The sequence below is a fragment of the Cervus canadensis genome, chromosome 21 (assembly GCF_019320065.1).
Source record: "Cervus canadensis isolate Bull #8, Minnesota chromosome 21, ASM1932006v1, whole genome shotgun sequence".
NCBI lineage: Eukaryota > Metazoa > Chordata > Mammalia > Artiodactyla > Cervidae > Cervus > Cervus canadensis.
In genome coordinates this window covers 40,026,441-40,170,619 of record NC_057406.1, presented here as the reverse complement: position 1 = coordinate 40,170,619, position 144,179 = coordinate 40,026,441, and the positions used below count along the sequence as shown (strand labels likewise).

The 144,179-nt window shown below is 39.2% G+C and overlaps 2 protein-coding genes across 5 annotated transcripts; one reads left to right on the top strand and one right to left on the bottom strand.

Annotated features, from left to right (window-relative positions):
* The first annotated feature begins 24,053 nt into the window (after window positions 1-24,053).
* AMN1 (antagonist of mitotic exit network 1 homolog) lies at window positions 24,054-102,028 on the top strand. Of its 4 annotated transcripts, none has more exons than XM_043440814.1 (8): window positions 24,071-24,221; window positions 27,503-27,563; window positions 61,948-62,080; window positions 63,585-63,729; window positions 66,140-66,357; window positions 66,672-66,728; window positions 77,063-77,174; window positions 100,364-102,028. In XM_043440814.1, the coding sequence occupies exons 3-8, from the start codon at window positions 61,964-61,966 to the stop codon at window positions 100,435-100,437; spliced, it is 723 nt and encodes a 240-aa protein (XP_043296749.1). In that variant the 5' UTR covers window positions 24,071-24,221; window positions 27,503-27,563; window positions 61,948-61,963; the 3' UTR covers window positions 100,438-102,028. The 4 variants fall into 4 exon arrangements, with proteins under 4 accessions (XP_043296747.1, XP_043296748.1, XP_043296749.1 ...); XM_043440815.1 differs by having other exon boundaries at window positions 24,091-24,201; XM_043440812.1 differs by lacking the exon at window positions 27,503-27,563 and having other exon boundaries at window positions 24,054-24,221.
* An 8,348-nt stretch (window positions 102,029-110,376) lies between these two features.
* ETFBKMT (electron transfer flavoprotein subunit beta lysine methyltransferase) lies at window positions 110,377-122,561 on the bottom strand. The gene is made up of 4 exons (XM_043441479.1): window positions 122,424-122,561; window positions 117,643-118,076; window positions 115,821-115,951; window positions 110,377-111,262 (listed from the first exon to the last, which is right to left on the bottom strand). The coding sequence occupies exons 2-4, from the start codon at window positions 117,966-117,968 to the stop codon at window positions 110,919-110,921; spliced, it is 801 nt and encodes a 266-aa protein (XP_043297414.1). The 5' UTR covers window positions 117,969-118,076; window positions 122,424-122,561; the 3' UTR covers window positions 110,377-110,918.
* Between the last annotated feature and the right edge of the window lie 21,618 nt (window positions 122,562-144,179).

The window sequence follows — 144,179 nt, the reverse complement described above, 5'->3', positions numbered from 1 at the left end:
CTGTGTGACTGAGTACACATGTACACTTTCACTAATGTGGGGTATAAGTCACCCCTCTTAGCTCAGTATTTCTGTCTTTATAAAGCAGAATTTGTATAGGATTCTTATTGATCACATGGTAGTTGCAAGAATGTCAGATATAACGATGTATACAATCTAAGCAAGATACACCAATTAAAATTTATATAATGTAAAAATATACTTATTAAAAGTTACCCATGAGGACAGATGTATGCAGTGGGAAGAGTAGTTGATTGGGATTGAGGGCCCATATGCAGTAATATTGCTTTTTCTTCCTCCATTACAGTCACTGCTACTAATAGATACAGGTATTCCACAGGTATTCCATCTAGCTCCACAAGGGTAAATGGCACCCTGCTACATATATGATCTAAAGTGTGTCTGTGAATCTTCTGTGGTAACTCTCATGAAAATAGTACATAATGAACCCTATGCAGGTAGTAGAGAGCACTGGTTATTTATTCTAATTAGACTTTGAAAATGTTTAAATTTTGACTTTAATAACTGTGAAGAATATCTTTCCTCCTGCATTTTCAAAACTGACATGCACATAGAGTGGAGGAATTTCGATGTTTATTTGGCCACAGTGATAACTGAAATACTCTTTAAATACTTTTTAATAATATATTTTAGTCACACACAACATAAAACATAGATCATCTATAGCTTTAAGCTGAAAAGTAGAAGCGCATCTGAATTTTAATGCGTTTGGTTTCAGTAGTCTGTAGTTTTCTACCTTTCTCCTAAGAAATGAAACTGATGTAACTACTTGTTTAGTTTCCATTTCCTTTTGAATAATATTCAGATTCAGTTCTTTGGTCATCATGATTTTGCCTCACCTGGCTTCTGGCTTTTCCAATCATCTCCTACCACTCTCTCCTCCATACTGACCTCCTTTGGTCCTTCAATCTTTACTAAGCACATATTTTTGCTTCAGATTGTCAACCGAAAAAATAATGCAGGAGGCTGCAAATAAGAAAAGAGTTCATTTGGAGTCTTAAGAATTGCAATTCATGAGACACAGATATAGGTAAACCCAAAGGAGAGTTCTAAGGAAGAGAGTCAGAAGCTTATAAAGACAAAATTCAAGGCTATTAAAAGTTGCCTAACAAGAACTGTGATTGACTTGGGTGTGAGGCAGAAAATATTTGTCCTTAGGAATCATAAGTTGCTTTAGGGTAGTGGCCTAATAAGTAAATAGACGATCATGAATTGTTTTATGGTGAGGATCCAACAAACATCTTCAGTTTCTGGCAGGTGTTCTGGATTACTTATCAGGTCAAAAGGTCAGATTTCATCCAGGCTGAAATGTGCAAAAGCCATACTTTCTTAATGATTTCCTGGCTTCATTTTAGAGAGCTCTCTTAGCCATACTGACTCAATTTTTATTTTCCTTTCACAAGAGTCTCCTCCCTCAGTCCCCAGATGCATTGTTAGCTCCTTTTTATAGTTCAAATATGAAGTGTAAAACAAATAAATAGAGAAACAACTAGATTGTGATTAACTCTAATGCCATGGGGCTTCCCAAGTGACTCAGTGGTATAGAATCTGCCTGCCAGTGCAGGAGACAGAAAAGACACAAGTTCGATCTCTGGGTCAGGAAGATCCCTTGGAGTAGGAAATGGCAACCCACTCCAATATTTCTGCATGGAAAATTCCATGGACAAAGGATCCTGGTGGGTTATAGTTCATGGGATCGCAAAAAGTCAGACATGACTTAGTAACTGAGCACCCACACACACTAGTGCCATGGCAGCCTATTTAAGCAAACCAAAATCTAAGCCTGTGAATGTCAAGATTATATCAAAATGCTAAAGATAACCAATCACAAATAGCCAACTTGGCTTTTAGCTATAGCCAATCAAATAATTTCCTTCTTTGGTTCTGCACTTTCTCTGTGTAAGTCTCTCCTCCCAAATCCTATCAGCAGAACACTCCTAACCACTTCTGGTTTAGCACTGCCTAATGCTAATCAATTTTTTTCAAATAAACTCTCAAGATTTTTAATATGTTTCATTTTATCTTTCAATAGGTTTTGGCAAAAATGTCACAGTCTCAGAGATGCCTCCCATGACTACCCACAGTGAAAATAATCCCTCTATCATCTCTCCCCTTCCCCCAACACCCTCTCTCGCCTTGATCCTACCCTGCTCTTTATCGTCCTCATCTCCACACATTGTTTGTTTGTGCGCTTGTTTTCTATCTCTCACACTAAAATCTAAACTCCAAAAGGATATGTTTGCTTACTAATATATGCTACCTGGCACCTAGAAAGCATTAAATATTTGTTTGAATGAATGTAATGAATGGATTTTAAAAAGTCTGACTGTATGACAGAAATATCAAACATTTGCTTCCATTGTAAGTGACTGATAAATATGAGTTAGGAGTCATGTAATATTGTAAAAATAAAAATAACAGATGAAGCTAATGAGAAAAAAATAAGGTTATCTTTGCAGTGGCTCTCAGCATACTGATGAAGGAAACCAATTGCCATCTTCTCTCTGTTACAAAACTGATCATTGTCATTTAGGCTTTATTTAACTATTATTCTCATTAGTGTTCAAAATGCTAGTGATATTTAATTACTTTATCCAAAAATCAGTGGTTTATTTATGAATTGGATATTGTCCACTCTGTCTTGTAGGAACTTCCCTGGTGGTCTAGTGAGGTGATGATCAAAACCATCCTCAAGAAAAAGAAATGCAAAAAGCAAAATGGTTGTCTGAAGAGGTCTTACAAATAGCTGAGAAAAAAAGAGAAGCTAAAGGCAAAGGAGGAAAGGAAAGATATACCCATCTGAATGCAGAGTCCCAAAGAATAGCAAGGAGAGATAAAAAAGCCTTCCTAAGTTATCAGTGCAAAGAAATAGAGGAAAACAATAGAATGGGAAGAACTAGAGATCTCTTCAAGATGATTAGAGATACCAAGGGAACATTTCAAGCAAAGACGGGCACAATAAAGGACAGAAACAATATGGACCTAACAGAAAAAGAAGATATTAAGAAGAGGTGGCAAGAAAACACAGAAAAACTACACAAAAAATATCTTCATGACCCAGAAAACCATGATGGTGTGATCACTGACCTAAGAGCCAGACATCCTGGAGTGTGAAGTCAAGTGGGCCTTAGGAAGCATCACTACAAAGTTAGAGAGGGTGATAGAATTCCAGCTGAGCTGTTTCAAATCCTAAAAGATGATGTTGTGAATGTGCTTCACTCAATATGCCAGCAAATTTGGAAAACTCAGCAGTGTCCACAGGACTGGAAAAAGTCAGTTTTCATTTTAATCCCAAAGAAGGGCAATGCCAAAGAATGTTCAAACTACCACAGATTTCACTCATTTCACATGCTAGCAGAATAATGCTCAAAATTCTCCAAGCTAGGCTTAAACAGTGTGTGAACTGAGAATTTCCAGATGTTCAAGCTGGATTTAGAAAAGGCTTTTCAGCAGAGATCAAATTGCCAACATGTGTTGGATCATATAAAAAGCAAGAGAATTGTAGAAGAACATGTACTTCTGCTTCATTGACTATACTAAAGCCTTCGACTGTGTGGATCACAACAAACTGTGGAAAATTCTTCAAGAAATGGGAATACCAGACCACCTTTCCTGCCTCCTGAGAAACGGGAATACCAGACCATATTACCTACCTCCTAAGAAATGTGTATGCAAGTCAAGAAGCAACAGGTAGAACTGAAGGTGGAAAAACGACTGGATCAAAACTGGGAAAGAAGTACATCAAGGCTGTATATTGTCGCCCTGCTTATTTAACTTACATGCAGAGTACATCATGTGAAATGCTGGGCTGGATGGAACACAAGGTGGAATCAAGATTGCCGGGAGAAATATCAATAACCTCAAATATGCAGATGATTTCACCCTAATGGCAGAAAGCAAACAGGAACTAAAGAGCTTCTTGATGAAAGTGAAAGAGGAGAGTGAAAAATCTGGCTTAAAACTCAACATTTAAAAAACTAAGATCATAGCATCTGGTCTCATCACTTCATGGCAAATAGACAGGGAAATAATGGAAACAGTGACAGACTTTATTTTCTTGGACTCCAAAATCACTGCAAGTGGTGACTGCAGCTGTGAAATTAAAAGATGCTTGCTCCTTGGAAGAAAAGCTATGAGAAACCTAGATGGCTTATTAAAAAGCAGAGACATTAATTGCCAACTAATGTCCATATAATCAAAGCTATGGTTTTCCAAGTAGTCATGAATGGATGTGAGAGTTGAACCATAAAGAAGACTGAGCCCCGAAGAATTGATGCTTTTGAACTGTGGTTTTGGAGAAGACTCTTGAGAGTCCTTTGGACTACAAGGAGATCAAACCAGTCAATTCTAAAGGAAATCAGTCCTGAATATTCATTGGAAGAACTGATGCTGAAGCTCCATTATTTAGCCACCTGATTCAAAGAGCCAACTTGCTGGAAAAGACCCTGACTGGGAAAGACTGAACACAGAAGGAGAAGGGGATGGCAGAGGATGAGATGCTTGGATGGTATCACCAATTCAATGCACATGAGTTTGAGCAAGCTCAGGAGATGGTGAAGGAGAGGGAAGCCTGGCGTGCTGCAGTCTATGGGATCGCAGAGTCAGACACGACTGAGTGACTGAAGAACAACAATCCTTCTGTACTCTGGGCTCTAATAAGCTGACCTTTATAGATTGTGTAAACTTGGATCCCTTGACCTCTAACCTCTGGTTGGGTTGAAGGCATGATGGCACCAGCAGATCAAAAGAGAAGATAGAGAATGAGTTAGACTGTTTATTCTTCCAGTTCCCTCCTGTCTGGGTTGCACATGCTAACTGTGTTCCCTTACTGACCCAAAGGCCATAGCTCCTTTCTGGTGGCCTCACCTATGTTAATTCTCTCTAGATTTTGGTAATTGCGCCCTTCCTATCCTTTCAAACAGTCTCCTTGTAAACAGTCTCTTCATTAAGGTCTTGCTTTTCTTGTTTGAGTTTGTCCAGCTATTTCCTGCCTTAGATACAGAATCAAACACTGTATGCCTCAAATCCATGAGAATTAGAAAGACATGAATTTATAGCCTAGAAACAAATTAAATCAAGGATCAAGCTAATGGAAAATTTTAACAATGCAGAAGAACCTATGATCATGAGCTCTATTGTTTACAACTTGGAGTAAGACATGAGTAAAGTGAAGTGAAAGTCACTCAGTTGTGTCTGACTCTTTGGGATCCCATGGACTATACAGTCCATGGAATTCTCCAGGCCAGAATCCTGGAGTGGTTAGACTTTCCCTTCTCCAGGGGATCTTCCCAACCCAGGGATAGAACCCAGGTCTCCCCCACTGAAGGCAGATTCTTTCCAGCTGAGTCACCAGGGAAACTCTCTTTCCCAGAAATCCCCAGAAAAATTTTCCTGCTTCTTATTGGCCATGAATGAATCTTATGCCCATGTGACCATTCTTGAATCCATTAGATGGCTAAGGGAATATTGTAATTTTTTTATTAGTCTAAGCCTGCTAACCCTTGAATCAATTACTACAATAATCACTGATTAGCATTAATCTAGACCCATCTCTGAAGATGGGGTCAGTCCGCAAACCATATAGCTGGTATAAAATAAGGGAGGAATGAGATGAGTATGTTAAAGCAATTATAATAGACATCAGACCTATCTTATTCAGGAGCAAGAGATTCGTATTCTTGATATAGTTGTGGCAAGTATCTGAGAGGCTAGTTTGCAAATTGTAGGCCCTAAAATCTGTAGGAAATTATTGTAAAATCCGTTCTAGTTCTAAGAATTGTGATATCATGAGGATTTATACATCTTTGACTTTTAAAATGATTGACTAGAAATAACTAGAACTTTTTTATCCCACTATTTTATATAATTGACATTTCCTTAAAAAAAAATGTGACATCTTTTTGACTATTCAGAAGAATATAGTTAATCTTGAAGAATGCAGGCACCCAAAGTTGAACACCTCATAAGACTGGAGCAGGGACCTGCATTATTCTGGTATTGAAGAATGAAGTGATCAATGGGAAGACCTAGATGGACAGCTGTGTAGCACTCAAGCTGGGGAGCCCTCAACAAACAGACAGGAAGGACCATGAAGCCTGCTGTTATCTGATCTGTCAAGGTCTTCTGGGGTCTAAATGATCAGAGCAGCAGAGAATTCTTCCCCCAGATTACTGAATTCATATGTAAATACATATACTATTGCTGGTATTCAGTATTTCTGCTAAAAGCAAACCAGCATGATTTCCAGATCTACAGCACCAAGCCTATATTTTCCATACCCTACAAAATTCAGAAATGGAATGGACCTAACAGAAGCACAACATGTTAAGAAGAGATGGCAAGAATAAACAGAACTGTACAAAAATATCTTAATGACCAGATAACCATGATAGTGTGATCACTCACCCAGCATTAGACATGATGGAGTGCAAAGTCAAGTGGGCCTTAGGAAGCACCACTACAAACAAAGCTAGTGGAGGTGATGGAATTCCAGCTGAGCTATTTCAAATCCTAAAAGATGATGTTGTGAAAGTGCTACATTCAATATACCAACAAGTTTGGAAAACTCAGCAGTGGCCACAAGGCTTGTACATCTGGAAGTTCTCAGCTGGAACTTTCCAGAAGTTCACATCTGGAAAAGGTCAGTTTTCATTCCAGTCCCAAAGAAAGAATGTCCAAAGAATGTCCATACTACTGCACCATTGCACTCATTTCATGTGCTAGCAAGGTCATGCTCAAAATCCTTCAAGCTAGGCTTCAACAGTACATGAACTGAGAACTTCCAGATGTACAAGCTGAATTTAGAAAAGGTAGAACAACCAGAGATCAAACTGCCAACACCCATTGGATCATAGAGAAAGCAAGAGAGTTCCAGAAAAACATCTATTTCTGCTTTATTGACTATGCCAAAGTCTTTGACTGTGTGGATCACAATAAACTGTGGAAAATTCTGAAAGAGATGGGAATACCAGATCACTTGACCTGCCTCTTGAGAAACCTGTATGCAGGGCAGGAAGCAACAGTTAGAGCTGGACATGGAACACAAACTGGTTCCAAATAGGAAAAAGAGTATGTCAAGGCTGTATATTGTCACCCTGCTTATTTAACTTATATGCAGAGTACATCATGAGAAATGCTGGGCTGGAAGAAGTACAAGCTGGAATCAAGATTGCCGGGAGAAATACCAATAACCTCAGATATGCAGATGACACCACCCTTATGACATAAAGTGAAGAGGAACTAAAAAGCCTCTTGATAAAAGTGAAAGTGAAAAAGCTGGCTTAAAACTCAACATTCAAAAAATGAGGATCATGGCATCTGGTCTGATCACTTCATGGCAAATAGACGGGGAAACAATAGAAGCAGTGACAGACTTTATTTTCTTGGGCTCCAAAATCACTGTGGATGGTGATGGCAGCCATGAAATTAAAAGATGCTTGCTCCTTGGAAGAAAAGTTATGACCAACCTAGACAACATATTAAAAAGCAGAGACATTACATTTCTGACAAAGGTCCATCTAGTCAAAGCTATGGTTTTTCCAGCACTCATGTACAGATGTGAGATTTGGACCATACAGAAAGCTGAGTGCCAAAGAATTGATGCTTTCAAACTGTGGTGTTGGAGAAGACTCTTTAGAGCCTGTTAGACTGCATGGAGATCAAACCAGTCCATCCTAAAGGAAATAAACACTGAAGATTCATTGGAAGGACTAATGCTGAAGATGAAGTTCCAATACTTTGGCCACCAGATGGGAAGAGCTGACTCACTAGGAAAGACCCTGAGCTGGGAAACATCGAAGGCAGGAAGAGAAGGGGACAAAAGAGGACAAGATGTTTGGATGTAATTACCAACTCGATGGACATGAGTTTGAGCCAATTTCAAGAGATGGCAAAGGACACAGAAAACTGGCGTGCTGCAGTCCATGAGGTCACAAAGAGTTGGACATGACTGAGTGGCTGAACAACAGCAAAATTCACATGTCCAAAATTTAACATCACTGTCTCTTCAAAAACGCTCTCTAATCCTCTCAGCTCATTAAATACACCACCATATGTCCCTTAGTTCTCCAAACGTAAATTCTAGATATTAGCCTTAACTCATCTCTTTCCCCTTCACTCCAACCAATTGCTAGTGAAATTCAAAAAGAAGAACTATTGTTCAGCTTTCAGAGGCAGAAGAGCAGGCCTCTGACCTGCCTGGACACTGCCCACAGTCTATGTCTGTCTACTAGCGCATCAAGTCAGGCAGTTCTTCAGATAAGAAAGGGAGTGCGTCTTGGAATTCTTCAGACCCTGGAGGCCTAGCCAGCCTCCTGGGATCTACGAAGTCTTATGACTCACAAGTGAAACAAACAGCATTGTAAAAGTTTGAGTAAAACCATAGCTGCATTTTTGTAAGCAAACTGATGATGATAACAGTTTGTAGTCTGGGATTATAAATTGGAGTCCCCCCAAACTGAAATTTGACATCTCACCCATGGAGTAGACACACTACTTGGACCCCTTTCTCAATTAAGACTCCAGATTGCTGTTAATGTGGAACTTCCCAGTGCTGTTCAAGTCTGGATGTAGGTGTTGTCTCAATTTGGTGATGAATACACTGTTCAGTTCAGTTCAGTCGCTTAGTCATGTCCAACTCTTTGCGACCCCGAGAACCGCAGCATGTCAGACCTCCCTGTCCGTCACCAATTCCCAGAGTTTACCCAAACTCATGTCCATCGAGATGGTGATGCCATCTAACCATCTCATCCTCTGTTGTCCCATTCTTCTTCTGCCTTCAATCTTTCCCAGCATCAGAGTCATTTCAAATGAGTTGGCTCTTCGCATCAGGTGGCCAAAGTATTGGAGTTTCAGCTTCAACATCAGTCCTTCCAATGAACACCCAGGATTGATCTCATTTAGGATGGACTGGTTGGATCTCCTTGTAGTCCAAGGGACTCTCAAGAGTCTTCTCCAACACCACAGTTCAAAAGCATCAATTCTTCGGCACTCAGCTTTCTTTATAGTCCAACTCTCACATCCATACATGACCACTGGAAAAACCATAGCCTTGACTAGACAGACCTTTGTTGACAAAGTAACATCTCTGCTTTTTAATATGCTATCTAGGTTGGTCATAATTTTCCTTCCAAGGAGTAAGTGTCTTTTAATTTCATGGCTGCAATCACCATCTGCAGTGATTTTGGAGCCCAGAAAAATAAAGTCAGCCACTGTTTCCACAGTTTCCCCATCTATTTGCCATGAAGTGATGCAACCGGAGGCCATGATTTTAATTTTCTGAATGCTGAGCTTTAAGCCAACTTTTTCACTCTCCTCTTTCACTTTCATCAAGAGGTTTTTTAGTTCTTCACTTTCTGCCATAAGGGTGGTGTCATCTGCATATCTGAGGTTATTGATATTTCTCCCAGCAATCTGATTCCAGCTTGTGCTTCCTCCAGCCCAGCGTTTCTCATGATGTACTCTGCATATAAGCAGGGTGACAATATACAGCCTTGACATACTCCTTTTCCTATTTGGAACCAGTTTGTTGTTCCATGTCCAGTTCTAACTGTTGCTTCCTGACTTGCATACAGGTTTCTCAAGAGGCAGGTCAGGTGGTCAGGTATTCCCATCTCTTTCAGAATTTTCCAGTTTATTGTGATCCATATAGGCAAAGGCTTTACCATAGTCAATAAAGCAGAAATAGATGTTTTTCTGGAACTCTTGTTTTTTTCATGATCCAATGGTTGTTAGCAATTTGATCTCTGGTTCCTCTGCCTTTTCTAAACCCAGTATGAACATCTCGAAGCTTATGGTTCACGTATTGCCGAAGCTGGCTTGGAGATTTTTGAGCATTACTTTGCTAGCATGTGAGATGAGTGCTATTGTGTGGTAGTTTGAGCATTCTTTGGCATTGCCTTTCTTTGGGATTTAAATGAAAATTGACCTTTTCCAGTCCTGTGGCCACTGCTGAGTTTTCCAGATTTGCTGACATATTGAGTGCAGCACTTTCACAGCATCATCTTTAAGGGTTTGAAATAGCTCAACTGGAATTGCATCACCTCCCTTAGCTTTGTTCATAGTGATGCTTCCTAAGGCTCACTTGACTTCATATTCCAGGATGCCTGGCTCTAGATGAGTATTCACACCATCGTGATTATCTGGGTTTTGAAGATCTTTTTTTTACAATTCTTCTGTGTATTCTTGCCACCTCTTCTTAATATCTTCTGCTTCTGTGAGGTCCATACCATTTCTGTTCTGTGTTGTGTCCATCTTTGCATAAAATGTTTTCTTGGTATGTCTAATTTTCTTGAAGAGATCTTTAGGCTTTACCATTCTATTGTTTTCCTTCAGTTATTTGCATTGACCTCTGAGTAAGGCTTTCTTATCTCTCCTTCCAATTCTTTGGAAATCTGCATTCAAATAGATATATCTTTCCTTCTCTCCTTTGTTTTTGCTTCTCTTTTTTTCATAGCTATTTGTAAGGCCTCCTCAGACAGCCATTTTGCTTTTTTGCATTTCTTTTTCTTGGGGATGGTCTTGATCCCTGTCTCCTGTACAATGTCATGAACCTCCATCCATAGTTCATCAGGCACTCTGTCTATCAGATCTAGGCCCTTAAATCTATTTCTCACTTCCACTGTATAGTCATAAGGGATTTGATTTAGGTCATACCTGAATGGTTTAGTGGTTTCCCCCACTTTCTTCAATTTAAGTCTGAATTTGGCAATAAAGAGTTCATGAACTGAGCCACAGTCAGCTCCTGGTTTTGTTTTTTTCTGACTGTATAGAGCTTCTCCATCTTTGGCTGCAAAAAATATAATCAATCTGATTTCGGGGTTGACCATCTGGTGATGTCCATGTGTAGAGTCTTCTCTTGTGTTGTTGGAAGAGGGTGTTTGCTATGACCAGTGCGTTCTCTTGGCAAAACTGTATCAGCCTTTGCCCTGCTTCATTCTGTAATCCAAGGCCAAATTTGCCCATTGCTCCAGGTGTTTCTTGACTTCCTACTTATGCATTCCAGTTCCTATAAAGAAAAGGATATCTCTTTTGGGTGTTAGTTCTAAAAGGTCTTGTAGGTCTTCATAGAATTGTTCAACTTCAGCTTCTTTAGCACTACTGGTCAGAGCATAGACTTGGATTACCGTGATATTGAATGGTTTGCCTTGGCAATGAACAGAGATGATTCTGTCTTTTTTGAGATTGCATCCAAGTACTGAGTTTCAGACTCTTTTATTGACTATGATGGCTACTCCATTTCTTCTAAGGGATTCTTGCCCACAGTAATAGATATAATGGTCATCTGAGTCAAATTCACCCATTCCAGTATATTTTAGTTTGCTGATTCCTAGAATGTCAATGTTTACTCTTGCCATTTCCTGTTTGACCACTTCCAATCTGCCTTGATTCACGGACCTAACATTCCAGGTTCCTATGAAACATTGCTCTTTACAGCATCAGACCTTGCTTCTATCACCAGTCACATCCACAACTGGGTGCTGTTTTTGCTTTGACTCCATCCCTTCTTTCTTTCTGGAGTTATTTCTCCACTGATCTCCAGTAGTATATTGGGCAGCTACTGACCTGTGGAAATCATCTTTCAGTGTCCTATCTTTTTGCCCTTTGATGCTGTTCATGGGGTTCTCAAGGCAAGAATACTGAAGTGGTTTGCCATTCCCTTTTCCAGTGGACTACATTCTGTCAGACCTCTCCACCATGACCTGTTACTTCTATTTTTTTTTCTATTTCTTTTTTTTCTTCTAAGGACTATGTATTGAAATTAATTTAAATAATCTTCTATTAAAAGTTGAAATCATTTATTTTTGTGTAATGAGTGGTTTCTTTTGTTAAGGAATCCTTTAAACCTAAAATAAACTAAAACTTTTGGCAAAACTAAATGGATGCTGTGAGCCAGATTCATGAACCCAAATGCTACTTTTTTAAAAAATGAAAAAATAAATAAGAGGTTAAGACTAATCAAGTTTTTATTCCCAGATGGGATGATTTGCTGACTGCTTAGGACCCTAAATTAAGGCAGGCTGAATCTTTAGAAGTTATTGAATGTTTGCAGCTGTGCCAATTGAGAAAGGACAAAAATGTACCATGCTGGGTTGGAGAGGCTGGATCCTCCTCCTTGCCTACTATGAGGTACATGATTAAAATTGGTTGAAGAGAAATTAAAGTTGGAGAAAAATTAATGTGATTTGCACGTATGATTGTTTATCTTAGAATGTCAAAATTACATTTTAGCTGACCAAATCTCCACTTTCTAGTGTGTAACCGAAAAAACCTGCTGTAAAGTTTGCACAAGGTAAGTGTCAAAAGTGGTGCGGTAAGGTTAACAAAAGAAAGTTCATTCTTGGAAAATGATGGGAGAAAAAGCAAAGAGACCAAGAGATATTTTAAATCTCAAACAGAAACTATGAAATCTCCGTCTGTCTGGATATATGTATATGTCTCAGTATGTATTTTTATATTTGGAAATATTGCTAAGGGTAATTTGTAAATGAACTCTATTTAATTCCTTAAATAAAAGTAAGTGCTTACAAATCAAGCAATTATAAATACAAAAGAACTAAGCTAAATAAATTTCAGGTTCACTGGGAAATATTTAGTCTTAAATTAACAGCTGGCATTATGATTGTTAAGGTAATTAACATAGACATGCTGTGAAGGTGCAGTACTCATTAGGCCATCAAATTTGGAAAACTCAGCAGGGGCCACAGGACTGGAAAAGGTCAGTTTTCATCACAATCCCAAAGAAAGTCAATGCCAAAGAATGTTCAAACTACCACACAATTGCACTCATCTCACACACCAGAAAAGTAATGCTCAAAATTCTCTATGCTAGGCTTCAACAGTACATGAACTGAGAACTTCCAGATGTTCAAGCTACATTTAGAAAAGGCAAAGGAAGCAGAGATAAAATTGCCAACATCTATTGGCTCATAGAAAAAGCAAGAGAGTTCCAGAAAAACATCTACTTCTGCTTTATTGACTATGCCAAAACCTTTGACTGTGTGGATCACAATAAACTGTGGAAAATTCTTCAAGAGATGGGAATACCAGACCACCTTACTTGCTTCCTGAGAAACTTGTATGCAGGTCAAGAAGCAACAGTTAGAACCACACATGGAACAAAGGACTGGTTCCAAACTGGGAAAGGAGTATGTCAAGGCTTTATATTGTCACCCTGCTCATTTAACTTCTATGCAGAGTACATCATGTGAAATTCCTGGCTGGATGAATCACAAGCTGGAATCAAGATTGCTGGGAGAAAGATCAATAACCTCAGATATGTAGATGACATCTCCTTATGGAAGAAAGCAAAGAGAAACTAAAGAGTCTCTTGATGAGGTGAAGAGGAGAGTGAAAAAGTTGGCTTAAAATTCAGCATTCAAAAAACTAAGATTATGGCATCTGGTCCCATCACAGCATGGCAAATAGATGGAGAAACTATGGAAACAGTGAGAGACTTTATTTTCCTGGGCTCCAAAATCACTGTGGATTGTGACAGTAGTGTGAAATTAAAAGATGCTTGCTCCTTGGAAGAAAAGCTATGGCCAACCTAGAGAGAAAATTAAAAAGCAGAGACATTACTTTGCTGACAAAAGTCCATCTAGTCAAAGCTACGGTTTTCCCAGTGGTCATGTATGGATGTGAGAGTGGGACCATAAAGAAAGCTGAGTGTCAAAGAACTGATCCTTTTGAAATGTGGTGTTGAAGAAGACTCTTGAGAATCTTTTGGACAGCAAGGAGATCAAACCAGTCAATCCTAAAGGAAATCAGTTCTGAATATTCAGTGGAGGGACTGACGCTGTAGCTGAAGCTCCAACACTTTGGCCACCTGATGCAAAGAACTGACTCATTGGAAAAAACCTTGATGATGGGAAAGATTGAAGGCAGGAGGAGAAGGGGATGACAGAGGATGAGATGGTTGGATGGCATCACTGACTCAACCAACATAAGTTTGAGCAAGCTCCAGGAGTTGGTGATGGACAGGGAAGCCTGGTATGCTGCAGTCCATGGGGTCGCAAAGAGTCAGACAGGACTGAGCAACTGAACTGAACTGAACTGAGACATGTCTTCGTAGTCATTGACATTAAGTGTAATACTTTCACTGTGCCTATGTTTAATATAATTTAAATAAAATCTTGTTATATCTGTTACAAATTTGTCAGAAAGGAAAGTAACTCAATGTGAAGAAACTTTTCAGGAAAGAAAATGTAAATGAGATAAGAACTTTTAGGTTAAACTCTACTAAGAATAAGTAAGCTTCAGGAATATCTACCTAAAATTGTTTTTCCAGATTTTGGTAAATTGAAATTCTAGGATTTTGGTAAATTAAGTTAAATGATGCAAGCTTATTAAATAACTAGGCCACTTGCAAGTAAAATAAGATGCTAAAATATTAATTAATAAACACTAGCTTCCTTTTATGGAGAAACAAAAAGTTTAAAACTAATAGTGAGTATGTTTGGGATCATCCTGAGTTTTTCTCTATAAGAAAGTAAATATTTTTAGAAATTATCACTGATGTTTATGTTCACCAATCTACTGAGTGCTAATATAAAGGACAGTTTATGGTTGCTTAAGGAAAGTGGGATATGTGTTTTTAGAAAAGAAGGTATGATGAATGGAACTGCATTATGTTAAGGGAAACAGAAGTAGGTCTGACTTACATGTGTCTATTTTTCAATGAGAAAATAAAGTTATGGATACAGAAAGTAAAAGCAAGGTTTGTGGAAAGTGGACATGGGAAAAGAGTTTTATTCATGGTACAAGTTTTCTTGGGATGTTGAGCTTCCTTTGATAACAGATTCTGTTTCTTTACCTCTTAAGTGGTCTGTTCTGTATTTGCTTTGAAAACTTTTATTGTTACTTTGGCTGAGTGAATAACTATTGTTTCATAGTGACTTGTGATCTTACCTGACTGAGTGTTCTTAACCCTTTGATATTTTTGACAGACCTTCCTCAAATCAAATTGTAATGAAATTCTTTTGACTTCTAACCACTTTGGGGTGCTTCAGAGGATTCCTGAGGCATCCCAAAGAAAGATACTAATCAATTAGTTTCATTTGGTATGTTAAAGTTTATGGGAAGTACTATAAAATAACTAATAAATCTTCTCAGGTTATATTATATGGTAAAAGTTACTAATATAGATATTCTAGAAAGTAAATAGAAATAATAAAGATTTGATATGTCCTGGTAAAATTTTATCAGTCATAACTCTAGTTACTATATTAAAGTGTTACATGTCACAGTAGTAACCAAGTTACTTTGTCAATTGCATTGTAATCAGATTTTAAACGTGTTTTTTTAAGTCTTTTTGTTATTATAGAGAGTTATGGCTTCACCCTGATGCCTTGCAAAAATACTGCCTCTTCAAGATTTAGGACTTTCTAAGATTAAATTAAAATTAACCAGATAAACAAATTTTTTTATTATCAGTAAGCTGCTATCAGACTGGAATTTGGTTTTCTCTGTTAAGGCAACAAAGTTTTCTTGGCATGCAGCATTTGATAACACATTAGGTGAATTTCTCTGTCTTTAAATAATTTCTACATGTTTTTAAAAGCTTTTGTTACTTTGTTAAAGTAAATAAATATTATTTCACAATGATCTATGAAGTTTGTAGCACACATAAATAAAGCTCATTCTGTTTCTACAAAAAATTAACACCTCATTGTCAGACTTTCCCTGGCAGCTCAAATGGTAAAGAATCTTCCTTCAGTGCAGAAGACCTGAGTTTGATCCCTGGGTCAGGAAGATCCCCTGGAGAAGGGAATGCCTACCCACTCCAGAATTCTTGCCTAGAGAATTCCATGGACAGAGGAGGCTGGCAGGCTACAGTCCATGGGGTTGCAAAGAGTCAGACACGGCAGTGCTATTAACATTTTCACTTTCAGTTTCATGTCCTTAGGACATGGCAACGGTCTACTCCTAAATCAAGGAATTTTGAATGGATAAGCAATAGCTGTAGATCAACAGTCAGGGCTGTGGGAAATCTAAGATAGCCGCGTGGCTTTTTCTGGCTCTCTGGCAAACCTCATTTTTTTTTTTTTTAACTTGATGGTATCAAACCTTCCCTGGCTTCAGGGTTAATGCCCTCACAAAATTTTTTGTTTCATTGAATAGAAAATTCTAGTTTTGTTCATTGAGATCTATGTTGACCAAGACTCACTTACCAATAGTTACTTGCTGTTATGTTTTATTGCTAAAAGGTTTAATTGAACTATTCTAAAGCTTAACTCAGCAACCTATCTTTGGATGGAAATCATGAACTACAACCAGGGGACATAAAATTACATGTATCTATCAATGAATTATATGCTACTTGGAGCTTATGGCAAAAACAACAAGGCAAAAGAGAGCCTTTGGGTCTCTGGGACAGGGAAACTTCCAGAGGTGAAAAGAGTTATACCAAGAGGAGTCAATTTGCTGAATTATATGTAATATATCAGGTTCTAAAACATTAACAGAATGTCAAATTTATACAGATTCTTATTCAGTAGCCAATGGATTGGCCACTTAGCTTTCCAGGTGGGTAAAGAATAATGTAAATTCATTGCAAGGAATTATGGGGAAAGGAATTAAGGTCCAACATTTGGGAACCTGTTCAAATCTCTAATGTTTCAGTCTTCAATGTAGAAGCTCACAGTATTCCAAATCTATGGAACAATGGTATAACTCTATTATAGATGAATAAGCCCAAATTCAAACAGTAGAAGTTGACTCAGACTTTGGCGACTTAAAAGGTTTGACTTTATGGGCATGCCGAAAAATGTGGCCATCCGGGGGGAAAAAAGCAAGATACAGGTGGGCTCAGGATCAAGGTATTTCTTTAACTATCAAACTCATTAAATCTGCTATTTTACAATGTCCAATTTGTCAACATATTAAGCATAGAAGCTTGCCACACCTATCAAAGGACAATTGGCATGTGGGCAAATATGGCAAATTGATTATATTGGATCCATTAATTTGAGACAAAGGATGTCAACACATGTGTACTGCTGTGGACACCTATTCTGGATATTTAGTGGTCATTCTCTTCAGGAAAGCCACTTAGGCTAAAACTTAAAACACTGGAGATAATTTATATTATGGTGTTCCATTTCAATTTGAGAGTGACAATGGGTTACATTTTAAAGGTAAGTTAATGCATGAGTTTGCCCAGGAACATAACATAGAATGGATTTTTCATATCCCTTATTATCTGCAAGCTGCTGGTTTGATTTAAGGAAGGAATGGTCTGCTTATACAGCGATTAGTTAAACTTGGAGAGGGCTTTTATAAAAACTGGAGAACAGGTGGCTCATTGGTAAAGAACCTGCCTACTAATGCAGAAGACACGAGTTCAGTCCCTGTGTCAGGAAGATCCCCTGGAGAAGGAAATGGCAACCCACTCCAGTATTCTTGCCCACTCCAGAAATCCCCTGGACAGGAGGTGCCTGGAAGGCTACAGTCCATGAGGTTGCAAAAGAGTCAAACATGACTTAGCAATTGAGCATGAGCATGAGGAGAATCAGAAACTCCTTTGATGAGGATGATTATTCCAAATTTACAAATTCATAAAATACACTTCTTTCCTGGAACAACTGAGTATTGGGAAATTTGGAAAAGGAAATGACAACCCACTTCAGTATCTTGTCTGAGAAATCCTATGAACAGAGGAACCTGGCAGACTACAGTCCCCAGGGTTGCAAAGGAGCCAGACACTAAAACTGAGAGACTAAACAACAACAACAAATTGGAAAATTAGCCCAGGAGCATTAGCTCCTTTCCAAGCTACTCCTGAGGCCACTGGACAGGATTTGTACTCTATATCTGAACACAGACTTACTGAAAGATTGACATGTGCTATTTCAACTGGTATTGTAATTAAAATGCCTCCCAGACACTTTGGATTAATCAAAGAGTGTTCCAGTGTAGCATTAAGAGGGATCTGTGTCCATGGGGGAGTTATAGATCCAGACCACCAAGGAGAAATCTTAGTAGTTTTACAAACTGAAGGAAAAGATGATCTATTTGTTAATAAACATAATAAAATTGCCAAATTGCTGATTTTTCTGATGTAATTGGAAAAGTACAAAAAGGAAACTCTCCTACCGTACTAACAGAGGTGATAGAGGGTTTGGGTCCACAAATGAAATACATGCAATTGGAGCTAAAGTCTGGGTGAAGCAGCCTAGCAGTCCTCCTATACCTGCTGATGTGATTATACAGGGAAAGGATAACACTGTATTAGTGATGATCCTTGGACAGGAAAGATGGAAATATGTGCCATTAACCCACTGTTAATTCTCACAAATAGATTATTCTTAGAAACCTGACTGCAATGCAGATTGTCATTCGCACCTCAACCTTCAAGGATCTTTAGCTGGAGAAACATGAGCTGGACCTGAACTCAAGATAACTTTTCCTGCCCAGCAAGTAAGCTTGTCTTTCTTAACTTTGACTTTCTAAGGACAAAATTTATGTTTGCTAGATTACACAGCATTGGTCAAGACATAGCTCAAGCCTTGACCATTAATGCTAAGTGGATGCCTACAACATTAAAACCACATGAACTTAACTTTAACTTACTACAAAGACTCTTTACAGTTGTTTTAATGACTCAGTAATATTTCAGCTATATCAAACTAAATCCTTGACTGACATGTTTGATTGGATTGTTCTATGCACCTGTTATATTACCTTGCTCAAAAGGATAAGGCCCAAGGAATTTTAATGTCTACTAATGCATATGAGTGGAAAAATTATTTAGAGAATGGTTCCTAAAAATCATTGGGTATTTATCCCTGAAGGCATTACCAAATGCACTGACACCTGATGCCAAGGAACTCTACACCATTATGGTTTATTCAATGTGAATTTAATGTGCCAGTTTTACCTATTCTTTTTGGAGAACACTGGCTACCTCATTTCACTGGAAATTATTTGGATGTTAATAATCACACTCACTTACTGATAGACTGTAACAAGGCTACTGAGGGACTGCTATGTGGACCAACTTTTCACATTTGGGATCCCTGCTTATTGGAGAACTCCATCAACTACTGTGAATGGGCTGTCTTCCCTAAATCCTATGTTTTTGAAATAGCCCCTCAATTTGTATGTATCGTAACCAATGATGTAGAAATTACTTTTACATATCAGTTAGGAACCCCTTTTCTCAGATGCCTAACACATGTTGATCATTTATATTGCAAGTGATAGTAGTGTGAAAGTGTTAGTTGCTCAGTCATGTCCAACGTTTTCTGACATCCCCCCCCCCTCCCCCCATGGACTATAGCCCTCCACACTCCTCTATGAGATTTCTCAGGTTACAATACTGGAGCGGGTAGCCATTCCCTTCTCCAGGGAATCTTCCTGAGTCAGGGATCAAACCCAGGTCTCCTGCATTGCAGGTGGATTCTTTACCATCTGAGCTACCAGGGAAGCACTTATATTGGAAGGGTTTCACCTATTTATTTTCTCTTACTCCCCCATGAGAACTCAGGTATTGTGTACTTAAATGTTATTCCCTACTCTTTCTATTCCCAATATTAGCTTCCCCTTAAGTAAGATTTTGCAAGGAATCAGAGTCACAAAATTTCATAGATAAACATAATTGTACCTTGATAGAACATTCTGTTATTACTACTATTGCTGCAAATAAGTTAATAGATGTAGGAGTTGATGTACAAAAACAAACTTCTCGTTCATGGGATTTTTTTCTTTACTAAATCCCCTACTGCCCAAAAATTGTTTTCTGCATTGTTTAACCCATACTTGTTTCTTTGATCACTTTGTTTCTATTGACCATTTAGAACTGCTATTAACATTTGATTTATAGAATTAAGAAGACTGCTCATTTTGTCTGCTTTATTCCTGTGCGCTACAGCCTAAACAATCTTGAGGCTGACTGTTAGGAAATTAAAACAGAGGAAGTCGTGTTCAGGCTTCAGAAGTAGGGGAGCAGGCCTCTGACCTGCCTGGACACTGCCGGGATTATGTGCCTGCCTGCAAGCTCAGCAAGTCAGAAGGCACTTTAGATAAGAAAGGGAGTAGGCCTGGGAACTCTTGAGCCCCTGGAGGTCTGGCCAACACCATGGGGTCTAATAAGTTTTATATCTCACAAGGTCAAACAAATAACATAATGTTGTTTAAATAAAGTAAAACCAATCCCTCCCCTACAATGGGCAGAAGCCAGAAGGCTGATAATTAAGATTCCTCAAACATCAGTCATCCTGTTACCTCACCACTGACCAATCAGAAAAAATTTCCTCAAGCTGATCACACACCTGCTGCCCTCATCCTTTATTGTTGTTTAGTCGCCAATTGTGTCTGACTCTTTTGCGACCCCATGGACTTTAGCCCACTAGGCTACTCTGTCCATGGGATTTCCCAGGTAAGAATACTGGAGTGGGTTGCCATTTCCTTCTCCAGGGATCTCCCCAACCCAGGGATCAAACTCATGTCTTCAGCATTGGCCAGCAGATTCTTTATCACTGAGCCACCTGGGAAGCCCACCCTCACCCCCAGGGTTGTCTTTAAGAACTCTTGCCTGAAAGCCATGAGGGAAATTCTGATGTTTGGCACATCAGCTGCCTGTTTTCCTTGCTTGGAGCCTTGTACTTTCTCTCACCACAGTCCACTGTCAGTAGATTGGCTTGGCTTCAGGTAGGATGAGCAAGAGCCCAGTTCGATTCAGTGACAAAGAATGTCCCACAAAAATAAAAATATGTACTATTAATATCTTACCCTTCATAGAAAAAGTTTGCCTATTTCCTCCTCTATACTTGCTTCTCACCACTCTCCATTGTAGCAAACCCAAACTATTTTCAGTCCCTAACAGACTATGTTTTTCTCTCTGATCTGCTCTCCTCTCCCACCCCTCCATGATGTTTCAACAGAACTAACTCCATTTTCACATTTAACAGTTGCTTTGATTGCCCTTTTATTTGTCTGGTTCAAGTGTTCACCACTGAATCCTCAGCACCCAGCACAATTCTTGCCCTTCTTCAGCACTGGTAAAAGTGTGGTGATTGAATTAGCAGCATCTTGAAGAAATGAACAATACTGTGTTCCAACTTTCAAAAGTCTGCAGAAGGAAGACATATAAATGACAAATTAATTTTCAAAGAAGAATTAAAAAGCATCAAAGAGTAGCAAGTATTCTGCGGTATAACCAAGTAGAGAGAATGCCACCAGGTGAAAGTTTCCCTTTCTTTAGAATTCTTTCTGATTTGAACACAAGCCCCCTCTATGATGAAATTCTTACTGAGCTTTTTTTTAGTCATGTACTGTTCTCACCTGTAAAATAAAGCTAAATAATTCCAATTACCAAGGGAACATTTCTGCAAAGATGGGCACAATAAAGGACAGAAACGGTATGGACCTAACAGAAGTAGAACATATTAAGAAGAGGTAACAAGAATACACAGAACTATACAAAAAAGATCTTAATGATGCAGATAACCATGATCGTATGATCACTCAGCTAGAGCCAGACATCCTGGGGTGCAAAGTCAAGTGGGCCTTAAGAAGCATCACTATGAACAAAGCTAGTGGAGGTGATAGAATTCCAGCTGAGCTATTTCAAATCCTAAAAGATGATGCTGTGAAAATGCTGCACTCAATATGCCAGCAAATTTGGAAAACTCAGCAATGGCCACAGGACTGGAAAAGGTCAATTTTCATTTAAATCCCAAAGAAGGGCAATGCCAAAATTGTACAAACTACTACACAACTGCATTCATTTCACATGCTAGAAAGATCATGCTGAAAATCCTTCCAGCCAGGCTTCAACAGTATGTGAATCGAGAACTTCCAGATGTACAATTTAGATTTAGAAAAGGCAGGGGAATCAGAGATCAACTTGCCAACACCTGTTGATCATAGAAAAAGCAAGAGAATTCCAGAAAAACATCCACTTCTGCTTCACTGACTATGCTAAAGCCTTTAACTCTGTGGATCACAACAAACTGTGGAAAACTCTTAAAAGAGATGGAAGTACCAGACCACCTTACCTGTCTCCTGAGAAACCTGTATGCAGGTCAAGAAGCAACAGTTAGAACTGGACGTGAAACAACAGTTTCAAAATTGGGAAAGAAGTACATCAAGGCTATATATTCTCAACCTGTTTATTTAACTTATACAGAGTACACCATGCAAAATGCCCGGCTGGACGAACAACAAGCTGGAATCAAAATTGCATGGAGAAATATCAACACTCTCAGATATGGAAATGACACCATCCTTATGGAAAAAAAGGAAGAGGAACTACAGACTCTTGATGAAGGTGAAAGTGGAGAGTGAAAAAGGTGGCTTAAACTCAGCATTCAAAAAACTAAGATCATGGCATCCACTCCCATTACTTCATGGCAAATAGGTGGGGGAAAATGGAAACCGTTCAGTTCAGTTCAGTGGCTCAGTCACATCTGATTCTTTGTGACCTCATGGACTGCAGCACAGCAGGCTTCCCTGTCCATCACCAACTTCCAGAGCTTGCTCAAATTCATGTCCATCAAGTTGGTGATGCCTTTCAACCATCTCATCCTCTGTTGTACCCTTCTTCTCCTGCCTTTTATCTTTCCAAGCAGCAAGGCCTTTTCCAATGAGTTGGCTCTTGGCATCAAGTGGCTAAAATACTGGAGTTTCAGCTTCAGCATCAGTCCTTCCAATGAATGTTCAGGGCTGATTTCCTTTAGGATTGACTGGTTTGATTTCTATTGGGCTCCAAAATCACTGTGGATGGTGACGGCAGCCATGAAATGACAAGACACTTGCTCCTTGGAAGAAAAGCTATGACATACCTACACAAGGTATTAATAAGCAGAGATATCACTTTGCCCACAAATGTCCATAAAGTCAAAACTATGGTTTTTCCAGTATCATGTACGGATGTGAGAGTTGGACCATAAAGAAGGCTGAGCACTGAGGAGTTGATGCTTTCGACCTATGGTGTTGGGAAAGACTCAGACTCTTGAGAGTCCTTTGGACAGCAGGAGATCAAACCAGTCAATCCTAAAGGAAATCAATCCTGATTATTCATTGGCAGGACTGATGCTGAAGCTGAAGCTCCAATACTTTGGCCACCTGATGCAAAGAGCCAACTCATTGGAAAAGACCTTGATTCTGGTAAAGATAAAAGGCAGGAGAAGAAGGGGGAGAGAGAGGATGAGATGATTGGATGGCATCACCAATTCAATGGACCTGAGTTTGAGCAAGCACAGGGAGATGGTGAAGGACAGGGAAGCCAGGCGAGCTGCAGTTCATGGGGTCGCAAAGAGTTGGACACAACTTGACTAACAAAAACAAATTCCGATTTCACAGGATTAAAAGAATATGGTTAATTTTTTACTATTTTTGGTTATGCTGGGTCTTTGTTGCTGCAGGCAGGCTTTCGCTAGTTGCAGTAGTGGGTAGGAGGCTTCTCTTCCTTGTGGTCGCTTCTTTTCTTCTAGAACACAGGCTCTAGTAGAATGGGCTTCAGTAGTTGCGGCTCACGGGCTTAGTTACTCTGACGCCTGTGGAATCCTCACCGACCAAGGATTAAACCCATGTCCCCTGCATTGGCAGGCTGATTCTTATCCACGGTACCATCAGGGAAGACCAGAATATGGTTAATTATTGAAAGCAGGTAGTTCAGTGCTCACTTTCTTATAGGAAGTGCTCGATAAACGTCACTCTCCAGTCCTCTAAACGTCACTCTCCAGTCCCTAAAACACGCCCTTTGACGGTCATGGTTTCTGTATCTAAGAGGGTCTCCGGTGCGCATCCACTAACGCTGGGCCCAGCATGGAATGCACCCCTGTAGTAACAGCGGCCACGCGCAGAGCCGCGAGGTTCCAGGGGGTCTAGGAGAGGTCCGGCGCCTGGCTAGCCCACCAGGGAAACCGCCCGAGCCGCGCCGGAGGGACTGCAGAATGACAACTCCCGCAGTCCTTCTCAGAGCCCAAGACTTCTCTCTAGTTTATCACACTGTCGCTCCGGCGCAGCGTGCAGGGTTCCGCCCCGAGGGGGCTACGCCATCCCTCTGTAGTCGCGAGCGCGCCGGCGCCTGGTCACCGGAAGAGGCGGGTGACGTCACGAGGGACTACGCGTCGCGCTGGAGGCGGGAGTTGACAGACGGTCTCTGGCTGAATCTCCGCGGCCCCGGGACCGCGGAAGAGGCTCCGAAGGGCGGCCGCGATGCCCAGCCCCCAGCGGGTCAGTCAGCTCCTGGATCTGTGAGTCCGCCCCGGCCCGCCTTCCTCTCGCCCCGCCCCGGCACAGCCCGCGCCCGCCACCCCTCAGGGCACCCCATCCCCGCCCCCTTCCTGCCTTCCATCGAGGAGGTCCACAGGCTGTTTCTGCTCCTGGGTTCGTGATTTGTCCTGTCCTGGCTGAGGACAATCGTGCCAAGTGGGCTGCCCGGCAGGCTTGCCCCTCTGACCCCCGATAGGTGTCCGAACTCAGCCTTGACAGCTCCTCGCCCAGGCGATTCCTGGCAGTGGCCTGTCTCTGACGGGAGCTAAAGCCGTAGTAAAATAAAACAAAACACTGGATGGGGCTCTCAAAAGCCTTCAGCAGAGTTACAGCCAGTTACTGTGATGGGGGTAGTTATTGATTCTTTGACACAGCGCTTAAATCCCTGATTGCGCTTGCTGGGTTCAGCTCCCGCGTCTGCCGTTCTCCAGCTGTATGACTATGGGAGAGTAGCTTAACCTTACTGTGCCCGAGTTATTGATCTACAAAATTAGTATAATAACAGTACCTATCTCATGGCGTTATGTGCTGTGCTTAGTCGCTCGGTCGTGTCTGACTCTACGACCACACGGACTGTAGCCAGCCAGGCTCCTCTGTCCATAGGGATTTTCCATGCCTGTGAAATATTCATATCAAGTTAAGCTCTCTGCAATTTCTTTTAATACTAAGTAGTCTTCTAAGGATTTAAGTGTGTTAAATTTATGCCTCCCGGTAACGCTATGGCCTGTAACTGCCTAGTATTAAAAGAAATTGCAGAAAGCTTAACTTGATATGAATATTTTATAGGCATGTCATTATAGGATGGCTTATAAAGTGAGCATAAGGAAGTTCTTTAACCTTTGCAATGGTTTATGACATTAGGAGTTTACAGATGGTAGGAGATTGGTTAAAATTGATTACTTTAGGCTATTTTAGGAAGACGATTTAAGTTGATTGTCAGAGGCATTTACAGGAAATAAGTTTCACTTATGTTCATGATATAAACTAGATTTGGTTTTGGTTATGTGACTTAACTGGTTTGGTCACCTTGAGGGATTTTTCAAGCCTGGTCTCGATTTATTTTATTTTAAAAAAATCCCCGACTTTCAGTCATTCTCTCAGCAAGCTGAGAGTGAACCAATATAGTGTTACTCTCACTACTCCTTCAATGTAGGCCCTGGGATGAATGGTCTTGTAGTTGCCCTTACCAGCAGTTGCAGAGTCACCCTGGACACTGGCAGTAGGATCTTTTTGTTCTTCCAGTTGTCTAACACTAATGGATAACATTTGATGTGTGAGTAGCCACTGAAGACATTTAGAACTCTAGAGAGGATACACTGCATTAAGGAGGCTAATATGATGACTATCAGGAGAATAACAGCCAAGTATTGAAAAGGATTCTCCAGAGCAGAGATTTCCAACTAAATAATCAAGAGAAGCATGTGTGTGTTAAGTCACCTAAGTCATATCCGATTCTTTGCGAGCCTATGGACTGTAGCCTGCCAGGGTCCACTGTACATGGGATTCTCCAGGCAAGAATACTGGAATGGGTTGGCATTTCCTTTTGCAGGAGATCTTCCTGATTCAGGGATTGAACCCGTGTTTCAGAAGTGTTGCCTGTTTGATAAAAGATTGGCATCTAGTCTTTCGGATCTTTTTTTTTAACCAGTTATGCTGTTAACGAATCACAAGTCCGTGTGCCCAGTGAGGCGCATTAATACTAAAACATTAGAGTTTGAAACAGAGATTTATTACAGATTCATACAAGGAGATAGGTGGTTCATGCCCTAAGAAACCCGAAGTTACTGAAAGCTTTCAGCAAGCCCCTTTAAAAGTAAAAGGTGAGAGTTAAAGGCCTCAGCCCGCGGTGCGCGGCCTCTTCCTGTCTGTGCCTGGTCGGCGCGTGGTCTACGACGAACGATCGAGATGCCTAGGCTGTGCCTTCAGGATGACGGAGTGATTTTTTTTTTTTTTTTTTAAAAAGTAAAAGGTGAGGGAGGGGCGTGGTTAGTTGTTACAAACTTCTTGTGTAAGATCCTTTGCTCTTGAGGTCAGGTCATGGTCAGGTAACAACACTCCTGTAAATCTCTACCAAATGAATGTTATTCTGTGTCTTGACAAGAAAGGGCAAGGTCCCAAGGCATAACTTTTACCCTCCAAGAGCCCAGTCCTGGCTAATAGGAGGCAGATCTCAGTTGGCAGCTCTCTCAGGGCCAGGTTCCCACATCCTGCCCAAATGTCATCTCTGAGGGAGCCAGGCACCCAATCCAACTGGCCCTCAGTCTCCTCAAGCCACCCAGATGGGGAGACCAGGTTCAAGGCCTGGGCCAAGGCTAGTGGAGGGCCTTAGTAAGGGCTCTGGAGCCCTATAGAAGAACATAGTTCTTAGCGTGTTCCCTGGGCGCTCCAGCTCACCCGCTGGGCCAACGCTGAGTGAGCGGGAAGGCCTCCAGGAGAAGGCTTAAATCTACCTCTTACCTCACTCTCCACCTAATGACCACCACACCAATGACCCTTGGGTAAATCACTTCCCTAATGGTCCCTCACTGACAGTTACTTGTGGGCAGGGCCCACTGAGGCACTGAGCAATGACTGTGCAAGACCTGTTGCCTAGTAACAGGGTGCAGAGTAGTGAGGCACAGCAACGGCTGCCTGCTAAGGGCTGTGCTCATCTTGCTCTCTCATAATAGTACATACACCTCCATCTTGGGTAGTCAGGGTGTCTAAGGCTATGCAGTTGTCTAAAATAACTCTGGCTAAACAATTTCTAGAGTCTTGCTGTGATTATAGAGATTTCGCAGAGGATAAGGTCTCCCCTAGTGAGATTTAAGTGCAGTTTTTTGTTGGTGTCTTTTCCAATAAACTGAGTTTCTAGGTTTTAATATATGAGGCATTGTCTTGTTTTAGAAGCAAACCACAGAAAGCTTTATGGACCTGGTGGAAATAAGCCTTTCAATATTACATTAGTGTCTTATAGTACTGAACTTTGTCATGGTTACTTAGGATGGGATTAACATGAAGATGCCTTATTTTAGGAGGAAGTGTGATAGGTAAGCTTCCATGTAAGTAAGCTTTTATATGGTGTAAGCAATCAGTTATTTAATAAGTATTGCTATGGAAACAAAAGAAAGGCAAAGATTAAAGATTAGTTGGAACAAAGTATAAATGCAGTTGTTGAGTCTAGAGAGCAGCCAGTCAAGAAAATTTGGGGAGCTGAGCTTAGATTTTTAGATGGTGGAATGAAGATGGCAGTTTTAAACTGATAGATTTTCCTGGTTTGCAGTTTGAATGTCAGTGATGATGTCATCAGGTGTTCTGCTGAGGTCTCAGTGGCCTATATAGAAGTAAGTATGAAGGTTGGTTTTTTGTCTGTACCTGATCCATTGTGGTGAATTCTCTGAAGTCTATATCAAGACCTATAGCTTTATCTTGTAGGGTTTGAGGAAAAGAACAGTTTTAGTTTTAATTTCAAGTCAGAATGGTGGGAGAAAATTGAAAATATTTGTTTGGAGAGTTGTAGCCAGATGTTAGAGAAAACCATAAGAGTTCAGGATCCAGTCTAGTTTACAGTTAGAAACAAAACCCCAAAGAAAATAAGCAGGACTAGAATTTGATTATGGGTATGCCAAAAATTTCTGTTTAAACATACTTTTTCTCTCTATAGTCATTTTTACCAAAGATAATCATAGTAAGTAATTTGTTTGTAAAATAAGTCTAATCTCTTTAAACTTGACTTGTTATTTACAGAAGTACAGCAAGAATAGATTTTATGTGCATTCTCAAATATGATATTCCAATCAAAGCTTTGGTAATATCCAAGGGCCTTTATTGACTCTATAGAGTAAACTTTAGGGACTTCTCTGGTGGTCCAGTGGTTAAGAATCCACCTTCCAATATAGTGGACCCAGATCCGATCCCTGGTCAGGAACTAAGATCCCACAGGCCCTAGGGCCAATAAGCCCCCATGTACCACAGCTGCAGAGCCCGCTATCTCTGGAGCCTGTGTGGCAACAAACGATCCCTCATGCAACAACTAAGACCCGTCACAGCCAAAAATGAACAAACAAATATATATATATTTTAAAGTCAACTGTAGATACTTAAAACTGACTTAACAAGGAAACTCAGGTTACATCTTTAAAAGCCTCTTTATGCTAAGAAGCCAAGTCAAGGACTTAGCAGTTATGTCCTATTACAGGGAGAACAAATTCTTATTGAATTTATGCAAATATCTATTGCCATGAAAATAGGAATACTCAATAACAGGGTTTTTTAAAATTTGTTTTAATTCTGAAGGAATCAGATAAGGAGAAAAAGAAAAATGTTTCATTTTTGTTTACAAAAGTATACCAAATTGTTTTAGGTTTAGATAACTTAGAAGGAGAGGGAAAAAAAGATTTTTAAATCTGGAAAACAAGCATTAAGAACCAACAGTGTTTCAAGGAAAGTCATAAAAGTTAGTTATTTTGATCAGTTCATTTGGTTCCTTGGAATTAAACTTTATTTTCCCTAATCTTGGGTTAGCAGTTTTATGAATTAAGCAGTTTCTCCATTAGAGTTCTAGAAATTCTTACTCAGTTTACTGTTGTGATCTTAAAGTTATTAGAAAGCTATATTCTAGAGTACTTGTCAGGGTCCTTTCTGTGAATCTCCACAAAGACAAAGCATTCTGGGCTATAGTTGATTGTAAATACTTTCTGAGAAGAATTGAGAGTAGAACAATAACTCTCTGTGAATGACAAAAGACTTAAAAATAGCCATGGTTAAAGATCTGATGAGAGTTCCCTGTTAAAAAAATGATGAAATTGTCAGATAAATTCAGCTATTTCTATGACAAACGATATTTTAAGATGACTGATAATATTATACTAGGATGTGTCAGATTTCTAAGAATTTCATGCAATTTCTGGAACACATATTAATGACATATTGCTGTTGTTCAGTCACTCAGTTGTGTCCGACTCTTTGCAACCCATGGACTGTAGCACACCAGGCTTCCCTGAAGTCCATCAGCAATTCCCAGAGCTTGTTCAAACTCATATCCATCGAGTCGGTGATGCCATCCAACCATCTCATCCTCTGTTGTCCCCTTCTCCTCCCGCCTTCAATCTTTCCCAGCATCAGGGTCTTTTCCAGTGAGTTGGCTCTCTGCATCAGGTGGCCAAAGTATTGGAGCTTCAGCTTCAGCATCAGTCCTTATAATGAGTAATCAGGATTCGTTTCCTTTAGGATTGACTGGTTTGATCTCCTTGCAGTCCAAGGGATTCTCATGAGTCTTCTCCAACACCACAGTTGAAAAGCATCAATTCTTCTGCGCTCAGCCTTCTTTATGGTCCAACTCTCACATGCCATACAGGACTACTGGAAAAACCATAGCTTTGGCTAGATGGACCTTTGTTGGCAAAGTAATGTCTCTGCTTTTGATTATGCTGTCTAGGTTGGTCTTAGCTTTTCTTCCAAGGAGCAAGCGTCTTTTAATTTTATGGCTGCAGTCATCATCTGCAGTGATTTTGGAACCCAAGAAAATAAAGTCTGTCACTGTTTCCATTGTTTCCCCATCTACTTGCCATGAAGTGATGGGACCAGATGCCTTGATCTTAGTTTTTTGAACATTGAGTTTTAAGCCAACTTTTTCACTCTCCTCTTTTATTTTCATCAAGAGGCTCTTTAGAGAACCCCATGAACCCCACGAACAGTATGAAAATTCAGACAAAAATTAGTGTAAATAAATAATTTTTAAAAATAAAGCCAAAAAGCCTTACCTCTTGTAATGTTGCAAAGGTTCAGTTTTCCTAACTAATTACATACCTGATAAAGATAACATGAAGCATAGGAAATTATTTTGCTAAGACACAGAATCTTTAGTTTCTAGATAGATTACACAAAAGGTAAAGAAAAACCTTTTATAATATTAAGAGCAGACAAGTAATCTAAAACTTTTTAACACGGGGGGCAGGGAACCTCTAATTTGTATCAGTTTATTACTGAGCTCATTTTAAAAACCCTTATAAATAAATCTATTTATGTTTAGCTAAATTTGACCTTTTAACATAAAATTTATAAACAAGCAACTTTCTGTATTCATTTAGACTTTGTATTAGTCCTTTTTTTCATTTTGGAATAATCAGTAATTTTACTTTACAAAGTTACTGTATATAATTACTCCCTTTCTTTCCATAACAAAAACACAACCTATATTCTTTACATATTCTTCCCTGATAGCTCAGTTGGTAAAGAATGCACCTGTGATGGGGAGACCCCAGTTCAATTCCTGGGTCAGGAAGATCCCCTGGAGAAGGGAGAGGCTACCCACTCCAGGATTTTGGGGCTTCCCTGGTGGCTCCATTGGTAAAGAATCCACCTGCAGTGCAGGAGACCTGGGTTTGATTCCTTGGTCAGGAAGATCCGCTGGAGAAGGAAGCAGCTACCCACTCCAGTTTTCTGGCTCGAAGAATTCCATGGACAGAGGAGCCTGGCAGGCCAACATCAGTGGGGTTTCAACGAGTTGGACACAACTGATCGTTTTCATATAGAAATACATCCCATTTCTCCCTCATACCTTGTATACAAAGTTGTTTTCTTTCATTTTTGTTTCTAGTATTTATTTTTATATATTGATTATTAAATTTAACTTTTATTAACATTTATTTTCCAGTGGAAACTCAGAAGCATGCAGTTGTTGAACTGTCATATAGCAGCATCCTGTAGTAGATTAGCAAATTCATGAATACATAATTACAAAACATACTTTTAGAGACATGTTTTTTTACAGTACAACTTTTTCTCACAGTTTCTTTGAGAAATAATTGACATGCAGCACTGTGTAAGTTTGAAATATACTGCATAATGACTTGACTGACATATACAGTTAAGTTCAGTGAACATCCATCATCTTATATAGATACAAAATAAAATAGAAAAAAAGAAGGTTTTTCTCATGATGAGAACTCTTAGGAATTATTCTCATAACAACTTTTATACGTGACATACAGTGTTAACTGTATTTGTCATGTTGTGCATTCCATCCCTAGCACCTATTTATCCTATAACTGCAAGTTTGTATCTTTTAATGCCTTCATCCAATTCCCCCAGCCTCTGGTAATCACAAATCTGATATCTTTCTATGAATTTGTTTTTTGTTTTTAAAGTATAATTGTCCTACAACACTATATTAGTTCCTGTTATACACAATAGTGATTCAATATTTCTACACATTTCAAAGTAATAATCGCAATAAACCTAGTTACATGATCTCACCATATAAAGATATTTTATAGTTATTGATTGTATTCTATACACTGTATATTTCATACCCATGACTCATTTATTTTGCAACTAGAAGTTTGTACCTCTTAATCCCCCTCATCTATTTTTTCCTCACCCCATCCCCTCCCCTCTGGCAGCCATCTGTTTGTTCTCTATATCTGTAGCTATATCTGTTTTGTTATGTTCAGTTTTGTTTTTTAGATTTCACATATAAGTGAAAGTACATAGTATTTGTCTTTCTCTGTCTGACTTATCTCACTTAAGCATCATGCCTTCTAGGCCCATTTATATTGTTGCAAATGGCTATATTTCATTCTTTTTAATGGCTGAGTAATATTCCATTTTGCAATATATTTCACATTATCATCTCTTGATGGGTGCTTAGGTTGCATCCATATCTTTATTATAAGTAATGCTGCATTGAATATAGTATAGTATATATCTTTTAAAATTAGTTTTTGTTTTCTAAAGATAAATACTTAGGAGTGGAATTGCTGGATCATATGGTGGTTCTATTTTTAATATTTTGAGGAATCTCCATACTGTTTTCCATAGTTGCTGCACCAATTTACATTCTCATCAGCAGTGCACATGACTTCCGTTTTCTTCACATCTTTGTCAGCACTTGTTACTTCTCTTTTTGATAATGCCCATTCTAACAGGTGTGAGTTGATATCTCATGGTTTTGATTTGTATTTCCTTGATGATTAGTGAAGCAATCGTCTCTTCACATGCCTCTTGGCCACCTGTGTGTCTTCTTTGGAAATAATCCATTCTGGTCCTCTGCTCATTTTTTAAGTTGTTTGTTTTTTAATGTTGAGATGTATGAATTCTTTGTATATTTTGGATGTTAACCCCTTATCAGATATATTGTTTGCAAATATCTTTATATTCACTAGGTGGCCTTTTGTTTTGTTGATAGTTTCCTTCACTTTGCAAAACCTTTTTAGTTTAATTTAGTCTCATTTGTTTATGTTTGCTTTTGTTTCCCTTGCCTGAGGAGACATAACCCTACAAGTATTGCTAGGACCAGTGTCAGAGAGCTTAACTACTTATGTTTTATTCTAGAATTCTTATGGTTTCAGGCCTTTCATTGAAGTCTTTAATCCAGTTTGAGTTTATTTTTATATATGGTATGAGAAAATGTTCTGATTTTACTTCTTTAAATGTAACTGTTCAATTTTCCCAGCAACGATTATTGAAGAGAATCTTTTCCTCACTGTATATTCTTGCCCCTATGTCATAGTTTAACTGACCAAAAATGTTTATTTCTGGACTTTATCTTCTGCTCCATTTAACCTAATGTGTCTGTTTTTGTGCCAGTACAATACTGTTTTGATTTCTGTAGATTTGTAGTACAGTGTGAAATCAGGAAGCATGATACTTCCATCTGTGTCCTTCTTACTCAAGATTGTTTTGGCTGTTGGGGGGTCTTTTGTGTTTCCATACAAATTGTCAGATTATTTTTTCTAGTTCTCTGAAAAATGCCAGTGGTGTTTTGATAGGGATTGCATAGAATCTATAGATGGCCTTGAGTAGTATGATCATTGCAACAATATTAATTCTTTCAGTTCATGAACACAGTGTATCTTTTCATCTATTTGTATCATCTTCAATTTCTTTCATCAGTGCTTTATAGTTTTCTGAGTACTGATCTTTTACCTCCTTAGTTATATTTATTCCTAGGTACTTTATTCTTTTTGATGTAGTTGAACATGGGATTGTTTTTTTAATTCCTCTGTCTGATAGTTCATTGTTAATATACAGAAATGCAACAGATTTCTGTATATTTTATCCTGCAAGTTTACTGAATTCATTGATCAATTATGGTTTTTTAGATGGTGGTTTTTGGATTTTCTATGTGTAGTATCATGTCATCTGCAAACAGTGATGGTTTTAATTCTTCCTTTCTTATCTTGATTCCTTTTATTTGTTTTTCTTTTCTGATTGCTGTGGCTTACAATACTATGTTGACTAGAATTGGTGAGGGTGGGTATCTTTGTCTTGTTCCTTGTCTTAGAGGAAATGCCTTCAACTTTTCACTGGTATGATGTTAGATGTAGGCTTGACATATATGGCCTTTATTATGTTAAGGTACATTACTTCTATACCAACTTTGTTGAGAGTTTTTATCATAACTAGATGTTGAATTTTGTCAAAAGTTTTTCTACATCTATTGAGATGATGATATTTTTCTTCAATATGTTAATGTGGTATAATACATTGATTTCTTTGTGGATATTGAACTATTCAAGGATGAGATTGATTCATTCCATCCCTGGAATAAACCCCCCTTGATCATAGTATATGACTCTTTTAATGTACTATTGAATTCAGCTTGCTAATATTTTGATGAGGATTTTCACGTTTATGTTCATCGGTGATATTGGCCTGTAATTTTCTTTTTTGTGATATCTTTCTCTGGTTTGGGTATCAGATTGATGATATTCACTCACAGAATGAGTTTGGACGTGTTCCTTGGTCTGCAATTTTTTTGGATTAATTTGGGAAGGACAGCTGTTAACTTTTTTCCTAAATGTTTGGTAGAATTCACTTATAAAGCCATCTGGTCCTGAAGTTTTGTTTGTTGGGAGATTTTTAAATTACTGATTCAATTTAATTCAAATTCATAACTGGCCTGTCCATATTTTCTATAGTGTAATTTTTTAATCTGCAAGAGGCGTGTTTATTACTAAACCTCAGTAGGAACTTCTTTGGTTGTCCAGTGGTTAAGAACCAGCCTCCCAGTGCAGGGGACTCGAGTTCAATCCCTGGTTGGGAAACTAAGAGTCCACGTGCTGCAGGGCAATTAATTCTGCATGCCACAACTATTGAGCCCGCATACCACAACTAGAGAGAAGCCCTCATACTACAATGAAGAGCCTTTGTGCCACAAGCAAGATCCCAAGTATTGCAACTAAGATCCAACATAACTAAAAATAAAATAATAATAATAAATATTTTTTTAAAAATTAAAAAATAAGCAATTGTAAAAATTAAAAAGCCAAAAGTAGGTAAAAATTAATGTTTCAGTATATTATCATATTTAGAAGCGGTCTAGAAAAGCTATGCTAGGTAATGAGTATCCATCATTTAATTTAACTTAGTATAGATTTTTATCTTACATCTATTTAATCTACTTGTTTTTAATAAATATACTTGGCCTTAAACATTAAACAACTAATAATCATCTTATATTGTTTTTCTTGCTGACAAATCTTGTAGCATAGAAATAGCACAAACTTCTTTGACTATTAAACCTAGGTAGACATGGTTGTGTGTTCACATTATATTTAATATCGAGAACCCTGAGGACAAGCCTGTTTTATTAAAGCAACACATTTAAGTTGGCTTTTATTTAGTAAAGTTTATTCCAGATTATTCAAACTTGAAAAACATGTGGGTTAGTCTCTATAATTTATATAAGTGCTTATTTTCCTTTAAGAAGATTAAATAGAGCTCTTTAAAAATTTTCATATAACATACATGAATTTGTGTATAATGCATCTATATGCATAAATAGACACAGAGATCATATAACTTTCATTTTAAAATTTTAGCCATGCGTCAGGTACAATAATATAAAGCTTAAAAAAATTTTTTTTTAAATAGCTGAATCCAAATTGTTTCTGACAGATGGAATAAATTAAGGTTACCTGCTTATGGCCAGAGTTTGTTTTACCAAAATTTTTCTGTTTGTGTGCCATAAGGATTCTTTTAGGGAAGCTATTTTTGGTGTCATTTTGTTTTTTAGAAGTTTTTGCCTACCACTGTCTCTGAAAAGTTTGGGATATTCTTTTTTTAAGGATGTCACTAAGGTAGGCTGTTATATCTAAATTAAAGATTCCCCAAAGTGGCCACTGCAAATCCAGTTATCCTTCATAGAGTTCACTCATTTTTTCAAAAAGTCTCAAAATCTTGGTCTGTGATTTGGACCAGGTAGAACCCATCTTCACCTTAGATTCTCTAGGACATCTTAACTCTGAGGGGTCCTGTTTTTGAAAGCTGTTCTGAAACCAGGGGATTACTCCTCCCCACCCCGCACTTTTTGAATAGAGTCAGGTACTTACCAAAAAGTTTCAGCAACAATTCTTAGTAAAATTGGAGAGCTCAACACAAAAGGGAGTGATGCTTGGATCCAAGAGAGATTTACCATGAAACTCCATGGTCAATGAGAAAATAGTGAGCATAATGAACTCTATTAGTACTGGTGCTTGTTTACTCACCAGGCTCTTGACTAATCAGGGGTTGTCTATAGGTCTCACTTCTGACACCAAAAACTGTCAAAAGAAAATAAAGAGAGATTTATTTGTTATGAATATTTTTTTGAATGAAGAAGAAGCTATCCATGAACAGAGACTTCAAACTGAAAGTGGTTAGAAGTTCAGAGTTATGTAGTTACAGGATGTTTATAAAGCAAGAATGAGGAAGTCATTTAATATTTACAATGATTGGTTATTACAGTGGAAGTTTACAGATGACAAGAATTTGGTTAAAAATGTTTATCTTATACTGTTTTGGAAGATGATATGTTTTGCCTATTGTTATCAAAAGCAAATACAAGAAATAGCCTAAGTTAGCTTTTGCTTAAGTTCATGAAATAATCTAAAGTTTCACTTATGTAGCATAACTGGTTTTGTTTTCTTGGAGGATTTTCAAGCTTAGATTCCATTTTATTTTAATACTAGCAAGTAATATATACTACTGAATGCTAGTTATTGTTATTATTAATTATTTCACACCAGAAATTGTGCTGGAAATTGCAGTTATAAAGGCAGTTGTTTATCTCCAGGAACTTTCACTCTATTAATATTGCCACAAAAAAAGACTGAGAAGAACAATTGCTTTAATCTACCAAATGCCTTCTAAAAGAATAAGATTTGGCATTTATGTTATATCTCATAAACTTCTGACCCTCAATCCACAATCACTTTTCATAAAAGAGAAATCTGTTGATTCTCCTTTATGTAGACTCAGACTTGTATAGAGTCCTGAATAAAGTATCTTGGTTTAATTCTTGGCATAGTTTTTATACTTCATCCGAACAGAATATCTTTTCTGTCAGTAAAGACAGAGTGGTTCAGCATCTGAGAAAGCTGAGCAGCCATGGCACCTCAAAGGGTTCTTGGGGTACTTCAGAGGTTTCCCAAGGCCCATGGAGGCCGCAGAGGTCTTCTCCACCCACCGACACCTCAACCTTTGTCCATGGCGTCAGCCTCAGGCTTCACAAAAGTGAAAAAAAGCCAAGAGTAAGACAAAACCTGTACAAATAAATCCACAAGTCAAAACAGCTGCAGTCAAATTCAAGGAAAGCAAAGAACTTGATAAGCAAAAGTTACCAGAAAGATGGCGGAGTAGAAAGACGTGCACTCATCTTCTCCTATGAGAACTCCAAAGTTGCAACTAATAGCTGGATAACCATTGACAGGAGAATGTTGGATCCCACCAAAAAAAGATACCGCATGTCCAAGGGCAAAGGATAAGCCCCGACAAGACAGTAGGAGGGGTGAAATTGTGTTTTGAATCAAACCCCATACCCACCAGAGAATCTCGGAGGGCTCAAACAAAACATTATGCACACCAGGACCCAGGGACCCCACAAGAGATTGAGCCAGACCTGCCTTTCAGTGTTTGTCTCCTGTGGGGGCATGGATCAGCAGTGGCCTGCTGTGAGGACAGGGACTCTGGCTGCAGCAGACCTGGGAGGGGTGGCGTGTAAGCCCCACCATAGACCCACTGAGCAGAACAATTATACCAAAGAATTTCTCGCGCTGTTGCAAAAGTTCTAGGGCCACAACATATTTCCCAACCTGGGGATCCAGTAAAAGGACTGAGAACCCCTAGGGAATTTCACTTTGAAGGCCAGTGGGATTTGATTACAGAACTTCCATAGGACTGGGGCAACACTCTTGGAGGGCACAAACAAAACCTGTGTGCACCAGGACCCAGAAGAAAGGAGCAGTGACCCCAATAAAGACTGAGCCAAACTTCCCTGTGAGTGTCCAGGAGTCTCTGGGGGAGGCGTGGATCGACAGTGGCCGGCCATGGGGTAAGGAGCACTAAATACAACAGTCCTGGCATAAGCCCTTTTGAAGAAGGTCACCAACCCCATACCACAGTTTGGCCTAAGACCAAACTACAGGGAGGAAACACAGCTCCACCCATCAACAGAAAATTGGATTAAAGATTTATTGAGCATGGGCCATCAGAGCAAGACCCATATTCCCCCACAGCCAGGCCCTCCCATCAGGAAGCTTCACAAGCCTCTTATCTTTGTCCTTCAGAGGGCAGACAGAATGGAAACCACAATTACAGAAAACTAAGCAAACTGATCACTTGGATCACAGTCCTGTCTAACTCAGTGAAACGGAGCCATGATGTGTAGGGCCACCCAAGACAGATGGGTCATGGTGGAGAATTCTGACAAGACATAGTCCACTGGAAAAGGGGATGGCAAACTACTTCAGTATTCTTGCCTTGAGAACCCCATGAACAGTATGAAAAGGCAAAAAGATATGACATGGAAAGATGAACTCCCCAGGTCAGTAGGTGCCCAATATGCTACTGGAGAAGAGTGGAGAAATAGCTCCAGAAAGAATGAAGAGGCTGAGGCAAGGTGAAAACAATGCCCAGTTTACACAATTATATGTGGAAGTGGCAAATAGATTCAAGAGATTAGATCTGGTAGACAGAGTGCCTAAAGAACTATGGACAGAAGTTTGTATGATTGTACCAGAGGCTGTGATCAAAACCACCCCCAAGAAAAAGAAATGCAAAAAGGCAAAATGGTTGTCTGAGAAGTCCTTACAAATAGCTGGGAAAAGAAGAGAATTGAAAGACAAAGGAGAAGAGGAAAGATATATCCATTTGAATGCAGAGTTTCAAAGAATAGCAAGGAGATTAAGGAAGCCTTCTTAAGTGATCAATACAAAGAAATAGAGGAAAACAATAGAATGGGAAAGACTGGAGATCTCTTCAAGAAAATTAGATAAATCAAGGGAACATTTCATGCAACGATGGGCACAATAAAGGAGAGAAACGGCAAGGACTTAACAGAAACAGAACATATTAAAAAGAAGTGGCAAAAATACACAGAACTATACAAAAACAGATCTTCATGACCCAGATAACCACGATGGTGTGGTCTCTAACCTAGAGCCAGACATCCTGAAGTGCAAAGTCAAGAGGGCCTTAGGAAGCATTACTACCAGTGGAGGTGATAAAATTCCAGCTGAACTATTTCAAATCCTAAAAGATGATGCTGCACTTAATATGCCAACAAATATTGATTAATCAGCAATGGCCATAAGACTGGAAAAGGTCAGTTTTCATTCTAATCCCAAAGGAAGGCAATGCCAAAGAATGTTCAAACGACTGCACGATTGCACTCATCTCACACACTAGCAAAGTAATGCTCAAAATTCTCCATGCTAGGCTTCAGCAGTACATGAACTGAGAACTTCCAGATGTTCAAGCTGGATTTAGGAAAGTCAGAGGAAGCAGAGATCAAATTGCCAACATCCATTTCGTCATAGAAAAAGCAAGAGAATTCTAGAACATCTACTTCTGCTTCATTGACTATGCTAAAGCCTTTGGCTGTGTGGATCACAGCAAACTGTGGAAAATTCTTCAAGTGATAGGAATATCAGACCACCTTATCTGCCTCCTGATAAATCTGTATGCAGGTCAAGAAGCAACAATTAGAACCAGACATGGAACAATGGACTGATCCCAATTGGGAAAGGAGTATGTCAAGCCTGTATATTGTCACTTTGCTTATTTAACTTCTATGCAGAGTGTATCATGTGAAATGCTGGACTGGATGAAACACAAGCTGAGATCAGGATTGCTGGGAGAAATAACAATAACCTCAGATGTGCAGATGATATCACCCTTATGGCAAAAAGTGAAGAGGAACTAAAGAGCCTCTTGATGAAAGTGAAAGGAGAGTGAAAAAACTGGCTTAAAACTCAGCATTCAGAAAACTAAGATCATGGCATCTGGTCCTATCACTTTATGGCAAATAGATAGGGAAACAGTGGAAACAATGACAGACTTTATTGTCTTGATCTCCGAAATCACTGCAGACGGTGATTGCAGCCATGAAATGAAAAGACGCTTGCTCCTTGGGAGAAAAGCTGTGACCAACCTAGACAGCATATTAAAAAGCGGAGACATTCCTTTACTGACAAAGGTCAGTGTATTCTAAACTATGGTTTTCCCAGTAATCATGTATGGATGTGAGAGTTGGACTATAAAGAAAGTTGAGTGCTGAAGAATTGATGCTTTTGAACTGTGGTGTTGGAGAAGACTCTTGAGAGTCTCTTGGACAACAAAGAGATCAAACCAGTCAATCCTAAAGGAACTCAGGCCTGAATATTCATTGGAAGGACTGATGCTGAAGCTGAAGCTCCAATACTTTGGCCACCTGATGCAAAGAACAATGAGCCATCATTGGAAAAGATGCTGATGCTCAGAAAGATAAAGGCAGGATGAGAGAGGATGAGATGATTGGATGGCATCACCGACTCGATGGACATGAGTTTGATCAAGCTCTGGGAGTTGGTGAAGGACAGGGAAGCATGGCATGCTGCAGTCTATGGGATCATTAATAGTTGGATATGACTTAGTGGCTAAACTGAACTGAACTGAAAGACACAGTAAGTTAAGAGTAGAAGTTAGGAAAACAGACTACCAGGGTTCAATACATACATGTAACATCTACTAGTTATACAGTCTTATGCAAATGATATAACTTGTTTGGGTTTCAGTTTTCTCATCTGTAAATGAAAGATCATGGTAATATTGTCTGCCTTATTGAACTGCTATGAAGATTAAATCCAGGACATGTAAATTCCATGAAATAGTGGTTGGCACATAGTAAGTATTCATTTATATTAGTTATTAATCTTATTTCATACCTACCATGGAACGCAGTGTAACAAGGACTTTGTTACCTAAGGCCTGACCTTTCTTTCCTAAGATGTGGCTTAATTCCTATCTCTTAGTTCTGAACTGTATTCTAAGGTTCCTTGAGGGTTCCATGCAAATGATCCTCTGAACCTCTGTGGGCAGAATCAAGTCTTCTGTCTCTTTGTACCCATAGTTTTTTATTTTTAGGAGTTAGTATTCAGGTAAGCACCCTCTTCCAATAACACAAGAGATGACTGTACTCGTGGCCAATGTGTAGATGGTCACCAGATGATCAATACCAAAATCAGATTAATTATATTCTTTGTAGTCAAAGATGGAGAAGCTATATACAGTCAGCAAAAACAAGACCAGGAGTTGACTGTGGATCAGATCATGAACTCCTTATTGCACAATTCAGACTTAAATTGAAGAAAGTAGGGAAAACCACTAGACCATTCAGGTATGACCTAAATAAATCCCTTAAGATTATACAGTGGAAGTGACTGACAGATGCAAGGGATTAGATCTGATTGAGTGCCAGAGGAACTATGGATGGAGGTTCCTAACATTGTACAGGAGGTGGCCACCAGAACCACCCCCCAAAAAGAAATGCAAGAAGGCAAAGTGGTTGTCTGAGGAGGCCTTAGAAATAGCTGAGAAAAGAAGAGAAGTGAAAGGCAAAGGAAAAAAGGAAAGATATACCCAACTGAATGCAGAGTTCCAGAGTATAGCAAGGATAGATAAGAAAGCCTTATTAAGTGAACAATGAATGCAAAGAAATAGAGGAAAACACTAGAATGGGGAAGACTAGAGATCTCTTCAAGAAAATCAGAGATACCAAGGGAATCTTTCATGCAAAGATGGGCACAGTAAAGGAGAGAAACAGCAAGGACCTCACAGAAGCAGAAGAGATTAAGAAGAGGTGCAAGAATACACAGAAGAACTATACAAAAAAGGTCTTAATGACGTGAATAACCACAATGGAGTGGTCACTACCTACAACCAGACATCCTGGAGTATGAAGTCAAGTGGGCTTTAGGAAGCATTACTACAATCAAAGCTAGTGGGGGTGATGGAATTCCAGCTGAGCTATTTCAATTCCTGAAAGATGATGCTGTGAAAGTGCTGCACTCAATATGCCAGCAAATACGGGAAAAACTCATCAGTGGCCACAGGACTGGAATAGGTCAGTTTTCATTCCAATTTCAAAGAAAGGCAATGCCAAAGAATGTTTAAACTACGCCACAGTTACATTCATTTCACATGCTAGCAAGGCAGTGCTCAAAATCCTTCAAACTAGGCTTCAACAGCATGTGAACTGAGAACTTCCAGATGTACAGGCTATATTTAGAAAAGGCAGAGGAACCAGAGATCAAATTACCAAACACCTGCTGGATCATAGAAAAAGCAAGAGAGTTCCAGAGAAACATTTACTTCTGCTTCACTGACTACACTAAAACCTTTGACTCTGTGGATCACAACAAACTGTGGAAAATTCTTAAAGAGATGAAATACCAGACCACCTTACCTGCCTCCAAGAAACCTGTTATGCAGGACAAGAAACAACAGCTAGAACTGGACATGGAACAACAGATTGTTTCAAAATTGGCAAATGAGTATGTCAAGGCTGTAGTCACTCTGCTCATTTAACTTATGTGGAGAGCACATCATTGAAATGCCAAGCTGGATGAAGCACAAGTTGGAATCAAGATTTCGGGAAGAAATATCAGTAACCTCAGATATGCAGATGACACCACCCTAATGGCAGAAAGTGAAGAACTAAAGAATCTCTTGATGAAAGAGGAGAGTGAAAAAGCTTGCTTAAAACTCAACATTCAAAAAACTAAGATCATGGCATCCAGTCCCATTTTGCATACAGGCTAAGTTGCTTCAGTCATGTCTGACTCTTTGTGACCCTATGGACTGTAGCCTATTGGGGTCCTTTGTCCACCTGATTCTCCAGGCAAGAATACTGGAGTAGGTTGCTGTACCCTCCTTCTGGGGATCTTCCCCAGCCAAGGATGGAACCCACATCTCTTGTAGCTCCTGCATTGCAGGTGGATTCTTTACCACTGAGCCACCAGGGAAGCCCCCAATCACGTCACTTCAGGGCAGATAGATGGGAAAACAGTGGAAGCAGTGACAGAGTGTACTTTCTTGGGCTCCAAAATCACTGCAGACAGTGACTGCAGCCATGAAATTAAAAGATGCTTGCTCCTTGGAAGAAAAGCTATGACAAACATAGACAGCATCTTAAAAAGCAGAGACACCACTTTGCTGACAAATGTCCATATAGTCAAAGCTATGATTTTTCCCATATTCATGTATGGGTGTGAGAGTTAGACCATAAAGAAGGCTGAGCACCAAAAAATTGATGCTGTAGAACTGTGGTGCTGGGGAAGACCCTTGAGAGTGCCTTTGACAACAAGGTCATCAAACCAGTCACTCCTAAAGGAAATCAACCCTAAGTATTCATTGGAAGGACTGTTGCTGAAGCTGAAGCTTCAATACTTTGGCTTCCTGATGCAAAGAGCTGACTCAAAAAAAAAAAAAAGAGCTGACTCATTCAGAAAGACCCTCATGCTGGCAAAGATTGAAGGCAAAAGGAGAAGGGTTGGTCAGTAGAGGATAAGATGATTAGATAGCATCACTGACTCAGTGAACATGAGTTTGAGCAAACTCCAGGAGATAGTGAAGGGCAGGGAAACCTGGCGTGCTGCAGTCCACGGCGTTGCAAAGAATCAGACACAACTGAGTGACTGAACAGCAACAAATTCAGTTAAGCATGCATTTAAAAACACACGTGGCGTATGAACCACTATGCCAATGATTGTTGGGAATAACTAGCATGAAAGAGGTATAGTCTCATGGGACTAGCACAAGTATATAAATAACTATAATATAGGTGGAGTAATGACAAAAAGAGGGATTAACAAATGGAAGTACATTCAAGACGAAGTAATAAAAACAAAGTCTGACAAACAGAAAAGTTAGAAATATGTGAGAAGACAGAAAGTAGTATTTCTGTCTGGCTGGAAAATACAATATTAATAGTAGAATAGTAAGACATAAAACCAGGTAATTAGGAGCAGAATGTTGGCCACCAGAATGAAATGAGTGTTTAATTATGTAGCAATGGGAAGTTATTGAAGGTTTCAGAACCATGCTGGGAGCAAAGAGTCGAATTAGGGAGCATAAGGATAAGAATAAGGAGACAGGAAACTGTTTTAAAATTTTGGAAAGGGGTAGAGAGAGCCCAAACCAAGAGACATATATATGATGGTCATTATAAAATTTATTCCGGTAGAAGAGAATTGGAATGCCCATCACTGGGAGAGGTGCCATGAAGTAGTATGCAGTTGCTAGGAGAGTAAAGAATAGATGTATATACGTTCACTTGGATGGAACTTGAAAACATAGTGCTTAGTGAAAAAAAATGAAAAGAGAACATATGAAGAAAAATTATCTAAAACTTTGATTTAAAACAAAAAGACTGACTCTGTGACCTTCATTGTCATATTGGAGTGTTGTCTCCCATGTTAAGGCCCATATTTTCGGATAATATTTTCTAACTTTTTGGGGTCAAAATATGTTCAGACTAGTTATTCAGCAAGCTACTTCTGGGGTTACCTTGGTTTTTTTTACCTTCTAACAAGGTAGGGAACTTGTTATCTGCTATCGAGAATAGCAGCCAACTGTTTCTAAGTGCGCTGTTTAGTCCAGAGGAATGGGTCTTCTCCATGATGTAAACTGCTTGGTTTACATCCTTGCATAAGTTCCTAATATCCTCACTGGGCCAGCATTTTAATAGCACTGCCTTTGGCTCTGAGATATGGTGAGCAGTTTTGAATAAAGGGAACAAAGAAAGGCAGAAGTTAAAAATTACTCCGAAGTTTTTAACTTTGTTGACCAGGAATATGGTGATATAATTAGATAATTATGGAGGAGTGCTTTATCAGGAAAATTAACCAGAACATCCAGTTGAAATAACAAATAGGCAGTTAGAAATATAATTTTTAAGAATTTTAATTCGATTTATTTAAACTAAAAAAAGCCCACCAGTTCACCTATTTCTCCCCAACCCCTAGCCCCAGCCTCCACCTCCAAGAGCCACCAGTTTATTTTCTGCATCTATGAACTTTTGTTTGGGTTTTCTGTTTTGTTTTTATACTCCACAAATAAGAGAAGTCGTGGTATCTGGCTTTCTCCGTCTGACATCTTACTTACCATAATGCTCTCTAGGTCTATCCATGTTGTTGCAAATGGCAAGATATAATTCTTTTTTACGGCTGAGTGATATTCTATTGTACATATGCCACATATTTCTTTATACATTTATTCATTGATGGACACTTAGGTTATTTCCATATCTTAATATTGTAAATAATGTTGCAATGAACATGGTAGTGCAGATACCTTTCAAATTATTATTTTCATTTTCTATGCATCAGTTCAGTTCAGTCACTCAGTCATGTCCGACTCTTTGTGACCCCATGGACTGCAGCACACCAGGCTTCCCTGTCCATCACCAACTCCCAGAGCTTGCTCAAACTCATGTCCATCGAGTCAGTGATGCCATCCAACCATCTCATCCTCTGTCGTCCCCTTCTCCTCCTGCTTTCAGTCTTTCCCAGCATCAGGGTCTTTTCCAGTGAGCCATTCTTCTCATCAGGTGGCCAAAGTATTGGAGTTTCAGCTTCAGCATCAGTCCTTCCAATGAATATTCAGGTTGATTTCCTTTAAGATTGACTGGTTTGATCTCCTTGCAGTCTTTGCATAAATAAATATTTCTTTGCATAAATACCTAAAAGTAGAATTCCTTCCTGGATCATATGGTAGTTCTATTTTTAATTTTTTGAGGAACTTCTATACTCTTTTCCACAGTGCCTGCATCAATTTACATTCCCGCTAACAGTGCACAAGGCTTCCACTTCTTTACATCCTCTCTAATACTTGTTATTTCTTGTCTTTTTGATAGTAGCCATTCTGGCAGGTATGAGGTGCTATCTCATTGTGATTTTGATTTGCATTTCCTTGATGATTATTGATGTTGAGCATCTTTTCATGTATTGGTGGCCATCTGTGTGTCTTCTTTGAAAAAATATGTTTTAACTTGAAAGAGGTATCAAGGATTAAGCCTAAGATTAGGAATAAACTCCTTATAGATGGTAGGTGAAGCCATGGTTAAGTTTAAAGAAGAGGATATAGAGAGAAGAAAAGGAGGCCAAAAGCCAAATTTTATGCAGCACTTACATTAAAAGCAGGCATTTTGCCTGCAGTCATTTCTTTGTTAGATTAATTCACCATATAACTGATTGGCTAAATATTAATAAGTTTTAACTATAAAGCTTAGGGCAATTTATTGGATGAGAAATCTCTCTCTCCTCCCATCTCCCACCCCACCCCGCTTTTTACAGCTTTTGCAGCTTTATTAAGTTTTAGCTGACTGCTTTTTATTTTTGTCTTGAGGATTGAGACCACCTGTGTTAAGCTTAGGGATTAAGAACTAAAATTATTTTATGTCAATATAGCTTTTTTCTCCAGGAAATTTTTGCCATCAGTTGTTTATGAGGATAAACATTTTGATTGGTATGGCAAACATTATGTTTATTAGGATAGATTTTTCAAAAGGCTTACTTTAAGACCCCATGTCCATCAGTGTTAAACTATTATGTCACAAATTTTGCTTAATCCTATCCCATTCCCTATCTGGGATGGGGAGAACCTTCTTAAACCACTCAAGCTTACATCCCCAAATCCTGAATGTATTCTTCTCTAGCTTTCCCCTGAGCGCTTCCCTGATAGCTCAGTTGATGAAGAATCTGCCTGCAATGCAAGAGACCCCAGTTTGATAGCTTTTCCTTGTTAGCTTTCCCCTATTGAAACATTATCAAAACCCTGTTAAACCCTCATTGCAGTTAATTTAATAAACTTGCTATGTTTGACAGACTTTTTGGATGGTCTTTGTGAGCCATTTAATAGTTCTCCTAGCAACATTTTAAGAAATATTTCATTTGTTTCTGTCCCAGATCTCTGCTAGTGCTGCTGGAGGGAACTGGAACAGAAAAAGGAAACCATTTACCATGTGGAATGCATGGCACAGCCTGAGTTCAGAGAAGAGGCAAAAAACAAAATGAAAAAGACCAAGAGAAATAGAGGGGGGAGAAAAGGGTACTATTATGGAAAAAATTAAAAATATAGATGAATTGTGTATAAAGGAAAATATAAGAGGAGTGATGATGGAATTTGGTTTTTCTCTTCTTCAAACTAATGTTTTTAACTTGGTCTTGTTTCATGAATGTTGGTAGAAGATTTGGGTCTTGGGTCAGAGATACCAAGAACTTTATTATTCATTGCACAGCAAGCAGCATGAGCCTTAGCATGCATATGTCACTTCCCCTTGACCTCCAAGACACACAGCAGCAACATAGAAGGTCAAGACAGATGCCTACCCAAAGGATGGGTTGTGTTACAGGAGAGAAACTCTGAATTTGGAAATTCTGCATCTTATAGCAAGCAGTAATAACCTCTTTGTCCTGGAGGGAGACATTACTTTATCCCACAGGTTGCTCATTGTAAAGAGAACCTTGAGAGAGGCCCAGATAGAGTATCAGGGTTTTGTTTTCTTGTCATTCTCAGCAAGACAGGCAGGGCCATGAAAAACTCACAGGGTAGTGCCCTTCCCAACATTTCACCTTTTTGCCCGACCACCTTGGCATCTGACAGATTATCACATGGGCATGACACTTCTTTATCACGCTGATTAATTGGCAGAGGCTATGGCCAAATGTATTTAATTTATGGCGTATAGAAATCAATTAAGGCTATTAATATTGCTCTCAAAAGGAGGATGAGCCAACCAGCAATATTGACTTCAGCTATGCCTCTAGAATCCCAGACTCAAGCAACTGGGATTAATCGCAGGGGAGACCAGTAGGTCTTATTTCAGACAACCAAGACAGCATAAGCCCAGGACAGTCTCCATTATGACCTGCACAAGGACATTTAGTTTTCCTGTTAATTTTGGTGCTATTATCAGTAATGACAGGAACAATAGATGGGCCAAAAAAGAAGTCCAACTGAGAGATAGTCCATGGCCTAGTCTGTACATAGAAACATATAAAATTGATTTGGATCACCATGACATTGTTTTGTTTTTATCACATGGGAAAACATCTCTGAGTAGTTGCAGCCTTGATTGTTACACATAAAATAGCCCAAGATCACTTGAACATCAGGGGAAACCTGTGTTTATTTCTGTCATATCGAAACAAGATTGTGTTGGTCCATGTTTTCATACCCTTATAAAGAGAGGCTAGGCAAAGCAGAATAATTCAGGGTCTTCCATACTCACATGAATTTTTCTGTAATCATAGCACAAACACAATGATGAGAAATCTAGCAGTAGGTCGGATTGTCAGCTGCAGCTACTACTTGCCCCAGGTGGACCATATTAATTGTTTTGCCAAGGTGCAGTGCTGAGTCTACAGGATGCTGCTGCTGCTGCTAAGTCACTTCATTTGTGTCCGACCCTGTACGACCCCATAGATGGCAGCCCACCAGGCTCCCCTGTCCCTGGGATTCTCCAGGCAAGAACACTGGAGTGGGTTGCCATTGCCTTCTCCAATGCATGAAAGTGAAAAGTAAAAGTGAAGTTGTTCAGTCGTGTCCGACTCTTAGTGACCCCATGGACTGCAGCCAACCAGGCTCCTCCGTCCATGGGACTCTCCAGGCAAGAGTACTGGAGTGGGCTGCCATTGCCTTCTCCCTAGAGGATGAATGGAACATGAATTTCTTCCCTTCCTTAAGTACTTCCCAGAATCTAAAGTGTTCCTTCCCCAGGTTCTGGAGTTATTGCTATCCTTATGATCACAAAATTGGTGTGCCCCTTACCAGTACACATGCTATCACTTTTTTCCAATCATCTCCTACTCAGCAGAGGTCAAGTGCAGAAGGGATAAGAGTATTTTTACAAAAGTAAAAGAAGATCCATTATATTTCCCACCATGATGGGCATGGGCTACTGCAGGGAGACTTAGTAAGCAGTTTATTCAACCAAATGGTCATTATTTTCATAGGACAGAGGTTGGCAAACTTTTCCTGTAAACGGCCAAAGAGAAATATTTTCAGCTCTGTAGGAGAGCTTTTGTAGAGCAAAAGCAACCATAGATAATATATAATAAACTCTCATGGCTATGATTCAGTAAAACTTTATTTATGAAAATAAGCAAAAGATCAGGCTCAACCCATGGGTTATAGTTTGCTGATCTATATCTAGACTCTAGTGACTCTGATCTAGTATCAGTTCAGTCTAAAAGGAGAAACCAAGTGACTAAAACCAGATTAAGTTTGAATTTCATAAGCTCCTTTTTGGCCGGGTTGCCACTCAGGTGTACCAACTAGGCTGGCTTGGGGTGGCTGTTAGAGAAAAGAAAAATACATCATGTTCAGGAAATGTCAGAGTAAAATTCTATTTCTTTTTTGAGAGTGACTAATAAATATTAGTTAAGGTAATTAGCTAAGGTAATACTGGCTGTTATTTATAACCAATAAACTCCAAGGGTTTAGCAATGTCACACACAATATGCTTATTTCTCATTCATGTAAATACCCAGCGTGGATAGTCTTAGTTGGCTGATGGCTTTCCTCCACATGGTAATTCAGGGTCCCAGGCATCTCACATCTTGTAACTATACTATCATCAAGGACCTCAGAGTGTTCTCCATCTAGCTGCTAGTATTAGAGGGTCTCCTCACTGCAGATGGTGATTGCAGCAATGGAATTAAAGCACGCTTACTCCTTGGAAGGAAAGTTATGACCAACCTAGACAGCATATTAAAAAGCAGAGACATTACTTTGCCAACAAAGGTCTGTCTAGTCAAGGCTATTGTTTTTCCAGTGGTCATGTATGGATGTGAGAGTTGGACTATAAAGAAAGCTGAGCACCAAAGAATTGATGCTTTTGAACTGTGGTGTTGGAGAAGACTCTTGAGAGTCCCTTGGACTGCAAGGAGATCTAACCAGTCCATCCCTAAAGGAGATCAATCCTGGGTGTTCATTGGAAGGACTGATGTTGAAGCTGAAACTCCAATACTTTGGCCACCTGATGTGAAGAGCTGACTCATTGGAAAAGACCCTGATTCTGGGAAAGATTGAGGGCAGGAGGAGAAGGGGACGACAGAGGATGAGATGGTTGGATGGCATCACTGACTCAATAGACATGGGTTTGGGTGGACTCCGGGAATTGGTGATGGACAGGGAGGTCTGACGTGCTGTGGTTCATGGGGTTGCAAAGAGTCGGACACGACTGAGCAACTGAACTGAACTGAACTGCAGAGGCAAGGGGAGGCTCTGGCCAATTGTGAGAACAAAGACATTGGAAGCAGCCGTTCTGAGAAGTACTCATCATTGTGAGCCCTCCCAGAAGCCACTGTTAGCCCCACCAAACAGCCTATAAAAAGTAGAATTCTAAAATTTCAATATAGGTCAAGATAACCCCTATCGTCCTGATCTTTGTCTAGAAGGTGGCCAAGAAGATGTGAACTCTTTCAGTGGATGCTCACATTTAGTGACCAAACTATCTCATTAAAATGTGTGAAGCAGGTAGAGTTAGAAATCTCTCTAGTTGGCTTTTTTAAAAACTCCATTTATCTCTTACTGAAACCAACAGCTCAAAGATGATAAAGGATATGAAGTGTCCATCAAATACCTTGACTATTGGTCCAGTATTGTGTCGACCTTTGCATTAAAAGATATCACACAGTCTGACGGAATATGGTCTAAAAGGCCAAAAACATAATACATTTTATGTTATGGTCATTGTGGCTGGAGTTGGTTGATCAGATTGGAACAGTGACACCATAAACTGAAAAGATATCAACAAGAGGCATCAGTGGAGACGCCAAGACAAGTGGTCAAAGGCTCAGTATAGTCAGCTTGTCAGGAGTGAGAGGGCCTATTTCACTTGGAGACAAACATGTTAACTTTGGAAAAGAGGCACAAGACTGGCATGTAATGGTAGTTTTAACATCAGGTACATGTAATCCTTACTTTCCTAAGCCATGATGGTAGATGTGTCACCATGTTCAGTATAATGATGAGGGAGGAGCTAAGGTGGCGGAGGAATAGGACGGAGAGACCACTTTCTCCCCTACAAATTCATCGAAAGAACATTTGAACACTGAGCAAACTGCACAAAACAACTTCTGATGGCTAGCAGAGGACATCAGGTGCCCAGAAAAGAGCCCATTGTCTTCGAAAGGAGGTAGGTCAGTATAGTGATGAATTTCCAGTAGAAATGACAGGGATCTGGGTAGGGCATACTTAATTAACAGTGTCAAACCATTAGAGAATGAGCCATTGCCATATATATATCAGCTATAATTTGTTTCTATAATTCACAGTCCTAAAGAGGAATATCTTTAATCTGCTCATCTGTAGTCTTCCAAATTGCAGACCAAGTGACTAGACAGTTGGCAAAAGTCCAAAAGTCAGTAAAAACATATGGTTTAATCTTAGTAGTATTGCATTATCTAAGGTGAAGTGAAGTGAAGTCGCTCAGTCATGTCCGACTCTTTGCAACCTCATGGACTGTAGCCTACCAGTCTCCTCCCTCCATGGGATTCTTCAGGCAAGAGTACTGGAGTGGGTTGCCATTTCCTTCTCCAGGGGATCTTCCCAACTCAGGGAGCGAACCAGGGTCTCCCGCATTCCAGACAGATGCTTTAACCTCTGAGCCACCAGGGAAGCTTATCTAAGGTAGGTATTGGCAAACTGCCTGTAAGTTCTAGACAGTGAATATTTTCAGCCTTTCAAGAAATACAGTCTCAGCTCTGACATTATAGTGTGAAAACAGCCATAGACAACACATAAATGAACAGACTTGGCTGTGTTCTAAGAAAACTTCATTTATAAAAGCAGATAACAGGCCAGATTTGGCCCATAGGTCATAGTTTTCTGACCCCTGGACCTAAGGGAGGCCCAGGATAATGGTAACAGCTTTTGTTTACCAGAAACTACCTTTAAGAGGACTCAGATGTTGGACTTGGCAAAGTCTTAAAGAAACTATTATAAATATGTTCAAAGAACTAAATCATGCCATACTTACAGAAGTAAGGGTAAAAATAGATTGGCAGTTCCTCAAAAAGTTAAACATAGATTTACCATTTTTTACCCAGAAATTGACTCTTAGATATATACCCAACATAAATGAAATTGAGTACTCAAATATTTCTACGCAAATATTCATAGCAACACTAATCACAGCAATCCAAAGGTGGAAACAACCAATATGTCCATCACCAATGAATCAATACACAAAATGTGGTATGTCCATACAATGAAACATCATTCAGCCATTAAAAGGAATGAAGTACTGATACATGCTACAACGTGGATGAACCTGAGAAACATTATGCTAAATGGAAGAAACCAGACATAAAATTTCACATTTATATGAATAAATTTATATGAAATACCTGAAACAGAAAATTCCGTAGCAAGAGAAGCATATTGATGGTTTCCAGGTACTGGGGAAAGAGAGGAAAGGAAACTGACTCCTTAGTAAATGTAAAGTTTCTTTTGGGCTAATGGAACCATTTTATAAGTGGATAGAAGTAGTGGTTACACAACATGAATATACAAAATGCCAAAGAATTTTACACTTTAAAAGGTTAATTTTATATTATGTGAATTTCACCTCAATTTCAAAAGAAAAGGAAAATAAAAGAAGTAAAGGTATGATGACAATGTCTCATGATATAGATAAAATCTTCATCTTCATTCAGTTGATCAGTGGTGTCTGACTCTTTGGGACCCCATGGACTGCAGCACGCCAGGCTTCCCTGTCCTTCACCATCTCCCAGAGTTGGCTCAAATGCATGTCCGTTGCATCATTGATGCCATCCAACCATCTCTGTTGTCCCCTTCTCCTCCTGCCTTTAATCTTTCCCAGCATCAGGGGCTTTTCCAATGAATCATCTCTTTGCATCAGGTGGCCAGAGTATGGGAGCTTCTGCTTCAGCATCAGTCCTTTCAATGTACATTCATGGTTAATTTCCTTTAGGATTGACTGGTTTGACCCCCTTGCAGTTCAAGGGACTCTCAAGAGTCTTCTCCAGCACTACAGTTCAAAGGCATCAATTCTTTGGTGCTCAGCCTTTTTTATTGTCCAGCTCTCACATCCATACATGACTACTAGAAAAACCATAGTTTTGACTATACAGACCTTTGTTGGCAAAGTAATGTCTCTGCTTTTTAATATGCTCTCTGGATTTGTTGTTGCTTTTCTTCCAAGGAGCAGGCGTCTTTTAATTTCATGGCTGCAGTCACCATTTGCAGTGATTTTGGAGCCCAAGAAAATAAAGTCTGTCACTGTTTCCATTGTTTCCCCATCCATTGCCATGAAGTGATGGGACTGGATGCCATGATCTTTGTTTTTGAATGCTAAGTTTTAAGCCAGCTTTTTCACTCTCCTCTTTCACCTTCATCAAGAAGCTCTTTAATTCACCTTCACCTTCTGCCATAAGAGTGTTGACATCTGCATATAAGAGATAATATTGATATCTGAGGTTATTGATATTTTTCCCTGAAATCTTGATTCCAGCTTGTGCTTCATCTGGCCCAGCATTTCACATAATGTACTCTGCATATAAGTTAAATAAACAGGGTGACAATATACAGCCTTGATGTATCCCTTTCACAATTTTGAACCAATCTGTTCTATCTGGTTCTAACTGTTGCTTCTTGATTTGCGTACAGGTTTTGCAGGAGGCAGGTAGGGTGGTCTGGTATTCCTGTCTCTTTAAGAATTTTCCACAGTTTGTTGTGATCCACACAGTCAAAGGCTTTGGTGTAGTCAATAAAGCAGAAGTAGATGTTTTTCTGGAATTCTCTTGCTTTTTCTAGGATGCAGCAGATGTTGGCAATTTGATCTCTGGTTCCTCTGCATTTTCTAAATCTAACTTGTACATCTAGAAGTTCTCAATTCAGGTACTATTGAAGCCTAGCTTGAAGGATTTTGAACATTACTTTGATAGCATGTGAAATAAGTATAATTGTGCAGTAGTTTGGACATTCTGTGGCATTGCCCTTCTTTGGGATTGGAATGAAAACTGACCTGTTCCAGTCCTGTGGCCACTGCTGAGTTTTCCAAATTTGCTGGCATACTGAGTGCACTTTCACAGCATCATCTTTTAGGATATAAAATAGGTCCGCTGAAATTCCATCACCTCCACTAGCTTTGTTTGTAGTGATGCTTCCTAAGGCCCACTTGACTTCACACTCCAGGATATCTGGCTGTAGGTGAGTGATCACACCATCATGGTTATCCACGTAATTAAGATCTTTTTTGTATAGTTCTGTGTATTCTTGCCACGTCTTAATTGCTTCTGCTTCTGTTGGTTCCATACATTTCTGTCCTTTATTGTGCCTATCTTTGCACCATAGAGGCTATTACTTTAGAAATACAATAGAGACTGTTAATAAAGAAATATAAACTATATATAAAAAAGAACCAAATGGAAATTCTGGAATTGAAAAAGTACAATAACTGAAATTTAAAAATACTTGAGGGACTCAGTAGTAGATTTGAACTGGCAGAAGAAAGAGTTATGAACTTGAAGATAAATAATAGTATGCAATCTGAAAAATGGAAGGGAAATAGGATGAGGAAATGGAGCAGAACCTCAGAGAAGTACGGGATAAGCATGTCTACATACATGTGCTGGAAACATGAAAACAAAAAGAGAGAAAGAGAAGAAAACAGATTCTTGAAGAAATAATAGCTAAAAGCCAGATTTAATGAGAAATATTAATCTACACATCCAAGGAACTCAGTGAATTGAAATTAACTGAGTGAATTTTTAGGATAAATACAAAGAAATATAAACATACATATCAGGAGAATTCCCTGGTTGTCCAATAGTTAGGACTCTACACTCTTACTACTGAGGGCCCAGGTTCAATCCCTGATCAGGGAACTAAGATCCTGCAAGCTACATGGCATGGCCAAAAACAAAACAAAAATATCATAGTAAAAATGCTGAGGCCAAAAGAAAATCCTGAAAGCGATAAGAGAAAAATTACTCATGTATAAGAGAACCTTAATAAGATTAACAGTGAACTCCTCTTCAGAAACAATGAAAGCAGAAAGCAATGGGATGATATGTTTAAAGTGCTGAAAGAAAAACCTCAACTAAGAATCCTATAAACAGCAAAACCCAACTTAAAAGTGGGAAGAGGATCCAAATAGACAGTTCTGTAAAGGAGATATACAGATGGCCGACAAGCGCATGCAGAGATGCTCAACATCATTGACTAGCAGTGAAATGTAAGTCAAAACCATAATGAGCTATTATTACTTCATAGCCACTAGGATGGCAATAATAAAAGACAGATAATATTAAATATTGGAAAGTATGTTCAGAAATCGGAATCCTCATACACTGCTGGTAGGAATATAAAATGTTGTAGGCACTTTGTAAAAATAGTTTGGCAATTCCTCAAATGTTTATACTTAGTTACTGTATGACTGAATAGTTTTATGTGACCCAGCAAGTGAGCTCTTAGATATGTCCCCAAAATAAATGAAAACATATGTCCACCCAAAAACTCATACATGAACATTTGTAGCAGGATTATCCATAATAGCCCAAAAATAGAAACAACCCAAATATCAATAAACTGATGCATGGATAAACAAAAGGTGGTGTATTCACATGATGGAATATTATTTGGCAGTAAAAATGAATGAAGTGCTGATACATGTCACAACTAGATAAACTTGAAAATGTTAAGTGAAGGAACCCAGTAATAAAATATCACATATTTTATAATTCCATTTATATGAAAAGTGCAGAATAGGCTAACCTAGAGAGACAGAATGTGGCACCCTGTCTCTATGTGTCCTCACATGTAAAAGGGCTTGAGATTTCTGTGGAGCTTCTGATAGTTTCCTGGGCTATCGAATGTGGGGGGATTGGGAGGTGACTGCTAATGGGTATAAAATTATTTTTAGTATATTGAAAATCTTCTGGAATTAGATACTGATGATGGATGCACAACTCTGTAGATTTGCTAAAAACCACTGTTATGTCAGTTATATCTTAATAAAGCAGTTACTCCCCAAATGGTCCTTTTTTGCTAAGCTTTTAACTTTTAGAATAAATGACATAAATTTCTGTTAATGGTAGAGCATCTGATTTCAACAGATGCCTCAACAGAGTTGAAGAATGAGAGCTGAGGGTGTCTAAACTTGTCACCCTTCTTATTCCTTGCTGTCTGTTGAATATGAATTACTTAAAATGTACAAACATAACGATACATGGTTTTGGTAAGTGAGAGTGATATCCATGGAGTTGTGCTACCCAGATCACCCTTCAAGGAAGGACTTTCTGCCCACCTTCAGAATCTACCTCTGGTGACTCTGCAGTCACCTCACTTCAGGTCACACTCTTCCAAGAGCAGCCCACATCGATGGCAAGAATATAAAATCCCAGTCAAAACTAGAATTCCTTTTTAAAACCAATACAGTATACTAACGCATATATATGGAATTTAGAAAGATGGTAACGATAACCCTATATGCAAGACAGAAAAAGAGACACAGATGTACAAAACAGACTTTTGGACTCTATGGGAGAAGGCGAGGGTGGGATGATCTGGAGGGTGGGATGATCTGAGAGAACAGCATCGAAACATGTATATTATCAAGTGTGAAACAGATCGCCAGTCCAGGTTGGATGCATGAGACAAGTGCTCGGGGCTGGTGCACTGGGATGACCCAGAGTGGGGGATGGGGAGGGAGGTGCCAGGTGGGTTCAGGATGGGGAACACATGTAAATCCATGGCTGATTCATGTCAATGTATGGCAAAAACCACTACAATATTGTAAAGTAACTAGCCTCCAACTAATAAAAATAATTGGGAAAGAAAAATAAATGAATAAATTACAGTTAAAAAAAAAACAAACCTAGTGTCTCATGCCTTTATTATGCACAGGTATATGGTTTGAATTTTCACTGTTAATATCCTCAGATGGAAAAATACCATTTAACTATGCTTTGGAATTTGTGAATATTCATAAGGCCCTATTATGGTCTAAATGTTTTTGTATTATATGTTGCAGTCCTAACCCTAAAGGTGATGCCTTTAGTAACTGGAGCCTTTGGGAGGTGTTTAAATCATGAGGGTGGAGCTGTTACCGAAAAGTGTGGGGTCTGGCTGCTCACCACCCAAAATCCAGTAAACAGGCCAGGTTGGTGGAAAGGAACGTTTGCTTTATTTCAGATGCTGGCAACTCGTGGGGAGGGCGAACATATGTCCAAAGGCCAACTCCCCAACCCAACAAGCAGAGAGTAAGACTTTTATACACAGAGTCGGGAGTAGGGGTTGCTACATGGAGAAACAGAAGTTATCTCTGACAGTCATCCTCAAATTGGTCATTAGTGGTCTGACCAGTGTCATCTTGGTTGTTTTTAGTTCAGTTCAGTCACTCCATCATGTCTGACTCTGTGACCCCATGGACTGCAGCATGCCAGGCTTTCCTGTCCATCACCAACTCCCAAAGCTTGCTCAAATTCATGTCCATCGAGTTGGTGATGCCATCTAATCATCTTATCCTCTGTCGTCCCCTTCTCCTCCTGCCTTCAATATTTCCCAGCATCAGGGTCTTTTCCAATAAGTTAGTTCTTTATATCACGTGGTCAAAGTATTGGAGCTTCAGCTTCAGTATCAGTCCTTCCTATGAATATTCAGGACTGGTTTCCTTTTGGATAGACTGGTTGGATCTCCTTGCTGTCCAAGGGACTCTCAAAAGTCTTCTCCAACACCACAGTTCAAAAGCATCAATTCTTTGGCACTCAGGTTTCTTTATGGTCCAATTCTCACATCCATACATGACTCCTGAAAAAACCATAGCTTTGACTATATGGACCTTATTTGGCAAAGTAGTATCTCTGCTTTTTAATATGTTGTCTAGGTTTGTCATAGCTTTTCTTCCAAGGAGCAAGTGTCTTTTAATTGGTTTTAATTGTTTGTTTTAGGTACAGTTAATCTTCAGTTCCAAAATCCATTTGTTAACCATTTCCTTGAGGCCAGTTCTGGGAATTATGACAGCTTATGTCATGGGTACAGTCTGGTCATTATGTAGTTAACTTCTTCGCACCTGTGTTTTAATATCTATAAGACAGTTCACAGGATATGGCTCAGAATATTATCTGTAGCCCTAGAGAAAGAACTAAAGGTCCTTGACTGTGCTTAATGCCTACATTATTATTTGATCTCTTTTGACTGTTTTTCTTTGTTTTCCACATTTCTCACTTCTCTGATTAAATTCTCATTTAATTTAATTCTCACTTCTCTGATTAAATTTCTCATTTCTCACTTTCTCTTTGACTAAAGTTTTCCACAGACAAAAGGCAGACAGGGACATGGGGTAGGGGTAGGGTCCTGCTTCACTTCAAAATCTTACAATTGGATTAGTGTCTTTACAAAGAAGCTCCAGAGAAATCCCAAGCCCCTTCTACCATAAGAGGACACATAGAGAAGGTGCCAGCTGTGAATCAGGAAGAGAGCCCCAACTCAACCATGCTGGCACTTTGATCTTAGACTTCTAGCATCCAGAACTGTGAAAATTAAAGTGCTTTTGTTTAACAAATCTATCCAATCTATGGCATATTGTTATTGCAATTCAACCAGACAAAGACAATGTCCTTAAGAGGAGGAAAACTCAAACTTTCACCATGAGGTTTGCTTTCACAACACAAAGAACACAGGATTCTCACTCAAACTACTTCTGCCAAAGAAGTTTTAACAGTCAAAATTTACAGACTACCTAAAGAACAAAATAGCATGAAAGAGACCCAACAGAAAATAGGACAATTGACACTTTATTAACTACAGACAATAGAATAACTTGAAAGATATTTTAAAACAAATATATTGGAAATGTTCAAAAACAAAGGAACAGTTATCCTTAAGAGATGAATATAGATAAAATAACAGATAAAAACAATCAAAAGCCCTAAGAAAGAAAAATGTAGTCATTGACATAACCACCTAAATTCCCTTGTATGTTTCATAAGAGGTGATAGACTGGACTTTGACCACATCCTGTGTGTTGAAAGTAAGACCTGCTGGTTCCCTTCCCCCACTCCACACTTTTTCACAGTTAGCTGAATCTGGGGCCCAGCAGTTACTTTTGAGGTCGTTACTGCAGGTTGGCCTTATCCTGCTACTTGGAGTACTACTGATAGTTGTTCGCTCACTAAGTCATATATCCAACTCTTTGTGACTCTATGGACTGTAGCACACCAGGCTCCTCTGTCCTCCACTATCTCCGACAGTTTGCTCAATTTCATGTCCATTGAGTCAGTGATGCTATCTAACTACCTCATCCTCTGCCACCCATTTCTCCTTTGCTTTTCAATATTTCCTTGGATCAGGGTCTTTTCCAATGAGTTGGCTATTGATAGTAGCTTTAATTAAGTGCTTTAAGAGACAAATTGAACAGATTAGGTTTTAGCCTCTGTTGGTCAAATTAAAGTAGCTGATAGAGTGGCATACTTCCATGAATATTTGAATTCAGCCAAGAACTTATTGGGGTGGATTGTTGGAAGAGGCAACACATGGACCTGCACATTCTTGCTGGGTGTACCAAGAATGCAGGGCCTTGATTACCTAGGCCATTTCTCAAGGTTGCGTTTATAGTAAACAGCCTTGAGAGATGAAGTATTTTCTCCTTCCAAAAAGAGCAATCTTGCTTCAGTTTGCCATAAAAATGATGAACCCCCTCAAGCTCAGTGTTTCTGTCTTGTAATACAAACCCACTGCATGAGTAAACATCTATCTGGACCAACCTTCCTACATTATACTGTAGGACCTGGGGCGTGGAGAACCAACACAAACATGAAGCTCCAGCTACTACTCTTTTTCTTTTTTTTAATTTATTTATTTTTGACTGAACTAGGTCTTTGTTGCTGCCCATGGGCTTTCTCTAGTTGCTGCAACCAGGGGCTACTCTGCTCATTGCTGTGGCTTCTCTTGTTATGGAGCACAGGCTCTAGGGTGCAAAGGCTTGTGGTTGTGAAGTGTGGGGTTAAGTTACTCAGCAGCATGTGGGTTCTTAATTCATGGACCAGAGTTCAAACCCCAGTCCCCTGCCTTAGCAAGGCAGATTCTTAACCACTGGACCACCAGGGAAGGTCCCTGGCTACTGCTCTTATCATGAGTAATAAAGTTGTTTATCACTGACCCAGCATTCTTCTGACAGCATTCATAATATGGTATTAAAGCTAACTTATAAACTAGTAAGTAGGCTTAACTCTCAGATTCTGTATGACTCTTGACAATTACAAAAATCAATTACAAGAGAGTTTTTAAGTGAAAAATGAAAGGTAAGGGACTTCCCTTGTGGTCCAGTGATTAAGACTCCACATTCTCACTGCAAGCGTCATGGCTTCCATCCCTGGTCAGGGAACTAAGATCCCACATGCTGCAACTAAGACCCAGCACAGCAAAATAAATAACTATTTTTTAAAAAATACAAGTATTGCAAACTAAGAATTCTACAGATTTAGTAGAAAGAATAAGAACATAGAAGAATTAAATGATACTAATCAATGAATAATCACATACACAGTGGCTCAGATGGTAAAGAACCTGTCTGCAGTGCCGGAGGCCTGGGTTCGATCCATGGGTTGGGAAGATCCCTTGGAGAAGGAAATGTGTTCTTGCCTGAAAAATCCCACGGACAGAAGAGCCTGGTATGCTACAGTCCATGGGGTTGCAAAGTGTTGGACACAACTGAGAGATTAACACTAACACACCTACTATATTTTTGTGCACATACATGTACGTACATGGAGAGAGAGATTTAGACATGCATATATAAAACACAGAAAGAGAACATTACAACTCTCAGATAGAAAATATACATTTTCTGAATATTTATAGAGCACATACAAAATCAGTCATGTATTTGGCCACAAAAATAGCTCATTTAATTTAAGCAAAAAACATTGCAAAATAGGAAAAGGATATGAATAGATTATTTTGAGGAAAGAATATCTAGATAGCCAGCAACTTTATGAAAAGATGTTAAATTTACTAGCAATTAGAGAAACAAGAATTAAAGTAATAATGAGATACTACTTTTCACCCGTGATATCTGCCAACATTTAAGAGTAAGCAGATCTTAAAAATAGTGCTCAGTGAAAAACTAAACAAATCTATGACAAATATCACACACATAAATTAGAAATACTTCCATAGAACAATCATATTAAAAGGATACATACAACAAGAAGATACACATTAGACATTAGAATGATTTCCTAGAGCGGGGGGATGAGATTGGGAAGTGGACATAATGAAAATAAATGGAAAAATAAATAAAATGAACAATAACATCTGTTGCTTAGCGATGTAGAAGAAAAGAAACTCTCCAACACTCCTGATGGAAATATGAAGAAAATAATATGACAACATATGTTAATATATCCTAGAAACAGTGGAATGCTCCTCAATAGGGGATGACTAAGTCATCCACCCTATAAAATTAAGCCACTAAAGGAGAATTAAAACTATACTTGATGCTTTAAAGAATTATTATTAAATGAAAGAGTTTGTAGAAAAGTGAGTATACACTGATGCCATTCTAAGAAACAGTGATCTCTCCCCACCCCCAACCTAACCTTTAAATGTATGTGTGAGAACATAGATACATGTATGAATGAATGTGTGCATGTGTGTACAAGCACAGGGCAAAAATAAGAATATACAAGGAATAGCATGAGGAACTAAACTAATGGAAGGGGGAAAGATAGGAGAAAGAAAGGCAGAGGCAAATAAAAGAAGAAAAGAAAAAGACTGCACTAAAAAAATTCAAATGTGTATATGTGAAAGTGTTTGTAGGCAGAAACTAAGAAAGATTTGTATTTATTTAACATACAAGTATCTCAGATAGTTGGAATTTCAGGCCACATATCAATAGGAAGTATGTTGGTTGTATGGGTCTTGGTTGTTGCCTGCCTTGATAAATCTGGGATACATAATACTGGCACTAAGGTTACTATCTCTCTGATTTGTACTGTTTGTGGCATCTTTGTGGTTACAGTTCTTTCTTGGTTCTTATACCTGTACAATTTTTAAGAAAAATAGTGAAAGCAAGTTTGTTGGATTAACACATAAAATTTGTCAGTTAATCGGCCCTAGTTTAGTGTTTACTTAGGAATATATGTGACTGAAAGCTTGGTGGTAACTGCATATCTTAGGAATTGGAGAGACTGACTTAATAAAAATGCTTTGTCATTTAGAATGCATTTTAGTAAGTGATGGATGCTGAGAAAAAGTTGTAGAGGTAAAGGGCAACTTGTTCATAACTGAGGCTTTTGAATCTTAGCAAACTTAAGTTGTAAATATTCATATAAAATGTACACCCATTTTTTCTTTCTTGTTTATGAAAGAACTAAGTACTAACAAATGCATTAAACAAATATTAGGAGTCAATACCTGTATAGTGTCATTTACTGTATTATATTTGTATTTCAGATGCCTTTGGTGCTTCATGAAGAATATTTCTAGATACATCACAGACATTAAGCCTTTGCCACCCAACATAAAAGATAGACTCATCAAAATTATGAGCGTGCAGGGGCAGATAACAGATTCAAACATAAGTGAGGTAAGAATATATACAACTGCAAAGCAAGCTTATTATATTTTACTGTTCAGCTATGGCTTCAGATTTTTGGAACAATGTTTTATATTAGGATGAGTAATTTTAGAATATACTAAAGTTCTTTTTTCTCCAGATAACCATAATGTCCTTGTGCAATAGCTTCTAAAAAAATCTCCCATTGACTTCCTCGGGGAATCTCTGGACTTCCCTGGGGGTCCAGAGGTTAAGACTCAGTGCTTCCAATGCAGGGGGTACAGATTTCATTCCTGGTTGGGGAACTAAGATCCCACATGCCGAGCAGCCAAAACACAAATAAAATAAAAATTAAAACTCTTCTACCACTGTTCCTTCAGTTATTCCCCTTGTCTTCATGGTACCAACATCCATGAACTGCATATTTTCAAGAAATGTTAAACTTTTCGGTTAAGTATACCTTAGTAAATCTAGAAAAAATTAAAATGCAGAGTGAAAAAACAAATGACAAAAAAAAGACCCACAAGAAGAAATAGGAATGTTACATTGTGACTCTAGGACACAAACCATATCTACGTGTAACAGTACAGTGTTCAGTTCACTTGGATATTTTCTATTTTATTCTAGTATGTCTTATTTCAATTAAAAAATGTTGATCATAGCCTACCAGATTGATTTTATCCCTTCAGGGATAACAATCAGTTAAAAATCATTCATCTAAACTCTTCATTCTTCTTCTGGCTTCCTCACTCCATCTAACTTATACTTACTCCCTTTCCCTGTATATATGTTAGTTACTCAGTTGTGTCTGACTCTTTGCGACCCCATGGACTGTAGCCCACTAGACTCCTCTGTCCATGGGATTCTCCAGGCAAGAATACTGAGTGGGTTGCCATGCCCTTCTCCAGGTGATCTTCTGTATCCAGGGATTGAACCCGGGTCTCCCACGTTATAGGCAGATTCTTTACCAACTGAGCTTCCTAGGAAGCCCTTTCCCTAATTAAGCTAAAAATAACAATTCTGTAAGGGAGAATGTATAGTAAAGCTTCTGACCTGAATAAAAATACCAGCTTTGCCACTCTTTCTGACACTGAACCTCAGTTCTCTTAACTGTAAAATGGGTTTGCAACTATCATCACTCCCTGCCTACAGAGATTAAAGACTCGTACCTGCTGAGCAAAGAGGCACATAGCTAGAATCTCTCATAATAATCAGAAGCTACTGGAAGAGGATAAGCACCCCACTACCTTGGTTCTGCTTCCATATCTAATGGGTTCTTATTCTGTACCAGCTGTCTCAGTAGAGCTCTGTGTCACAATAAGACTTTGGGGACACTATAAGCTGCACCCTCAGTTGGAAGTAGACTTGGTTTTTTCTGCTTTTTGTATCTGTCTTCACACAAATGCATTTCTGTATTCTTTGCTATAGTTTTCACCTGCCACTTCTCTGTTATGACCATTAAAACACTGAATATGGAATAAATATTTATGTTTATAGGAAATTTTAATTTTTCAAAATAATGTATGTATTATAGATTTTACATCCTGAAGTCCAAACTCTAGATCTACGAAGCTGTGATATTTCAGATACTGCTCTCCTGCACCTATGTAACTGCAGAAAACTGAAGAAATTAAATTTAAATTCCTCGAAAGAAAACCGAATTTCCATAACTTCAAAAGGTATGTTTATTAACACTGAACGAATTGGTAGAGAGCTATTCACCATAGTTTTGGAGCAGAGAAGGGGAAAATATGCTAAAAGATAGTATGAAGATGTCAGTCAGTCAGTTCAGTCGCTCAGTCATGTCCAACTCTTTGCTACCCCATGGTCTGCAGCACGCCAGGCTTCCCTGTCCATCACCATCTCCCAGAGCTTGCTCTAACTCATGTCCATTGAGTCGGTGATGCCATCAAAGCATCTCATCCTCTGTCATCCCCTTCTCTTCCCACCTTCAATCTTTCCCAGCATCAGGGTCTTTTCCAATGAGTCAGTTCTAAGAACCCCATGAACAGTTTGAAGGTGTCAAAGAAAAAGAAACTATATTTATCAATAAAAATATTCAAAATAAACTAGAGAATCCTAATTAGAATTCTTGCTTATAATCAGTGCTGAAAGTTAGGAAATACATTGTCACTACTTAAATTTTAAACATATTTAAAATAAGCATGACTAGATAAATATTTTAAATATTTTGCCTAGTATAGTGAAACAAGAAATGACCAGTTCATAACATTGTTAAGAATTTTTTGTTGTAATATTACAACAGAAAGTTAAATCATTAGCAAATATTTACTAGGTTCTCTCCCATCAGTCTGTATAACACATAGTTTTGTAGCCAGAACTGCCCCATTTTGAACTGCACAAAACTTGAAATGTGTATTTTCAAGTTGCCCCATTTTGAGCTGCACAAAACTTGAAACATGTATTTTCCACTCCTGCTGACCTAAGCACGCCTCAAAACTATTTTAGACAATGACTAATTGACTAAGAAAGAACTAATCTTGCTTGCTTAATTCCAGATACCAACCTCAAGGACATGGGCAGGGAAGCTGAAACAATTTAGACTATAAGCCAGTCACATAGCAAAATCACTAAACGCCCAGTTCTCTGAAAGATATAAAGATCTAATACACACTCATAAGTTGTTTTCACAGGAAGCAGACCAGATGAAAACTGCTGACTGCAAGCATGTAGACCCCAGACCAGTTGAAACCAGAAGACTGGTGATGTTTGAAACTTTACCTTGATGCCAACCAATCTGAGAACTGTGTATGAACTGCTTGTGTACCTTGCAGCCCCCTCCCTCACACAGGCTTTAGAACCTTTATCTCCCAACTGGCAACTTGGAGATGCTCTTAAGGACGTCAGTCTACCATCTGCCCAGCTTGCCAGCTTCCTGACTAAAGCAACTTTAAGTTTTCCACCAACACTTGGCTCTTGAGCATTGATCTTCTGAGTAGCAGGAAGCCGAAATTGGGTTTGGTACCGACCTTGTCCAGTTACAGTGTTTTATAACCAGGCAGACTGCATGTATCAGTGTGACTGTTACATGAATTAATGGATTTTTACCATTTTTTAAAAATATTAAAATTTTTACTCTTTTCAGTATAAGAAAGAGGGAGTTATTTGGCTACCTAGGTTTCTGGAAAATTTTGTAGGTAGTTGGCTCTATTTTTACAATTATCTTGGTTAGCAAGTTGGGATATTCATATTATTGCAAGGAAGCATAAGTTTTAAAATGTTTACACAAATACTGACTCTCTAAAAAGAACTTTCATGCTGAACACTAATGAATAAAGAGTTCTTTCTTAAGACATAGTAAACAATAAAAATGACCAACACACAAATTTACCATCTTCCATTTTGTGTATTTTGCCCATAAAGGTTTCTTTTAACAGTGCTAAAATGTTTGTCCATGATTGAAGAGCCCAGGATTCCTTCAGTACTCTTTCTATTTATATGGCACATCATCATATACCTGTCACCAAAATGCTTTTACATCAGTTTAATTGGCTTTAAGGGCCTCTCTTTTCTTGACCCCCGGTAAAATCTGAGATTCGTCCAGGCTACCAGAGAAGGAGCATGGTGGTAGGAAAGGGTAGAATCAAGGAGGGAGGAGAAAACCCAGAAACATGGATATGATTTCTAAGGATAAGCATGAAAGCTATTACTTAAGACATTTGTGGCATTCAACTTTTGATTTCTTTTCAGAGTCTATAAGAAAATTAACTTTATTACTTTAAAACTTTTAACAAAAAGGAGAATCATCTACTATTTAATTACCTAATTTGGTTCTGAATGATTTTTGGTCATTTCCTAAAAGCAAATCTAATCATAAAAAAGTCATGTCATTAATTGCAGATATTCTGAAGAATATACTACAGATTGTATAGAGAATTCTTGAAACATTCTAAAAGAGTTTTAAATAATGACAGCATCACTGAAAAAATAGTATATTCCCCACATGAACTACTTTGGAAAAGGCTAATTGGATGTATCAGTACTGGTGATTACTAAAATAAAAATCAGTCACATTTCTCATATATGAACATCTATAGCTCATTGATACAGAATTATATTTTCCCTCAGGAATAAAAGCTGTGGCTTCATCCTGCTCTTACCTGCATGAAGCTTCTTTGAAAAGATGCTGCAATCTCACCGATGAAGGAGTCCTCGCTCTTGCACTCAACTGCCGGCTGTTAAAGATCATTGATTTAGGAGGCTGCTTAGGTATTACTGATGTGTCCTTGCAGGCATTAGGAGAAAACTGCGCATTTTTGCAGTGTGTTGATTTTTCAGCTACTCAGGTAAATGAAATAACACTTGAAATGTAGATACTGTATGTATTTATTTGCCCAGTGTATTTCCATAACTCATCAGAACACAATTAATTTTTTTGTTGTTGCTGAAATTATTGACTTCATATTTTGATAGTTAAATAATTGCAATATAATTTGGCACCCTCCCCTCAATTGTTTTAAGTAAGGGTGGAAGGTATGTGTGGCTAAAACACATGTTTGCTAAATGGGAGGAAATAAAACAATATCTAAATAACAAGTTTTAGAAAAATATGCTTCCATCTTCTCCATTTATGTGCTGTGTTCTTTTTCCCTTTGCTTAGGTATCCGACCATGGTGTGGTTGCGCTTGTTAGTGGACCTTGTGCCAAGAAATTAGAGGTAATTTTAAAATATCTATAAAGATGATGATAACTGAACTTATATTATCCTCAGAAATTCTTCATTAAACCTAGAAGACAACCAGTGCCTTATTCACAATTAGGTATTTCCAAGGACTTTTTTCCCCTCCGCCTCTTTATTCCAGAGTGAAAAAAACTGGTAAAGTTAGGAGATAAAGTATGCTTTATAGAAAACCCATTTTACTTCCAATAAATGTTCTTATTTTCCAGAGGTTTTAACTTCTAATACATTTAAGGATAGTCTTATTATGGATAAAGATAATGAAAATTTATCAATGTAAAATGATATCCTTTAGAATTTTCATGTCTGACTGATATTTTTACTAGGACTACTTATGCTCTTGCCAGTGTATTTTTCTTGACATCATATTTATTCTCTCTTGATCATCTTTTTCTGAATCTATGAAGGCATCCAGAATATACCACTATGGCATAAAGATTATTTTGAGCTGAAGATGTCTAAGAAACAACAGAAGCTAAAAAAAAAGACTTCCGTCTGAACCGCCTCCCACCCCCACTATCTGTCTAAAAGCAGACACTTCCAAAAGAATTCAAATGCCTCAAATCCTTTTTAAGGAAGATTTCCAGATGAGAAATTGCATTAAACAGACATAGTCACAAGATTATGATAACTCCCATCTATTTTCCTAAAGGTCCATTTTGTCTGCCCTAAAAGTCATTTGTATGACTGTTTAGTATCCTTTCTCCCCCTCCTCTTCCCCTATTAAGATGGTATTTAAACTAAATTCAAGCCATTTCTTTGAACCATGACCTTTGTGAGCTTGTGAATAAATTTTCCCTTTCCTCTTATCTTATTGTCAGTTTAATTTAAAGGCTTCCAGAGACAAATATAAGCGGGTAGAGAAAAGGTTTTTCCTCCCCCAGAAGCCGCATTTGCAGCTGTTTAAAAAGATCTTAAATTAGTGTTCCTCCTTTGTATTCAATGACGGATGTGGCACCTATAACCTGTTTCTAAATATTAAGAAATGTTTTGTCCCAAGATTTTAATTTTTTTTCCTTTCCCAGTTTACAGTGTTTTAGTTTGTTTTTACTCTTAATTAAAAGCTGTGCTTTTCAAAAAAAAAAAAAAAAGCTGTGCTTTTCAACAAAAAGTCACATCAAATCCTTTTTGGAAGTAAGCAGCCTATAAATGAATTATACATGTTAGTAACCACTATTAGAATGGTGGTACCACGTTTTTGCCAAAATATTTCTGCTTGATTTATTGCCCAAAGAATTTTTTTTGTGATGTTTATATATCTGCATCCTGCTTATGTGTATATATATGTGTGTGTGTTTGTATATATAAAATGGCACATATATTTTTATGAATCTTTTCATTAAGAAATTTTTTTTAAAAAAATGAAGTTTCAAATTCCAAATTGCATTCTAACTGTAGGGACAATAAACTGCCAAAGCTTTTACTGTTTTAAATACAAACATTTGTTGAGCACTTCATATGCTATCCTCCATGCTACTGCCTTATATTCATTAGGTTATTTTATTTTTACAACATTATCCTATAATCACCGTCAATTTTATCAAAGCTCTCAATCAGTTAACCTAGTTTATCACTTCCTAATAAAACCACCAGGAAATTAGTTGTTGTGCAGTGGTAGGGAATATACCTACATATTTACTTCAGCTTTATAAAATAAAGAGCACCTAGGCAGACTGAGGAAAAAAATCCAATAACCAGTGCATTGGTCATTGTAATGTTATTGAATTTTTCATTTTTTCAGCTTTCCAAAGCTTACTTCTGTAAGTATCAAAATATTTTAATGAAAATCTTTCTAAAATTTGTTAGAACTTAATTCCTTCCTTAAACAAAGGAATATATTTTAACATGTGACTCATTGCATCTTTGTGACCACAATTTCTGACAAATTGAAATGCAAACATTTTCATTTTTTTTAACCGATTCTTCTCTTTTGGGTAATATATATACCTACATTTTTCAGATACCCCATTTTTAACCTGTTGCTTTTAATTTGTTCAGTTCCCGAAAGTTAGGGGCTTCCCTCATAGCTCAGTTGGTAAAGAATCCACCTGCAATGCAGGAGACCCCGGTTCAATTCCTGGATCGGGAAGATCTGCTGGAGAAGCGAAAGGCTACCCACTCCAGTATTCTTGGGCTTCTCTTGTGGTTCAGCTGGTTAAGAATCCACCTGCAATGTAGGAGACCTGGATTCGATCCCTGAGTTAGGAAGATCCCCTGGAGAAGGGAAAGGTTACCCACTCCAGCATTCTGGCCTGGAGAATTCTATGGACTGTACAGTCCATGGGGTCTCAAAGAGTTGAACATGACTGAGCGACTTTCACTTTCATTTTCTGGGAAGTTAAATATCAAGGTTGCTAAATAGTTTATAATTTGAAAATAAATTTGATTAACAGTCTAAGAACCGCTCCTAAAGATTGCCATTTAGTAAAAACATGTTACAGCATTTATGGGCTTCCCTGGTGGCACAGATGGTAAAGAATCTGCCTGCAATGTGGGAGACCTGGGTTTGATCCCTGGGTTGGGAAGATCCCCTGGTGAAGGAAATGGCTACCCACTCCAGTATTCTGGCCTGGAGAATTCCATGGACGGAGAGGAGCCTGGCAGTCTACAGCCACAAAGAGTTGGACATCACTGAGCGCCTTTCACACACACACAGCATTAAGTGAATGTCAGTATTGACTCTGAAATCTCTATCGGTCTGAGTCCTCAGTGAGAGCAGATCATTTTGTTCATCACTCAGCCATTATTCTATACCTAGGTTTTACTACAGTTCCAGTCACACAGTAGTACCTCAATAAATACTGCCATATTTTTAACTTTATATCACAGTCATTTTATAGTTTTCTACAATCTTCATGGTTAAAATTTAATTTGCTGTGAAAGAATTATTATTTATTAAACAAATATTTATTGATTATCTACTAAGTTCTAGGCACTGTCATATCAGAGAACAAAATCTGTCCATGTTATGTATCACTTTTCCTTAATTGTTTTTCTGATGTTGGTACTTTAGCTTATTTACAGCATTTATCTATTGGAAATAATCATGTGTTGGGACATACCACTTTTTCTTCCTTTACTATAATTAAGTCCCTGAAACAACACAAGTGGATCAATTTTATGTCATTGTCTGTTGTTCTTCAGTCTCTTCAGTCATGACCCACTCTTTGTGACCCCATAGCACAGCAGGCTCCTCTGTCCTCCACCATCCCCTGCAGTTTGTTCACATTCATGTCCGTTGGATTGGTGTTGCTATCTTACCATCTTGTCCTCTGCTACCCCCTTCTCCTTTTGCCTTCAATCTTTCCCAGCACCAGAGTCTTTTCCAATGAGTCAACTCTTCATATCAGGTGGCCAAAGTATTGGAGCTTCAGCTTCAGCATTTGTCCTTCCAAAGAATATTCAGGGTTGATTTACTTTAGGAACGACTGGTTTGATCTTGCAGTTCAAGGGACTCTCATGAGTCTTCTCCAACACCACAATTTGAAAGCATCAATTCTTTGACACTCAGCCTTTCTTGGGAGGACAGAGAAGCCTGGTGTGCTACAGAATGGAGTCGCAAAGTGTTTGACACAACTTAGCAACTGAACAACAATAACATACAATGAGAACAAACAGATGGAAGGAACAGTGTTCAACTCAGGTTTCATTTAAAATATATTAAGGCATTTAAAAAAAGAAAATTTTTCTTTTTTTAAAATTCAATTCTGGCAAATACAAGTCCTAGCAAAAATTTCAAATTCACAATATAAACTTCATGGGAAACAATTTAGCAATGTGAATTTAGGACCTTTTAAAAAAGTCTCCCAATCTATACATGACTACTGGAAAAACCATAGCTTTGACTATATGAACCTTTGTCAGCAAAGTGAAGTCTCTGCTTTTTAATACACTATCTAGGATTGTCATCGCTTTCCTTCCAAGCAGCAAGCATCTTTTCATTACATGGCTGCAGTCACCATTCACAGTGATTTTTGGAGCCCAGGAAAATATAACCTGTCACTTCTTCCACTTTTTGCCTCCTGTCACTGCTTCCACTTTTTGCCATTAAGTGATGGCACCAGATGCCATGATCTTGTTTTTTTGAATGTTGAGTTTCAAGGCAGCTTTTTCACTCTCCTCTTTCACCTTCATCAAGAGGCTCTTCAGTTCCTCTTCACTTTCTGCCGTTAGAGTGGTATTATCTATATAACCGAGGTTGTTGATATTTCTCCAAGCAGTCTTGTACTCCAGCTTGTGCTTCATCCAGCCTGGCACTTTGCATGATGTACTCTGCATATAAGTGAAATAAGCAAGGTGACAATATACAGCCTTGTTGTACTCCTTTCCTAATTTTGATCAGTCCATTATTCCATGTCCATTTCTAATTGTTGTTTCTGACCTGCAAATAGGTTTCTCAGAAGAAAAGTAAGGTGTTCTGCTACTCTCATCTCTTTAATAATTTTCCACAGTCTGTTGTGATCCACACAGTCAAAGGCTTTAGCCTAGTTGACGAGGCAGAAGTAGATGTTTTTTTGGATCTCCCTTGCTTTCTCCATGATCCAGTGAATGTTGCCAATTTGATCTCTGGTTCCTCTGCCTTTTCTAAACCCAGCCTGTACATCTGAAGGTTCTTTGTTCACATACTGCTGAAGCCTAGCTTGAAGAATTTTGAACATTACCTTGATAGTATGTGAAATGAGTACAATTGTATGGTAGTTAGAGTATTCTTTAGCATTGCCCTTCTGTGGGATTGAAATGAAAACTGAAGTTTTCCAGGCCTGTGGCCACTGCTGAGTTTTCCAAATTTGCTGGCGTGTTGAGTGCAGCACTTTCACAGCATCATCTTTTAGAATTTGAAATAGCTCAGCTAGAATTCCATCACTTCAACTTGCTTTGTTTACAATATGCTTCCTAAGGTCCACTTGACTTCTCATTCCAGGATGTCCAACACTAGGTGAGTGACCACACCATCATTGTTATCTGGGTCATTAAGGCCTTTCTTGTATGGTTCTGTGTATTTTTACACCTCTTCTTAATATCTTCTGCTTCTGTTAGATCCTTAGCATTTCTGTCCTTTATCATGCCCATCCTTGCATGAAATGTTCCCTTGATACCTCCCGTTTTCTTGAAGAGATCCCTAGTCTTTCTCATTCTGTTGTTTTCCTCTGTTTCTTTGCATTGTTCATTTAAGAAAGCTTTCTTATCTCTCTTTGCTATTCCCTGAAACTCTGCATCCAGTGCATGTATCTTTCCCTTTCTCCTTTGCCTTTTGTTTCTCTTCTATCCTCAGCTATTTGTAAAGCCTCTTCAAGTAACCACTTTGCCTTCTTGCATTTCTCTTTCTTTGGGATGGTTTTGGTCACTGCCTCCTGTACAGTGTTATAAACCTCATTTAATAATAACCTCATATAAATGTCCATAGTTCTTGAGGCACTGTCTCTACCAGATCTAATCTATTGAATCTATTCATCACCTCCACTGTATAACCATAAGGGATTTCATTTAGGTCATACCTGAATGGCCTGGTTTCTCTAGTTCCTTCAATTTAAGCCTGAATTTTGTAATAAGGATCTCATGATCTGAGCCATACTCAGCTCTGGCTCTAGGTATAGAGCTTCTCTATACTCGGCTACATGTAAATCCGTGGCTGATTCATGTCAATGTATGACAAAAATCAATACAATATTGTAAAGTAATTAGCCTCCAACTAATAAAAATAAATGGAAAAAAAAAAGAATATAATCAGTCTGACTTTGGTATTGACCATCTGGTTATGTCCATGTGTAGAGCCATCTCTTGTGTCTTTGGAAAAGGGTGTTTGCTATGACCAGTGTGTTCTCTTGACAAAATTCTGCTAGCCTTTGCCCTGCTTTATTTGGTACACCAAGGCCAAACTTGCCTGTTATTCCTGGAACCTCTTGACTTATATCTACTTTTGTATTCCAATCCCCAAGGATGAAAAGGACGTCTTTTTTGGTGTTAGTTCTAGAAGGTGTTCTAGGTCTTCATAAAATTGGTCAGCTTCAGTTTCTTCAGCATCCGCGTTTGGGCATAGACTTGGATTACTGTGATGTTGAATGGTTTGCCTTGGAAATGAACCAAGATCTTTCTGTCATTTTTGAGGATGCACGCAAGTACTGCATTGTGGACTCTTTTATTGACTGTGAGAGCTACTCCACTTCTTCTAAGGCAGTCTTCCCCACAGTAGTAGACATTATAGTCATCTGAATTAAATTTGCCCATTCCCGTCCACTTTAGTTCACTGATTCCTAAGATGTCATTGTTCACTCTTGCCATCTCCTTCTTGTCCACATCTAATTTACCTTGATTCATGGACCTTACATTCCAGGTTCTTATGCAACATTGTTTTTTACATCATCAGACTTTACTTCACCACCAGATATATCTACAGGTGAGTGCTGTTCCCGTTTTGACCCAGCTGCTTCATTCTTTCTGGAGTTGTTCGTCATTGCCCTCCACTCTTCCCCAGTAGCATATTGGACACCTTCCTACCTGGGGGAGCTCATCTTCTGGTGTCATATCTTTTTGCCTTTTCATACTGTCCATCAGGTTCTTCAGGCAAGAATACTGGAGTGGGTTGCCAACCCCTCCTCCTGTGGACCACCTTTTATCAGAACTCTTCAATATGGCCCGTCTGTCTTGGGTGGCCCTGCATGGCATGGCTCATAGTTTCAGTGAGTTATGCAAGCCCCTGCCCCACAACAAGGCTGTGATCCATGAAAGGGTTCATTGTCTGTCACCTTGTGAATTCATTTCATACAATGCCTTTTCCATGTAGAATATGATGCTTTCTCCTCAGTTTTCAAGAATTTTCAATATATTGAAGTTTCCTTTAAGACATGATTAATTATAATAATATGTACATCAACATAATATCAACTTTTCAATAGAAAAGAAAAACCACTACCCTAAGTATACATACCAATTATTAGTTGAAAATTACCTTCAGAATTGTTTAAAAGTTTTTGATGTTGGCAAATATACATAAAATTTACTATTTTAACCATTTTTAGGGTACAATTCAGTGGATTTAAGTACATTCACATTGTTGTGCAGCCATCACCATTAACTACCTCCAGAACTTTTTCATCATCCCAAATAGAAACTCTTTACCCTTTAACAATAATCCCCATTATCCTTTCCCCCAGCCTCTGACAACCTCTGTTCTATCTTCTGTCGTTATGAATTTACCATTATAGTAACATTTTTAAAAACCATTCATCCACTGATATGGTTCCACCTTTTGTCTTCTGTGAATATCTCTACTATGAACATAGTTATATAGACATCTATTTATATCCCTGCATGCAATTCTTTTGAGTACATCCCTAGAAGTGAAATAGCTAGATAATATTCTAATTCTATATATAATTGTTTGAGGAACTGCCATACTATTTCCATAGCAACTGTACCCGTTTACATTCTCACTAGCAATGAGAAAGTGTTTCAAATTAGAACATTAAACAAAAGATAGATAATATTTCAAATATATGAAAATGTATATAAATTTTTATAACAGAGACCTTTGAGCCAACCACTTGAATTTTAACATTGTCTGCCTTTATTCCAGCCAGTTCTTTTTTAAAAAATTATTAAATGTGATATCTGAAGCTCCCTCCCCTCATTTATTCCCCTTCTTCCGTCAGAGGTAACCACTCTTCTGAAGATGCCTGTATATCTTTCCTTCCATGTTTGAATATTTCATCTTTCTTTCTACATCTTTCTACGTATGTGTGTGTATATCTGTGACTGTTGTTCAGTCACTCAGTCATGTCTGATTCTGCAATCCCATAGACTGCAGCACGCCAGGCTTCCCTGTCCTTCACCATCTCCCAGAGCTTGCTCAAACTCATGTCCATCAAGTCAGTGATGCCATCCGATCATCTCATCCTCTGTCATCCCCTTCTCCTCCTGCCTTCAACCTTTCCCAGCCTCAGGGTATTATCTAACAAGTCAGCTCTTCGCATCTGGTGGCCAAAGTATTGGAGCTTCAGCTTCAACATAGTCCTTCTAATGAATATTCAGGACTGATTTCCTTTAGAATCAACTGGTTTGATCTCCTTGTAGATCAAGGGACTCTCAAGAGTCTTCTCCAACACCACAGTTCAAAAGCATCAATTCTTCGGCGGTCAGTTATCTTTATAGTCCAACTCTCATCTATACATGACTACTGGAAAAACCGTAGCTTTGACTAGACAGACCTTTGTTGGCAAAGTAATGTCTCTGGTCTTTAATGTGCTGTTTTAGTTTGTCATAGTTTTTCTTCCAAGGAGCAAGTGTCCTTTAATTTTATGGCTGCAGTCACCATCTACAGTGATTTTGGAGCCCAAGAAAATAAAGTCTCTCACTTTTTCTATTGTTTCCCCATCTACTTGCCATGAAGTGATGGGACCAGATGCCATGATCTTCTTTTTTGAATGCTGAGTTTTAAGCCAGCTTTTTAACTCTCCTCTTTCACCTTCATCACGAGGCTTTTTAGTTCCTCTTTGCTTTCTGCCCTGAAGGTGGTATCATCTGCATATCTGAGGTTATTGATATTTCTCCTGGCAATCTTGATTTCAGCTTGGGCTTCATTGTTTGTGATCAGTTCAGTCGCTCAGTCATATCCAACTCTTTGCGACCTCATGGACTGCAGCACACCAGGCCTCCCTGTCCATCACCAACTCCTGGAGTTTACTCAAACTCATGTCCATTGAGTCAGTGATACCATCCAACCATCTCATTCTCTGTTGTCCCCTTCTCTGCTGCCTTCATTGTAAAATATTCATAAACAAGATATTATATTGTTTTATGTGTTTTTCAGTTCAGTTCAGTTCAGTTGCTCAGTCATGTCCAACTTTTTGCAACCCCATGGGCTGCAGCACGCCAGGCCTCCCTGTCCATCACCAACTCCCAGAGTTTACTCAAACTCATGTCCATTGAGTCAGTGATGCCATCCAACCATCTCATCCTCTGTCGTCCCCTTCTCCTCCTGCCTTCAATCTTCCCAGCATCAGGGTCTTTTCAAATGAGTCATGTGTTTTTAAACAGTACATAATAATTTCAAATCATATGTATTGTTTTACAATTTGATTTTTTTATTCAAAATCATGTTTTAAAATTTTTCTCAAGCTTTATTGGAGTTTAATTTACATACAATAAAACTCACCTATTTCAAGTGCACAGTTTGATGAATGTTGGTCATTGTTTTACAATCTTATAACCACTACCACAATTAAGTATAGAATATTTCCATCACCCCAAGAGGTTTTCTCCCATCTCTTTGAAGTCAATGCTCTGCTGTGGCCTTCCCCCAAGCAACCAGTCATTTGTCAATATAGTTTTGCTTTTTCTATAGTATTTTATATGAATGAAATCATGCAGTGTATCATCTTTTGGTTTTTTACTGTTTTCTCTACTTCTTTCATTTGGTATGATATTTTTGAGATTCATCCATGTTGTTAAACATGTTAATGTTTCATCCCTTTTTTTTGGCTGAGTAGTATTCCATAGTCTGGGTATAACACAGCTTGCTCATATATTCACCTTTCAGACTGTTCCAATTTTAGACTATTATAAATACTGCTGTGGACATTTGCATACAAGTCTTTGTGTAGACATATGGTTTCATTTTGGGGGGTAAATAACTAGAATGGAACTGCTGTGTCATATAGTGAGTACATGTTTAGCTTTATAAAATGCTACAACACTGTTTTTTAAAGTGTCTAAACTAACATTATGTTTAAGATTTATGTCTATTAATACAAATAAATATTTTTCTTTGTAACTGTTTTATCTTATTACAATATATTAATGAACCACCATTTACTTACCCAATCTCCATTTATTTACTATTGCAAGTAATATTTCAGTTGACATATTTACAAGTTGTTTCCTTACACACATGTACAAGCATTTCTCTCTTTATAGTGGACGTCTGCAGTTGGAATTAATTGCTGGGTTCTAGAGGATACTTGTCAGTTTTAATATATACTGCCAAATTGCCTTATAAAGTGGTTGGGCATTTCACTTTTAAAGCTGCTAATACCTTCCAAATTACTATAGACTTTCTTTTTTTTTTTTTTTTTTAGAGATTCAGCAGAGGTGATCTTTTATTTTTTTTATGAACAATCTTTATTTTATTTTTTTTCCATTTATTTTTATTAGTTGGAGGCTAATTACTTTACAACTATAGACTTTCGTTGGTCCTTCCTATAGAGTTTTTCTTGCAAGTGGTTATTGGGGGTTTTGTTATCAGAGTACATATTTCCCAAGCATTTCACACTGTTCTTATTGTCCTGTTTTTTTGATTATACTTTATTTTTAAACAGGAGATTCATATGGGGCATTGTGTGAATCTGACTGACGAGGCTGTAGAAGCTGTCCTTACTTGCTGTCCTCAGATATGTATATTACTCTTCCATGGATGCCCTCTAATAACAGGTTAGTATAAGGCTATGTGTGTGTATGTGTTAGTTGAGCAATCACGTCTGACTCTTTGCAACCCCATGGACTGTAGCCCACCAGGCTCCTCTGTCTGTGGAATTCTCCAGGCAAGAATACTGGAGTGCGTTGCCATTCCCTTCTCCAGGTGTGTGTGTGTGTGTGCTAAGTTGCTTCAGTTGTGTCTGACTCTTTGAAGCCCTATGGACTGTAGCTTGTCAGGGTCCTCTGTCCATTTGAATTCTCCAGGCCAGCATACTGGAGTGGGTTGCCATGCTCTCCTCCAGGGGATCTTCCCAACTCAGGGATCGAACCCATATCTCCTGAGGCTCCTGCATTGCAGGTAGATTCTTAACCACTGAGCCACCAAAGAAGCCCCTCCTTCTTCAGGGGATCTTCCCAACCCAGGGGTTGAACCCAGGTCTCCTGCACTGCAGGCAGATTCTTTATACCACCTGATCCACCAGCGTAAGTATGAGGCTGCTTGGGTTCAAATCTTGGTTTCATCTTTTAATAACTGTGTAACCTTGAGTAAATTACTTAACCCATTCCATTATTCAGTTTTCTCATCTGAAGGTGAATATAATGACAGTACCTACCTTATAAACTTGATCATGACAACACATTTTTTGGTGCCTAGCACATACTGAGGGTTCAGTAAATGTTAATCATGATGATGATGGTGATGGTGATGGCGGTGATGGCCAAGGCTCAATAAATGCTAACTGTGAGGATAAGGATGATGGTGGCAGTAGTAGTGGTCATGATATTAAACATGATGCTTTATGTAGTCATTTATAATATTAAATCTGTCAAATATGCTAAATGACCTGTTAACTGTAAACACACCAAGCTGTAACCATTGAGATTCAGAATCATTTGGCTGATGTGGTACTTCACTTAATTAGTCACAGCCTTTGGTTTGTATAAGAGCCATGACACCTCTTTCACATTATTCCTACACATGGGTCCCCTACCACAGTATAACCTGGTTCTCACTTGTAAGTCAGTACTTAATGCCCTGCCCTTCAAGCTTATTTTCCTAATTATGGTTTAATAGTTACTGTCTTTTTGACAGCTTCCACTTTTTCTGTTTGAACTGTCAATCTAAACTAAGCCTGTAATGGGTTATATTTGGTTATCAAAGACATCTGTAATGAAGACTAAAATCTTATTTTAGGTAGACATTTTTCAGAACACTAACGCCAAAACTTCAGTTGGAAATTATTACCAGTGGGTACCTCTGGGGAAGGTTGTGGAGAGACAAGAGTAGGAAAAAGCCTTCACCATATACCCTTTTGTCCTTTTGAATTTTGTACCATGTGAATGATTTTACCTATTAAAAATTAATAATCATAATTTTAAGAAAATAATTTAGAACCAGAAAAATTCATGTGACTGAGTACAGGGAATCAGTTAATGTGAACACTATTCTGAGGGTTATGAGAAGGCAGGCAGAGGCTCTCTAGTCATCAAACAAGGCAGAAAATTATATTTTAACAAGAAGGCTATTATTGTAAGGTGGAAGAGACCACAATATGTGTAATTGCAGCCATTTTTTATAATAGGTCTCTTCAGAATACCAACTAAAAGTGTGTAAACCTACTCAGTGAGGTATATGTATGTTTAATCAATACACTGAACAAGAAAGTGGTACTCATAAAGTGACTCCATTTTCCTCTCACTATATTAATTACAAATTTGCTCTATAGGAGCTAATTTTTCCCAAACCCAAATGAAAATCTCAAACATGTGCCCCTGACTTTTCTTATCATTCTCATCCCATGAACTCCCAAACGAGTTCAAATTAAAGCTTTTCACTCCTCCAGTTAGCTCTGGTTTGCTGTAGGTGGAAAGGCTGCTATGTTAAGGGAACATTGTTAGTTTCCCTGTTTTCCCTCCTGATTCTCCTCTTCCTTTCCTAACTCACCCACCATGGTTTCTGACCTCAGCAATGTTAGTGCAGGGTAGGACTGCGATGAGCAGGAGGGCAGGTAAGGGAAAGAAAAGTCTCACTTGAGCACTACCACTGTGATCTAGTGGCAGCACCATGGGCTCAGTGGGTGAGCTGATCCTGATCCATACTCTTACGAAAGTGGGGCACTGGTGACCTTCTTCAGAGTCCACTTTCTGCCACTCCCCTCCTCACTGTGTTTATCTCCCATCTACAGTTCTCTTGATTCAAGCAAATGTGTCTGCTGGCTAGTAGCAAGCGATTTCTTCCTCTGCCCTCATGCCTTTAGCAGTATACCTTCAGTTTCTTTCTGTTGTGGTTACCTCGACCATCTAGGTTGCTTTCATAAGCAAAATACAAGGCAACCCATGCTGGCTCACATCTGTCCACAGGGAACACAATACTTTAGTTGGTGAGAGTGCAGATATTTCCCTGCTTCAGTCCTCTCTTTAACCACATGGACTCTTAACATAGCCTGCTTTTTATTTTCTTAGGTCTGATGTGTACTGTTTGTGATGTGTGTTGTGTTCCCCAAGCTCCAGGGGACGTATCAGATTCTCCAACTGATCCCCTTGGAGCCCTGTCTCACTAGGCTTGAAGGGAAGAGCAAACACCTGCAGCCCTCTTTCTAGAACTCAAATCACAACTGTCTTCAAAGAAATCCTTTCTTTAATTTCCAATTTTCCATCACTTCCCATTTTTACACTTTTATATCTTTGAATGGATAAGGCACCAAAGATTCCAAAATCAGTTTTCAGCCAAGCATTTGCAAGTCATGTACAAGTGGTCTGGTGTCTCATTTTAGAATGAGAGAGTAGCTGGTACCTCTAGTCCTAGAACCTTAGCTGGAATAATTCTGGTTTAATGTTCTGTTATATTTGTCTCAGATCAGCTTGACTATCTAACATGTTATAAACTCAACCTTTGTTAATTTTACCTTGATCATCTTTCTGGTTACAATTTGGAAATAGTTAATTTGGCATTTTGTCTCTACTTTTAATAGAAGTGAAAACAGACTATACAGTCAACCAGAAAAGCTTCTCCTTAGGCAAACTGCTTAAAACAATTATCAAAGACCTTATAGGGAATGAAATATTTAGAAGGTACAACCAAAAACTGAAAATTTGAGTATAAGACCAATATTAAAATGCTTAAATGTGCCTGTATTAATATAGAAATGACTAACAAATATGAATTGAAAATATGTTGTAATGATTAGTCTGATTTTTAAAGCAAAAAGACAGTTTTGAGATAAATTATATAATTACTGAGATCACTGGAAACCAAAGATATATTATCAGCCTGTCTGGTATGATTATATAACACTGGATATAGATTACTGGAGTGGGTTGCTGTTTCCTTCTCCAGATCTTCTTGACCCAGGGATCAAACCCAGGTCTCCTGCATTGTAGGCGGATTCTTTACTGCTACACCACCAGGGAAGGCCCTGACTATAGACACTAGGAAAGCTTAACCCCACTCTTTTCCCATCCATATAATGACTCAAAATACTGAATTGACCAACTCTCATGTGGCCTAGAAAGGGATGACAGATAACCTCCCTCCTCAGTCTCCTGGGAGTTCCCTTACCTTACTTCCTTGCCGAGACTCATACACACACCCCTTTGGAAGTTCTTCTGTTGTGTGGGACTCCCCTTCCCTGCAAACCTCGCAAAGGGCTGCCCAAGTAAATCTCCTTGTATGCTACTGCTACCTTGTGGTCATATCTTTCTTCTTGTTCTGCCACACAATCCCTTGCTCAAGGTATGCAGCATAAAACAAAATATGTTTATATGTCCAAAAAGTGTAGGAAATATATCACTATAATGAATATTCATTTTTCAAAGGCTCTAAGAAATACTATAGCCAAGAAACTTTTTTTATCCAAGTGTCAAGGAGTTAGAAATTTTCCTCTACCCTTTTAGATTCTTCTGGCTTATCTAAGAATTAAATTGACAGGAGGCAGGTAAAGAGGAGAAAATCAGAATTTACATACATGGGAGAGACCCAAGAGAACTGAGTAAATAGCCAAAATGTCTGAAACGCTAGAGAGGACATGCAGGGGTAGATGTTTGGACCTTCAAAGGAGATGAAGGCAATTCACATGGAGATAAAAAAGTAAATGGTTAGTAAACAAATATTTGTTGGGCCATGCAGAGACAATGTAACATAAAGGTTCTCTGAACTCTAGGCCCCTCACTGAGTTTCCCCCACCATACCTAGCCCAGATTCTTTGCAGATAATCTCTGATGGGGGTAGGAGGACTTGCTCTGTACTTCCTTCAGGCAGTAAGGGGAAAGAGCAAAGTTTCTTCTTGAGTCTTTTGGGCCTTGATTGTTTTCAGCTTGAAATAATCCTGATGCCAGACACTTTGGGATGGCTACAAAGTTTTGCTCCCCTAAACAAGCATTTTTCAAATTTTTTTAACACAGGATAATTTATGTTTTTTTTTTTTTTTAATCCCTGCTTTCACAGAATAGGAAAGTGAGAAACTGAAACGGTACTTGCCCATTGTGACAGAGTTTTTAATAATAGTGCTAAGAGTAAACAAAATCTCAAGATGAAGTGAAATGAGCACCAATCCTCAGTGTCAGCCACACATAGGCACTTGCCATGGGAGCCTGCCATCTACCTCTACAGATTCAATCTTGTGCTGCTGTAGCTGCTGACCTTCAACACCCCCTGAAAGGAGTTCAGGGTGGAGAAATGAGGCACTCTGCTGATGGGGAGGGGGAAACTGGCAGGTCAGGTCTTCTGATAGTTAGATATTTTCAAGAGCCAATTTTATATACCCAATTCTTGTATCTCCTAATCTGTAGAAAAGCACTAAAATCTTTCATGGAGACGATTGTTTCCCATGACCAGCAGAAAGCTTCACGAGGCTTGAGGCAACTTTCTGGGAAAATGTGTGCTTGATTGCATATACTCTGCCTTCCCCAAAATCACATATATCCTGACCTTTCCCCCTAACTCTTTGGAGCAGTTTCTCTGAGGTGCTGTCTCCTGGGCTACAGTCCTTATTTTGCCCCCAAATAAAATTTATCTCGTAACTCTCACATTATGCATTTTTTTAAAGTCAACATTGGTCTCCTCAGTTCAGTTGAATTCAGTTGCTCAGTCATGTCCGACTCTTTGCGACCCCATGGACTGCAGCATGCCAGGCCTCCCTGTCTGTCACCAACTCCCGGAGTTGACTCAAACTCATGTCCATTGAGTCAGTGATGCCATCCAACCATCTCATCCTCTGTCGTCCCCTTCTCCTTCTGCCCTCAATCTTTCCCAGCATCAGGGTCTTTTCCAATGAATCAGTTCTTCACATCAGGCGGCCAAAGTATTGGAGCTTCAGCTTCAACATCAGTCCTTCCAATGAATATTTAGGACTGATTTCCTTTGGGATGAATTGGTTGGATCTCCTTGCAGTCCAAGAGACTCTCAAGAGTCTTCTCCAACACCACAGTTCAAAAGCATCAGTTCTTCAGTGCTCAGCTTTCTCTATAGTCCAACTCTCACAGCCATACATGACTACTGGAAAAACCATAGCCTTGAGTAGACGGACCTTTGTTGACAAAGTAATCTCTCTGCTTTATAATATGCCGTCTAGGTTGGTCATAACTTTTCTTCCAAGGAGCAAGCGTATTTTAATTTCATGGCGGCAGTCACCATCTGCAGTGATTTTGGAGCCCAAACAAATAAAGTCTGTCACTGTTTCCACTGTTTCCCCATCTATTTGCCATGAAGTGATGGGACCAGATGCCATGATCTTAGTCTTCTAAATGTTGAGCTTTAAGTCAACTTTTTCACTCTCTTCTTTCACTTTCATCAAGAAGCTCTTTAGTTCTTTGCTTTCTGCCATAAGGGTGGTGTCATCTGCCTATCTGAGGTTATTGATATTTCTCCTGGCAATCTTGATTCCAGCTTGTGCTTCATCCAGCTCAGTGTTTCTCATGATGTACTCTGCATATAAGTTAAATAAACAGTATGACAGTGCACAGCTTTGACATAGTCCTTTCCCGATTTGGAACCAGTCTGTTGTTCCATGTCCAGTTCTAACTGTTGCTTCCTGACCTGCATACAAATGTCTCAAGAGGCAGGTCAGGTGGTCTGGTATTCCCATCTCTTTAAGAATTTTCCAGTTTGTGGTGATCCACACAGTCAAAGGTTTTGGCATAGTCAATAAAGCAGAAGTAGATGTTTTTCCAGAACTCTCTTCTCTCCAAAACACTGAATAACTTAACTTTATGGACCTCAACTTTCCCTTATAACTGTCAGTCATAAAATTGGGTGTTCTGATAATAATACAGGAGTTCCTATGCAATGTTTTTTATCATTAAAGGTTCTTAAAGAGAAAAAAGCTGAAGTTTTTCAACTACCCAGATTGTCTCTACTCTTCACTCTTTCCTGTCAGCACTGCACCATTGTATATTTTTGTTACCATCATTGAATAAAAATAAATCAGTTCAATCACTCATCGTGTCCAACTCCTTGTGACCCCATGGACTGCAGCACGCCAGGCCTCCCTGTCCATCATCAACTCCCAGAGTTTACTCAAACTCATGTCCATTGAGTTGGTGATGCCATCCAACCATCTCACCCTCTGTCGTCCCCGTCTTCTCCCGCCTTCAACCTTTCCCAGCATCAGGGTCTTTTCTAGTGAGTCAGTTCTTCGCATCAGGTGGCCAAAGTATTGGAGTTTCAGCTTCAGCATCAGTCCTTCCAATGAACACCCAGGACTGATTTCCTTTAGGATGGACTTGTTGGATCTCCTTGCAGTCCAAGGGACTCTCAAGAGTCTTCTCCAACACCACAGTTCAATAAAAATAAAATGAGTTAATATATTCACCTTATGTTTATTAATTTCTTTTTTCTCCAAAGAAGACAATGCTTTTTTTTACCTGATAAATGGAAGTTCTTTCTTCTTTCCTATCCTAACACTTTATATGCTTCCTCTTTTATATTCATGTGATTTGTCACATCTGACTAGATAAAGCAATATGATTTATATTCTGTAAAAAGGAGGTATGTATTGGACTTCCCTGGCAGTCCAGTGGTTAAGACTTCACCTCCAATGCAGGGGGTGTGGGTTTGATCCCTGGTGGGGCTTTCCTTGTAGCTCAGTTGGTAAAGAATCTGCCTTCAATGCAGGAGACCTGGGTTCAATTCCTAGGTCAGGAAGATCCCCTGGAGAAGGAAATGGCAACCCACTCCAGTATTCTTGCCTGTAGAATCCCATAGACAGAAGAGCCTGGCAGGCTACAGTCTGTGGGGTCGCAAGCGTCAGACACGACTTAGCGACTAAACCTCCTCCTCCTCCTCAGGGAGGTAAGATCCCACATGCCTCTAGGACAGAAAACCAAAACATGAAACAGAAGCAATATTGTAACAAATTCAATAAAGACTTTAAAAATGGTCCACTTTAAAAAAAGAATGTATGTATATACATATGTTTGTGCAATTCTAGTATTATGTTATCCTCAAAGCAACCTGACCCCCAAATTGGCAGTTACTTATCTGATTCCCTGAATTAATAAGTTTATCTTCTCCTCCATGTTTCTAAGTTTTTATAAAATTTCTTAACATTACAATCAGACTGTAAGGAAAACTACACATTATAAATTAGGTATTGAAACTATTAGAAGCACTCTGATTTTATATCTGCAGAGAAGACAAAAAATTAAGCTGCTGTTTAAAATACTGTAAATCATAGACATTACAGAAAACAGGAAAATAATTTTTAAATATATTATTTTAAATTCAGTTATGTCTGCTATGGTTTTCAGTAATATCAACTCACATAGTTCTGTTAATCTCCTTAATTGGACATGCATTTCTATTTCTAACCATTATCTAAACATGTTTCACAGTATTCACAGCCATCTAGGTTTAGATTTTAGAAGGCCAATAAAGCAATTAGCACAAACATCCTTATGTTTATATTGAAAGGCAGGAAAACCCAACAGGAAATCTGCCACTTTTGGTTGACTTAACTCAAATTTTAGTGACATCTGAGGATTGTTTCAGCCTGATTACTTTACAAGCAAGTTCTTTAGATTCCTGGATAATAAATATGTCAGGATTTACCACATTGAGCCAAGTGGTTTGTTTCAGAATTCCCTGTAATTAAAGCTGATTCCTTGCTTCAAGGACAACTACTTTTTAAATTTCATATATTTCATTTTCTACATCCTATATTATTCTGTTTCTTCATCATTCTTTAGTCATCTGTTACTAATCCAGCATGACAGAACTTCTTTATGCCACACACTGTAATGGTGTATTAGAAAAAATGTGCGCAGCCTCACTTTTTTACCTGTGTATTCTATTAAAATCTGTTAATTACATTTCCCTTGATCATTTGAAAAACTTAGTTTGTTAATTTACATTCCCATAGTTTCTTCTTTTTCTTGGGGCTTCAACAGCTCCCATGGTGAATCTCTTTCAAAAAGTGGTCTCCATCTACATTAGTCTTAGATTTTTAAAAAGATGGTAAAGTAAAAGATTCCTCAGAAGTCATCTACACAGTTTCTTTGTTTGAAAGATAAGGGAACAGAAATACAGTGAATTTAGGTGGCTTGTCCCAGATATTAGAAATAGGTACTAGTAGAACTGGAAGTAAAAAACCTAAATCACCTAATCCACAATCTCTACTTCTTTTTCCAATAGAGCAGTTTCCTAAGCCTTTGGTGTCAAGTGGCTTAACTACTAGTAGAGAAGGGAAGGAAGTAGGAGAGTGACATCAAGCATCAGTAGTGTGATTGGTATAAATGATCTTTAGAGTCTTTTTCAGTCCTGAGTCTGGTTTTGGTGAGTAGCAGAATTGTTTTTTGGTTGCTTAGTCATGTCTGACTGCCAGGCTTCTCTATCCATGGGATTTCCCGGCAAGAATACTACAGTGGGTTGCCATTTTCTTCTCTGGGGGATCTTTCAGACCCAGGGATCGAACCCAGGTCTCCTGCATTGGCAGGTGGGTTCTTTACACTGAGCCACCAGAGAAGCCCAAGTAGCAGAATAAGCCATCCCAAATATGCCTCTTTGGCATAAGGACTATTTTAAGCTATTTTTCCTGAGAATCAGCGGACACAGGAGGAGCTCTGAAAAGAGTAGAAGTTACCCTTTTGTAAAGAGAGTTTACATTTTTAAAAAAATCTTCATTTGTAAAATGTCTCCCTCCGTGTCTTCCTCTCCGTACCAAAAGGAGAGTGAAAGTGAGAAGAGAGGGGTGACTCTAAATCAGAATCATATTCAGTGGATAAGGCACTTTAAATCTTTATAGTGAATCTTACTGTTACCAAACTGAAATCGGGTCTCTTCACCCCATGTGCAGCAAAGCCAATCTTCTGACACCAAGTTGTGGCGAGGGAAAGTGCAGGGTTCCAAGCAAGCAGCATGGGCAACTGATTCTCAAAAGGTGGGAACTCCCTGATGGCTTTCAGCCAAGGGTTTTTAAAGGCAACATAAGTGATGAGGGTCGCAGGGTGCATGATCAACTCATGCATGTTTTTCTGATTGGTTGGTGGTGAAATAGCAGGTTGATGTTTTGGGAATCTCAATCATCAGTCTCCTGGTTTCAGCCAGTCTGGGGTCAGCCAAAATGCTGGTGGTCATCATATAGTCAACATCTTCCACTTGGTGAAAGGGGTGTTAGTTTCTGCAGAAAAACTCAAAGATATGCATCAGATTGTTATCTGTATCCCTTCAGGAGGAACTAGGAGTCCTGTGACTCTATTGTTCAAGCTATTATCACTTTTCTTGCTTGACTGCTTTCTTTGTTTCTGCATTTTCTACTTCTCTAATCATTAACTGTTTAAGTCTGTTCTTTGGAACTCAGGGAAGGCCTAGTAGACACAGGTTTTTCAATAAATAAGAAGTGGGAGACATGGAGGGGCTTGTACCTAGGAGGGCCTGGCAGAGTTTCATTACCCTTGTTGTACTCTTACTGATAAGTTTCCATAACCAGTTTCCCAACAATCCCAACATCTCTGAATTGTCTTTAGCTGAAAATGGTGGTAACTTGGGCCATCTCAAGAAGTTTACTCATTTTTCCTGATTATCTCCCATATATACATGAAGTATTCTTGTTGATAATCTTCTGTTTGTTTTTCTTTTGTTAATTCATCTTCGGTTACCAGGGGATCTCAGCCAAGAGCTCAGAAGGGTAAAAAAATTTTTTCCTCTTCCACAGTTTCTACAAAACATTCTGGCAAGAGATCATGAAATACTTAGAGATGCCACAGTTTCTCCCTATAGCATAAGAAACTTATAGGCATCAAATATTCCTACTATTGACTCACTGCCCTTAGTACTCTGTATATTTATGAGGAAAAGCCACCTGAAGAGACTGAGTAATGTAATACTGGAAAAGACTGAGGGCAGAAAGAGATGAGGGCATCAGAGGATGAGATGCCTGGATGGCATCACCAGTGCAATGGCCGTGAACTTGGGCAAACTCCAGGAGATGGTGAGGGACAGGGAGGCCTGGCATGCTATAGTCCATGGGGTTGCAAAGAGTCAGACACAATGAGGCAACTGCCCTCTAGCATCAAATTTTGTAATTACATCAACATATACTGTATACTCAGAGCTAAAGGGAAAAGTGTTTTTCTATTTATGTGTAATAATAGATTCCTACAGAAGAATGACACAAATATAATCAGAAGATAAATATTTACATATATTTGATAATAAATTTGTAATTAGTAAAAATGCCAAAATAGTGTTAGAAACACCAACTTAAGTATATCAGGAAGTATATGTTTCCCATTTTGTTTTTTTCAAAACCGTATTGACTGTTCTGATTCCCTTAAATTCCTGTGTAAATACTAGGATCATTTTGTCAATTTCTTTTTTAAAAATTAGGTGGCATTTGCTAAGGATGGCATTGAATCTGTAGATCAGTTTGGGGAGTACTGCCATCCTAACGAAGACTCTTCTGATCTATGAAAAATGGATACTGATCCATGAATCATTTATTCTGATCTTTAAATAAATGGACATCTTCCCATTTATTAGACCTACTTTCATTTCTTTCAACAGTCTTTTGTAGTTTTCAGGGTATAAGTTTTTCACTTATTTTGTTAAACTTATTCCTAAGTATTCTTTTTGATGGTAATATAAGTGGAATTATTTTCTTAATTTCATTTTGTAACCAAACCCAGGTTTAGCTGCTTGTCTCTCACATGCCAGTAATACAAGAGGCAAGTGTCAATAGAAAAGAAAGTGCTTTAATCAGAAAGCCTGGAGGAATTCCCTGGCATTCTAGAGGTTAGGACTCCATGCTTTCACTGCTGAGGGCCTGGGTTTGATCCTTGATGGGAGAACTAAGATCCTGCAAGCCGCCTAGTATGGCCAAAATAATATAAAAAGAAAGAAAGCACAAAAGTGGCAATCTGGGAAGATGGTGGACTCATGTCTAGAGACCAACTCCAAGGATTCTTGCTCAGCGATGACAGTTTTTAAAGAGAAAGATGGGAGAAAGAATCTCAGTGATACATCAGGGTAGGAGGTTGGGTTTTACATCATTCTCCATAGAGTGCAGACTGGCTGACTCTTTCTTCAGAGAGAAGAAAACCTTGCCTGCATGATCTGCCTGCAGGATTGCTAAGGGGGCTATTGGGGTTAGACAGCCCGTCATTTTTAAACTACTTAATTCTTCACTCTGACTTCTTTTTTATCCAGGAAAAGAATCAACAAGTTAGACAAGGCACAATGTGCATTTAGGAGAGCATAAGTCAGGTGTTCATTTCAATTGCTTACTGATTTCATTTCTATAATTAGTTCTTTTACGATTAGAGGGGAACAGAAATGGACAAACACGAAAGGGGCAAAGAGCTACTTTCAATTTTTGGATTGTTCATTGTATAGAAATAAATTTATTTTTGTATATTGATCTTATGCACTGCAATGTTTCTGAACTGATTTATTAATTCTAATTTTTAGTAGATTCCTTAGAAAATTCTATATACAGAATTATGTAGCTACAATTTTTAAAAAAAAGTTTCACTTTTTCCTTTCCAACATGAATGGTTTTTCTTTTTCTTCCCTAATTTCCATGGTTAGAACCTCCAGTGCACTGAAGTATAGAAGTGACAAAAGCAGAAATCCTTGTATTTGTTCCTGATCTTAGGGGGGAAGTAGTTAGTCTCTCACCAGGAAGGATGACGTTAGTGGCAGCTTTTTCATAGATGCCCTTTATCAATTTGAAGAAGTTCCTTTCTGTTTCTAGTATGCTAAATATTTTTATCATGAATGTTGGATTTTGTCAAATGTCTTTTCTGTGTCTTTTGAAATGATCATGTCATTTTTATCCTTTATTCTACTAACATGGTATCAGTTCAGTTCAGTCGCTCAGTCGTGTCCGACTCTTTGCGACCCCATGAATCACAGCATGCCAGGCCTCCCTGTCCATCACCAACTCCCGGAGTTCACTCAAACTCATGTCCATCGAGTTGGTAATGCCATCCAGCCATCTCATCCTCTGTCGTCCCCTTCTCCTCCTGCCCCCAATCCCTCCCAGCATCAGGGTCTTTTCCAACGAGTCAACTCTTCGCACGAGGTGGCCAACGTATTGGAGTTTCAGCTTCAGCATCAGTCCTTCCAATGAACACCCAGGACTGATCTCCTTTAGAATGGACTGGTTGGATCTCCTTGCAGTCCAAGGGACTCTCAAGAGTCTTCTCCAACACCACAGTTCAAAAGCATCAATTTTTCGGCTACATGGTATAGCCATAAGCAAAATAATGTCCCCACCCAAATATGTTCATGTTTTAATGGTTTTAATGGTTAGAACCTACAAATATACTGATCTTACAATAGGAAGATGATCCTGAGTTGCCTAGGTCAGCCCAATGCAATCATTGTTGTTCAGTTGTTAAGTCATGTCCAACTCTTTGCCATGCCATGGACTGCAGCACACCAAATTCCCTGTCCTTCACTATCTCCCGGAGTTTACTCAAATTCATGCCCATTGATGCCAGGGTCCAGCCTTGGCAGGATCCAGGGGTACCCTCAGGATGAATGGCGTTGGTGAGAGAAGACACGTGAGACCAGCCTTTGTGAAGCAAAGTCTAGTTGTTTACTTTTTGACAACAGTTTATATACCCTCACTCAGACTGTATCCAAGGTACGAGATGCTTACTCATGCTTACACAGGGTTAGTTTAACATTACATCAGTTTGTCGTTTAGGAAGAACAAGATGTTTTCTGCATTCTATTTCTGTAATAAATCTTTGCACATTATCTCCTGGCCTTGGGGCCTATTAACATTTTATGCAAGTCAGGTGAATGTAAACTTATTTTCTGTTTCTGTGGTGATCTTAACAGAAAAGTTGCAGTCTCATAGGGCAACAGTACAGCATGTCACAACATAGTAGAAATATAACCTTGTTAACATAAAGGTCAATTCTTCTGCAGAAGTTGTCAGTTAAATTTATCTAAGAGGTTTATCCCACACAGACTCTGCAGCTTCGGTGAGGCAGCCCAGCACTCCTGGCTAATAATTAACAACTGTCTCATTGTTACCACACTAGGGCTAAGCTCTTCTTTTTCTAGATCTTTAACTATATTAACAATGGTTTCCATAGCACTACCTTAGCACATTAAGAGTAAAAACACAGCAAGCAAATGTTAACCCAATAACCACTTGTAGAATGATTTTTCTTGTGTTCTCTAATAGGGCTTCCTCACCCCCCAAAGGGCTCTATGTCTATTAGGGCCTTTATATGATCAGGTTCTTTATGCTGTTTTATGATTAAGGTATTATGAGCAGTCATGCATATTAGTACCAAGGGAATGGACGCATTTGCCAAACAAACTAAAATGTCAGCGAAGGAGTTTAAATTGAAACACTCCTTTCATCTTGGATAATCTCATAAGATACCACCACCCGGGAGACATATTGATTAAAGTTCTAAGTTGATTCTTATTTGGAAAGAGATCGGGGAAGGCCTCCTGCCTGTGTCACAGAAATTAAGGAGTAATCTATTAAAGCAAGCATCATAAAGACAGATATCATCTTTAAGGTGAGCGCCGGGGACAGCTTTTCAAAATCCCTGGGATCCTGATCCGCCTTGCTCATCAGGTTTTCTTCTCATGACCTTGTCATAGGTGGGATCTCGTGTGCTGGCTCCCGGCACATTGAGTTGGTGATGCCATCAAACCATCTAGTCCTCTGTCATCCCCTTCTCCTCCCGCCCTCAATCTTTCCCAGCATGAGGATCTTTTCCAATGGGTCAGCTCCTCCTATCATGTGGCCAGAGTATTGGAGCTTCAGCTTCAGCCTCAATCCTTCCAATGGATATTCAGGATTGATTTCCTATAGGATTGACTGGTTTGATCTCTCTTACTGTCCAAAGGACTCTCAGGAGTCTTCTCTAGTACCACAATTTGAAAGCCACAAATCTTCGGCACTCAGCACTCTTTATGGTCCAACTCTCACAACCATACATGTTGTTTTTCAGTCACTCAGTCATGTCCAACTCTTTGCAACCCCATGGACTGTAGCACACCAGGCTTCCCTGTCTTTCACTGTCTTCCAGAGTTTGCTCAGATTCATGTGCATTGAGTTGGTGATGCCATCCAACCATCTCATCCTCTGTTGCCCCCTTCTCCTCCTGCCCTCAATCTTTCCCAGCATCAGGATCTTTTCTGGTCAGTTGGCTCTTCCCATCAGGTGGCCAGAGTATTAGCGCTTCAGCTTCAGCCTCAGTCCTTCTAATTCAAGGTTGATTTTCTTCAGAAATGACTGGTTTGATCTCCTTGCAGTCTAAGAGACTCTCAAGAGTCTTCTGCAGCACCACAGTTCAAAAGCATCGGTTCCTTGGAGATCAGCCTTCTTTATGGTCCAACTGTCACATCCATACATGACTCCTGGAAAAACCATAGCTTTGACTATATGGACCTTTGTTGGCAAAGTGATGTCTCTGGTTTTTAAAATGCTGTCTGGGTTTGTCATTGCTTTGCTTCCAAGGAGCAAGTGTCTTTTAATGTCATGGCTGCAGTCACCATCCACAATGCTTTTGGAGCCCGAGAAAGTAAAATCTGCCACTGCTTCCACTTTTCCCCTTCTATTTGCTATGAAGTGATAAGACCAGATGCCATGATCTTAGTTTTTTTCAATGTTGAGTTTCAAGCCAGCTTTTTTACTCTTCTCTTTCATGTTCATCAAGAGGCACTATAGTTCCTCTTCATTTTCTGACATTAAAGTGGTATCATCTGCATATCTGAGGTTATTGATATTTCCCCCAGCAAGCTTGATTCCAGCATTTCACAGGAGGTACTTTGCACAGAAGTTAAGTAAGCAAGGAGACAATATACAACCTAGGCATACCACTTTTCCAATTTTTAACCAGTCAGTTATTCGATGTCAGTTCTAACTGTGGCTTCTTGACTCATACAGGTTTCTCAGGAGGCAGGTAAGGTGAGTTGGTATTACAGTGTCTTTAAGAATTTTCCACAGTTTGTTGTGATCCACACAGTCAAAGACTTTAGCATAGTCAATGAAGCAGAAGTAGATGTCTTTTCTGGAATTCCCTTGTTTTCTCCATGATCCAACGAATGTTGCCAATTTGATCTCTGGTTCCTCTGCCTTTTCTAAACCCAGCTTGTATATCTAACAATTCTCAGTTCATGTACTGCTGAAGCCTAGCTTAATGGATTTAGAGCATAACCTTGCTAGGATGTGAAGTGAGTGCAATTGTATGGTAGTTTGAATATTCTTTGGCATTGCCCCTCTTTGATATTGGAATGAAAACTGACCTGTTCCAATTTCTGTGGCCCCTGCTGATTTTTCCAAACTTGCTGACGTACGAGTGCAGTGCTTTAACAGCATCATTTTTTAGGATGTTAAATCGTTCAGCAGGAATTCCATCACTTCCACTATCTTTGTTCGTATTAACAGTAATGCTTCCTAGTGAAAGTTGCTCAGTCGTGGGTAACTCTTTGCGACCCCATGGACTATACAGTCCATGGAATTCTCTAGGCCAGAATACTGGAGTGGGCAGCCTTTCCCTTCTCTGGGGAATCTTCCCAACCCAGAGGTTGAAGGCAAGTTTCCCACATTGTAGGTGGATTCTTTACCAGCTGAGCCACAGGGAAGCCCAAGAATATTGGAGTGGGTAGCCTGTCCCTTCTCCAGCCAATTGTCCCAACCCAGGAATCAAACCGGGGTTTCCTGCATTGCAAGTGGATTCCTCACCAGCTGAGCTACCAGGGAAGCCCTTTGAAGTTTTGGCCTGCTTTAATTTAAGGTCCCAATTCTCACATAATCCAGTGAATACATCCCATTCACTAGCTAATGATCAATAAGGTGAATCTTCCCATCTAGGAATAAAAACTTCATCAACCTTAATCTCTTTTTTTCTTAAAGAGTGGCATTTTGTTTCACAAATCCTGCTCACAGCACCAATTAGTGTTTTGCCAAAAGTTTTCACTTTCATCTCAGGTTCAAAGGATTTGTTAACAAAATAAGCCACTTGTTATATACAAATAAATAATACAGATATTTATTAGAGAACGATCTACCTTACTTTCAATATACTAACATTAAAAGAAAAGAGAAATAAAAAGAGAAGAGAGTACATCACCAAATTGGGTTTTGACCAACATCCAGACTTAAACAGTGCTGCAAAGTCCCGTGTCACAGCACATCTGGAGTCCCAGTTGGGAAAGGGTCCCAGGCAGCATGTCTGCTCCATGGTTGAGACTTCCAGTGCTTCCTAATGCCCACTTGATTTCACAGTCCAGAATGTCTGGCTTTAGCTGAGTGCCCACACCATTGTGGTTATCTGGGTCTTTAAGACCTTTCTTGTATAGTTCTTCTGTGTATTCTTGCTACCTCTTCTTAATCTTTTCTTCTTTTGTTAGGTCCTTACCATTTCTGTCCTTTATCGTGCCCATCCTTGCATGAAATATTCCCTTGATATCTCCAATTTTCTTGAAGAGATCTCTAGTCTTTCTCATTCTATTGTTTTCCTCTATTTCTTTGCATTATTCATTTAAGAAGCCCTTCTTAATTCTTCCTTGCTATTCTCTGGAACTCTGCATTCAGTTGGGTATATTTTTCCCTTTCTTTCTTACCTTTCACTTATCTTCTTTCTTCAGCTATTTATAAAGCCTCCTCAAACAACCACTTTGCTTTCTTGCATTTCTTTTCCTTAGGGATGGTTTTGGTCACTGCCTCCTGTTCAGTGTTACAAACTTCTGTCCGTAGATCTTCAGGCACTCTGTCTATCAGATCTAACCCCTTGAATCTATCTGTCACCTACCTCACTGTATAAGGGATTTGATTTGGGTCATACCTGAATGGCCTAGTGGTTTTCCCTACTTTCTTCAATTTAAGCATGAATTTTTCAATAAAGAGCTCATGATATGAGCCACAATCAGCTCCAGGTCTTGTTTTTACTGACTATATAGAGCTTCTCCGTCTGTGGCTGCAAAGAACATAATTATTTGACTTCAGTATTGACCACCTGGTGATGTCCATGTATAGAGTCATCTCTTTGGTTGTTGGAAAAGGGTGTTTGCTATGACCAGTGTGTTTTCTTGACAAAACTCTGTTCGCTTCTGTCCTGCCTCATTTTATACTTCAGGGCCAAACTTGCCTGTTACTCCAGGTATCTCTTGACTTCCTACTTTTGTATTCCAATCCCCAAGGATGAAAAGGACATCTTTTTTGGTGTTAGTTCTAGAAGGTGTTCTAGGTCTTCATAAAATCGGTCAGCTTCAGTTTCTTCAGCATCCGTGTTTGGGCATAGACTTGGATTACTGTGATGTTGAATGGTTTGCCTTGGAAATGAACCAAGATCTTTCTGTCATTTTTGAGGATGCACCCAAGTACTGCATTGTGGACTCTTTTATTGACTGTGACAGCTACTCCACTTCTTCTAAGGCAGTCTTCCCCACAGTAGTAGACATTATAGTCATCTGAATTAAATTTGCCCATTCCCGTCCACTTTAGTTCACTGATTCCTAAGAGGTCAATGTTCACTCTTGCCATCTCCTTCTTATCCACATCTAATTTACCTTGATTCATGGACCTTACATTCCAGGTTCTTATGCAACATTGTTTTTTACATCATCAGACTTTACTTTCACCACCAGATATATCTACAGGTGAGTCCTGTTCCTGCTTTGACCCAGCTGCTTCATTCTTTCTGGAGCTGTTCGTCATTGCCCTCCACTCTTCCCCAGTAGCATATTGGACACATTCCTACCTGGGGGAGCTCATCTTCTGGTGTCATATCCTTTTGCCTTTTCATACTGTCCATCAGGTTCTTCAGGCAAGAATACTGGAGTGGGTTGCCAACCCCTCCTCCTGTGGACCACGTTTTGTCAGAACTCTTCAGTATGACCTCTCTGTTGGGTGGCCCTGCAAGGCATAGCTCATAGTTTCAGTGAGTTATGCAAGCCCCCGCCCCACAACAAGGCTGTGATCCATGAAGGGGTTCATTGTCTGTCACCTTGCAAATTCATTTCATACGATGCCTTTTCCATGTAGAATATGATGCTTTCTCCTCAGTTTTCAAGAATTTTCAATATATTCAAGTTTCCTTTAAGATATGATTAATTATAATAATATGTACACCAACATAATATCAGCTTTTCAATAGAAAAGAAAACTACTACCATAGGTATACATATCAATTATTAGATGAATCTTACTTTCAGAACTGTTAAAAAAAATTGTTATTGGCAAATATACATAAAATTTACTATTTTAAACATTTTTAGGGTACAATTCAGTGGATTTAAGTATATTCACATCGTTGTGCAGCCATCACCATTAACTATCCCCAGAACCTTTTCATCATCCCAAATAGAAACTCTTTACCCTTTAAAAAATAACTCCGCATTATCCTTTCCCCCAGCCTCTGGCAACCTCTATCTTCTGTCTTTATGAATTTGCCATTATAATCAGATTTTTTAATGTGACAATTAATGTGTCCTGTCACCACAATAAGACTGTCCATGAAGGGGAAAATAGTGTACTACATTAATTAATTCCCAAATGTTAAGCTAACCTTACATTCCTAAGATAAATCCCAGCTGATCATGTCCTATAATCCTTTTTCTGTGTTGCTAGATTTGGTTTGCTCTTGTCTTATTGAGGATCTTTGAATACATATTCATAAGAAATATTGACCTGTTGTTCTTTTTCTCTGTGTGTGTAATGTCTTTGTCTGGCTTTTGTGTGAAGGTAATACTGTCCTCCTAGAATAAACTGGAACGTGTTCCTCCCTCTCCTATTATAGTTGAGGTATAAACGTCTATACATAGTTTTTTTATAGTTGCTGTCTTTATCCATCCTTTTACTTTCAACCTATTTGAAATCTGCCATTAATCTAGATTTCCTATAATAATAGACTTCCTCTGTAATAACTAATGATACTTTTAAAACAATGAAAACTCCATTTGTTATATTTTTAGGCACTTAACAAAATTAGCTGCCAATGTAAACCTTGATTTCACAACTATAATTTCTTGTTTCCAAACACTCTGTGGTTCTCTTTCTTGTACTAAATCTTAATGTTTGAGTTATTTTTGTTTTACTTAAAATAAGATCTAGTAACCATATGTTGGGCCCTCTTTTTTGCCTTGTTGTTGCTGTTGTTTAGTCATGTCCGACTCAGCGACCCCACGGACTGCAGCATGCCAGTCTTCCCTGTCCTTCACTATCTCCCAGAATTTGCTCAAACTCATGTCCACTGAGTCAGTGATGCCATCCAGCCATCTCATCCTCTGTTGCCCCCTTCTTCTCCTGCCCTCAATCTTTCCCAGCATCAAGGTCCTTTCCAGTAAGTCAGCTCTTTGCATCAAATAACCAAAGTATTGGAGCTTTAGCTTCAGCATGCATCCTTCCAATGAATATTCAGGGTTGCTTTCCTTTAGGATTGACTAGTTTGATCTCCTTGCAGTCCAAGGGACTCTCACGAGTAATCTCCAGCACCATAATTCAAAAGCACCAATTCTTTGGCACTCAGCCTTCTTCTTTATGATCCAACTCTCACATCCATATGTGACTACTGGAAAAACCATAGCTTTGACTATACGGACCTTTGTAAGCAAAGTGATGTCTCCGCTTTTTAATATGCTGTCTAGGTTTGTCATAGCTTTTCTTCCAAGGAGCAAGTATCTTTTCATTTCATGGCTGTAGTCACCATCTGCAGTGATTTTGGGGCCCAAAAAAATAAAGTCAGCCACTGTTTCCATTTTTCCCCCTTCTGTTTGCCATTAAGTGTTGGGACCAGATGCCATGGTCTTAGTTTTTTCAATGTTAAGTTTCAAGCCAGCTTTTTCACTCTCCTCTTTCACCTTCATCAAGAGGCTCTTTAGTTCCTCTTCGCTTTCTGCCATTAAGGTGGTGTCATCTGCGTATCTGAGGTTATTGATATTTCTCCCGGCAGTCTTGATTCCAGCTTGTGCTTCATCCAGCCCAGCATTTCGCATGATGTACTCTGCATATAAATTAAATAAACATGGTGACAGTATACAGCCTTGATGTACTCCTTTACCAATTTTGAGCCAGTCCATGTCTGGTTCTAACTGCTGCTTCTTGACCCACATACAGGTTTCCCAGGAGGCAGGTTAGGTGGTCTGGTATTCCCATCTCTTTAAGAATTTTCCACAGCTTGCTGTGATCCACATAGTCAAAGACTTTAGCATAGTCTCTTTAAGTCTGAAACCCACTAAGACTAGGTTAGAGATATGTTATACATACAACATAGATTGTTAATTGCTTTAAGTGTTTCGTCAGTTTCTGCCAAACATCCTGTCAACCAGTCATAGGTATACATATGTCCCCTCCCTCTTAAACCTTCCTCACACCTCACACCCTATCCCACTCCTCTGGGTTGTCACAGAGCACTGCTTGTGCTACCTATGTCATACAACAAATTCCCACTGGCTATCTATTTTACATATGGCAATGTATGTTTCAGTGCTACTCTCTCAATTTGCCACACCTTCTCCTTCCCCCGCTGTGTCCACAAGTCTATTCTCTATGTCTGTGTCTCTATTGCTGCCCTGCAAATAGGTCATCAGTATCATTTTTCTAGATTCCATATATATGTGATAATATACGATATTTGTTTTTCTGACTTACTTACGGACTCTAGGTTCATCGACCTTACTAGAACTGACCAAATTCTTTCCTTTTTATGGCTGAAACTCCTGAATAAATTTTTTAATTAATTTATTTTAATTGAAGGCTAATTACTTTACAGTATTATAGTGGTTTCTGCCATACATGGACATGAATCAGCCATGGGTGTACATGTGTCCCCCATACTGAACCCCCCTCCCAACCTCCCTCCCCAACCCATTCCTCAGGGTTGTCCCAGTGCACTGGCTTTGAGTGCCCTGTTTCATGCATCGAACTTGGACTGGTCATCTAGTTCACATATGGTAATATACATGTTTCAATGCTATTCTCTCAAATTATCACACCCTTGCCTTCTCCCACAGAGTCCAAAAGTTTGTTCTTTATATCTGTGTCTCTTTTGCTGTCTCGCATATAGGGTCATCATTACCATCTTTCTAAAGTCCATATATATGTGTTAATATACTGTATTGGTGTTTTCCTTTCTGACTTACTTCATTGTATAATAGGCTCCAGTTTCATCCATCTCATTAGAACTGATTCAAATGCATTCTTTTTAACAGCTGAGTAATAGTCCATTGTGTATATATACCACAGCTTTCTTATCCATTCGTCTGCCGATGGACATGTAGGTTGCTTCCATGTCCTGGCTATTGTAAACAGTAGTACAATGAACATTGACCCCAATGTTCTCTTGGGGAGACCCCAGCGTGTCTCTTTCAATTCTGATTTCCTCGTTGTGTGTGCCCAGCTGTGGGATTGCTGAGTCGTATGGCAGTTCTATTTCCAGTTTTTTAAGGAATCTCCACACTATTCTCCATAGTGGCTGTACTAGTTTGCATTCCTACCAACAGTGTAAGAGGGTTCCTTTTCCTCCATATTCTCTCCCGCATTTATCCTGAATAATTTTTAAAGTATTAAAATTTTAACAGTATTTTTTCATTAGAAGATATTATAAAACTGACTTTGTAAATGTAAACCATGTTAAAAATCATTGCTATATATTGTGAATAACTGAAAACCATCTAAATGTCTAGTCATAGACATTGGTTAAATTACAAGAAATTCATATAATAGTTATCTATTTAAAATCATGTTTTGTAAGTATATGACATGGAACATGTTCAACAATTGGTTAAGTTGTCCTGTTCTAGTAACTACTCTCTCCCCTAACTTTTTTCAGCACGTTGCAGCTTCCCAAGGTGTTCTACCATACCTGCTGGCTTTCTTTAATCATGCTTTCTTTAATCACTCCTTTGTAAATAGTCACTTCATTAACTGCTGTTCAAACATGCTACTTTAGTGTGTCATCTGATTCCTGGCAGGACCCTGAGAAAGTTTAACCCTGTTACTCCCTGTTTGGTGTAATTAAGATAAAATTACAGGACTTCCCTGGTGGTCTAGTGGATAGGAATCCAGCTGCCAAAGCAGGGGACATGGTTTGAACCCTGGTCAGGGAAGATCCCAGATGCTGCAGAGCAACTAAGCCCGTGTACCACAACTATGGAGCCCATGCTCTAGATAGACCCTGTGAGCCGCAACTACTGAGCCCTTGTGCCTAGAGCATGTGCTATACAAGAGAAGCTACCACAAGAAGCTCGCTCACTGCAAAGAAGAGTAGCCCCCGCTCACCACAATGAGAGAAAGCCTCTGAGCAACAGTGAAGACCCAGCACAGCCAAAAAACAAACAAAAAAGATGAGATTACTGAGAAAACAAGAAATGCCCGTTTTTTCAAAGTATTACTATGTTTACTGCAGCTGTGTTAGTCTCTCAGTCATGTCTGACTCTTTGCAACCCCACGGACTGTAACCCACCAGACTCCTCTGTCCATGGAATTTTTCAGGCAAGAATACTGGAGTGGATTGCCATGCCCTCCTCTAGGAGATCTTCCCAGCCCAGGGATCAAACCCAGGTCTCCTACATTGCAGCCATATTCTTTACCATCTGAACTACCAGCAGGGAAATCCAATAATAATGATGGCTACCATTAAATGTATTTTTAGTTTATACTATGCTTTGTATATCATGTAAGTCTTCTAACCCTATGAAGTATAATAGTCATCATCCCCAGTTTATATACGAAGATACATTCAATATCTTTGATTACTGTGAATTAATATATTGTCATCGTTTTCTTTTGTAGATCATTCACGAGAAGTCTTGGAGCAATTAGTAGGCCCGAACAAACTAAAGCAAGTGACGTGGACTGTGTATTGATGCTTACTGAAGCTTATCAAATCTATGATCTTCATACTACTTTCCCTGGAAACAATGGTCTCAGAGATTGGCTTTCCAATAGTATGATTTATGCGTTGAAGTTAACCTGGCCCTTAAACATTTTAATAGTGCTTTTATTTCTATATATAAGTTCGTTGATGAGTGAGTGTTCTTGAAATGGCAGTTATAGCATGCCCTCTGATATATTGGGGGAGGGTATTGTTTTTTTCTTAAATAAGAAAGTTTTAAGTTACCTGTTTCCCCTGGAAATTTCCTTCTCCTAACTAGATATTTGAGCTGCTATACGAGATATTTATCACTGGATAAACAGGAGAATTCTAAGTTATTTCTAAAAGCATAATTACCTTCCTAGCTATTTTCTGCTACTGCCTTCCAAAGTATTTAAATATCCATGGGCCAAAAAGCAAAGCTGAAGATCAGGCCTGTATATTCTTCACAAAAATTATTATTTCAATGAAACAAAGAAATGTAATAGTTTAATGTCATAATCTCATATATCATACCTTAGCCATTTAGCATATGAGTGATACTGAGACCTTTGCCTGGCCACTTATTACATGGATTTTTATGGCTACTTTCCCCCAATACATGCTATTCATCTACAAACTTTCTTCCTTAAAAACTGCACTCAAGAACGTGTGAGAATGAATAAATATGAAATAGCATCACAGAGGTTGTATCCTGAAGTTCTACTGGTTTCACATTGTAAAATAAACAGCACAGGTCTTAGTTTTCAAATGAAATGTATTACTATCTATAATCACAAAATTCTATGAAACATACTGTGCTTAAACTACCCCCAAATTCACCATATTCCCTGAGCCAAAAGCCTTTGTCAGTGGGACCTTCTTAAAGACTTCCTGTTTTAACTGTGATACAGTGAATAACAGGGAAAGTGTGGTATGGTAGATTTCTTGGACATATGTAGAGGGACAGGTTTACATATCAACTCTACTTCTTCTCCTTACTATTAACTACTTTATAAATGTGCTATGTTTATAGTGTATAGTGTACAATATAGTGTATTGCCACTGCAAAGGTGGTACACGTGTGTATGTATAAAATGGGTAAGGCCTGTTCCATCTATGAAATTTCTCTAAAGACAAATTCAGTAAGATTTAATATTGAACACCTAACCAAGTCACTACCTTTTCCTCCTTTTGAAGAAACTAGTTTCAAGATCTAAAGTGTCAGATTTTTAAGGTCTATAAAGGACTTATCATCCTAAAGCAGCTTGTGGCTTGATCTTTTTTTATATCACTGGTTGTATCAGCTATTTTTCAGCACCCTGCTTAAAAGTCTGGTCTCCCATCCCTATCCTACCTATAACTGTCACGCTTGCCTGTCATTCTGAACTCTATTTTTCCCCTCTCCATCATTTACCATCTGACATCTTATTTTTTATTTATTATCTGTCTGTCCACCCTAGTATATAAGCTTCATGAAGACAGACATTATTTCTCTTTTTTCACTGCTGTATCTCCAGTACCTAGAACAGTGTCTGATATATAATAAGCACCCAAATGTTTGTTGAATAAATAGACAAGAAAATAAATAAAAGTAATACCCATACTTCAAGTTTCTGGTCTGTGACATGTACAGAGATTGGAAGTCATCACTCCTGTCCCCACAAGATAAAAGCTGAACAAACTGAAATCATGAAGCAGTACAGCATTGTTTGAAAGTAGAGTTGTATTAATTGTAGATGTATACTGCAAACTCTAGGGCAACTGGTAAAATAAATTTTAATAAATATGATTGATGTCCTAAGGGAGGGGAGATGAAGCCATATAAAATGCTCAATTACACCAGAAAAGGGGGCTTCCCTGGTGGCTCAGTGGTAAAGAATCTGCCAGCAAATGCAGGAGACAGGAGCTCGATCTCTGGTCTGGGAACATCTCACATGCCATGGAGCAGCTAAGCCAGTGTGCCTCAACTATATAGAGTCTGTACTCAGGAGTCCAAGAGCCGAAACTACAGAAGCCCACGCACCCTTGAGCCCATGCTCCACGAGAAGAGAAGTCATGGCAATGTGGAGCCCACACACCACAACTAGAGAAAGTCTAAGCAGCAACAAAGACCCAGCACAGCAAAAAAAAACAAACAAAAAAAAAGATAAAGGAGAATTCCCCAGTGGTCCAGTGACTAAGGACTCTGCACTTTCACTGACAAGAGCCTGGGTTCTATTCCTGGTCCAGGAACTAAGATCCCACAAGACTTGCAATGCAGCCCCAACCCCACCCTGCAAAAAAAGGTAAAATCAGAAAATGAAGAAAAAGTAGAACACAAAAAAGAAAGAACAAAGGCAGGAATAGGGAACAGCTATAAGGATGGTAGAAATTAATCCAACTGTATCAATAATATCTTTAAATGTTTAAATGTGAACAATCTATCTGTTAAAAGATTTATTTATTTAAGGTTTTGGCCGTGGTGGGTCGTTGTTGCTGCATGCAGGCTTTTCTCTAGTTGTGATGAGTGGGGGCTGCTCTGATACGGTGCTCAGGCTACTCTTGTTGCAGAGCACAGGCTCTAGTCACTTAAGCTTCAGTAGTTGCAGCAAGTGCACTCTAGAGCTCACGCGTAGTGTTGCTTCACACAAATTTAGTTGCTCTGCAGCATGTGCGTTCTTCCCAGAGCAGGGATCGAACCAGTTTCTCCTGCATTGGCAGGATCTCTGAAGAAGATTTAGCTTCAGGACCAGGGACCAGGCTTGATCACTCAAGAGCTTTTGTGTAGCACAGTTTTATTAAAGTATAAGAGGGGACAGAGAAAGCTTCTAATATAGACATCACAAGGGGAATGGCAGCACCCCACTTGCTAGTCTTAGCAAGGAGCTATATATTTTTTATTTGGTTATAACAATAAATCAAAAGAATGTCTCAAGGTTACAAAGATCTTACTAGATCCACTCCCACAATTTACATTTTCATATGACACTTCAGTTCAGTTGCTCAGTCATGTCTGACTCTTTGCAACCCCATGAACTGCAGCACACAAGGCCTCCCTGTCCATCACCAACTGCCGAGTTTACCCAAACTCATGTCCATTGAGTCGGTGATGCCATCCAACCATCTTATCCTCTGTTGTCCCCCTCTCCTCCTGCCCTCAATCTTTCCCAGGATCAGGGTCTTTTCAAATGAGTCAGCTCTTCGCATCAGGTGGCCAAAGTACTGGAGTTTCAGCTTCAACATCAGTCCTTCCAATAAACATCCAGGACTGATCTCCTTTAGGATGAACTGGTTGGATCTCCTTGCAGTCCAAGGGACTCTCAAGAGTCTTCTCTAACACCACAGTTCAAAAACATCAATTCTTTGGTGCTCAGCTTTCTTTATAGTCCAAATCTCACATGCATACATGACTACTGGAAAAACCATAGCCTTGACTAGACGGACCTTTGTTGACAAAGTAATCTCTCTGCTTTTTAATGTGCTATCTAGGTTGGTCATAACTTTCCTTCCAAGGAATAAGCATCTTTTAATTTCATGGTGGCAGTCACCATCTGCAGTGATTTTGGAGCCCAAAAAAATAAAAGTGAGCCACTGTTTCCACTGTTTCCCCATCTATTTGCCATGAAGTGATGGGACCGGATGCCATGATCTTAGTTTCCTGAATGTTGAGCTTTAAGCCAACTTTTTCACCCTTTCCTTTCACTTTGAAGAAGCTCTTTAGTTCCTCTTCACTTTCTGCCATAAGGGTGGTGTCCTCTGAATATCTGAGGTTATTGATATTTCTCCCGGCAATCTTGACTCCAGCTTGTGCTTCTTCCAACCCAGCGTTTCTCATGATGCATATAAGTTAAATAAGGGTGACAATATACAGCCTTGACATACTCCTTTTCCTATTTGGAACCAGTCTGTTGTTCCATGTCCGGTTCTAACTGTTGCTTCCTAACCTGCACACAGGTTTCTCAAGAGGCAGGGCAGGTGGTCTGGTATTCCCATCTCTTTAAGAATTTTCCACAGTTTCTTGTGATCCACACAGTCAAAGGCTTTGGCATAGTCAATAAAGCAGATGTTTTTCTGGAACTCTCTCACTTTTTTGATGATCCAGTGTTTGTTGGCAATTTGATCTCTGGTTCCTCTGCCTTTTCTAAAACCAGCTTGAACATCTGGAAGTTCATGGTCCACGTACTGTTGAAAACTGGCTTGGAGAATTTTGAGCATTATTTTACTAGCGTGTGAGATGACTGCAATTGTGCGGTAGTTTGAGCATTCTTTGGCATTGCCTTTCTTTGGGATTGGAATGAAAATTGACCTTTTCCAGTCCTGTGGCCACTGCTGAGTCTTCCAAATTTGCTGGCATGTTGAGTGCAGCATGTTCACAGCATCATCTTTTAGGATTTGAAATAGCTCAACTGGAATTCCATCACCTCCACTAGCTTTGTTCATAGTGATGCTTCCTATAGCCCACTGGACTTCGCATTCTAGGATATCTGGTTCTAGGTGAGTGATCATACCATCATGATTATGAGTCGTGAAGATCTTTTTTGTATAGTGCTTCTGTGTATTCTTGCCACCTCTTCTTAATACCTTCTGCTTCTGTTAGGTCCATACCATTTCTGTCCTTTATTGAGCCCATCTTTGCATGAAATGTTCCCTTGCTATCTCTAATTTTCTTGAAGAGAACTCCAGTCTTTCCCATTCTATTGTTTTCCTCTATTTCTTTACACTGATCACTGAGGAAGGCTTTCTTATCTCTCCTTGCTCTTCTTTGGAACTCTGTATTCAAATGAGTATATCTTTCCTTTTCTCCTTTGTTTTTCACTTCTCTTTGTTTCACAGTATTTGTAAGGCCTACTCAGACAGCCATTTTGCTTTTTTGCATTTCTTTTCCTTGGGGATGGTCTTGATCCCTGTCTCCTGTACAATGTCATGAACCTCCATCCATAGTTCATCAGACACTCTATCAGATCTAATCCCTTAAATCTATTTCTCACTTCCACTGTATAATCGTAAGGGACTTGATTTAGGTCATACCTGAATGGTCTAGCAGTTTTCCCCACTTTCTTCAATTTAAATCTGAATTTGGCAATAAGGAGTTCATGATCTGAGCCACAGTCAGCTCCTGGTCTTGTTTTTGCTGACTATATGGAGCTTCTCCATCTTTGGCTGCAAAGAATATAATCAATCTGATTTCAGTACTGACCATCTGGTGATGTCCATGTGTAGAGTTTTCTCTTGTGTTGTTGGAAGAGGCTGTTTGCTATGACCAGTGCATTCTTTTGGCAAACCTCTGTTAGCCTTGCCCTGCTTCATTTTGTACTCCAAGGCCAAATTTGCCTGTTACTCCAGGTGTTTCTTGACTTCCTACTTTTGCATTCCAGTCCCCTATAATGAAAAGGACATCTTTTGGGGGTGTTAGTTCTAGAAGGTCTTGTAGATCTTCATAGAACCGTTCAGCTTCAGCTTCTTCAATATTACTGGTCAGGGCATAGACTTCAATTACCGTGATACTGAATGGTTTGCCTTGGAAACAGAAATAATTCTGTAGTTTATGAGTTTGCATCTAAGTTGAATTTTGGACTCTTGTTGACTATGAGGCTACTCCATTTCTTCTAAGGATTATTCAGAAGGTTCTTAGGAAGGAGAAATATGTCCTTAAGCAGGATACATTGTTGTTACATAGTCATTGGTACAGAGTTTAAGGAAAAACATATCCTTGAGCAAGATGAGTTGTTTTGTTGTGCAATCATCAGCTCTGGATTTAAAGAAAAAAAACATTTGTCCTTTTCTCCTCCTTGAGAACTCCAGACCCCTATCTTTTTCTTGGAGACCCCGGACTTCTTATCAACCTAGGAATTGACTCTCAGATTCTCAACCACTGCACCACCAGGGAAGCTCATATGTGAACAGTCTTAATACAAACCTGTTAGCTATTAAGTCATTTCAAGGATCACTGTTATATATATATGGGAGATTTTAAATATTTGAAGTAATATTTGAATATCTCAAACACCTTCTTGTACCCTCCTCATAAATAATTAAGAGAAGATAACAGAAACAGGGTTGTAGATATTTAAAATTAAATTTACTCTTGGCCTCTTCAAGTCAATGTCCAACAGTGCTCCAGAGTATAATTCCCTTTAATTTTCTCCTTCTTATCCTGCTGAGAAAGACACTATCCAGCAGAATATCCTGAATTTTCAAAGAATATGTCAACAAAACTCTTTCTCCTCAGATACCGTCTAATACCACTGTAGCCTATAATTTCCATTAATGTTTACCAATGTGGAATCAAACTTTTGAGTTCATAAGTGACCCCCAGTAGATCAATGGAAATTGGATACAAGAATTGATTTATTGGGTTATAGTAATCTCTGACTTCCAAATTCAGAAATCAGAAGATCCTCTGTGACCCCAGCTCCAAAACTCCCATGTAATGATTCTGTTTTCCTATCTAAGCAACAACTTGCTCCTAACTGCTTTCTCTACATTTCTGTTGAAGGACTGTAACTATGATCACATCTCCCTGGTATCCTAATCCCATTGGCATATGTGTATTATTAGAAAACACATAATGCAAGTGTGATAACCAATTCCTAAGTAGTAAGAACAAGCGAGTACAGTTGACCCTTGAACAACATGGGTCTGAACTGCACTTTATGTGTTTTTGTTTGTTTGGTTTGTTTTCAACAAATACTACAGTATTATGCAATCCATCCTCAGATGCAGAAATTTGGATTTGTAATGTAAAGTTACACGTAGATTTTCAATTCTAAGGGGGTGGTTGGCGATTGTCAGCACCCTAACCCCCACGTGTGTACAAAGTTGCATTTTATACTGTACTTGTAATATGTATTGTGGTCATGTTTTGTTTTAAATTGAAGAATATGAAATATAGTACCTAAAATCAGTACAAAATTACAAGACCCGAAAGTAAAAACTAGGTCTCCCTCCCACCCTCATCCATCAGCCATCTGGTACCCTTTCAGAACACAACCACTCTGATCAGTTACTTACCTTTCCGAAGACATAATATGTCTACTGCAAGTAAATATATGTCCTTTACACATACATTCATATGTAGGTATATACACATCTTTTTTTTTTTCCCCACAAATAGTGGCAGTCCTTCACATTGTTTCTCATTTATGTCCTAATGTTCTTATTGATATATAAGATCCTGACAACCCGGGGCACTGGTGGTATAATAAAATGTTGCTGACTTTAATAAACCATAAAAATGCATCATAAGGTATCACAGTACTGAGTATGTTGTTGTTGTTGTTGTTGTTGTTGAGTCACTCAGTCATGTCCGACTCTTTTTGAGACCCCATGGACTGCAGCACATCAGGCTTCCCTGTCCTTCACCAATTCCCAGAGCTTGCTCAAGCTCACGTCCATTGAGTCAGTGATGCTATCCAACCATCTTATTCTCTGTCGTCCCCTTCTCCTCCTGCCCTCAATCTTTCTCAGCATCGCAGTCTTTTCTAATGACTCACTTCTTCCCACCAGGTGACAAAAATATTGGAGCTTCAGCTTCAGTATCAGCCCTTCCAGTGAACATTCAGGGTTGATTTCTTTTAGAATTGACTGGTTTGATCTCCTTGCAGTCCAAGGGGCTCTCAGGTGTCTTCTCCAACACCACAACTCAAAAGCATCAGTTCTTTGGTGCTCAGCCTTCTTTATGCTCCAACTCTCAAAATATCTGTACATTACTACTGGAAAAACCATAGCTTTGACTACATGGACCTTTGTCGGCAGAGTAATGTCTCTGCTTTTGAAAATGCTGTCTAGGTTGGTCATAACTTTTCTTCCAGGAGCAACTGTCTTTTAACTTCATAGCTGCAGTCATCATCCACAGTGATTTTGGAGCCCAAGAAAATAAAGTCTGTCACTGTTTCCATTGTTTCTCCATCTATTTGCCATGAAGTGATGGGACCACATGCCATGATATTCATTTTTGAATGTTAAGGGTTTTAAGCCAATTTTCTCACTCTCCTCTTATACCTTCATCAAGAGTCTCTTTAGTTCCTCTTCGCTTTCTGCCATTAGGGTGGTGTCATCTGCATATCTGAGGTTATTGATATTTCTCCCAGAAACCTTGATTCCAGCTTCTGATTCTTCCAGCCCAGCATTTCCCATGATGTACCCTGCATAGAAGTTAAAATAAGCAAGATGATAATATACAGGTTTGGTGTATTCCTTTCCCAATTTTTAACCATTCCATTGTTCCATGTCTGGTTGTAACTTGCTTTTTGACCTGCATACAGGTTTCTCAGGAGGCAGGTAAGGTGGTATTCCCATCTCTTGAAGAATTTTCCAGTTTGTTGTGATACACACAGTCAAAGGCTTTAGCATAGTCAATAAAGCAGAAGCAGATGGTTTTCTGGAATTCTCTTGCTTTTTCTATTATTCAGTGGATGTTGGCAATTTGATCTCTGGTTCCTCTGTCTTTTCTAAATCTAGCTTGTATATCTGGAAGTTCTTGGTTCACATACTGATGATGCCTAGCTTGGAGGAATTTAAGCATTAGCTTGTTAGCATGAAATGAGTACAATTGTGCAGTAGTCTGAACATTCTTTGGCGTTGCCCTTCTTTGGTATTGGAATGAAAACTGACCTTTTCCAGTCCTTTGGCCACTGCTGAGTTTTCTAAATTTGCTGGCAGCAAATTTTCTAAATTTGAGTGCAGCACTTTAATGGCATCATCTCTTAGGATTTCAAATAGCTCAGCTGGAATTTCATCACCTCCACTAGCTTTGTTCATAGTAATGCTTCCTAAGGCCCACTTGACTTCACACTCCAGGATGTCTGGCTGTAGGTGAATGTTGGCAATTTGATCTCTGGTTCCTCTGTCTTTTCTAAATCCAGCTTGTACATCTGGAAGTTCTTGGTTCACATATTATTGATGCCTATAACTACACCATAGTAGTTATTTGGGTCATGAAGATCTTTTTTGCATAGTTCTTCTGTGTATTCTTGCCACCTCTTCTTAATATTTTCTGCTTCTGTTCAGTTCAGTTCAGTTCAGTTCAGCCACTCAGTCGTGTCCGACTCCTTGTGACCCCATGAATCACAGCACAGCAGGCCTCCCTGTCCATCACCAACTCCTGGAGCTTACTCAGACTTATGCCCATTGAGTCGGTGATGCCATCCAGCCATCTCATCCTCTGTCGTCCCCTTCTCCTCCTGCCCCCAATCCCTCCCAGCATCAGGGTCTTTTCAAATGAGTCAATTCTTCACATGAGGTGGCCAAAGTACTGAAGTTTCAGCTTCAGCATTAGTCTTTCCAATAAACACCCAGGACTGATCTCCTTTAGGATAGACTGGTTGGATCTCCTTGCAGTCCAAGGGACTCTCAAGAGTCTTCTCCAACACCTGCTTCTGTTAGGTCCATACAATTTCTGTCTTTTATTGTGCCCATCTCTGCATGAAATGTTCCCTTGGTATCTCTAATTTTCTTGAAGAGATCTCTAGTCTTTCCCATTCTATTGTTTTCCTCTATTACTTTATACTATTCACTTAGGAAGGCTTTCTCATCTCTCCTTGCTATTCTTTAGAACTCTGCTTTCAAATGGGTATATAGTTCCTTTTCTCCCTTGCCTATTGATTCTCTTCTTTTCTCAGCTATTTGTAAGCCCTCCTCAGACAACCATTTTGCCTTTTTTCATTTCTTTTTCTTGGGGATGGTTTTGATCACTGTCTCTTGTACAATGTTACAAATCTTCTAAACTCTTTTTTTTTATCTATGTTTCTTAATTGATGCCCTATTGTGTACTAACCTATACTAGGCACTTTATACTTTCATTTAATACAATAACCTTTTGAAGTACAGTACAAATTTATTACTATTAACATTTTATAAGTTAAGAAATGAAATCTCAAGAGAGCGTAACTCACCCTAAATGCCAACTAGAAAGTGACAGAGTGGTCACACTCTAAAGCCCATGTATTTGGTACCATACTAACTGCATCTCTGATATTTACAGGTAATTTTATTTAAATATAGTATTCTGTATTTTTTATTTTAATTCAAAGATACATTGTAGTTGTTCTAAACTATAGAAACAGACTCTGCTAAAACATCTAATTCCAAAAAATTTTTAAAAATCTAATTCCTCTCTGCTACTTAAATTACATGTGGTTACTATTGGATACTGCCTTGTATAATTATATTCCTATAACAGGATGAGGGCATGATAACCCACTCCAGTATTCTTGCCTGGAGAATCCCTATGGACAGAAGAGCCTGATGGGCTACAGTCCATGGATTGCAAAGAGTTCAACATGACAGAACAATTAAGCACAGCAGTAAAACTAGAAAAAAAATTACAGATATAGATTTCTGCATTTGGCTTACTGTAGAACAAGTTATATGACAAAGGCTGACAAAATTTCAACATTCATATTTTCAAAGCAAGATTTACCATTTAACACAAATTGTCTTCTTTGAACCAGAGAGTCTTTTCAGGTTAAACCCAAACATAGCTATATCCCCTATTGGAGGAACATCAACAGCTCAAGGCTGAAACTGCCACACCGTGCTGGTTGTCAGTCCGTTGTTATCCTGCCTTGTAGGCTCTGGAAGTGAATATTCTGCTACTTTGTGCAGTTGATGCTGAATGCTATGTCCACTGAATTGGGGTCGCCCAGGGTCACCAATCAGTACTTGAGTTCTGTGGGCCTCAAAGCAGTTCTTCAGCCATTGAAGCAGACTGTCTGCAAGGTCTTCATCATAAAACATATCTCCAAGCACAACAAGGTCCCACTTATCTTGTTCCAAATCCAAAATATTTTTGATTAAAATGGGGAAAGGATTCAGTTGGTTCAACTCACAATTTAGTTTAATAGCCATTCCTGCAACTTTGAAAAAAGGACATAGTGAATTGGTATATGCTAGGTTATTTTAATTTCCTACTGATTAATTTAAATAATTTAGAGAATCTCCAATAGATTTTTCCCCTTTGTGTTGAAAGCTGTGTTTTTAGGTAAAGAAGCCTAAACTATATGCCAAAATAAGCTATTTCCTACAATGCTCAAATATATGAGTATTCTGAAAACAAAGCAAACAATACTACACACCTGGGAAAGGAAAAGTTTTAAGGGATATTTGCTCATCTCAACAAGACCATTTAGAACTAACACCAAAAAAGGATGTCCTTGTCAACCGAGGGGGGTGGAATGTAAAACGAGAAGTCAAGAGATACCTGGAGTAACAGGCAAATATGGCCTTGGAGTACAAAATGAAGCAGAGCAAAGGCTAAGACAGTTTTGTCAAGAGAACACACTGGTCGTAACAGACATCCTTTTCCAACAACACAAGAGACAACTCTACACATGGATATCACCAGATCATCACCATCACCACCAATACCAAAATCAGATTGATTATATTCTTTGCAGCTGAAGACTGAGAAGCTCTAAACAGTCAGTAAAATCAAGACCTGGATCTGACTGTGGCTCAGATCATGAGCTCCTTATTGCAAAATTCAGGCTTAAATTGAAGAAAGTAGGTAAAACCACTGGGTCATTCAGGTATGACCTAAGTCAAATCCCTTATAATTATATAGTGGAGGTGATGAATAGATTCAAGAGATTAGATCTGGTAGACAGAGTGCCTGAAGAACTACAGACAGAAGTTTGAAACACTGTACAGGAGGTAGTGACCAAAAGCAAAAGAAATGCAAGAAGGCAGAGTGGTTGTCTGAGAAGGTCTTACAAAAGGTTGAGGAAAGAAGAGAAGCAAAAGGCAAGGGAGAAAGGGACTGATAAACCCAACTGAATGCAGAGTTCCAGAGAATAGCCAAGAGAGATAGGAAGGGTCTTCTTAAATGAACAATGCAAAGAAATAGAGGAAAACAACAGAATAGAAAGACTAGAGATCTCAAGAAAAATTGGAGACATTAAGGAAACATTTCATGCAAGGATGGGCATGATAAAGGACAGCAATAGTAAGGACCTAACAAAAGCATAAGAGATTAAGAAGAGGTGGCAAGAAACTAAAACTCCTAGAGGAGAACATAGGCAAAACACTCTCCAACATAAATCACAGCAAGATCCTCTATGACCCACCTCCCAGAATATTGGAAATAAAAGCAAAAATAAACAAATGGGACCTAATTAAACTTAAAAGTTTTTGCACAACAAAGGAAACTATAAGCAAGGTGAAAAGACAGCCTTCAGAATGGGAGAAAATAATAGCAAATGAAGAAACAGACAAAGGATTAATCTCAAAAATATACAAGCAACTCCTGCAGATCAATTCCAGAAAAATAAATGACCCAATCAAAAAATGGGCCAAAGATATAAACAGACATTTCTCCAAAGAAGACATACAGATGGCTAACAAACACATGAAAAGATGCTCAACATCACTCATTATCAGAGAAATGCAAATCAAAACCACAATGAGGTACCATTACACACCAGTCAGGATGGCTGCTATCCAAAAGTCTACAAGCAATAAATGCTGGAGAGGGTGTGGAGAAAAGGGAACCCTCTTACACTGTTGGTGGGAATGCAAACTAGTACAGCCACTATGGAGAACAGTGTGGAGATTCCTTAAAAAACTGGAAATAGAACAACCATATGACCCAGCAATCCCACTCCTGGGCATACACACCCAGGAAACCAGAACTAAAAGAGACACATGTACCCCAGTATTCATTGTAGCACTATTTATAATAGCCAAGACATGGAAGCAACCTAGATTCCCATCAGCAGATGAATGGATAAGGAAGCTGTGGTACATATACACCATGGAATATTACTCAGCCATTAAAAAGAATACATTCGAATCAGTTCTAATGAGATGGATAAAACTGGAGCCCATTATACAGAGTGAAGTAAGCCAGAAAGATAAACACCAATACAGTATAACGCATATATATGGAATTAAGAAAGATGGTAGCAATAACCCTATATGCAAAACAGAAAAAGAGACACAGATGTATAGAACAGACTTTTGGACTCTATGGGAGAAGGCAAGGGTGGGATAATCTGAGAGAACAGCATCGAAACATGTATATTATCAGTGTGAAACAGATTGCCAGTCCAGGTTGGATGCATGAGACAGGTGCTCAGGGCTGGTGCACTGGGAAGACCCAGAGGGATGGGGTGGGGAGGGAGGTGGGAGGGGGGATTGGGATGGGGAACACATGTAAATCCATGGCTGATTCATGTCAATGTATGGTAAAAACCACTACAATATTGTAAAATAATTAGCTTCCAACTAATAAAAATGAATGAAACAAAAAAAAAAAAGAAGAGGTGGCAAGAATACACCAAAGAACTATACAAAAAAAGGTCCTAATGACTCGGATAATGACAATGGTGTGGTCACTCACCTAGAGTCAAACATCTTAGAGTGTGAAGTCAAGTGGGCCTTACAAAACATCACTATGAACAAAGATAGTGGAGGTGACAGAATTCCAGCTGAGCTATTTCAAATCCTAAAAGACGATGCTGTTAAAGTGCTGCACTCAATTTGCCAGCAAATTTAGAAAACTCAGCAGTGGTCACAGGACTGGAAAAGGTCTGTTTTCATTCCTATCCCAAAGAAGGGCAATGCCAAAGAACGTTCAAACTACTACACAATTGCACTCATTTCACATGCTAATAAGATTATGTTCAAAATCTTTCAAGCTAGGCTTCAGCAGTCAGTGAATGGAGAACTTCTAGATGTACAAGCTGGGTTTAGAAAAGGCAGAGGAACCAGAGATCAAATTTCCAACATTTGTTTGGTCATAGAGAAAGGAAGGGAATTCCAGAAAAACATTTACTTCTGCTTTATTGGCTATGCTAAAGCCTTTGACTCTGTGGATCATAACAAACTGTGGAAAATTCTTAAAGAAATGGGAATACCAAACCATCTTCCCTGTTGCCTGAGAAACCTGTATGTGGGTCAAGAAGCAGTAGTTAAAACTGGACATGGAACAATGGACTGGTTCCAAATTTGGAAAGGAGTACACCAAAGCTATATATTATCACCTGGCTTATTTAACTTCTATGCAGGGTACATCTTGTGAAATGCTGGGCTGGATGAAGCACAAACTGGAATCAAGATTACTGGGGGAAATATCAATAACCTCAGATATGCAGATAATACCACTCTAATGGCAGAAAGTAAAGAAGAACTGAAGAGCATCCTGATAAGGATGAAAGAAGAGAGTTTAAAAAAAAAAAAAACTGGCTTAGAACTCAACATTGAAAAAACTGAGATCATAGCATCTGGTCCTATCACTTCATGTCAAACAGAGGGTGAAAAGTGGAAGCAGTGACAGGTTTTATTTTCCTGGACTCCAAGGTCACTGCTGATGGAGAGTGCAGCCATTAAATTTTTTAAAATGCTTACTCCTTGGAAGGAAAGGTATAACAAACCTAGACAGTGTATTAAAAAGCAGAGACATCACAAAGCCAACAAAGGTCCATATAGTCAAAGCTGTGGTTTTTCCAGTAGTCATGCATGGATGTGAGAGTTGGACTTTAAAGAAGGCTGAGCACTGAAGAATCGATGCTTTTGAACTGTGGTGTTGGAGAAGACTCCTGAGAGTCCCTTGGACTGCAAGGAGATCCAACCAGTCAATCCTAAAGGAAATCAGTCCTGAATATTCATTGGAAGGACTGATGCTGAAGCACCAATATTTTGGCCACCTGATAGGAAGAGCCAACTCATTGGAAAAGACCCTGGTGCTGGGACAAACTGAAGGCAAAAGCAAAAGGGGCAGCAGAGGATGAGATGGTTGGACGGCATCACCGACTCAACGGCCATAAATATGAGCAAACTCTGGGAGACAGTGAAGGACAGGGGAACCTGGCGGGCTGCAGTCCATGGGGTCACAAAGAGTTGGATATGACTTAACAACTAAATAACAACAACAATGAAGACTTTTGGTTTGTCACAGATGTACAAGAGACAGGAAAACAAGGCTTATGTTTGAGCAGGATGACAACTTAGAACTGAGATTCTTATATATAATAAGGCTCCTCAAGGGCTAGATCCTCAATGAAAGGGAAGACTAGAGAAAATCGGGTAAAATTAACACTACCTGTCTCAACTTGGGTTTGAATGGAATAAAATATCCCTCAAACGCCCAGGCCTATCTTCACTTGGGTTTTGGTCAAATAAACACTACCTACATATTTCAGGAAATCCCTAGCCCAGAGATGACCAACAGTAACTGTTCCCAGGTTGGTATCACTTTGGGATATCTGCCAGACACAAATAGAAGTCCTCCTGTCAAAAATGCACCATCAAGTCAGGCCTTACAGGGTTCCCACAGACAATGTCACACTGAGTTCACCATATTAGATTATGAAATACAACATGGAAATGGCTTATGGTGTTGGAGCACCTGTAGATATTTATCCTGGAGGAAGAAAAAAGATGAGCTCAAAATATTTAAAAATATGACAGTCTTACTAGGGTCTATGTCATTGGCCAAGATCCTTAAGGCTCCACTCATCTTAGCAGCGATGGCTGTAGCGCCACATCCACTCCCAATGTCCAATACAGATTTTCCTCTGACAACATCAGGATTATCCAAAAGATACCTAAATTAGAAAAGGGAAAATATAGTCTAAGACAGATGGGAGGTCAGTAAGAGGTGTCCAGTATTTTTCCTTTGGGTTGATTGGACAAGGAAATAGTGAAACTTAGCAGAAGAGCAAAGGAAATTCCCTGGTGGTCCAGTGGCTAGGACTCCACATTTTCACTGCCAAGGATCCCTGAGATCCTGCGATCCAAAAAAAGACTAAGGAACAATGGCAAGGAAGGGGTGTAGTGCCCCATCTAAAGGGACAGCTGTTACCCATCTTGAGGTAATTTCTGCCACAACAGAAATTAGGTGTTAGCAGAGATTTAAATCTGATGTTAGCAGAGATTCTTTTTTTGTTTTTTGGTGTTTTGGCTTGCAGGATCTTAGTTCCCTGAATAGGGATTGAAGTTGGACCAGGCAGTGAAAGTGCTGAGTAACTCCCCAAAGATTCTTATTTTTCAATTGAAGTAAATTTTTACTTGCTTCAAGTTTTAAATGATAGCACCTGACTGTTTTAAAGTTTGTAAGTAAAACAAGTTTACAAGTTTACAGAAACATATCCATTTTTTTTTTAACAGAAAACACACCTGTGGATCACCAATTTGTGATCTCTGATTCAGTCTCTTAAGGAAGCTGATTGCCCTTATATTTGGAGTTAATACACAACAATTTGCATAGGTATCACTTGCAAAGATATCACTTATTTTGTTAAATGATACAAAAAAATATAGGAAAATTTGGCAACACAACAGCCAGAAAATTGGGATTTATACCACCTGGAAAGTTTTCCAGAACTCAGGATTTTCCAAAAAGCTCTATGTTTGCATTTACTTATTTTGCATTTAAAACTATATACAAACTGGACTTCCCTGGCAGTCCAGTGATTAAAACTCCATGCTTCCAATACAGGGGATGCAGGTTCGATCCCTGGTCAGGGAACTAAGACCCCACATGCCACATAGCATGGCCAAAGAAATAAAAATTAAAAACTAAATACAATCTTAGTTCTGCTAGACCATACCATTCCTGTGACAGAGAAGTTCTTATACATTTCCTTTCACAGTTTTTTTAACATCAAGGCATTAAAAAATTAAATCATTTACCAACCTAAGAGCAAAGACTAGATGAAAATGCTGAAAGTTCTTGCATTTGTTTCAGTGACTGTTTTAATAAAAAGTATTGTGTGTATATGTGAGAAAATGTCCTAAAGACCTTTGCAGTATGGGGAGTTGGAAGGGGGGACCTTAAAAATGCAGATTCAAGTCCACCTGAGTGATGTCCCAATCACTCATATCCCTCCTTCTTTGGGAGCTTGGGAAAAGGCAGTGGTGGAGGGAGCAACATTTACAGAATTAAACCCGGAGAAGGAGTGGGGGGCTTTATGTTCCACCAAGGATCTGCATGGGCATCACAAACCATGAACCTGAGAACAGTGTGAGATTCCTGGATCATTACCAGTTACCTAGGGTTTTGACAGCTGACCTAGGATTTCTCTTGGGAAGAGAACTATATATGGGGAAACACCTTGGTAAGCTTGGAATAGAAGGGGAAACCATGCAACAAAGCAACCCAAAAGTGTTCCTAAACTCTAATAAAAGAATTTGGGGTTTTTTGAGGAGCAGGGAGAAAGTGGAGTTGAAAGGGACAGAAAAGAGAGAAGTGGTGAGGAGCCCTAAAGGTTCCCGCTTCACTTAAGGCCATACGTACCTAGACAGGGCTTGGCCCCCTGGCCAGTAGATTGCCCAATAAGGATCCCTGAGGGGCCACAGGTCAGCTCTCTCCCACCAGAACTTGCATCTGGGGGTCAAAAGCCGCAACTGGATTTCAGGGGTGAGGCTGCCACTGCTGGTGACTTCAGTGTTCTCCTCCAGGAAAGCTTTCATCTCAGGGTCCAAAAGGCTTCCAGTTCCTCTCCAGGGGCAGTGACCCCAGGGAAACAAGGGGAAGCCACTGCTTCTCACAGCCTTCCAGAGGACAACATAGCGGTTCATGGGAAATGATGCAAACACTCTCCAGCCTGAGCTCAAAGCCATCAGTCTGGTCCCAAAGCACAGGTATGCTGGTGTGCTCTTGATAAGCGCTGTTTCTCCTGGGGAAAGAGTCTGGTTGCCAAACTGATCTCAGCTGGAGTCACTGGACCTCTAAAAACATAATAATAATGAAAACTCTTGACACTTCCAAACCCTTTCACATAGTAAGAAAATATTAGTGTTACCTCTGTAGCAGATGATGCACAAGTGAAAGTTCACTTTAGATGAAAGTTTTTGTGCATTAATTTAGGAAAACCCAATCTTCTAAAACATACTTTTTCATTCTTTGTGAACAACAGAATCCTTTTAATAATTTAGAAAACCAAATAGACAAGCATTTGATTTTGATAGAATCCTCGGGAACATTCCTGTTACATAAAATAAGGTATACCCTTAACATTCTTTCATTTAATAAATCATTTTCCTTTAAGCAGACACTGTGCTTGATAACCGTGAATAAAATAAACAAAAGTTCACATCTTCAGGAAACTTAGATTCTAGCGATGGAATAGAGCAAGTTATCAGAGCAAACACAGTTCTTGCCTTTATGGAGTCTAGCCAAGAGTTGTGCAGATTATCAAACTGTAACTGTGGTTAGAGATATATAAATTATACTGACTGGTCAATAAAGATAACCCTAGCATATGGGGACTTTCCTGGTGGTCCAGTGGTTAGGAATCCACCTTTCAATGCAACAGAGTCAATCCCTGGTCTGGGACTAAGACCGCTTGTCAAAAGTACTGAGTCCTCATGCTCCACAGTCAGTGCACGACAGCTAGAGAAGCCTGCCTGCTGCAACAAAGACACAGCCCAACCAAAAAAAAGAAAGATAGCCCTAGCATAAAACATCAATGTAATTGTTTTTTTTTCCTAAAACAAAACAAACAAACAAACAAAAACTATGGATTTAATTGTGATAAAAGACTATCAATTCACTTTCTGTAATACCTCTGATGAGTCATCTTCACCAAACCTGGACTTAATAGAAAGACATTCTGATTAAGAATAAGTAGGAATTTCATTTCTTTAGGTAGATATACTCCTAAGTATTTTATTCTTTATGTTGCAGTGGTGGATGGTATTGTTCCCTTAATTTCTCTTTCTGTTTTCTCACTGTTAGTGTACAGGAATGCAAGGGAGTTCTGTGTGTTAATTTTATATCCTGCAATTTTACTATATTCATTGATTAGCTCTAGTAATTTTCTGGTAGACTCTTTAGGGTTTTCTACATAGAGGATCATGTCGTCTGCAAACAGTGAGAGTTTTACTTCTTTTCCTATCTGGATTCCTTTTATTTCTTTTTCTGCTCTGATTGCTGTGGCCAACACTTCCAAAACTATGTTGAATAGTAGTGGTGAGAGTGGGCACCCTTGTCTTGTTCCTGACTTTAAGGGAAATGCTTTCAGTTTTTCACCATTGAGGATAATGTTTGCTGTATATAGAAAACTATAAAACACTGATGAAAGAAATCAAAGAGGACACAAATAGATGGAGAAATATACCGTGTTCATGGATTGGAAGAATCAATATTGAGAAAATGAGTATACTACCCAAAGCAATCTATAGATTCAATGCAATCCCTATCAAGCTACCAAAGGTATTTTTCACAGAACTAGAACAAATAATTTCACAATTTGTATGGAAATACAAAAAACCTCGAATAGCCACAGCAATCTTGAGAAAGAAGAATGGAACTGGAGGAATCAACCTGCCTGACTTCAGACTCTACTACAAAGCCACAGTCATCAAGACAGTATGGTACTGGCACAAAGACAGAAATATAGATCAATGGAATAAAATAGAAAGCCCAGAGATAAATCCATGTACCTATGGACACCTTATCTTTGACAAAGGAGGCAAGGATATACAATGGAAAAAAGACAATCTCTTTAACAAGTGGTGCTGGGAAAAACTGGTCAACCACTTGTAAAAGAATGAAACTAGAACACTTTCTAACACCATACACAAAAATAAACTCAAAATGGATTAAAGATCTAAATGTAAGACCAGAAACTATAAAACTCCTAGAGGAGAACATAGGCAAAACACTCTCCAACATAAATCACAGCGAGATCCTCTATGACCCACCTCCCAGAATATTGGAAATAAAAGCAAAAATAAACAAATGGGACCTAATTAAACTTAAAAGTTTTTGCACAACAAAGGAAACTATAAGCAAGGTGAAAAGACAGCCTTCAGAATGGGGGAAAATAATAGCAAATGAAGAAACAGACAAAGGATTAATCTCAAAAATACACAAGCAACTCCTGCAGATCAATTCCAGAAAAATAAATGACCCAATCAAAAAATGGGCCAAAGATATAAACAGACATTTCTCCAAAGAAGACATACAGATGGCTAACAAACACATGAAAAGATGCTCAACATCACTTACTATCAGAGAAATGCAAATCAAAACCACAATGAGGTAACATTACACACCAGTCAGGATGGCTGCTATCCAAAAGTCTACAAGCAATAAATGCTGGAGACGGTGTGGAGAAAAGGGAACCCTCTTACACTGTTGGTGGGAATGCAAACTAGTACAGCCACTATGGAAAACAGTGTGGAGATTCCTTAAAAAACTGGAAATAGAACAGCCATATGACCCAGCAATCCTACTCCTGGGCATACACACCGAGGAAACCAGATCTGAAGGAGACACATGCACCCCCAATGTTCATCGCAGCACTATTTATAATAGCCAGGACATGGAAGCAACCTAGATTCCCATCAGCAGATGAATGGATAAGGAAGCTGTGGTACATATACACCATGGAATATTACTCAGCCATTAAAAAGAATACATTCGAATCAGTTCTAATGAGATGGATAAAACTGGAGCCCATTATACAGAGTGAAGTAAGCCAGAAAGATAAACACCAATACAGTATACTAACTCATATATATGGAATTTAGAAAGATGGTAACGATAACCCTATATGCAAAACAGAAAAAGAGACACAGATGTATAGAACAGAATTTTGGACTCTGGGAAAAGGCAAGGGGGAATGTTCTGAGAGAATAGCATCGAAACATGTATATTATCAAGTGTGAAACAGATCGCCAGTCCAGGTTGGATGCATGAGACAAATGCTCAGGGCTGGTGCACTGGGAAGACCCAGAGGGATGGGGTGGGGAGGGAGATTGGGATGGGGAACACATGTAAATCCATGGCTGATTCATGTCAATGTATGGTAAAAACCACTACAATACTGTAAAGTAATTAGCCTCCAACTAATACAAATAAATGGAAAAAAAAAAAAAGAATAAGTAGGAATGAGGAAGAGAAGTTTAAACACAAATTATACACCAAGTTGTTTGGGACCTTTGGTCTGTTCTGCATAAATATTTTAAATAGTCTTAAATTCACCCAAATATTTAGAGTTGTTCAGTTACTAAGTCATGTCCGACTCTTTCAACACCATGAACTGCAGCACTTCCACGCTTCCCTGTCCTCCAGAGTTTGCTCAAACTCATGACCATTGAGTCAGTGATGCCATCCAACCGTCTCATCCTCTATCACCCACTTCTCCTGCCCTCAATCTTTCCCAGCATCAGGGTTTTTTCCAATGAGTCAGTTCTTCCCATCAGGTGGCCAAAGTACTGAAACTTCAGCTTCAGCATGAGTCCTTCCAATGAATATTCATGATTTCCTTCAGGATTGACTGGTTTGATCTCCTTGCTATCCAAGGGTAGGGGCCCCAAACTCAAATGCCTACCTGGGGCCAGACTGGTGATAAATGAGTGATGCAGGCTGGTTGCTGATAACAGAGAGGCTGTGGCAAACTAGAAAGTGTTTCAAAACAGTCCAACGGAGCCAGCAAGCTGCTGCCTGTCCTGGGACATAGGGCCAGATCTTTCCATTTTTCAAGATAATCCACGGACTTCCCTGGCAGTCTAGTGGCTAAGACTCCCAATGAAGGGGGCACAATCCCTGCTCCTGGAACTAAGATCCTATCTGCTGCAAGTCCCCAACCGAAAAAAACAAATTCCCACTTTTAAACGCGGGAAATTAATTGAAATATCAAGACAGGAGGGTCAAAATGCCTGTCAGGCCACTAGTCAGTGAACTCAGGATAGATTTTAAGTGGGTGTCAGCCCACATTTATGCCCTTGTAATCACAGGCTCTCTTAACAGCCTGACCTCACTGGACTAATTGCGTAGGAAGGATTGGGTCAGCCCTTGAGTCTAAGGTTTAAAAAGAAAGAGGAGCAAATAGGAGACGATTTTGGACATAGTGTCGTCCAAACCGATGCCGCCCCCTCCCAGGCCAAGCACCAATGAAGCATCTGTTATGAATATGTGATTAAGCGGTGGACACTGGGTATTTGGATTAATTAGTAAGAAGACAGGTTCAAAAGTACAAGCTCCAAAAGTGTTAGCACGTTGTTTTCCTCCGAGGAGGACGGGAGTCAATCTTAAAGGGGCAGACACAGTCTTCCTTTTCTCCTTACCTGTCTGTGCTAACACCACCCTGGGGAGCAAAGCATAGGGCAAGTCAGTCACTTTGCCTTTGCGCCTCTTTTGGCGCTTTCTTTACAAGGGTACTCGGGATCCAGAGTTTCCGGAGGAGCCTGCTACCCACACCCCTGTCCCCGCCCCTGCCCCGACCTCCTGCTCCGCCCTCCTTCCCGGCAGCGCTCTCTCCCTTCACCCGGGCTTCTTAAAGGGACAGAAGTGTGAAACCAGAGGGTGTCCTGACCTCGCTTGGAAAATAAGGGAATGTCAAATACTGATTTCTAAAAAATACGCTCTGAAGCCACGGAGTATCTGCTTCGTGTCAATCACACTTCTAGGTACTGCACATAAGGTGGTGAGCCAAATAGACACAGCATAAACCCTTAATGACACATTCAACTGGGATTAAATCATAATACGTCTTCCCTTTTATTATAATAATTTTCATACACATACAATCTTTTTTGTTTCTTTAATTGTAACTTGTCATTTCAATTAACGCTCACTGATTCTATTGTTAGTAATAATTCCTAATTGATGTTCAAGATCTAGGGACTTCCCTGGCAGTCCAGTGGTTAGTTAAGACTCTCATTATCCCAATGCAGGGGGCATGATCCCTTGTCTGGAAACTAAGATCCCACATGCCACACAGTGTGAACAACAACAAAAAAAAACCCAGATCGATTTGCCTAAGGATTGTAGTTTTTAACCAGCTAATGCATTCTATCCCAGAGACAGTTTTCAAATTGATCTTTCCATTCCACTTGCCTTTCCCTTAGTTCTGCCTTAAGATTGCTTGCCTGAATTCCTGCAATTGGTCTCTCTGCAATTCTGCTTTCCTCTATCCTATTCACTATTGTGCAGTTTAAATGTTTTTTCCTGAAACTTTCATTCCATAGTCCAAAAAAAAAAAAAAAAAAAAAGGATTCCTATAAGATAAGCTAAGCAGATAAGCCAAGAGAAACAGACTGTAGGCCCTGAGAAGCAAACCTGGACTTTCTTTTTCTATTGTTTGCTGTTGATTTTTTATTTTTATTTATTTATTTATTTTTGTCACAGGGCAAAATCTTAGTTCCTTGATCAGAGATTGAACCTGTGCTCCCTGCAGTGGAAGCCTGGAGTCTTAACCACAGGACAGTCAGGGAAGTCCCTTTTGTTCTTTTTAATTGAGAGAAAGAATTGTCTCTCTTTTATCAAAATTGACCCAAATGCAACCAATCAGACCCATCAATTGTTTGGTAACAACTGAGCTATCATGTGACCTTCAAATATCTGCCTACATCTTTGTACACGTTCCAATTCCCTAATAACTGGACACTCTTGCAAGTAAAAAAAAAATGTATATCTCATACTCAAATTTGTCTTTAAAGGTTTTTTTGAAAAGTTATTTAAGTATACTTATTAGCTGTGTGACCTTGGGCACATTATTAAACCTTCCTAATGAAGGGGATCAGGATATGCCACTGTGGCATAGGAATTGTTTTGAGTGAAAGAGATTTGAGTTTCTGAAATCTCTTATCTGCCTAAAGCAGACTCTCCCCAAAGAACTCAATTGTCATAAAACCTCTCCTTGAGAACACCCTTAATCTTCTTGGACTTGAAAAATGGACACCACACCCAAACAGACATTGTCTCAAGGTTATCATATCTCTTATCTATTCTCCTAGAAAACCAGTTATCTTTCCAAAATGTCATTCCTATAAGTTCCCTTTCTCTCTTTCCCTATCACCTATGATGGAATAAAATGTATGGTTTTTTAAGGCAGGACAAGAAAATTTAAGCATAACACATGTCCTCCCCGACAGGGCTCTCCCTAATGTGCAATGTGCTTCTTCATTATACATTAACCAGACCTCTTCAAACATAGGAATGTCAGTCAGCTCAACCATAAAGTTTGTTTTCCCCTTCTTCTAATGCCAGCAATGTGACTCCTTAGAAGATAACATTCCTTTCCTAATCCTGTAAGGGGTCATGGTGACCTGCTGCTCCCTTCCTACATGTAGGTCTGGACTTCATATCTCTGCTGAACTGTAAAATGTCAGTGTACCAGTTTGATGAACGATCCTTTGTCTCAAAAATTTATATAAATGTGCTTTTGACTTCTAACCAAGGGGAGCAGTCTGCAGAGTTATCTGACTGTCTCTAGTGTTATAGCCTTCAGGTTGGCTAGGAAAAAAAAAAAACTCTATTTCTTCTTTAGATTGACTATTGATTAATTTTTCATCAACACCAACTGAGTTAGATATATAAACACAAAAATTTAACCACTCCCTATGAGCAACTCATCACTGAATTCTCCTGTGTGTATGGTATGTGTTGCGTATATAAACTCGGGTTTTTTTCCTCCTGTTAATCTGTCTTTTGTCAGTTTAACTTACAGATCCAGACAGTGAACATAAGAAGGTAAAGAAAAGCTTTACCTCCCCTACACTAAGTATCAGTTTTCTCATCTGTAAAATAAAAGATGATGATAATAACAATGTATTGAGAGGATTTAATGAGATAGAAAGTAAAGTGCTTGGCACAGTTCCTGACATATCGTGAACAGTGTGATTATCATTATTGAAACTATGGAGTTAGTGTTGGTATTAATAAGACACAAGACTGGAAGATGAAGATTGGGTTTTCAGTGAAGAGTGACAGGATCAGATTTGAGTTTTAGAAAACAGTTTTAAACTGTGGGTATCAAAGAGAGAGGTTGGACTGAAGGAGACATCAGTTGAAGAACCTGGTGGTAACCCAAGCAAGAACTGATGAAGGCATGGGAAGAAATGGACACATCTGAGTGTGACTCAGCAAAAGCCGCTGGCAGGACATGGAGACCAATTAAATATGCTCGCTTAGCCATGTGCGTGCGTGTGCTTAATCATTCAGTTGTGTCCGACTTTGTGACCCCATGGACTGCACCCTGCCAGGCACCTCTGTCCATGGGATTCTCCAGAAAAGATACTGAAGTGGGTTGCCATTCCCTTCTCCAGGGGATCTTCCCAACACAGGGATCGAACTCAGGCCTCCCGCATTGCAGGCAGATTCTTTACCGTCTGAGCCACCATGGTTAAGCTACCTATGCTTAACCATAATGATAGACAATCTAAGGACAAGATGTCATTTTTTTCTTTATCAGCTTGACCTGGGCTCTTAATCACCATGCTCTCTGATCTCATTCTTCCCTGCTTGAAATCCTGTCTGACTTCCCAGTCAATATCAGAGCCAAATTCCTGATCACAGCTTCCTAAGCTCTTAGTAATCAGTCCCTGCTTACTCACCTTGCCTTTAGAAAACCCTTTCTCTCCTACAGTTTGTTTTCTTGTAGCAAGCCCTTGTCCTCTCACTTCATGCCTTGCTTCCAACAAAGTTGTCGGGCCCACCACACATACATCCCCTCCTCACTGTCCCTAACCACCTCCTCATTTTTCAGAATGCAACTCAGAATTAAAGCCCTCAGAAACCATCCCCAACACACACACTGATCTTGACATTTCATTAGCTTCCTATGGGCATATCCAGCAAGAATACCATACAAACTGTCATTGTCTGGCTCCTCTACTAGACTTAGAGGAAGACCATTTCATTCCTCTTTTATCTTCTGCCACAGTTAAGACACTCATTAAATTCTGTTAAATGAAAGAAAAAGCAAATAAAGGAGGAAATTAACAAATATTACATATCAGTATCTCATTTCCAAATTTTATTTTTAATAATTTTTGAGGTAGAATTGACATACAATAAATTTCACAAATTTCAAGTGTACACTTTGATGTCTTGCTATGAAATTGCCCCCAAAATCAAGAGACTGAACATCTTCAGTGCCCTCTGTTATCCCTCCCTCTTGCCCTTCCCTGCATCCTCTCCATCCCCAGGTAGCCTCTGATCTGCTTTCTGTCAGTATAGATTAGTTTGCATTTTTCTAGATATCTATGTAAATGCAGTTTTACAGTATGTACTTTTTTTTTTTTTTTTGTCTTTTTTTTCACTCATCATAATTATTTTGGGATTCATCTACGCTATTTCATGCATCAGTTATTCATTCCTTTTCACTGAAAAGTAATTTTCCATTGCATGTATGTATTGTTGTTGCCGTGTTGTTCAGTTGCTAAGTTGTGTTCAACTCTTCACAACCCCATGGACTACAGCACACCGAGCTTCCCTGTCCTTGACAATCTTCCAGAGTTTGCTCAGACTCATGTCCATTGAGTCGGTGATTCCATTCAACCATCTCATCCTCTGTCTCCCCCTTATCCTCCTGCCCTTAATCTTTCCCAGCATCAGGGTCTTTTCCAATGAGTCATTTCTCCCCATCAGGTGGCCAAAGTATTGGAGCTTCAGCTTCAGCATCCATCCTTCTAATGAAGATTCAGGGTTGATTTCCTTTAGGACTGATTGAGTTCAAGGAACTCTTAAGAGTCTTCTCCAGCACAATTCAAAGCATTAATTCTTCAGTGCTCAGCATTCTTTATGGTCCAACTCTCACATCCTACATGACTACTGGAAAAGCCAGTATGTATGTATAATATGTGTTTATTCATTTATCTGTTGATGAATATCTGGAGGATTTTGTTCGTTTACTATTACAAACAAAACTGCTGCAAACTCTTGTGCGCTAGTCTTTGTATGTGCTCAGTCGCTTCAGTCATGTCTGACTTCATGCAAGCCCATAGAATCCGTGGGATTCTCCAGGCAAGAATACTGGAGTGGGTTGCCTTTTCCTTCTCCAGGGGATCTTCCTGACCCAGGGATCGAACTTGCATCTCTTAAATCTCCTACATTGGCAGCCGGGTTCTTTACCACTAGCATCACCTTCAGAGCCCCAAGTCTTTTATAGACATATGCTCTTTTTTTCATTGGGCAAATACTTAGGAGTGAAATGGCTAAGTCACACAGTGGTGTGATTAACTGCAAACCTTTTCCAAAAAGGTTGTCATTTTACATTTCAATCGTCAGTGAATGAAAACCCCAGTCTTTCAAAGAGATGAGAAAAATAATTTCGTTTTTCTGAGTTGCTTCCGTTCAGTTCAGTCGCTCAGTCATATCCAACTCTTTGCAACCCCATGGACTGCAGCACGCCAGGCCTCCCTGTCCATCACCAACTCGCGGAGTTTCCTCAAACTCATGTCCATTGAGAAAGTGATGCCATCCAACCATCTCATCCTCTATCATCCCCTTTTCCTCTCGCCTTCAATCTTTCCCAGCATTGGGGTCTTTTCAAATGAGTCAGCTCTTCACATCAGGTGGCCAAAGTGTTGCTACCTATTCGTTTTACAATATGAAAACACCACTCACACCGAGTCTGAACATTTAGAAAAAACTTGAATTGAGGGTATCCACAGTAAGTTCCTGCTTTGCTTTCTGCAGGGCACCTTTTAAAATAACAACTTAGGGGCTTAGGCTTAGGGGAAAGCCTGATGAAAGTTAGCAACCTCTGCCCAATCTCTTTGAGTAACAGGTGCTTGCTACCCTGCTCTCCACCTCCTGCTTGCCTAGCTCTCCTTTCCTACAGCTCAATGTACCCCGCCTTGCTTCTGGGATCTGTAAGTAACAATAAATTTTGTGATTCTACTTCCTTTGTGTGGGTATATTGAAACTGCATCTTCACTTAACATGATCCATGGGCTTCACTTCCCCAAAGTGGGAGCTTATTTGCTGAGGGAGCTACATGCTGACCCTGAGTGACTTTTGCCCCTTCATTATGCCCCATTCAGGTCATAATCTACATATTCTTATATATGGGTATGTGTGCTTAGTCACTCAGTCATGTCCAACTCCTTGTGACCCAATGGACTGCAGCCCACCAGGTTCCTCTGCCCATGGGGATTCTCCAGGCAAGAATACTGGAATGGGTTGCCATGCCCTCGTCCAGGGGATCTTCCCAACCCAAGGATCAAGCCTAGGTCTCCTGCATTGCAGGTGGATTCTTCACTGACTGAGCCACCAGAGAAGCCCATTCTTATATATACATATAATGTATTTTTAGCTGCACTTGGTCTTTGTTGCTGCATGTACTTTTCTCTATCTGCTGCAAGTGGGCACTATTCTCTAGTTTTGGTGCACAGGCTTCTTGTTGTGGTGCCTTCTCATATTACAGAGTACGGGCCCTAGGACAAACAGGCTCAGTGGTTGTGGCTCCCAGGCAATAGTGTACACGCTTAATTGTGGTGCACAGACCCAGTTGCTCTGTAGCATGTGAAATCTTCCTGGACCAAGGATAGAACCTGTGTCTCCTATATTGGCACCAGATTCTTTACTAATCAGCCGACAGGGAAGCCCTCTACATATACTTAACTCAGTACACAAGCTCTGGCTTCTCAACACATCCCACATCCTCATCCACATTTCTTTCTTTCTGTTTATAGACATCCTAGTAGGCATGAAGTGCTATTTCATCATGGTTTTAATTTGCATTTCCTCAAAGACTAACAATGTCTGAGCATCCAAATTGTTGCATTATTTTTCTGATCTTTCATAATTTGGGCACATTAAAAATAGACTTTTTTTTTAATCTATGTTTTTCCTCAGTGCTGGAAGAATAGTTCAATAAAGCTAGTGGAATTATCTGGAATTATGAGAGAAAAATAGCCTTTTTTAGAGAATTTATTTATAAATATAACACGATTAGCAGATGTTTATAAATACTAATTCTAAATAAATTTGTAAATATAGTTATTTTTATTTATTTATTTATTTTTTTGTAAATATAGTTATTTTTAAATTATTTTATTTATCTATTTATTTTTGGCTGCACTCGGTCTTTGTTGCTGTGTGTGGGCTTTCTCTAGCTGCTGTGAGGTGGGGTTTGCAGTGCACAGGCTTCTCATTGCTGTGGCTTCTCTTGTTGTGGAGCACAGGCTCTTGAGTGCAGGCTCAGTACTTAGCTCCTCCCCAGCATGTGGGATCTTCCCTGACCAGGGATCGAACTTGTGTCCCCTGCACTGGTAGGTAGATGCTTAACCACTGGACCATCATGCAAATCCTTGTAAATACATTTCTAATAAAATATTTACTTCAATCAGCCTTGAGATGTGAACAACAGATAAACTGTACTCAGGAAAGTGTGATTTGCTTCTGCCATCCCAGAATGTGTTTCCTGCCAGACTTTTAAATGAAGTTTGAGGTTTTGGATTTTCTAGAGCTTTGACTTCCTCCTTTTCTCCCTCAAACTGCCCTTGCAAAAAGTCTATAGCGCCATGTCTTTTTTTAGGCTTCCTTTTCTCAGTTCCTTATCTGCATTTGCAGTCTTCAGTTGGTCACTTGGCAAGCTTTTATTTTTTATTTAATTTTATTTTTTTGGCTGCACCTCACAGCGCATGAGATCTTATTTCCTCAATCAGGGATCAAACCCACACCCGTTGCAGAAGGGGCACGGAGTCTTAATCACTGGACCACCAGGGCAATCTCTAGACAAACTTTGAACACCTGTCACTAAATCTTGCCTAAAAATCCTGACATCTAACCTTTTAAGACCGATCTGTTACAAAAAAAGGATTGTGGGCCTACAGAGATGCGAAATCCTCAACCAACTAAATCCATAGTGCCATCTAGTGGTAATTTAGGTGTGTCTGAGCAAAAATTGTAAAAAGTTAAAAATAATACACAGGATTCTCACCCACAATTTGACCACACACTGGTATACATGTTTAGTTGTAAGATGCAGCAGAAATACCACTGATTAAAGTTAAGGCCTGAAATTTATGAAAGAATTGGTATCACTCATGATTCTATCTCTGTCTCACACAAACACACGCGCACACACACCCCACAACTAACCCATCAGGAAATCCGTAGGCTTTACCTTCAAAATTTACTAGAATCTGAGCTCTCTTCACCACCTGCAGTTCTTCCCTCCAGTACAGCCACTGTCAGGACTGATTATTGTGACGGTCTCTGAACCAACTCCTAGATTTCTGACCTTCTTCTCCCAGTGGTCTATTAACAACAAAAAAGCAAACGTGATCCTTTGAGAAGGAAGTGAAGTTATCAGCACTTCACTGGAGCCCTCTGACAATGCCCTATTGTTCCTTCCCAGCATGTCCAGCGCAGCTCCTTCTCTGACTTCCACTCCGACTGCTTTCCCCCGTTTCAACGACCTTTCATACACACTGGACTGACTTCTACTGTTTTGTTTTCTGTTTGGCCGTGGTGTGTGGCTTGTGAAATCTTTTTTTTTTTTTTAATTACTTTTTAAATTTGTTTTTGTCTATCCTGAGTCTTCGTTGCTATATAAGCTACCCTTGAGTTGCGGCGCGCTGGCTTCTCATCGCAGTAACTTCTCTTGTTGCGGAGCAAGGGCTCTAGGGCATGGGGGGCTTCAGCAGTCGCAGCTCCCCCACTCCAGAGCACAGGCTCAGCTGTTGCGGCACAGGGGCTTAGCTGCTCCACGGCACGTGGGATCTTCCCAGATTGAACCCATGTCTCCTGCATTCTCAGGCAGATTCTTTACTACTGAGCCACCAGGGAAGCCTGGCTTGTGAGATCTTAGTTCCCCAACCAGGGATTGAACCCCATCCCTTGGCAGCGAAAGCATATAATCCTAACCACTGGATGGTCAGGGAGTTCCTTCAACAATTGTCTTAAGTGTTTTGTTTTGTTTTGTTTTTGGCTGTACTGGGTGTTCATTGCTGCGGGCGGGCTTTTCTCCGGGTGTGGTGTGCGGACTTTTCTTTACTATGGCTTCTCTTGTAGCAGAGCATGGGCTCTAGAGCTCTCAGACTTCAGTAGTTGTGTCGTGTGGGCTTTAGAGCAAGGGCTCAATAGTTGGCACATGGCTTAGTTGCCCCGAGGCGTGTGGAATCTTCCCAGACCAGGGATCAAACCTGTGTCCCCTGCAATGGCAAGTGAATTCTTAACCCCTGGACCACCAGGGAAGTCTAGATTAACTTACCTGTTCTAGAGTTTCACATAAATGAAATTACACAGTTTTTACTCTTTTGTATCTGGGCTTCCTTTGCTCGGCATAATGTTTTTGAGATTCAGCTACACTGTTGCTTGTATTGCTGTATCTTTCCTTCACTCCTTTTTCTTGTTCAGTAGCATTCCACTATGTGAACATATTTCAGCTTATTTACTTCTTTTTCTGATTACTGACAATTGTATTATTTCCAGTTTGAGGCCATTATCAATAAAGTTTCTATGAATATTCTTCTAGAATTCTTCTTGTGGGCATATGTTTTCATTTCTCTTGGGTAAATACATAGAAGGGGAATTACTGGACTATAGCATAGGTGTATGTTTCGTTTCTCTTGGGTAAATATTTAGAAGGAGAATTACTGGACTATAGGATAGGTGTATGTTTAACTTTATAAGAAACTACCAAACAGTTTTCCAAAATGGTTATAACATTTTAAGATTCTCACCAGCTATAAGAGGTCTACATCATGGACTGTGGTCCATTTCAATTTTAGCCATTCTACTGGCAGTAGGGTAGTATTTCACTGTGGTTTTTAACTCGTGTTTTTCTGTAACTTAATTTCCACCTACTTATTGAAGGCTTGGATTTTGTCCATTTTATTTATTGCTCTATTACCTGACCATTAGTGCAAGGTGGAACTCACATTAGGAGATAAATAAATATCTACCACAGTGCTTTATTTCCCTAAAAGGTTGTTTCGATTTTTAAAAATTATTTTATGCCTATGGTGGTGGGAAATGTGAGAACTATTAATAAAATTTAGGTAACTGATTGAAAGGGTTTCCCCCATGGCTCAGTGCTGAAGAATCCGCCTGCAATATAGGAGATGTAGGAGACCTGGGTTTGATCCCTGGGTTGAGAAAGATCCCCTGGAGGAGGGCATGGCAACCCACTCCAGTATTCTCTCCTGGAGAATCCCATGAACAGAAGAGCCTAGTGGGCTACAGCCCAATGGTTCACAAAAAGTTGGACATGACTGAAGTAACTGAGCACACACACACAGCTGATTGAAAATTATCCTTGGATTTTTAACTGATATGCTCAGAATTCTTAAAGTGTTGTTGTTCTTCAGTTGCTAAGTCATGTCCTACACTCTGCAACCCCATGGACTACGGCATGCCAGGCTTACCTGTCCACTATCTCCCAGAGTTTGCTCAAACTCATGTCCATTGAATCAATGATGCCATCAAACCATCTCATCCTCTGCCACCCCTTCTCCTTTTTCTTTCAATCTTCTCAGCATCAGGGTCTTTTCCAATGAGTTGGCTCTTGACATCAGGTGGCCAAAGTATTGGCACTTCAGCTTTAGTATCAGCCGTTCCAATGCATATTCAGGGTTGATTTCCTTTCGGTTTGACTGGTTTGATCTTGCCATCCAAGGGACTCTCAAGAGTCTTCTCCAGCATCACAGTTCAAAAGCATCAATTCTTCAGCGCTCAGTCTTCTTTATGGTCCAACTCTCATATCTGTACATGATTTCTGGAAAAACCATAGGTTTGATTATCCTGACCTTTGTTGATAAAGTGATGTCTTTGTTTTTTAATATGTTGTCTGGTCTTGTCATAGCTTTCCTGTCAAGGAGCAAGCGTCTTTTAATTTCATAGCTGCAGTCATCATCAGCAGTATTTTGGAGCTCAAGAAAGTAAAATCTGTCTCTGCTTTCACTGTTTCCCCTTCTATTTGCCATGAAGTGATGGGACTGGATGCCACAATCTTAGTTAATACAGAATTGTAAGCCAGAATTTTTTTTTAAGATTTGAGGAAAGTCTTTTTATCAATAGTATTCCATCTATAGCTTGTTTTTACTATATTTTCATTGATTACATTTTAAACTTCTCAAAATCCAAGTATAAAAATGCATCGTAGCAAAAAAAAAAAAAGTATCACTAAATCATTAATTCATAATGTTGTAATCAATAATGTAACATTGAAATGATTAAAATACGCTTTGCTATACTTAGAACTTTTGAAGAAAGTAATCCTTCTTATTCCCTTTTTAAAATTTTTTTTAATTTTATCTTTAATTGGAGGATAATTACTTTACAATATGTGATGGTTTCTGCCATACATCAATTTGAATGAGCCACAGGCATACATACGTCCCCTCCCTCTTAAACCTCCCTCACAATTCCCTCTCCAGCCCACCCCTCTAGGTTGTCACGGAGCACCAGCTTTGGGTTCCCTATGTCAGCAAATTCCTATTGGCTATCTAATTTACATGTGGTAATATATTTGTTTCATCGCTACTCTTTCAAACAGTCCCACCTTCTCTCTCCCTGACTGCGTCCAAAAATCTGTTCTCTATGTCTGCATCTCTATTGCTGCCCTGTAGATAGGCTCATCAGTACCATTTTTCTAGATTCCATGTATATGCATTAATATATGATATTTGTCTTTCTCTTTCTGACTTACTTCATTTTGTATGATAGGCTTTATATTTGTCCACTTCATTAGAACCTTTTTGAATTCCTTTTTATGGCTGAGTAATATTCCATTGTGTATATGTGCCACAACTTCTTTATCCATTCATCTGTTGATGGACATCTAGGTTGCTTCCGTGTCCTAGCTATTGTAAATAGTGCTGCAATGAACATTGGGGTACATGTGTCTTTGTCAGTTATGATTTCCTAAGAGTATTTGCCCAGTAGTGGGATTTCTGGCTCATATGGTAGCTTTATTCCTAGTTTTATTTATAAGAAATCTCCATAGTGTTCTCCGTAGTGGGTGTATCAATTTGCATTCCCACCAACAGTAGAACAGGGTTCCCTTTTCTCCACAATCTCTTCAGCATTTATTGTTTGTAGACTTTTTGATGATGGCCATTCTGACCAGTGTGAGATGATACCTCATTGTAGTTTTGATTTGCATTTCTCTAATAATGATTGCTGTTGAGTATCTTTTCATATGTTTATTAACCATCTGTATGGAGAAATGTCTCATCCTTGGAGAAATGTCTGCTTAAATCTTCTGCCCACTTTTCGATAGGGTTGTTTGTTTTTGTGGTGTTGACCTGAACGAACAGGTTGTATATTATGGGTATTGGTTGTCAGTTGTTTCTTTTGCTATTATTTTCTCCCATTCTGAAGGTTGTCGCTTTATTTATTTATTTATTTTTAATCGAAGAATAATTGCTTTACAGTATTTGTTGGTTTATCCCAAACATCAACATGAATCAGCCATAGGTATACATATGTCCTCTCCCTGAAGGTTGTCTTTTATTCTTATTTATTATTTCCTTTGCTGTGCATAAGTTTTTAAGTTTAATTAGCTCCATTTGTTTATTTTTGTTTTTATTTCCATTACTTTAGGAGGGGGGTCAAGAGGATCTAGCTATGGTTTATGCCAAAGAGTGTTCTGTCTATGTTTCCCTCTAAGAGTTTTATAGTTCCTGTGCGCACATTTAGGTCTTTAGTCCATTTTGAGATTTTTTTGTGTATAGTATTACTATGTCCTTTTCATCATAGGGGACTGAAATGCAAAAGTAGGAGTCAAGGGATATCTAGGGTAACAGGCAAGTTTGGCATTGGAGTACAAAATGAAGTAGGGCAAAGGCTAACAGAGTTTTGCCAAGAGAACATGCTGGTCATAGCAAACACCCTCTTCCGGCAACCCAAGAGACAACTCTACACATGGACCTCACCAGATGGTTAATACCAAAATCAGATTGATCATGTTCTTTGCAGCTGAAGATGAGGAAGCTCTATACAGTCAGCAAAAACAAGACTGGGAGCTGACTGTGGCTCAGATCATTAATTCCTTACTGCAAAATTCAGACTTAAATTGAAGAAAGTAGGGAAAACCACTAGACCATTCAGGTATGACCTAAATCAAATCCCTTATGATTATACAGTGGAAGTGGCAAATAGATTCAAGGGATTAGATCTGATAGAGTGCCTGAAGAACTATGGGCAGAGGTTTGTAACACTGGACTAGAGGCCGTGATCAAAACCATTCCCAAGAAAAAGAAATGCAAAAAGGAAAATGGTTGTCTGAGGAGGACTTACAAATAGCTGAGAAAACAAGAGAAGCAAAGGCAAAAGAGAAAACAAAAGATATACCCATTTGAATGCAGAGGTCCAAAGAATAGCAAGGGGAGATGAGAAAACCTTCCTCAGAGATCAATGCAAAGAAATAGAGGAAAACAACAGAATGGGAAAGACTAGAGATCGCTTCAAGAAAATTAGAGATACCAAGGGAACATTTCATGCAAAGATGGGCTCAATAAAGGACAGAAATGGTATGGACCTAACAGAAAAGAAGGTATTAAGAAGAGGTGGCAAGAATACACAGAAGAACTATGCAAAAAAGATCTTAATGACCCAAGAAACCATGGTGGTGTGATCACTCACCTAGAGCCAGACATCCTGGAGTGTGAAGTCAAGTGGGCCTTAGGAAGCATTTCTATGAATAAAGCTAGTGGAGGTGATGAAATTCCAGCTGAGCCATTTCAAATCCTTAAAGATGATGCTGTGAAAGTGCTGCACTCAATATGCCAACAAATTTGGAAAACTCAGCAGTGACCACAAGACTGGAATAAATCAGTTTTCAATCTAATTTCAAAGAAAAGCAATACCAAAGAATATTCAAACGACTGCACAATTGTACTCATCTCACACGCTAGCAAAGTAGTGCTCAAAATTCTCCAAGTTAGGCTTCAACAATATGTGAACTGTGAACTTCCAGACATTCAAGCTGGATTTAGAAAAGGCAGAGGAACCAGAAATCAAGTGCCCAACATCTGTTGGATCATAGAAAAATCAGGGGGATTCCAGAAAAACATCTACTTCTGCTTCATTGACTATGCTAAAGCCTTTGACTGTGTGGATCACAACAAACTGGAAAATCCTTCAAGAGATGGGAATATCAGACCACCTTACTTACCTCCTGAGAAACCCGTATTCAGGTCAAGTAGCAACAGGTAGAACCAGATATGGAACAACAGATTGGTTCAAAATTGGGAAAGGAGTACGTCAAGGCTGTATATTGTCACCCTGCTTATTTAACTTATATGCAGAGTACATCATGTGAAATGCTGGATGAATCACAAGCTGGAATCAAGATTGCCAGGAGAAATATCAATAACCCCAGATATGCAAATGACACCACCCTAATGGCAGAAAGAGAAGAACTGAAGAGCCTGTGGATGAAGGTGAAAGAGATAGTGAAAAACCTGGCTTAAAACTCAACATTCAAAATACAAAGATCATGGCATCCCGTCCCATCACTTCATGGCAAAAAGATGGGGAAACAATGGAAACAGTGACAGACTTTATTTCCTTGGTCTCCAAAATCACTGCAGATGGTGACTGCAGCCATTAATTTAAAGACGTTTCTCCCTTGGAAGAAAAGCTATCACCAACCCAGCTTACTAAAAACCAGAGACATTACTCAGCTGACAAACATCTGTATAGTCAAAGCTATGATTTTTCCAGTAGTCATGTATGGATGTGAGAGTTGGACCATAAAGAAAGATGAGCACCAAAGAATTGATACTTTTGAAATGTGGTATTGGAGAAGACTCTTGAGATTCCTTTGGGCTGCAAGGAGATCAAACCAGTCAATCCTAAAGGAAATCAGTCCCGAATATTCATTGGAAGGACTGATGCTGAATCTAAAGCTCCAATATTTTGGCCACCTGATGCAAAGAATTGACTCATTGGAAAAGACCCTGATGCTGGGAAAGATTGAAAGCAGGAGGAGAAGGAGATGACAGAGGATGAGGTGGTTGGATGACACCAGCAACTCAATGGACATGAGTCTGAGCAAGCTCCAGGAGTTGGTGATGGACAAGAAAGCCTGGTGTGCTGCAGTCCATGGGTTCGCAAAGAGTCAGACATGACTGACTGACTAAACTGAATTGATGGTGTTAAGAAGTGTTCTAAATTCATTATTCTACATGTAACTGCCCAGTTTTCCCAGCACCACTTCTTGAAGAAACTGTCTTTTTTCCATTGTACATTTTTGCCTACTTTGTCAAAGATAAATTGCCCATATGTGGGTGGATTTGTCTCCAGGCTTTCTATTTTGTTCCATTCGTCTATGTTTCTATTTTTGTGCCAGTACCATACTGTCTTGATGACAGTAGCTTTACAGTAAAGGCCTGAAGTCAGGGAGGTTGATTCCTCCAGCTCCATTCTTCCTTCTCAAGATTGCTTTGGCTATTCAGGGTCTTTTGTGTTTCCATACAGATTGTGGAATTATTTGTTCTACTTCTGTGAAAAATACCATTGGTTGTTTGATAGGGATTGCATTGAATCTATAGGTCGCTTTGAGTAGTATAATCATTTTCACAATATTGACTCTTCCAATCCAAGAACAATGTTTATCTCTCCATCTGTTAATTAATTTCTTTCATAAGTGTCTTACAGTTTTCTGCAAACAGGTCTTTTGTCTCTTTAGGTAAGTTCTCCTAAGCTTTTTATTCATTTTGTTGCAATGGTGAATGGGATTGTTTCCTTAATTTCTTTCTGATTTTTCATTGTTAGTGTATAGGAATACAAAGGAGTTCTGTGTATCAATTTTATACCCTGTGACTTTATTATTTTCATTGACTAGCACTAGTAATTTTCTGGTGGAATCTTTAGGGTTTCTATATAAAGAAACATGCTATGTGCAAACAGTGTGAGTTTTACTTCTTCTTTTCCAATCTGGATTACTTTTATTTCTTTTTCTTCCCTGATTACTGTGGCTAAGACTTCCAAAATTATGTTGAATAATAGTGGCAAGAGTGGGCACTCTTGCCTTGTTCCTGCTCTTAAAGGAAATGCTTTCGACTTTACCCCATTGAGAATAATGTTAGCTGTGGGTCTCTTGTGCTGCGCATGCTAAGTTGCTTCAGTTGTGTCTGACTCTTTGCGATCCTAAGGACTGTAGCCCGCCAGGCTCCTCTGTTCATGGGATTCTCCAGGCAAGAATACTGGAGTGTGTTGCCATTTCCTCCTCCAGGGCATCTTCCAGACCCAGGGATCGAAACCACATCTCTTATGTCCCCTGTATTGGCAGGCGGGTTCTTTACCACTATTGCCACCTGGGAAGCCTGGGTGTGTTGTATATGGCCTTTATTATGTTGAGGTATGTTCTTTCTATGCCTACTCTCTGGAGAGTTTTTATAATAAGTGGGTACTGAATTTTATCAAAAGCTTTCTCTGCATCTATTGAGATGATCATATGGTATTTATCTTTCAATTTGTTGATATGGTGTATCACATTGATTGACTTGTGTATTTTGAAGAATCCTTGCATCCCTGGGATAAAGCCCATTTGATCATGATGTATGATCTTTTTAATGTGCTGTTGGATTCTGTTTACTAGAATTTTGTTGAGGATTTCTGCATCTGTGTTCATCAGTGATATTGGCCTATAATTTTGTGTGTGTGTGCTATCTTTGTCTGGTTTGGTATCAGGGTAATGGTGGTCTTGTAGAATGAGTTTGGGAGTTTTCCTTCCTCTGCAATTTCCTGGAAGAGTTTGAGCACAAAAGGTGTTAGCTATTCTCTAAACTTCTGGTAAAAACAGCCTGTGAAGCCATCTGGCCTTGGGCTTTTGTTTGTTGGAAGATTTTTTATTACAGTTTGTTCCATGTTTGTTCTGTTGTTCTGTTCATATTTTCTATTTCTTCCTGGTTCAGTTTTGGAAGGTTTTACTTTTCTAAGAATCTGTCCTTTTCTTCCAGGTTGCCCATTTTATTGGCATAGAGTTGCTCATAGTACTCCCTTATGATCCTTCATATTTCTGTGTTGTTTGCTGTATGTCTCCTTTTTCATTTCTAATTTTATTGATCTGAGTCTTCTTTTATTTTTGATGAGTCTAGCTAATGGTTTGTCAACTTTATTTTCTCAAAGAATCAACTTTTAGTTTTATTCATCTTTGTTATTGTCTTCTTCCTTTCTTTTTCACTTATTTCTAATCTGATCTTTACAATTTCATTCATTCTACTAATTTTGGTGGGGTTTTTTGTTCTTTTTTTCTAGTTGCTTTAGTCGTAAGCTTAGGTTGTTTATTTGATGTCTGTTGTTTCAAGGTAGACTTGCATTGCTTTAAAATTCCCTCTTAGCATTGTTTTCACTACACCCTATAGGTTTTGAATTGTCGTGTTTTCATTGTCATTTATTTCTAGGCATATTTTGATTTCTTGTTTGATTTATTCAGTGATCTGTTGGTTATTCAGGAGCATGTTATTTAGCCTCCATGTTTTTGTGTTTTTTATAGTGTTTGTTTTTTTTTTTTTTTTTGTTGTTGATGTCTAATCTTACAGCATTGTGATCAGAGAAGATGTTTGAAATGATTTCAATTTTTTTAAACTTACCAAGGCTTAATTTGTGGCCCAAGAGGTGATCTATTCTGGAGAATGTTCCATGTGCACTTGAGGGGAAAAAAAAAAAAACGTGTAATCTATTGTTTTTTGATGAAATGCCATGTAGATCTCAATCAGGTCCAACTGGCCCAATGTATCATTTAAAGCCTATGTTTTCTTGTTAATTTACTGCGTGGATGATCTGTCCATTGCTGTGAGTGGGGCATTAAAGTCTCCCACTATTATTGTGTAACTGTCAATTTCCCCTTTAATTGGTATTAGCATTTGCTTTATGTGTTGAGGTATTCCTATTATGGGTGTATATATATATTTATAATTGCTATATCTTCTTCTTGGATTGATCCTTTGATCATTATGTAATGTCCTTCTTTGTCTCTTGTAATGGTCTTTATTTTAAAGTCTATTTTATCTGATATGAGTATTGCTACTCCTGCTTTAACTTGATTTCCATTTGCATGGAATATCTTTTTCCAGCCCCTCACTTTCCATCTATATTTGTCCCTAGGTCTGAGGTGAGTTTCTTCAGACAGCATATATAGGGGGTCTTATTTTTGTAATCATTCAGCCAAAAAGCCAACAGTCTTTTGCGTCTGTTAAGCTTTTTTCTCCTTCAAATCCGCATGAAATCCTTGCTAGAAAGAGTAATTATGGTTGTAGGTTTTTTCTTTTTAATCACTTTAAGTATGTCCTGCCATTCCCTTCTGATCTGCAAAGTTCCTGTTGAAAGATCAGCTGTTAGCCTCATGGAAATCCTTTTGTATGTTGTTTGTTTCTTTTCCCTTGCTGCTTTTAATATTTATTCTTTGTGTTTAATTTTTGTTAGTTTGATTAATGTGTGTCTAGGCATGTTTCTCCTTGGGTTTGTCCTGTATGGTATCCTCTGGGCAGTCTGGATTTGGGTGGCTATTTCCTTTCCCATTTTAGGGAACTCTTCAACTATAATCTTCTCAAATATTTTCACATGGCCTTTCCTTTTGTCGTCTTCTTCTAGGACCCCATGATTACAATGTTACTACATTTAATGTTGTCTCATAGATCTCTGAGCTTGTCCTCATTACTTTTTACTCTTTTTTTTTTTTTCTTTCTTATATTCTGTTTTAGTTATTTCCACCATTATATCTTCCAGCTCACTTATGTGTTCTTCCACCTCAGTTACTTTATGGTTGGTTCCTTCCAGTGTATTTATAATCTCAGTTGTTGTGTTGTTCATTGTTGATTGTTTATTCTTTAATTCTTCAAGGTCCTTGTTAAACATTTATTGCATCTCCTTAATCTATACCTTTAGTCCAGTTATCCATGCCTCCATTTTATTTTCAAGATTCTGTGTCATCTTTATTATCATTACTCTGATTCTTTTTCAGGTAGACTGCCTATTTTCTCTTCATTTGTTTGTGAGTTTTTACCATGCTCCTTCATCAACTGGATGTTTCTGTGGCTTTTCGTTTTGTTTAATTTAATGTATTTGGAGTCTCCTTTCTGCAGGCTGGAAGGTTGTAGTTCCTCTTAATTTTGGAGTCTGCCTCCCCTGGGTGGGGTTGGACCAATGCAATGCCTTGTGCAAGTTTCCTGGTTTGTGGGATTTATGCCTGTGTTCTAGTGGATGGAGATAGATCTTGTGTCTCTGAAGGGCAGTGCTGTGTCCAGTAGTGTGTTTTGGTGTGTCTATGGATTTTGCATGGCTTTGGGCTGCCTGTCTGCTAATGTGCATGGTTGTGCTGTTTTGCTGAAGGATTGGTGTGGAGCATTCAGCACTGGAGCTTGCTGGCTTTTGGGTGGGGCTTTGTCTTAGTGTTGAAATGGAGGCTTTTGGGAGGGTTCTCACCTATTAATGTTCTGTGGGGTCAGGAGTTCTCTAGTGGTCCAAAGTCCTGGAGTCGAGTCTCCCACCTCTGTGGTTTAAGCCCAACCCCTTACTATAGCATCAAGATTTCACAGGACACACAACAGAAGACAAAATAGCAAAGATCACCCAAAGAGACTGACACAGAGAAGAAAAGAGGGGAAAGAGAAGGAAAGAGGGGAAATGGAGAAAAAGATAAAAAGAAGAGTCAAAAGAGAGCAATTAAGCCAATAATTAAACCCCTAAATGAAAATGGATACAAAAAATATTAATAGACTCTCAAAGATACAAAATCAAAAACAAAAGATAAAAAAAACCCAGATCAAAAATGTAGAAAAAAAGACTCTCAAAACTGCAAAATCAAAAATAAAACATCTAAAACAAAAGTCGAAAACTTGGAGTTTATTTTTAAAATAGGTCTTTAAAAAAAAAAAAAAGAGGGGAAAGTAGGTTATAAAAAATAAAAATTAAAGGAGTAATAAAGAATGACATTAGGACAGTATGAGGAAAAAAATGAAAAGGGGGAAAATGGAGGGGAGAGTATATATATATATTGAAAGGTGAGAGGAATATAGTGAGAGGAATGTGCACATAGTTTCTCTGATTTCCTGCTCCAGTTGATTTGTCTACTCAGAAAGTCTTCCAGTATATCTAAGAAGGTCTCTGGACCTGTTTTGGGCAGTGCGGGGGTCTGCTCAGTCTCAGGTCTTGTCTTGCTCCTGCTTGTACTTGCTCTCATAGTCTACAATTGCTCCTAAAGCACAGTCTCAGGCTAAATGCTGGGATTTAAACCACCACAGCTATAACTTCTGGGATGACTTCCCCTTTTTTCCTTTGCTTACACAGACCCTGGTGTTCTGCTTTGGTTTGGGGCCCACCTTTGCTTTTAAATCTCTCTCCGATATCTGTTCACTGCCCGGACAGGAGGTGGTGAAAGGAGCCACTTATTCAGGTTCACTTACTCAGTTGTGCTAGGGAGAGGGGTTCAGCAGACTCTGCTGTGGTATGTGGGGAGTACTTGCCTCAGCTGGGCTGCGCCGGAGGTCGTCACAGTCTGAGACGGTCGTGTACTTCCCCAAAGGAGTTGGCTCTGGGCTGTGGGGCACACCCAAGCCCCTCAGGCTCCCAGGTAGCCGTGGGTGGTGACCCACAGCCACTCACAGCTTGACAGTAATTGCAACCTCTGGGACTGAGATCGTAGCTGTCTCCTGCCTTCTGCCTCAGGCACCACACCTGACTGTCTCTGGGGCCACAGACCTTAGCTGGCTTGCCACGCTTCCGCGTTCGCTTGAGCAGGGTCCCTTGTTCCTTGAGTGCGTGGAATCAAAGCCTGGCGTTAGAGCCTTCCTGGGGGAACGATTCTTTGTTTCTCACAGAACCAGAGTTTTCCTTGTCTGCCTCTCCTGTGCTGTGCCAGCCCCCTCAAAATATCTTAACGTCAATCAGCCCCGGCCCTCTCCCTGAGGCCCGGAAGCCTGGGCCTCAGCACCCAGCTCCCTCTCCCTGTGGGCAGACGCGAGCACATGAGCCGCTTCTCAATTGGAAAGTGCCATTAGGTGCAATCTCTGTGCTGAATTTCCTCTGCTTTGCCTTTGGAGCACTTGTCTTGCTGTTTTGCACTTCTCTCTGAGGTTCTGAAACTTCCACTGACTACCTGTGAGGGGGTTTCCTAGTTGTGTGGAAACCTCCTCTCCTTCACGGGCTCCCTTCCCCAGAGTGCAGGTCCCCATCCCGAAATCCTTTGTCTCTCTTTTAGGCTCTCTCTTTTACCCTACTTCTACGAGATTTGTTTGCCTTCCTGGAAGTCTGGGGTCCTCTGCCAGCGTTGAGAAAATGTTCTCTGGGGGTGGTTCTACATGCAGGTGATATTTTGATACATTTGTAGGAGAGAAGGTGTTCACCCCATCCTATTCCTCTGCCATCTTGAAGGTCCCCACCTTTAAGCCAGATTTTTCACACTCCTCTTTCACCTTCATCAAGAGGCTCTTTAGTTCCTCTTCACTTTCTGCCATTAGAGTGATATCAACTGCATATCTGAGGTTGCTGATTTTTCTTCCAGCAATCTTGATTCCAGCTTGTGATTCATCCAGCTGAGAATTTCACATGATTTACTCTGCATATAAGTTAAATAAACAGGGTGACAGTATACAGCCTTGATGTACTCTTTTCTCAATTTTGAATCAACCATTTGTTCCATGTAAGGTTCTAACTGTTGCTTCTTGACCAATATACAGGTTTCTCAGGAGACAGGTAAGATGGCCTGGTACTACCATCTCTTTAAGAATTTTCCACAGTTTGTTGTTGTTGTGCCTGGCATGCTGCAGTCCATGGGGTCGCTGAGAGTTGGACATGATTGAGCGACTGAACAACAACACAGTCAAAAGCTTTCATGTAGTCAATGAAGCAAAACCAGATTTTTTTCTGGAATTCCCCTACTTTCTCTATGATCCAACAAATGCTGGTGATTTGATCTCTGGGTTCCTCTGCCTTTTTGGAACTCAATTTGTACATCTGAAGGTCTCAGTTCACACACTACTAAAGCCTAGCATGAAGAATTTTGAGCACTACCTTGCTAGCAATGTGAAGTGAACACAATTGTACCATAGTTTGACCATTCTTTGGCATTGTCCTTCTTTGGGATTGAAATGAAAACTGACCATTTCCAGTCCTGTGGCCACTGCTGAGTTTTCCAAATT

Coding starts and splice junctions, on each gene's coding strand:
- ETFBKMT (XM_043441479.1), bottom strand. CDS start 117,968: ATGGCTTTGAGCTCAGGCTGGAGAGTGTTTGCATCATTTCCCATGAAC. Junction 115,952..117,642: donor GGGGGCCAAGCCCTGTCTAG/GTACGTATGGCC, acceptor TTTCTAATTTAG/GTATCTTTTGGATAATCCTG. Junction 111,263..115,820: donor GGCCAATGACATAGACCCTA/GTAAGACTGTCA, acceptor CTTTTTTCAAAG/TTGCAGGAATGGCTATTAAA.
- AMN1 (XM_043440812.1), top strand. CDS start 24,184: ATGCCCAGCCCCCAGCGGGTCAGTCAGCTCCTGGATCT. Junction 63,730..66,139: donor AATTTCCATAACTTCAAAAG/GTATGTTTATTA, acceptor ATTTTCCCTCAG/GAATAAAAGCTGTGGCTTCA. Junction 66,729..77,062: donor CTTGTGCCAAGAAATTAGAG/GTAATTTTAAAA, acceptor ATTTTTAAACAG/GAGATTCATATGGGGCATTG.